This window comes from Hirsutella rhossiliensis, assembly GCF_020360975.1.
Source record: "Hirsutella rhossiliensis strain HR02 chromosome Unknown scaffold00001, whole genome shotgun sequence".
Classification (NCBI taxonomy): Eukaryota; Fungi; Ascomycota; class Sordariomycetes; order Hypocreales; family Ophiocordycipitaceae; genus Hirsutella; species Hirsutella rhossiliensis.
Genome location: NW_025408667.1, coordinates 11,744,807 through 11,846,231, shown reverse-complemented (window position 1 = coordinate 11,846,231; position 101,425 = coordinate 11,744,807). Strand labels below are relative to the sequence as shown.

At 52.9% G+C, this 101,425-nt stretch overlaps 24 protein-coding genes across 24 annotated transcripts; 7 read left to right on the top strand and 17 right to left on the bottom strand.

Annotated features, from left to right (window-relative positions):
• Nucleotides 1–10,630: 10,630 nt before the first annotated feature.
• HRG_01540 (tc5 transposase DNA-binding domain-containing protein) lies at nt 10,631–11,507 on the bottom strand (the record flags this gene model as incomplete). Its single annotated transcript, XM_044860011.1, has 5 exons — nt 10,631–10,641; nt 10,692–10,849; nt 10,901–10,995; nt 11,089–11,113; nt 11,161–11,507. 5 exons carry the CDS (start codon nt 11,505–11,507, stop codon nt 10,631–10,633), a joined length of 636 nt encoding a protein of 211 aa, XP_044726411.1.
• Nucleotides 11,508–14,058: 2,551 nt separating this feature from the next.
• Nucleotides 14,059–15,538, bottom strand: HRG_01539 (Integrase, catalytic core; the record flags this gene model as incomplete). The annotated part of the gene is made up of 3 exons (XM_044860010.1): nt 14,059–14,539; nt 14,730–15,024; nt 15,301–15,538. The coding sequence occupies 3 exons, from the start codon at nt 15,536–15,538 to the stop codon at nt 14,059–14,061; spliced, it is 1,014 nt and encodes a 337-aa protein (XP_044726410.1).
• Nucleotides 15,539–18,121: 2,583 nt separating this feature from the next.
• Nucleotides 18,122–19,558, bottom strand: HRG_01538 (helix-turn-helix, psq domain-containing protein; the record flags this gene model as incomplete). Its single annotated transcript, XM_044860009.1, has 7 exons — nt 18,122–18,443; nt 18,508–18,558; nt 18,603–18,616; nt 18,830–18,970; nt 19,016–19,135; nt 19,226–19,353; nt 19,411–19,558. The coding sequence occupies 7 exons, from the start codon at nt 19,556–19,558 to the stop codon at nt 18,122–18,124; spliced, it is 924 nt and encodes a 307-aa protein (XP_044726409.1).
• Nucleotides 19,559–20,125: 567 nt separating this feature from the next.
• HRG_01537 (reverse transcriptase (RNA-dependent DNA polymerase) domain-containing protein) lies at nt 20,126–23,389 on the bottom strand (the record flags this gene model as incomplete). Its single annotated transcript, XM_044860008.1, has 4 exons — nt 20,126–21,235; nt 21,302–21,323; nt 21,369–22,423; nt 22,469–23,389. 4 exons carry the CDS (start codon nt 23,387–23,389, stop codon nt 20,126–20,128), a joined length of 3,108 nt encoding a protein of 1,035 aa, XP_044726408.1.
• Nucleotides 23,390–24,866: 1,477 nt separating this feature from the next.
• HRG_01536 (uncharacterized protein) lies at nt 24,867–25,271 on the top strand (the record flags this gene model as incomplete). The annotated part of the gene is made up of 1 exon (XM_044860007.1): nt 24,867–25,271. One exon carries the CDS (start codon nt 24,867–24,869, stop codon nt 25,269–25,271), a length of 405 nt encoding a protein of 134 aa, XP_044726407.1.
• A 1,264-nt stretch (nt 25,272–26,535) lies between these two features.
• On the top strand, nt 26,536–27,120 carry HRG_01535 (uncharacterized protein; the record flags this gene model as incomplete). The annotated part of the gene is made up of 1 exon (XM_044860006.1): nt 26,536–27,120. The coding sequence occupies one exon, from the start codon at nt 26,536–26,538 to the stop codon at nt 27,118–27,120; it is 585 nt and encodes a 194-aa protein (XP_044726406.1).
• A 1,606-nt stretch (nt 27,121–28,726) lies between these two features.
• Nucleotides 28,727–30,241, bottom strand: HRG_01534 (subtilisin-like serine protease; the record flags this gene model as incomplete). Its single annotated transcript, XM_044860005.1, has 1 exon — nt 28,727–30,241. The coding sequence occupies one exon, from the start codon at nt 30,239–30,241 to the stop codon at nt 28,727–28,729; it is 1,515 nt and encodes a 504-aa protein (XP_044726405.1).
• Nucleotides 30,242–30,702: 461 nt separating this feature from the next.
• HRG_01533 (uncharacterized protein) lies at nt 30,703–31,098 on the bottom strand (the record flags this gene model as incomplete). The annotated part of the gene is made up of 2 exons (XM_044860004.1): nt 30,703–30,935; nt 30,996–31,098. The coding sequence occupies 2 exons, from the start codon at nt 31,096–31,098 to the stop codon at nt 30,703–30,705; spliced, it is 336 nt and encodes a 111-aa protein (XP_044726404.1).
• A 4,676-nt stretch (nt 31,099–35,774) lies between these two features.
• On the bottom strand, nt 35,775–36,452 carry HRG_01532 (tc5 transposase DNA-binding domain-containing protein; the record flags this gene model as incomplete). Its single annotated transcript, XM_044860003.1, has 1 exon — nt 35,775–36,452. One exon carries the CDS (start codon nt 36,450–36,452, stop codon nt 35,775–35,777), a length of 678 nt encoding a protein of 225 aa, XP_044726403.1.
• A 1,107-nt stretch (nt 36,453–37,559) lies between these two features.
• Nucleotides 37,560–38,139, bottom strand: HRG_01531 (UV-endonuclease uvdE domain-containing protein; the record flags this gene model as incomplete). Its single annotated transcript, XM_044860002.1, has 3 exons — nt 37,560–37,787; nt 37,858–37,896; nt 37,981–38,139. The coding sequence occupies 3 exons, from the start codon at nt 38,137–38,139 to the stop codon at nt 37,560–37,562; spliced, it is 426 nt and encodes a 141-aa protein (XP_044726402.1).
• A 3,205-nt stretch (nt 38,140–41,344) lies between these two features.
• HRG_01530 (uncharacterized protein) lies at nt 41,345–41,791 on the top strand (the record flags this gene model as incomplete). Its single annotated transcript, XM_044860001.1, has 1 exon — nt 41,345–41,791. One exon carries the CDS (start codon nt 41,345–41,347, stop codon nt 41,789–41,791), a length of 447 nt encoding a protein of 148 aa, XP_044726401.1.
• Nucleotides 41,792–43,692: 1,901 nt separating this feature from the next.
• On the bottom strand, nt 43,693–44,256 carry HRG_01529 (helix-turn-helix, psq domain-containing protein; the record flags this gene model as incomplete). Its single annotated transcript, XM_044860000.1, has 3 exons — nt 43,693–43,833; nt 43,924–44,051; nt 44,109–44,256. 3 exons carry the CDS (start codon nt 44,254–44,256, stop codon nt 43,693–43,695), a joined length of 417 nt encoding a protein of 138 aa, XP_044726400.1.
• A 631-nt stretch (nt 44,257–44,887) lies between these two features.
• Nucleotides 44,888–45,978, top strand: HRG_01528 (uncharacterized protein; the record flags this gene model as incomplete). Its single annotated transcript, XM_044859999.1, has 2 exons — nt 44,888–45,154; nt 45,802–45,978. 2 exons carry the CDS (start codon nt 44,888–44,890, stop codon nt 45,976–45,978), a joined length of 444 nt encoding a protein of 147 aa, XP_044726399.1.
• A 439-nt stretch (nt 45,979–46,417) lies between these two features.
• Nucleotides 46,418–50,870, bottom strand: HRG_01527 (PIF1-like helicase domain-containing protein; the record flags this gene model as incomplete). The annotated part of the gene is made up of 13 exons (XM_044859998.1): nt 46,418–46,748; nt 46,818–46,857; nt 46,906–46,933; nt 47,006–47,056; nt 47,111–47,792; nt 47,874–47,941; nt 47,998–48,291; nt 48,363–48,413; nt 48,498–49,365; nt 49,447–49,608; nt 49,650–49,929; nt 50,082–50,715; nt 50,787–50,870. The coding sequence occupies 13 exons, from the start codon at nt 50,868–50,870 to the stop codon at nt 46,418–46,420; spliced, it is 3,573 nt and encodes a 1,190-aa protein (XP_044726398.1).
• Nucleotides 50,871–53,252: 2,382 nt separating this feature from the next.
• On the bottom strand, nt 53,253–53,831 carry HRG_01526 (MOZ/SAS family domain-containing protein; the record flags this gene model as incomplete). Its single annotated transcript, XM_044859997.1, has 1 exon — nt 53,253–53,831. One exon carries the CDS (start codon nt 53,829–53,831, stop codon nt 53,253–53,255), a length of 579 nt encoding a protein of 192 aa, XP_044726397.1.
• A 322-nt stretch (nt 53,832–54,153) lies between these two features.
• HRG_01525 (RNA binding activity-knot of a chromodomain-containing protein) lies at nt 54,154–54,818 on the bottom strand (the record flags this gene model as incomplete). Its single annotated transcript, XM_044859996.1, has 2 exons — nt 54,154–54,332; nt 54,401–54,818. 2 exons carry the CDS (start codon nt 54,816–54,818, stop codon nt 54,154–54,156), a joined length of 597 nt encoding a protein of 198 aa, XP_044726396.1.
• Nucleotides 54,819–55,158: 340 nt separating this feature from the next.
• HRG_01524 (uncharacterized protein) lies at nt 55,159–55,470 on the top strand (the record flags this gene model as incomplete). Its single annotated transcript, XM_044859995.1, has 1 exon — nt 55,159–55,470. The coding sequence occupies one exon, from the start codon at nt 55,159–55,161 to the stop codon at nt 55,468–55,470; it is 312 nt and encodes a 103-aa protein (XP_044726395.1).
• Nucleotides 55,471–55,851: 381 nt separating this feature from the next.
• Nucleotides 55,852–57,131, top strand: HRG_01523 (uncharacterized protein; the record flags this gene model as incomplete). Its single annotated transcript, XM_044859994.1, has 4 exons — nt 55,852–56,077; nt 56,115–56,200; nt 56,269–56,616; nt 56,979–57,131. The coding sequence occupies 4 exons, from the start codon at nt 55,852–55,854 to the stop codon at nt 57,129–57,131; spliced, it is 813 nt and encodes a 270-aa protein (XP_044726394.1).
• Nucleotides 57,132–67,629: 10,498 nt separating this feature from the next.
• Nucleotides 67,630–68,073, top strand: HRG_01522 (polyprotein; the record flags this gene model as incomplete). The annotated part of the gene is made up of 1 exon (XM_044859993.1): nt 67,630–68,073. One exon carries the CDS (start codon nt 67,630–67,632, stop codon nt 68,071–68,073), a length of 444 nt encoding a protein of 147 aa, XP_044726393.1.
• Nucleotides 68,074–70,390: 2,317 nt separating this feature from the next.
• Nucleotides 70,391–71,135, bottom strand: HRG_01521 (helix-turn-helix, psq domain-containing protein; the record flags this gene model as incomplete). Its single annotated transcript, XM_044859992.1, has 3 exons — nt 70,391–70,560; nt 70,614–70,817; nt 70,946–71,135. 3 exons carry the CDS (start codon nt 71,133–71,135, stop codon nt 70,391–70,393), a joined length of 564 nt encoding a protein of 187 aa, XP_044726392.1.
• Nucleotides 71,136–72,819: 1,684 nt separating this feature from the next.
• Nucleotides 72,820–74,159, bottom strand: HRG_01520 (transposase; the record flags this gene model as incomplete). Its single annotated transcript, XM_044859991.1, has 2 exons — nt 72,820–73,684; nt 73,747–74,159. 2 exons carry the CDS (start codon nt 74,157–74,159, stop codon nt 72,820–72,822), a joined length of 1,278 nt encoding a protein of 425 aa, XP_044726391.1.
• A 1,121-nt stretch (nt 74,160–75,280) lies between these two features.
• Nucleotides 75,281–75,688, bottom strand: HRG_01519 (uncharacterized protein; the record flags this gene model as incomplete). The annotated part of the gene is made up of 1 exon (XM_044859990.1): nt 75,281–75,688. One exon carries the CDS (start codon nt 75,686–75,688, stop codon nt 75,281–75,283), a length of 408 nt encoding a protein of 135 aa, XP_044726390.1.
• A 10,407-nt stretch (nt 75,689–86,095) lies between these two features.
• On the bottom strand, nt 86,096–86,789 carry HRG_01518 (uncharacterized protein; the record flags this gene model as incomplete). Its single annotated transcript, XM_044859989.1, has 2 exons — nt 86,096–86,128; nt 86,181–86,789. 2 exons carry the CDS (start codon nt 86,787–86,789, stop codon nt 86,096–86,098), a joined length of 642 nt encoding a protein of 213 aa, XP_044726389.1.
• Nucleotides 86,790–94,561: 7,772 nt separating this feature from the next.
• Nucleotides 94,562–96,138, bottom strand: HRG_01517 (DDE superfamily endonuclease domain-containing protein; the record flags this gene model as incomplete). The annotated part of the gene is made up of 5 exons (XM_044859988.1): nt 94,562–94,753; nt 94,853–95,452; nt 95,504–95,533; nt 95,588–95,969; nt 96,038–96,138. The coding sequence occupies 5 exons, from the start codon at nt 96,136–96,138 to the stop codon at nt 94,562–94,564; spliced, it is 1,305 nt and encodes a 434-aa protein (XP_044726388.1).
• Nucleotides 96,139–101,425: the final 5,287 nt, after the last annotated feature.

Here is a 101,425-nt window from a genome sequence, read left to right as displayed (position 1 = left end):
AGGGAGGTCTTATTGACGATCTGCTGTGTGGCTGAATGGTCCGTAAGCACGATTAAGGGCTTCGTTGACGATTGGACCACTGTGCGCATCTTTTTGATATTAGCCCAGACTAGGCAGGCCACTTCTAATTCCGACGGACCATATGATCTCTCTGCGTTGGTGAGGGTGCGGCTGAGAAAAGCTATAGGTTGCATCGCTGTTGAGGAAATAGCTTGGCCAGGCTTCCATTCGTAACCTTCTTTAAGGTGGAAGTAGGTACAGGCAAATCCTCGTTGCAAGGACCCGTCAACTTGACAGAACAGTTGCCTGCTTGGGTCCATATGGTGGATCATCCTGCCGGAGGCTACTTCCTTTTGGATAGCTTCAAATGCCAACCGCTCCTTTTCATTAGGCTCGAATTTGGTGTTCCTCGCAAAGGCACGGCGTTTGTTGATGTTACCTTGCTGAATTTTGCCAATTTCTCGTCCTTGGGCCAGTAATTGAGTTTTCCGGCGCTGCAATGGCTCAATGAGGGCTCCATAGTACGGTAAGAGATGCCGTATGTAGCCTGTTGCTCCAATGTAGCTTTCCAACGCAGATAGCTGGTCTGGAAATTCCAGCTTTGCAAAGGCTACCAGCCTGTGTTCCGTTGTGCTCATTCCAAAGGCATCAACGCTGAAGCCAAGGAGCTGCACAGAGGGATACCCAATCCAGCTTTTCTTTGGCGACATCGTGAGGTTAAAACGCTCGAATAGCTGGAAGATCTTGCTAAGGTGCTGTAAGTGCTCCTTTTCCGTTTTCGAATAGATCACAACGTCGTCAATAAACGCTCTGCAAAACCCCTTATATGGTCGAAGCACTCGATCCATATAGCGCTGGGCGTAGGCCGGGCTATTGCAGAAGCCAATTGGTGCAACAGTCAGTCTTTCCAGTCCTCTATGGCTCGTGAGGGTAAAACGATCACGATGTTCGAGTTTGACTCGGAATTGATGGTAAAAGGACGATGCGTCGATTGCTGTAATATACTGTGCGCCTCGAAGCTCTTGAATGATGTCTTCTTGCAATGGCAAGGGATAGCTGTCTGGCATGGTGACCTTATTAAGAGCTCGCAAATCGATGACGACCCTGCCCTTGGTTTCTCCTCGGGCTGTTCGCCACACAACGAAGACGGGGGCTGCAAAAGGGGTTGGCCCGTGCACGTACTCCATGCGTCCTTGTGCGTGGAGCTTGTCATGGGTTTCATCAATGACCTGTTTGTCTCGTAATCCCTGAGGATAGGGGCGTTGAGCCACCTTGTGCGTGTGCCAATCCTTGATAAGGGGAACTGTGAGCTCGTGGCCTGCTTCGACTTCAGCTGTGCCCGAGTCTTTCCATAGTTTGGCGTGTTTTTCAACGAGGGCTTTGATCTTGGTCACGAAGCTGCCTTTTTGCGCATAGATGTGAATTCCGTCGTCAGTGCATACCTCTGGGAGCTCTGGCGTGCGTTGAACGTGCGTTTGATACGGAATTCGGGTCTCGGGAGCAAGGTCAGGAGTATCGGCTGTTGCTGCTGCACTAAGCTGGGTGCTTGTGACGTGGAGCTCCTTTCTTGTTGTTGACCAAGGCTGGCTGTCGTTGCTGGCTGCTGTTGTGTACGCGTACAAAGCTTCTGATAAGCTTGTAATCGATTCTGCGGTTGCTGCTAGAACAGGGGTTTCCTCCGGGGTGAAAGTCCCGTCAGCTATTGCGATAATATCGTCTGAGAGGTGGAAGGTGCTGTTGATAGCAAGATCATACGATGCATGGCTCTGGGGAGCACTTTCAATCGTCATTGCAGAAGTTGCTGGGGCCAAGGCCGCTGTTGGAGCTGCTCTTGCCGCTGTGGCAGCGTGGCTATTGTCAAAGCTGTCAGAGCTGATTTCCATGAGGCTGCAGCGAAGTAGCCCGATTCCTCGCATTCTTTGATCTGCCCTAGGCGCTGTTTGCGGTTCACGATGATATCTTGGTTCGTAGTGTTCGTGAACATGACCGCCGGGACAGTGTTTCGGTCAACGAGAGCATGAGCGGCCAAGGGATGATTGGAATGAAAAGCGAAGGAACGGCCTTTAGGGACTTCCTTCCAGTTAGCTGGGACTAGCATTGTCTTGCCTGCCGGGACCACGGTTTTTCTGACGGCCTGAACGCGTCGGACTACCCCTTTATGAGGCTTATAGATGTTAAAAGGGATACCGAAGTCGTCGAGGAGGCCTATTTGAACGACTTCCTTGTCGTAGTGGATGTTTCCAACATACGGCTTGAGGAAGGCATTGCCTAGCAAGGCTCCTGGTTCCACGGTAGTCACCCAAGCGGAACTGGTGAATTTAGCTATGCCGGCGCTGCTACCGTCAGCCCTCTTTCCTTCTGCATAGAAGGAGAACGTGGCCCAGTCTGTGCAGCGGACACTGCCGCTGATGCCTGCAATTGGAGTTGGAGGCTTCTTCTCAATGGTGTGCTCGAAGCTCTTGAGAAGCTTTCTGTCAATCAGGGGGTTGCCACATCCGGAATCCGCACAGACCTCGGTCTCTGGTCCTGTGGGAGCTGCCTTGATTTTGATGCGAAGATATGAGTAGCCGAAAGGGGCATCGTGCGATGGCGGCTCGAGCGGCTGTGGCTCGAGGATTTCCTGCGATAGCGCTCGCGACTGTTCCCAAAGATACTGGGCTTTCTGGGGAGGAATTGGATTGTGCTGCTCTACGGCTTTATATGCCTCTCCATTTGAGTGGGCCTTGGGCTGTCACACGCAGTCAGGAAGGTGCCTGAAGAGTGCATTGCGTGAGGGAAATCGGGCGTAGCATTTCCCACATAACGAAGGTCTTGCTGGGGTCGCCTCCTGCTGGAGCTGTTGAGCAGACACACAGCAGCGTGCTTGTGTGTGCTCAAATAACACACTGCGGGAGGAACTTGCGGTTACACTTCCGGCATTGGTGGTTTCCTTGTTGTCCAAGATTCTCAGGAGTTGAGGTCATACAGACGTAGTATTCCTCGATAGAAGCGTCTGATCCTACATCACTGGCTTCATCGTCGTCGGAAATGGCGGTTTTCTTGTCGTCTGGAGCATCTTGCTTGTTTTCGTCCTCGCTGGCAAGGTAATTTTTCTCAAAGCGGACCTTTTTCTCATAGCTGCCGCTTCGCTCATTGAGCTGAGGATCTTTGGGGCGGTTCTCTCGCCTTTCCTTGGCCCGTGAGTCGCTGCTGGGGTTGCTGCGGTCTCTGCGGTCAAGGCCTCGATCGCGTTGGTAGTGATCTCGCTGATAGCTGCGGTCGCGGTCGTGGCTATCGTTCCTAAAGCTGCGATCACGATCACGACTACGATCACGACTTTGGTAGTTGCGGTCACGGTCACGGCCTTGGGGGCGTTCATCGTATCTGCCGCGAAATTCCAATGCTGCGGAGATCAGGGGTCGGCGTTCCTCGATTTCTCGTACCCACTTATCAATTGGCGTGCGTTTAGTGGGCACAGAGAGGTGAGTAGCGATTTGGACCGCAATCAAGGGGTGGATGCTTTGGATGATTTGGTAGTCCTTTTCGATGTTGATTTGCCTTGCTAGGGAGACTTTCCGTTGAATCCATTGAGGCAAGGAGACTTCACCAGCATTCCACATTGACACGGTATACGGAATGCCGTGTAATTCCTTGAGACCTCTGCTGCTGGGCGTTGGAATCGCTTGATGAGCATTTTACAGAAACGCTCTACTGATGACTTCATAAGGCGATCCTTCTGCTCGATGGAAAGTTCATTCATGAACCACTGTAGAGCTCCGCCGGCAAGGAAAGACATATAGTGCTGCGACAAGGCGTAGGAGTCGAGATCCTTGTACATTCGCAGGCGCTCACAGAAGAGATACACATCCGTGTACACATTGCTGCCGCTTGAGAGGGACACAAGGCCTTGTTTATGAGGATCCTTGTGATTGGGGTTGAAAACACCCATGTTGTCACGTTTGAGCCTCTTGGCAACAGCTTCCACATCACTAGAGGTTTGAAAGGTCTGTGTGGTAGGGAGAGAGGCGCTCCGGCGGCTGTGAGCGTATCCAATGCCAATGCTGCTTCCAGAGCTGCTGCTGCTGGAAGAAGAAGATTCCGAGTCGCTTGAATCATCTAGTCGTAGGTATCTGCGATGTTTGTGGTGACTGCGGCGGTCGCGGCGGCTGTGGTGGCTATGCCGGCTTCCTTTCTGCTTCCTCACGCCTGGAGGTGATTGTGACTGAGTTGGCGCCTTTGGGGGTTCCGTTGACTGCAACATAGCTTGAGAATTTATACCTCGCTGTTCCGTGGGAAGTTGTTGGTTGGCATCCGGAAGATATACCAAATTGGATGTCATTGACCTCGAATCAACTTCCTTGGGCGTGATCTTCGAGATCAATTTCATCATGTTGTCCTCTGTGGGTTCCGGCACAATATAGGCTTTTTCCACCACTGCTCTCCATGCAGGCACATGTTCGAGGTCCGAGATGCCGGCTTGTGGTACAGCCAACACTTCGCGTAGGCTGATTTGATGAGCACAGACGTGGAAAAGGAGATCTTCCAGAGCTTCACATGCTTCCTTGTCACGGACTGTGAAGGTATCGAGAGCTTTCTTAGATTTGTCTCGCATCAGCTTGAGGAATCGGATGGACCATTTCCACGCGTTGAGAGCTTCTGGGAGCTGCTGTAATTGGTCTGCCAATTGCGAATGATTGTCCTTGGGGTTGAGAGAGACTCTGTTGCGCTTCGGGCGGCGTTGCTGGACTGCGTCCGGTAGCCGGGGTGCATCATCTTCTTCAGCCGGGCGTGGCGAGCTTCTATCGTCAGCTTGCTTGACCGAGCTTCCTTCGTTGGTCGGTTTGGCCATTGTGTGGTCGGTTTGCTTGCCAGCTGACACTTGCGATAGTGATATACGATTACACGGGCTTTCGCAAAACTTCCTATCACCAAAGTCGTCACGAGCGAAAGACACCTTAATGCAACGGTATTGACCCTCTAGCGTTATCACGAGGGTGAAGAAATGTTGGCTGCTAGCTGTCAAGGGTGTCGGTCGCACCACAAGGTTAGCTGGTTAGCAAGCCAAAGGATTGATGAGCTTTGGGGTAAGCTCGTGGGGGGTGGTGAGCTTGGGTAAGCTCGTGGGGGCGACTTATGTAACGTACCCCACTGCGTCATGCAACGCACTAGGTCATGCAACAATTTTCAACACCTGACGCGTCTTCTTCAAATTGACGCGATATGGATCACAACCCTCGTATTGCAGAGGCAATTATAGAACTGCAATCCCAAGATCGCCCTAAATATGCAGAGACCGCGAGGAGATACAATATCGACAAATCCACGCTGTGGCGCCGCTTCAAAGGCAAAACAGCCTCAAATCACGACGCGAACTCTTACTCGCGACAGAAACTCACCAGCGCGCAGGAGGAGATTCTTATTGGGCACGTCAATAAGCTGACCGACCGTGGTATCCCGCCTACCCTCAGATGTTGAAGAATATCGCCGAGGAAATCGCAGGGACAGAGCTTGGTGTCAACTGGGTGAGCCGCTTCCGCAAGCGACACCATGACCGTCTTTCGAGCTTGTATTTGCGCACCATAGATCATCAGCGGAAGGCTGCTGATAATTCCAGGCATTTCAAAACTTCTTCAATCTAGTAAGACTGCTTTTATCGTCATTTCAAGGGTATACTGCCGACAATACTCGGTCAAATGCCGTAAAGTCGCCATTTCTGACCGAATCCAACTAGCTCCGCGAAAAGATCGAAAAGTACAACATCAGTCCTCAAATGTTTATAATTTTGACGAGAAGGGATTCCAAATTGGTCTCTCTCGCTCCACCAAGCGAGTTGTCCCCCGAGAAGCCCTCAGGCGCGGAAAACTGGTCGGGGCAAGCCAAGACGGGAACCGGGAGTTCATCACGCTGATCGCTGCCATATGTGCAGATTATTCGTACCTGCCACCGGCCCTCATTTACAAAGGGGAGTCAAAAGACTTTCAAGATACTTGGCTTGAGGATTTTGACCATTCCAGCGAAGTAGCCTTCTTCGCCAGTACGGAAAACGGCTGGAGCTGTGATGCACTGGGTTTACACTGGCTTCAGCGCATATTTGACTGCCATACGAAGCAAAAGGCTGGTCGTGCCTACCGTCTCTTAATTTTAGACGGTCACAATAGTCACATTAACCTGAAATTCATTGACTATGCCGATCGGAATCGAATTCTCATTGCTGTGTTGCCATCGCACTCAACTCATCGGCTTCAACCACTCGATGTTGGCCTGTTTTCCGCACTCTCCACCTATTATGCTCAAGGTTCCGACCAGCTGATGTCCATTGGATGGGGGTTAATTCGCCTTACCAAACGGAATTTTTGGCCACTCTTTCGTGATGCGTGGAACCAGGCATTTACGGCCAAAAATATCGAGGCTGGTTGGCGGGCCACAGGAATCCATCCACTCGACCCCGGCAAAGTATTGTCCAAGATTAGCCACAGCAGTGATGTGACACCCCCACAAACTGCATCTGAGGAAAGGGCGATGAAGACTCCAGGCTCTCTTCGGGCTATTCGGCGCATTACCCGCCGTCTCCGCAAGGAAGGGCTGATGGACTCCCGAGTCACAGCGCTCTCCCGAGCATCAGAGAAACTGGCGACACAATATGAGCTCGTACAACACGAAAATCGAGATCTACAGGAAGCGCTCAAACTTGCACATAAAGGAAACGCAGAAAGGCCTTGGGCCTTTTCAATCCGGAAGAAAGTGGTGGCCAGCCGGTCTTTTTCAGTCCAGCCAAGGTGGAACTGGCGCGGCGACGTCAGACGGACAAGGCACAGGCCGACGAGCAGCGCAAGCAAGCCATTGAAGATCGTCGACTCCAGGTAGCCATATCACGTGAAGAAAAGGCTCGAGAATCTGCCGAGAAGAAAACAGCGGGCTGCAATGCGTCAGGCCTTGCGAGAGCAGCGTTCTCGAGAGAAGACAGAGCGTGCTGCGGAGCGCGAGGCAAAGCGAGCTGAGAAACGGGAGGCCGCAGCAAAATTAAAAGCAGAGAGGTCTGCACGCGAGGCTGAACGCCAGGCTATTCGGGAAGTCAAGTTTGAGGTAGCTGCTACGTCAAAGCCTGGTGTAAGAGGGCACAAAGACATGGTAGCGGTGAGAAAACGAGGGCGTTGGAAGCGGGTTTGCGCGACGGGCATTCAACCACGCAACAACTCGGAGGAAGAAAGGGTAAAGATTGGTTCTGAAGCTTCAGTGGCTCGAGACCACAGTCCCGGAGCTTTAGGGGTAAAGACATACCTCCCGTTCGACGGAAGCGCAGGGAAGTATGGAGGCCGGTTTCTCAGTCTCTCAGGTCTGGGCGGACCACAAGACCGCCTGCTCATATTTCCTAAGAAAACCATCATATAGATAGACTCTGTATGAAGTGTTTCACATATTGTAATGTTTAATAGTATTTTAAATGGTTGTGTCGGTTGCAGGATTAATTTTCGCTCTGGCTTGCCGGTCGGGCAATTTGTTGCATGACGTGGTGCGTTGCATGACTCAGTGAGGTACGTTAAGTCACGATGGTTGTTTTTGGTGTTTTTTTTTTGGTGCGAGCCCGAGTCAACGGCTCACGTGTGGTGCCCAAGCAGACTTGAGCTATGGTGTGAGGCTTACACAATGGCTCACTGGTGCTAATCAAAGCAAAGGGTAGGAATTGCTACCAATCTGATGCATTTTGCATATGGATGAGATGAAGTGGGATGGTTGTCTCTCCAAATAAGCTATGACTGCCTCATCCTTATGTAGGAGGCAGCCAGGTCGGACTATCTAGGTGATCCGGCCGGTTTACCAGGCAGCCACATACCGATGCCTGTTCACACGGCTGCCTGTCTCACACGGCTGCCTGTTCACACGGCTGCCTGTTCACATGGCTGTGCGTTCGGCAGCCGGTGTCTTTGATGCTTGGTGCCGTGCCCAACGCCCCAGTGTGCGTAGGGACACGCAAAAACGCATCAAATGCTTTCCGACCTCCACTTTCGCGATATCCTGAGCGAAATTCTTGATCATAGACAAGGTAGGCGGAATGCCGCGTGCTGAAAGCTTGTGAATATAAGCAATAAGATCTCGTTCTTGCTGCTTTGACAGCCGTGATTTATACAATGAGTCGGCATCACGTCTTGACCGCTGTTTGCCTTGATGTCGCCGTCGCAACGTAGTCTCGTCACAGTTGAATTTCCGTGCAGTATCGGCATAATTCACGGATTCCGAAGATTTCAGAAAATCAAGAGCCTCGTCAATCGGCGCCATTGTTGTTGAGCTGTCCCGGATTGACGTTGAGACAAATGTCGGTGTATGTATGTATGTGTATTTCACCCGGAGGATTTCTCCTATAGGGCCTAGACGTAAAAGCTACTGACATTTCAATACATTAATGCGTAACACCTTAAGCCCCACGGGTCAGCATACGCTACACCAACCTCGCCGCTACTCTCTCCGTGACAGGCCTGCTTGAAGGCCGAATTCTCCAAGTGTTCAGCATCCTATTCGCAGCAGCTGAAGCGCGGTCTGCCAGTTCGAAGCTGAGATGTGTTAGTGCAGTTGCCTATTAGAGTTCAATTGTTTTCTGATGGTTGCTGGTTTCTGTCGAGCCGTTCCGTCTCAATTGCAAATTTGATCGCCGCACGAACAGCCTGCACGTCTGGCTTCCATTTGTCGCCATCCGATGCAGCCTTTCCTCCCAAGAAGAAAGACAAGTTCCCAATCTTGGCCCTCGCGCATTCGAAGAGAATGTTCCGTTGCGTAATCCACTTTGTGCATCGAAAGAGAAAGTGATCAATTGTTTCTCGTGCCTGTCCACAACCACACAAATCCGAATCTGTAGCTCCTATCGCATGTAGGTACCCATTCAGTCGCGACATGCCGGTGCGAAGCTGGACGAGAATGTCGGCTTCTTTTCTTGACAGAGAATCGTAAAGAGTGCGGGTGTGCTTCCCTGGCAAAGCCTCGTCGATGCGTTTTGAGTGTTTTCCCACATTTTCCGGAAGCTTGTCACGCTGTTGTCGAGCGAGTGCCAGACGAAGGGTGGTGGATCTGGCTCTGCACGACGGCTCCTCTGCCACGGCTCCTGCTTGAGTTGCTTTCTTCGCTGCCGTCTTGGCGGCCGATGCCCATGCGAGCCGTACTTCCTTGGCTGGTGCCCAGGTGAATTTCACGGACCAGCCTCGCCTGACTAACGTACCTCACTGAGTCATGCAACGCACCACGTCATGCAACAAATTGCTCGACCGGCAAGCCAGAGCGAAAATCAATCCTGCAACCGACACAACCATTTAAAATACTATTAAACATTACAATTATGTGAAACACTTCATACAGAGTCTATCTATATGATGGTTTTCTTAGGAAATATGAGCAGGCGGTCTTGTGGTCCGCCCAGACCTGAGAGACTGAGAAACCGGCCTCCATACTTCCCTGCGCTTCCGTCGAACGGGAGGTATGTCTTTTACCCCTAAAGCTCCGGGACTGTGGTCTCGAGCCACTGAAGCTTCAGAACCAATCTTTGCCCTTTCTTCCTCCGAGTTGTTGCGTGGTTGATTGCCCGTCGCGCAAACCCGCTTCCAACGCCCCTCGTTTTTCTCACCGCTACCATGTCTTTTGTGCCCTCTTACACCAGGCTTTGACGTAGCAGCTACCTCAAACTTGACTTCCCGAATTGCCTGGCGTTCAGCCTCGCGTGCAGACCTCTCTGCTTTTAATTTTGCTGCGGCCTCCCGTTTCTCAGCTCGCTTTGCCTCGCGCTCCGCAGCACGCTCTGTCTTCTCTCGAGAACGCTGCTCTCGCAAGGCCTGACGCATTGCAGCCCGCTGTTTTTCTTCTCGGCAGATTCTCGAGCCTTTCTTCACGTGATATGGCTACCTGGAGTCGACGATCTTCAATGGCTTGCTTGCGCTGCTCGTCGGCCTGTGCCTTGTCCGTCTGACGTCGCCGCGCCAGTTCCACCTTGGCTGGACTGAAAAAGACCGGCTGGCCACCACTTTCTTCTGGATTGAAAAGGCCCAAGGCCTTTCTGCGTTTCCCTTTTTTATGTGCAAGTTTGAGCGCTTCCTGTATATCTCGATTTTCGTGTTGTACGAGCTCATATTGTGTCGCCAGTTTCTCTGATGCTCGGGAGAGCGCTGTGACTCGGGAGTCCATCAGCCCTTCCTTGCGGAGACGGCGGGTAATGCGCCGAATAGCCCGTAGAGAGCCTGGAGTCTTCATCGCCCTTTCCTCAGATGCAGTTTGTGGGGGTGTCACATCACTGCTGTGGCTAATCTTGGACAATGCTTTGCCGGGGTCGAGTGGATGGATTCCTGTGGCCCGCCAACCAGCCTCGATATTTTTGGCCGTAAATGCCTGGATCCACGCATCACGAAAGAGTGGCCAAAAGTTCCGTTTGGTAAGGCGAATTAACCCCCATCCAATGGACATCAGCTGGTCGGAACCTTGAGCATAATAGGTGGAGAGTGCGGAAAACAGGCCAACATCGAGTGGTTGAAGCCGATGAGTTGAGTGCGATGGCAACACAGCAATGAGAATTCGATTCCGATCGGCATAGTCAATGAATTTCAGGTTAATGTGACTATTGTGACCGTCTAAAATTAAGAGACGGTAGGCACGACCAGCCTTTTGCTTCGTATGGCAGTCAAATATGCGCTGAAGCCAGTGTAAACCCAGTGCGTCACAGCTCCAGCCGTTTTCCGTACTGGCGAAGAAGGCTACTTCGCTGGAATGGTCAAAATCCTCAAGCCAAGTATCTTGGAAGTCTTTTGACTCCCCTTTGTAAATGAGGGCCGGTGGCAGGTACGAATAATCTGCACATATGGCAGCGATCAGCGTGATGAACTCCCGGTTCCCGTCTTGGCTTGCCCCGACCAGTTTTCCGCGCCTGAGGGCTTCTTTGGGGACAACTCGCTTGGTGGAGCGAGAGAGACCAATTTGGAATCCCTTCTCGTCAAAATTATAAACATTTGAGGGACTGATGTTGTACTTTTCGATCTTTTCGCGGAGCTAGTTGGATTCGGTCAGAAATGGCGACTTTACGGCATTTGACCGAGTATTGTCGGCAGTATACCCTTGAAATGACGATAAAAGCAGTCTTACTAGATTGAAGAAGTTTTGGAAATGCCTGAATTATCAGCAGCCTTCCGCTGATGATCTATGGTGCGCAAATACAAGCTCGAAAGACGGTCATGGTGTCGCTTGCGGAAGCGGCTCACCCAGTTGACACCAAGCTCTGTCCCTGCGATTTCCTCGGCGATATTCTTCAACATCTGAGGGGTAGGCGGGATACCACGGTCGGTCAGCTTATTGACGTGCCCAATAAGAATCTCCTCCTGCGCGCTGGTGAGTTTCTGTCGCGAGTAAGAGTTCGCGTCGTGATTTGAGGCTGTTTTGCCTTTGAAGCGGCGCCACAGCGTGGATTTGTCGATATTGTATCTCCTCGCGGTCTCTGCATATTTAGGGCGATCTTGGGATTGCAGTTCTATAATTGCCTCTGCAATACGAGTGTTGTGGTCCATATCGCGTCAATTTGAAGAAGACGCGTCAGGTGTTGAAAATTGTTGCATGACCTAGTGCGTTGCATGACGCAGTGGGGTACGTTATTGTCACGAATAGTAGGGCCAAATAGGCATAAAGTTAGTATTTCAGAATCGTCCGGTGCTGCTCCATTTTCCCTTCTGTTCTCTGTGTCTGTTCCTTCCTTCCTCGCCCTTTTATTCCTGGCCACAATCTCGATCTTCTCCGTCTGCCTCACACCTCCGTCAATCGTCGGGGGTGGCTGCGCCCCCCCCCCCACTTTTTCCTAGGACACCGTCCCTGACGGCCGGGCTGACTGTCTCAGCCGACGCATCAGAAAGCAGGCCTGACGTCCTGGCTGACTGTCTCAGCAGGAGCATCAGCAAGCAGGGAACCTCTAGAGGTCCTACGAGCGGCTTCGCAACACACCCCCTTAGTGACGGCCAACCAGGACGTTGCTAGAGATGCGGGAATGTCGTGCACGACTCATCTCTCGCCCTGGGCCTCTTTTATGGCTATCACGGGATGTATCACATCTCGTAATTCTTCAAGCTTGGCCTCTCTACTCAATCGTTCCTTTATCTCCTCAAGCCCAACCATTCGTTGGAACTCGAGGAGCTTCTGCCTCGGCAATGCCTTCGTCAAGCCATCTGCTCGCATATGTGTCGTAGGCACCCAATTGACCCGAATTCGAGCATCTTGAACCTCTTGTCGTAGCCAATGCTGATGAATGTCTACGTGCCTCAGTCTCGTCGAGAGCTTCGTACTCTCCTCTTTGAGAAGTCTGATCGTCTGGGCATTGTCGCATTCCACTACCAACGGAGAGGGAATTCGGATGTCCAGGAATTCAACAGACGGCTCAGGAAGATCGCCTCCTTTGACGCCTCTGAGAGAGCAAGCAACTCAGCCTCCGTGCTTGACGTCGTGACTGTCGCTTGCTTTGACGCTCTCCACGCCACTGATCCTCCAAATAGGGTCATGACGTAGCCTTGTGAGCTCTTCCTGTCGACTGAATTGTCTGCGAACGATGCGTCACTCGAACAGAGGAACAGCTCCGCTTCCTTCGATCCTCCTCCGAGACGTAACGCGTACGATCTCGTTGCAAAGAGGAAGAGGATAACTCTGTCTGCTGCTTTCTGGTGCTTCTCATCGGGATTGTGGTTATGTCTTGCCAGTCGGGATACGGCAAACGCAATATCTGGTCGCGTTGAAATTGCTGAGAAGAGCACGGAACCAACCTTCTGGAGATACTGATGTTTTTCCCTTTCATTTGCTTGGCTTGTAGCTGGCAGGAGCTCTTCGTCAGAGATCATTGGCGTGTCTGGGAGCTTGAGAGACTCAGGGGCGTTGTCGTTGTTTAACAGGAACTTATACGCGATCTTGTCGATATAGGCGTCTTGCGTCAGCCAAAGCGTCTTCCTTTGACGATCGCGGAGGATACGAATCCCCAAGAACCAGCGAGGTTCTCAAGCCGAGTTAGGTTGATCTTTTCTGTAGTCCCCGAGTAGCTTCTTCGACGACCCCTTCGTCCTCCTTCCGGAATGCCCAGATGATGTCATCAACGTAGAAGAAGACGGTCACCGCTCCTTCACCATGACACACGGCTCCTGGGAACTTTTCTGAATCCCAGTTCCTCTAGAGACGACGTAAGCATCTGTTGCCAGAGGAGCGGCGAGCGGCGTAGTCCGTAGAGAGCTTTTCTCAGGCGTAGGACTTTCCCCCTCTTCTGGAACCCCGGTGGCATCCTCATGAAGATAACTTCTTCGTCGTCGAGGGGGGCATGAACAAAAGCATTGACTGCATCCATCTGTTCCAATTCGAGGTCGTGTTCCGCGGCAATGGCCATTAGCGTACGAAACGACATTCCTGCGAGGGTAGTCGCTCGAGTAGGCAGGTCCCCTTTTCTTGCTGATTGCCACAGACAACGAGGCGAGCTTTGCACTTTGGAGATTGCCGTGCTTATCAGTCTTATAGATGAATACCCACTTGCAACCGAGGACCTGCTTTCCAGCAGCCTTCGTCCAGAAGACCTCGTCAAACGAGCCCATTTCCGCATGTGAGGCCAGGTGGTCTCTCTGAGCCTGGGTGAATTCCTCTCTATACGGGTGTTTTTCTAGTTGCTTCTGCGTCTGTGGAGGCTCGGGTAGGTCTCTCTTGTGGACTTTTGCGCTTTTCGGTCTGAACAACCTTCCTGCTGTGAAGGCTCCGTGCACCCCGTCCTCAATTGGCACCGGGACGAAGTCGGCAAAACGGTCGATGTATGACTGATCCAGCTCTGGTTGATCAAATGGTTCCAGAGCTTTCAAACGCGATTCTTTCATCAGGCCTTCAAGGTCGGCTTGAAATGCCGCTCCTCCAAGAGAGCAACCCACCCCTCAGGGTGAGCCTCCTCTTCAGGATCATCCTGAACCCGGACTCTCTTCTGAGCTTGCAACGGCTCCAGATCGACTTGGAAAGGGGCTTTTACCACCACCCCCTTAGGGTCAGCGTATGGAAAGTGAACCGAAAAGACTCCATGTGGTTCTTCTTCCTCCGGGTCAGAAGCTGGTGGCGTTAGGTATGCATCTTCCAGCTCCCGCGCTCTCCCGTAGTCTTCTTTTCCTGCTCTTCGCTTTGTTGTTGTCCCTGCTCCTCGTCTTCGTTATCTTCAGCCATTCTGATGTCATCATCCTCGAAGTCCTCGATATCAGTGTCTTCATCGGTCTCTTCGTCAAGGATGGCCTGATTCGCCGTCTGGCCTTCCGGGATTTCAATCTGTTGGATCATCTCTCCGATGCTCGCAGGCAGCGGCATCCGCTCGCCTCCTCCTTCGAAGAACGTATACTCGTCAAAGACAACATCTCTCGTTGCAATGACCTTCTTCAAGAGAGGGACCCAAATTAGGAAGATATTTGTAGACTTATAACCGATGAGGTATCCGATGTGAGCTCTCGGGTCGAGCTTCCACCTCTTCCTCAATCCAAGCTGTGCATTTGCTGTCATTGCGTAGGCTCGGCAGCCGTACGCACGAAGATGTGAGAGCTGATTTTTCTTCCTGTGAACAAGTCAATGGGAGACTTCCAGTCGGCTTCTCCTTCGTTAGCGTTTTCAGCGGCGAATCGAGGCTCTCTTGGCGTTCGGTTTCGGAGGTAGCAGGCTGCTTCGATGATCTCTTTCCATAGTGAATGCGGTAGTCGAGAGGCAATCCTCATGACTCTCGCTCTCTCGGTAGAGATCCTCCTGACCTCTCGGCTCCACCATTCTGGTCCTGAGTGTTGGAAGCTGACATCGCCTTTGTCATCCCTTTCTTCCTCATCCAGGCTGAGATTTTCTTCGTGAAGAGCTCGCCGTCAGAGCGCACGACATTCGTCTTAAATCCAAAGCGAGCGAGCATAAAGGAGGAAAAGTCTTTCAAGACAGCTCCGTGTTCCTTTGCCTTGTAGGTCTTCATGAAGTAGGGAAAGACCATTCCAGAGAAGGCGTCTGTGATAAACATCACACGGACGTAGTTCTCGTGGTCTCTCGCAAGGTCGGTCCAGTCTATCCAGATCTCGTAGCACGGCTTGTCTCTTTCCTCGTCAGGTGGACGGCGGGAGACTTGCCTTCTGACCTTCCCCTGAGCACAGTACTCGCATTCGACGGTTTTCGGCCCTTAATCCGGACCCCTTTGTAGGCCTAGCTTGTGCAAAGCCATTGGACCAGGGTGACCAAGACGGGCGTGCCAAAGCTTGCCGTCTCCTTGAGAGGCAGGTCGAGGATCTCTTGAGCCGGCTCTTCGAGCTTTCCTTGTCTCCTTCTTCGATGCCTGGAACGCACTGTTGAAATCCGGGAATTCGGTTTCCACGGGCTGGTATTCAACAACAAACTGCTGATATTTCCTCTCGGTGATCCCGATAGTCTGGCCCTTTCGGACTAGCCTCATAGGCTCAGACAGCGTATCCCAAAAGATCTGATCGTCGTCGATAAGAGTCTGCAAAGAAACCAGGCTCGATGAGAAACCGGGACAGTAGGCAACCTTCTTTAATCGGAGTGTTCGGTGGGAGCCGTCAGGCATCGTCGTTGCGACATTGACTCGCCCGAATCCTTCGATTCGAACGAGAGAGTCACCGGCGACGATAAAGTCATTCTTGGCCTTTTAAACGATCGGAACCGACTGAGCTTGTTGTTGATATGAAGAGATGCGCCGCAATCAAGGAGGGTTGAATTCTTAAGCGGATATTCCGATCCCCTTAGGCCAGGGACTCAGCTGAGAACACGAAAGCTGGGTTTGCTGAGCCCACAAGCCTTCCCCTCATCCTTGGTTGCTATTTCTGCATTTTCTTTCGAATATCTTCAATTCTCCTTTTCAGGACAGGATCGTCAGCGACTCTCTCGTGTCATCTTGAGATACCTTTCAGGGGCGGATTATAGCCCTCTGGTCTGGCTTCTTCGATAACCTGCCAGCAACCCTCGAGCTCGTGTCCCTTGCGTCTGCAGGCAAGGCAGGGATCTCTTTGAATATGGCTCCTTTCCAAGGGCTCTCTGTCCAGCTTCTTCTTCTTCGCTGGCGGTACTTCGTCCGCATCGTCTGCGTCTGCTGCTGCTTTGTCCGCATGAAATGCGCCTCCTCTTTTGATAGCACCTCGGGGTTTTTCTGCTTCTCTGCTTTCGGCCAGATGCTTCACATCTCGCACGACTCTCTCAACAGTCCATTGACTCTCCGTCGGAGCTTGGGCTGCAAGAACGGCGGCGACTGCGGCCGTTGCTGCAGCGGCCATCGCGGCTACTGCAGCTGCTGCCGGATTGTGAACAACGGGGTTAACAGGAGCAGCAGCAGGAGGACCATATCGGTCGAAGTCGAACAGTTTCCTGGGTAGCCTCTGATTTTGCGTCGAGTATCCTGCTTCCTTGTTCGTACTGGTAGCCTAGGGAGTTATCCAGAGGCCTAATCAATGTGGCAACGTCTCTAAGCCACTGGCCCGTTTGGGCCTCCATTAGCTTATACTTATCGGCGTCAGACATTATGTCTTCCCATTTGTCGATCCAGGAGTCTAGATCCTTTGCGTTAAATCTCTTTAGGTGGGTCGAATACTTGGTCCTTGTGAGATTCATCATATATCCCGCTTCAGGGGCCGTCGACGCTTCTAGACGTTTAAACCACTGACGAATTGGAAGGTCTTCGTCGAAGGCGTTCTGCTTCGAGGATACCACTGATTCCTGCATCGCTATGCGAGCGTTGGTAACCAGTTTAGTCTCATCTTTATACTCTTTCCTCCTGATATCATAGTCCCGCATCGCGTCGTTATAATCTCTCTTCTGAACGGCAGAGAGGTCAGCGAGTCTAACAGCATCAGGGCGTAGTGGCGGAATTCAGGTCGCTCAGGAGGTTCGAGGGGTCCTCGTTGGTAAAGATCAGGCTATGGATCGTCTTGTCAGTTCGATTCCTGAGCTCCTTCTCCATTTGTCCCAGTTGCTTGGTCCTGAGAGGATCGCTCGTGCAGGGGCGGCAGAAGACTTCGACATCTCGTTGATTTGAGAGTGGTTTTCGGTCGGAATGGAAGTTACAGGAACGTAGTTCCTCCCGGGCTCATGACTGTCACGAATAGTAGGGCCAAATAGGCATAAAGTTAGTATTTCAGAATCGTCCGGTGCTGCTCCATTTTCCCTTCTGTTCTCTGTGTCTGTTCCTTCCTTCCTCGCCCTTTATTCCTGGCCACAATCTCGATCTTCTCCGTCTGCCTCACACCTCCGTCAATCGTCGGGGTGGCGCCCCCACTTTTCCTAGGACACCGTCCCTGACGGCCGGGCTGACTGTCTCAGCCGACGCATCAGAAAGCAGGCCTGACGTCCTGGCTGACTGTCTCAGCAGGAGCATCAGCAAGCAGGGAACCTCTAGAGGTCCTACGAGCGGCTTCGCAACAGTTATGGCCAACAGGAAAGCGGGATGAAAAAGGACACAAAAGAGGGGGGGGAAAAAGGGGCAAACTTGTAGGCCAACCGAAAAGCAATCGTTCAAGACGAAAGAGGCAATTTTTCTAGCCAACGGGAAGCCGAGAAAGCTAGCGAATCAGAGGCGCGGATTCGGGGGGCAAAAAAAGCGCGGCATAGAAATCCTTTCGTTCCTCAAGGCATGGCGAATTTTTTTTCTCCCCGGGGAGGAACCCTAAGAACCTTTCGTCACTCGTTCCTCGTTCCTCAAGGCACTCGTTCCTCGTTCCTCAAGGCACCAAGGCAGGACTAACGTAATCTACCCCCTTCCTGGTCACACCCCCTACCTGCTCAAAAATTCCCCACCCAAGCGACCCGCACCTCATGGCGCGACCAACCGAACACAACAGACGGCAATTGATTCCAAGAGACAAACAAGCAAGTCAATTCAGACCTGTCTATCTATTACACGTCCGGGCATTATGTTCAAAAGACCTGCATTTACTACACCGTGGTGGTGCACGCCGTCTTGGGACGCACAGCTCTTCTTCTGTCTGCCGTCGGGCCTGCTCCTCGATAAGTTGTTGCCCTGCCTGCTCATCCTCCCTTGCCCTCAGTCGCCTAGCACGTTCCTCATCCTTTTCTCGCCGTCGCTTTATCCTAGCCGTGCCTTCTGCGACAGACAGAGCACCGCCATCACCAATATACTCGCGTCGTTGCTCTCCATTCCTCAGTGCCGCTGGTTTTCTGACCGAAGCTGTCTGTTTTCGTCGGCGAGCAGCGCGGCACTATGCATGGCCATTTGACATCCTTTGATGAGCTGGTTTATGGCTTGTGAGACCGGCGTGCCCGCATTTTCTGGCCGGCGCTGAAGAAGTCCTTCCACGTGAGTGGTAAGCTGGCTAACATTGCAAGGTGTCTTGTGGGCTTCCAAGCTTTTCTGGGGACTTGGAGTGTGCTTGTCGCCGTCATCGTTGGCATTGTCGTTGCCATTCCTGTCAACCTGAACTAGTAACCGTGACAGAACCCGGGTCGGATTGAATGGGAAAGGCCTGTGGCCATGAATCCACTTCGGATGTTCGACGGGAGAGCGCTTGTCGGCGGGCCTCGATGTACAGAAGCAGGAAGTCCTCTTTATCGATGTGGTTGACCCTGCGAGCATCTTCTCTTGAACATTCCGCCCATATATCGTTTTCAAAGGCGAAAAGCACCCGACATCCAGAGGCTGTAAGAGATGTGAGGAATGAGCTGGCATTTGGAGTACCACGATGGCATTGTCCGTACAGTACTTGTCGAACTCCGGCGTAACATGGCTGCCGTGCCCGTCGAGAATGAGAAGTCGGCGTGTTCCAACGGTACGGCGCCGTGTGTATGGGTCGAAAACTGCCTTCAACCAATGCAATCCAAGGTCGTCGGAAGTCCAACCTTTGTCGCTCACGGCGATCTGCCAGTCCTTGGGCACATCTGCCCCGTACCAGCTTGCTTGGTGCACCTTGCCCTGGAAGATGACCATCGCCGGCAAAGCCCAACCTTGGCAATTAATAGATTCAATTACGGTAACCCATTCTCGATTTCCTGGCTGCATGGCCATAGGCCGACCTCGCCGGTCAGACCGAGTAAGGACTCTTGCCGTCGCAATGACTCCCATTTGAAAACCCGTCTCATCGAAGTTGTAGACATCCTCATCAAGAATCCCCCATTTCTGTTTCGCCATTGCCACCCGATCGTACCATTCTTGCATTATCTTCGGGTCTTCGCATTTGGCACGTTGGTAATCGTATCGACGAGAGTATTTCGCCTTGATTTCGTCGTGGCGGCCAACAAACTTCCGCACCCAATTTTCGCCGACAGTTTCTTGGCCGCGCTCCGAAAGCAACAAGTTGGCCATGCGGCGAGTGTAGACCACTGTCGGCGGCATCCCTCGCTCGTCCATCGACAAGACCCATTGTACGAGGGCAGTCTCTTCCGTCGCCGTCAACTTCCGGTTGTTCATCTGCGCGTCGCGTCGGGGCCGGGCACCGCGCAGTCGAGCAGAGACTGTCGATTGAGGGACATCGTATGCCGTCGCGGCCTTGTGGGCGCTGTCGAATTGGCCTTGCTGATAGGCCTTCACGGCGAGCAGGACCCGTTCTTCGCGTGGAATCGATTGGTCTCGAATTTCCGTCATGGTGGTCGGCCTGTCTCGCCATGAGGTGCGGGTCGCTTGGGTGGGGAATTTTTGAGCAGGTAGGGGGTGTGACCAGGAAGGGGGTAGATTACGTTAAGGACTAGGATGCAAAGTAGAAGGGGTTCGTTGCTTGCAACGCGTGGACTGCGGAGGGATGACCAGATTGATCTCGCGGAGTGGCCATCAGAGCTCCGTCAGTGTGGCTGCCTTCTTGCAGAAGGGTCTTCGCCAAGGGAGGGCCAGATTGATCTCGCGGAGTGGCCTCAGAGCTCCGTCAGTGTGTAGAGGCTTGAGTGCCTAAGGAGGGCTGAAGAAGCCTGTGACACTCCCACTCGATTAGAGGCTGAGCAGTGTGGTGCTTCTAATCGGACTTCTTGACACATAGAGAGTCCCGGAAACGGAGGAAGGCATCTCGTGGCAGGGCCTTGGTGAGTCCATCAGCAGGCTGCTTGGTGCCTTCGATCTTGATAAGGCTGACGGTCCCTTCTGCAACCTTCTCTCGGATGAAGTGCCACTTAAGAGAGATATGCTTAGTGCGAGAGTGGTGGTGAGGGTTGTTGGCCAGATCTATAGCGCCCTTGTTGTCCTCGTGTATGGCTGTTGGCCCAGCCTGTGTGGGTGGCATAGGTCCTTCATTAGGGAACGCAGCCAGATGGCCTCCTGGGCTGACTGGGTCAGGGCCACATATTCGGCTTCTGTGGATGAGAGCGTGACGCAGGGCTGCCTCTTGGAGGTCCAGCTGATGGCTGCGGAGCCGAGGCTGTAGAAGAAGCCTGACGTGGATCGTCGGGTGTGCAGGTCCGCCGCGAAGTCCGCGTCAGTGTAGCCTTGGATCGGCTGCAGTGGTCCCTCGAGGACTAGCACGGAGTCAATGGTGCCCTTGAGATATCTCATGATGCGTTTCACAGCTGTCTGGTGCTGGGGCGTTGGGTTGGCAAGGTGTCTGCAGCAGGCGCCAACGGAGAAGCAGATATCGCTCCTAGTGCCGAGCATCGCATACATCAGTGAGCCTACCCTCTTGGCATAGGCGGCCTGATACTTGGGAGGGCGTGCCAGCCTTCTGCGGGAGGCTGGAGCGGATCTGCGGCCAGGGGTGTTCGCTGGGTTGCAGTCTGACATGTTGTAGGTTCTAAGGATCTTTTCGATGTAGGCTCGCTGGGACAGTTCGATCCGACGCCTGGCCCTATCTCTAGTGACCTTAATGCCTAGGTAATGGGAGCAGGGACCTAGGTCAGTCATCTGGAAGCGTTTGCTGAGGGCATCCTTGATCCGTTGGACCTCCCGAGGACAGGCTCCAGTGAGAAGTAGGTCGTCGACGTAGATTGCGATGATGCTCTTGCCGCGGACGAAGACGCTGACGTCTGCCGCAATGGGCCTGTAGCCTAGTGTCTCAAGAAACTTGGCGATGGTCTGGAACCAGATGCGAGGCGCCTGCTTGAGCCCATAGATGGCCTTCTTGAGCCTGCAGACGCGGCCAGTGCCGTCTTCGAAGCCCTCTGGCTGCTCGAGGTAGACTTCTTCGTCGATATCCCCGTAGAGGAAAGCGGTCTTGACATCCATTTGCTCGATCTCTAGGTCTTCAGCGGCGGCTATGGCAAAAATTGTTCTGTAGCTTTCTGGCCTGACCACTGAGGCGAAGGTTTCGCTATAGTCGATGCCTTCCAGTTGCTCGTAGCCCTTTGCAACGAATCTGGCCTTATGGCGGACAATTTTGCCGTCAGTCCCTCCTTTCAGCCTATAAACCCACTTCCCTCGCAGGGCCTTCCTGCCTGGCGGAAGGTCAGTGAGCTCTCAGGTCTCATTGACCTGCAGGGACTGGATTTCGTCAGCCATAGCGGCGTGCCAGTGCTTGGCGCTGTCTGACTGCATGGCCTGTTTGAAGGTAAGGGGCTCGTGGTCTTCCCATTGCTGTGAGATGGCCATAGCCATTGCGTAGGCGTGATCGAAATTATAGCCGTAGCGCAGAGGGGGAGCTCTTGGTCTGGTGGACCTTCTGACCGACGGCCTGATCGGGTCAGCGGCGGCATGGATGGTTGAGTAAACAGATGGTTCGGGGCTTGTGTCTTCCAGCAGGTCTAGCAGGACACTGTCGTCTCCATACGACACCATGTTGTCTTCAGAGCCGTCAGACAGGTCTGGCGTGGAATCTGGGGTTTGACTATCTTCAGGCTCGGGCGAGAGCGCTGTGGAGGTTGCTGGTGTGTAAATCGGCGTTGTCTCGGCCGTTGTATCGTTGCCGTTGCGGAGTGTCCGAGGCGGGCGTTCGGCTTGCTGGCCTTCCTCCTGGATCAGCTGGTCAAGGCTTTGACCAGTCTTGGACCTCTTGGGTTGTCTCTCGGAGACCGCAGGCTTGGCGATGTGTTCGACAAAGATAACGTTGGGAGACACGAAGACCCTGTTGTTGCTATCAAGCAGGACGTAGTTACAGTGCCCCTGGTACCCTAGCATTCTGCACGGGATACCCTTAGGCTGTAGCTTCCTGCGTTTGGCCGCTGGTAGTAGTGCCCAGGCCTTTGATCCGATGACTCGAAGATGGGTAACATCAGGTTCCTCGCCGTGCCAGGCTTCGTACGGTGTGATAGGTGACTTGGCCGCAGGGGACATATTGCGGACGTAGGTGATGCTCTGGAGCACGTAGGGCCACCATTTGCGCTCGAGGCCCGACCGAATTAGCGTAGGATTGAGCTTCTCACTTAGGACCCTATGGAAGACCTCGATAGCGCCGTTTTGCTGGTGCTGTTCCGTGGCGGCGTAGATGACCTCGATCGCCTTGTCGGTGCAGAAGGCGTCTAGCAGCTTGGAGCGATTCTCACCTCCCAGGTCCATCCGCACGTAGAGGCACCGCCTGGTAGGCGTCTCATGCTTCTGAAGGAACGCCTAGAGGATTAGGAAGAGGCTGTCTTTGGTTGCCACGCTAAAGGTCCATCCGTACTGAGTGTAATCTAGGATGACCACCCAGTATCTGCTGCCGTCGTATCCAATGTCTGGAAACGGCCCACAGATGTCAATGTGCAGGCTTTCTAGCGGCCGGGTTCCCTTTCGAATAGAGTGCCTATGCGGTCCTTCCTTGATCTTGCCAATAGCGCAGGCCTCGCACGGGTCTTGTGGCGCTTGGGGTCGCAGTCCAGTGGACATCCCTTGCAGCCTCTTGATGTTGCGCTCGCTGAGGTGGGCCAGTCTCTCATGCCAGATGCGTAGATTAGGATCTTGGACCTGCGAGGTGATCAGGGCAGCTGGATCGCTGCTGACGGCAGAAGGGTTGCTATGACGCCTGATTTCATCAGTAGCTTCGTTCCAGAGGGTCAGGTCAGGATCCTGGGTGCGCAGGCTAGCCAGTGCAGCGTTGATGTCTCTGTTTGGCTCGTCAATCACATAGACACCATTAGCCACAGTGGCCGTCAGCACGATCTGGCCGCCTTTAACGATGGCGGCGTGCTCGCCGTTGCCAAGGATCCAGCACCCCTCCTTGCCAAGGGCTGCGACGGACACCAGATTGACGCCTGCGTCAGGGGCACAGAGGGCGTCTTGGAAGGTAAGCAGGTGGTCTTTTCCACAGACCTTCACTGGCAGGTCATATGTGCCGGTGCCCAGGGGAAGGAACTGGGCCCTTGGCCCTGTGTAGGGAAGACCAGTGTAGGGAACAAGGGACCCGAATTTGCTTCGGCGGCAGAAGATGTGCTGTGAGGCGCCTGTGTCGAGGATGTGGATCTGTGAGAGCAGCGTATGCTGAGCCGCCAGTGCTGCCGGATCCAGATCATCACACACTCCCACTGGATTGGCAGCACCAGGAGGGGCGAAGTGTATAGTGCATGAGAAGGTGAAACGGGGCATAGCGACGTTGGCAAGAGCCTGTGACTGTGACTGTGGTTGGTCATTGGCTTGGCCTTAACCTAAGAGAAGAAGAAGACAAATTAATAAGGGAATTACTAGGGAGCCCGTCTCTTAAAACTCTTGCTCGTCAAAAGCTTTAAAATTGAGTAGATTCTGTATAAGTGAAGTTGGTCCAATTTGTATGGAGCGGCAACATTTTTGCGGAGCATAAGGGGGGGGTGAGCAGAAGGGGGGGTAAGCATGGTACTTGGGGGATACCGATTTCGATGTAGTGGAAAAGAAGGCCCGAAGAGACGGGACGATGTGGGATGCGGTGCTCCATTTAGTGCAGTTAGACAATATTACTTGCAAATTTCATGCATCTTGTCGAGTGGTGGGTGCTAGCACGGCTAAACAGGGTCGTCGGTGGGTATTGAAAACGGACCGGAGCCTATGACAGCGGTAGCCGCGCCCAGGGTGCTGATCCAGAATCCAGACGTCTCAACAAGCAGTCAGTTTTCAAGCAGTACTGATTACTGATTGATAAGGTTAGGCATACCGGTAGGAGCTAAGCGTTTTTCGTGACCAGCACGAGGCAGTCTTTCTCAACAGCCTATAATAGAAGCCCCAATATGTCAATGCACCATGGCCCGATGGACTGAGATCCCTCGCCCTCTAGCTCTCTATGGCCAGGCCCCGTTGGCTTGCTGAAGCCAACACTGCTGGCATTAAGTTCAGCCCCCGATGAGGGGGTTCTGTCACCCTGTCTTTGTCAAAAAGGAGGTACATATTCTCGTCACCTCGTAGATACAAACAGTCTCGCTTGGAGCACAGAGGGGGACCTGGCTGCAGTGTGGCACGAGTCCTGTATCCCAACAGCCGGATGATGGATCCATCTTGTTGCTTTTTGAATCCATTTGTAGCCTCACCCATGACACTGCGACCTCGGACATGAGAGAAAAAAGACAGTCGGCCGGAATTCCCCCCCACCCCTTCCCTGCGCGTATGTACGGGTGGCCATGACGGCGCCGTTTCATCGTCGTCATTCCGCAACCGTCGTCGACTCGGCCTTTGACGTCTTTTTTCCTTCCTCTTCCCCTCCCTCTGTACTTCTCCCTCTCTCACACTCGATTCCCCACCCTCTTTCTCTTCCCCATAACTTGAGCTTGCCGGTTCGCGGACCGCCCTGGGCCGCCTTTTCCATCTTGACCCGTGCGATCCGCCGCCGCCGAGTCCTTTTTGCTAGTTTGGCGGGACGGTCTGCCGCGGTCCGTTTGGTTTCCGGAGTCCCGTTTCGTGTTTCCGTCGGCCTATTCGCAGTCTCTTGGGCCTCGTCACGGACCTCGTTGTGGTGAATATCTTACCTCTCACCCCCCCCCCTTTCTCCCCGAGAAGGAGGCTCTCCCACGACGTCGGCCTTGATTCACCATTTGCCTCTGTCTTATATACGTCGTCGGCACGTGTGTGTGAGACAGTGTGTGTGTGAGCGAGCAGGACCATGGCGGCAGCCGAGTTGCCGACCACGGGCGTGCGGCGTTCCACCTTCGAGGAGGACACGACCGACGTCGAGCGAGAAGACGGCTCCGCCAAGCCCCATGATGAAAAGACTGCGGCGAAGACCGGCCCCCGGGACCAAGAGGATCGGGCCGGACCCGACCAAGACCCGGCGTCAACGGCCCGGCCACCGGCAGCGGCAGCGGCAGAGGCCGGGACAGACTCGCCCGAGAGCGGGCGCAAGGGCATCGAGACGTTCCTCGTCATGTTCGCCCTCTGCCTGGCCCTCTTCCTAGCGGCGCTCGACATGACCATCCTGGCAACCGCAATCCCCACCATCTCGAGCCACTTCGACTCGAGCCTCGGCTATGTGACGGCCCAGCACCGTCACACCCCCTTGCATACATGACCCACATGTTGTTGAGCCAACGGCCCACACGTACGGAAGGCATATTTAGGGAGAGGACACCCAGTTGTGTTGTTCTGTTCTCCTTTCTATTCTTCAGAGCAGAATCTTCGTAATAGAGTCCACAGCCTTCTGGCTCAGTCCGTGACCGTCACACTATTCTGCTCTCTCACAACCATGCCATCGCTGACCAGCGATTCATAAATACGCCACGACCAAACCACGCCATCGCTGCCGAGCGATTCAAAAATACGTCACGACCGAACCATGTTATCGCTGCCGAGCGATTCATAAATACGCCCAAGATCGAACCATGCCATCGCTGACGAGCGATTCATAAATACGCCACGACCAAACCACGCCATCGCTGCCGAGCGATTCAAAAATACGTCACGACCGAACCATGTTATCGCTGCCGAGCGATTCATAAATACGCCCAAGATCGAACCATGCCATCGCTGCCGAGCGATTCAAAAATACGTCACGACCGAACCATGTTATCGCTGCCGAGCGATTCATAAATACGCCCAAGATCGAACCATGCCATCGCTGACGAGCGATTCATAAATACGCCACGACCAAACCACTTCATCGCTGCCGAGCGATTGATAAATACGCCCACGACCGAACCACGCCATCGCTGCCGAGCGATTCAAAAATACGTCACGACCGAACCATGTTATCGCTGCCGAGCGATTCATAAATACGCCCAAGATCGAACCATGCCATCGCTGCCGAGCGATTGATAAATACGCCCACGACCGAACCACGCCATCGCTGCCGAGCGATTCATAAATACGCCCAAGATCGAACCATGCCATCGCTGCCGAGCGATTGATAAATACGCCATGAACAAGACCACGACCAAGACTAAGACAAGGAAGCAGCCAAGAGATCAGGTTCAAGAATTGTGCGGCAGCTTTACGGCGGTTCCACGACGAATATCCCGAGGCACCAGGACCGCCTGTACGATTGGGCAATTGGCAGAATGGCTGCTAGCAGCAGCGGAAGACAGGTGGGCAGAGAGTCACGACGATGACAACAAGGCTGTCAGCCGTGGGTATGAGCGACGCCGACGGCGACGACACTCGTGAGGAGCCATCTCCACCGTTGGTGTTCGACGGCTTTAAGGGGGGGGTAGTGTGACGGCCCAGCACCGTCACACCCCCTTGCATACATGACCCACATGTTGTTGAGCCAACGGCCCACACGTACGGAAGGCACACGTACGGAAGGCATATTTAGATAGGGATCGAAAGGAGGAACAATGCCGCGGAAGAGCAAGAACAGCACCAAGCGCAACTCGAACCAATTCGAGTTGCTCGATGACGAGGAAGACGGTACGAACGACAATGTGGCCTGTAGCATCGTGGCCAATTCGACAAGCGCGGCCGACGCGACAAGGACCAGCGCCCGCGGTCGCCCTCTGAAACCGACGCTGCAATTCGACCCTGAACCGCGCCCATCACGAAAGAAATCCGCCGTCCCGAAAGCGAAACCGACGAATGCCGACCCCAATGCCAACGAGGATTCATTGGCGCGAATCGAAGCTCTCCTGAAACGCGTCGAGGAGCGGGCCGAAAGGGCGGAGAAACGCGTCGAGTCTCTGGAAGAGTTCATTCGAAACGAGCTCTTCCCACGCGTCGCTAGCCCTCCGGAGTCCGCCACTCCAAGTGCGCCTCATCAGCAACAGCAACAGCACCTGCCACTTTCGCCACCACCCTCTCCAGTCCCAGGGCCACTGCCTGGCATTGGCTTAGACGTGAGTCGGGTCCTAGACAGCGACATAAAGGAAGGCAACGCCGGCACTATTCGTCGGCGCGCGAACGCTGCCCTCGAGAAGTTGGTGTGACCTGTCTGGGCGTCAATTCTAAGGAAAAGGGCGTTTTCGGCTTCTCTTTCGAGAGACGGACGTCGATAAAGTACGGCAGAACGACACCTGGATAAAGACACACTTCGACAAGGGAACGCTATATGGGGAACAGTGGTACCCTCTACGGGTTGATAGAGCCCATCGTGGGGTTGCGACGGATGATATCGGATGCGCCGTGTTTGAGCGGATGAACGGGGTGAAAGTGCACAAGATGCGATGGCTCGGGACAGCGTCTGTCGACAAGGAATACCGCTCTCTAGTGGTACACCTGGATAAGAAAGAGGAGGTGGACAGGTTGCTTGCAAAACGAACGGTTGAGATGGCGAATGGCGAGTGTGCATACACGCGACCATTCGTTCAGGGACTTCAACCAGCGAGATGCTACCGTTGCCACCTCTACGGACACTTGCATTATCGCTGCAAGGCGCCAGCTCCGATCTGTGGACAGTGCGCCCAACCGGGCCATTCTGCGTCGACTTGCACCTCGGACGTTTTTAAGTGTGCAGCGTGCGGTGGAAAAGGAGCACACAAGGCTACAGATCCTGGGTGCCCGGTATATCGCCGGGAACTCGCCAAGTTACGACCGTCGCCCTACTAACATACATCCTCTGTCTTAACCTTTTCTTCAGCACAAACCCTCTACCTATACCTGTGGTTGCCCCACAGCTGGTAGGTTAGCTACACCGGACGGCTAAAGGCAGGTGGACTCTTCGTCAAATGCGGCGGAGGAGAGTGGTCTGTACCTCATCAGACAGGCTCCAGAATTGGAAAGGGACAGGTCAAGTGAGCAAGAGACGGATTGAAGGATGTAAGAGAAATTTAGGCATTAGATCGGGACGAATTCCTTGGGCTCGGAACCGAGTATTGGACAGCTCTAGATTAGGCTTAGCGAGTCTGACGCAGTGCCTCTGACTATTGTCAATGGCGGAATATATTAAAAAAAAAGGCATATTTAGGGAGAGGACACCCAGTTGTGTTGTTCTGTTCTCCTTTCTATTCTTCAGAGCAGAATCTTCGTAATAGAGTCCACAGCCTTCTGGCTCAGTCCGTGACCGTCACAGGCTATGTCTGGATCGGCAGCGCGTACCTGCTCGGGAACGCCACCTTCGTGCCGGCCTGGGGCAAGATCTCGGACATATTCGGCCGCAAACTCGTCCTCATTAGCGCCGTCGTTATCTTCTGGATCGGCAGCCTGCTGTGCGCTGTCAGCAATAGCATAGGCATGCTCATCGCCGCGCGCGCCGTCCAGGGCGTCGGCGGCGGCGGCACCATTGTTTTTTGAATTGCGCTACCCAAAGGGGGTGTTACCCAAAGGGGGGTGGGGAATGGTATTTTGTAAACAGCTTCGATCGAATAGAAAGGCACAAATTGTACGGCCGAAGAAGTAGAAATACACCAATTTGGTTCTTCCCCCCCCCTTGTAACTTGACGAGCTCGTCGAGCCATAAGAGAGCCTCCAAGCAGCGGCATTCCGGATGGTCGGCCGGACGCCCGACCGTGAACATCCTATTGATATAGTTGACCGTTCTGAAAGGTTCCCCGCAAGAGTTCCCATATCCAGCAAACAGGGGTACATATGGCGGTGTCACTGGATCGCATAGCCGAGCACCATCTCTCTGACATAAGGTCCCTCGCAGTCAGCTCGGGACGATACGAAGTGGTCGCCGTTGGCCGGGACTCTGCAACGGTAGAGAGGGACGGATCCCGGTTTCTGTCTGGTGTAGATGTAGCCGACGGGTCCCAGGGGAAACTGGCCCTCGCATCCAGATTGCTGTGTCAGGAGGGAGTGACCGCCCACCTTACACTCGTAAAGCATGACCGTGTCCGGCTGCTCATCACGGAACAGACGCCAAGTCGACTCGGAGGTGAATCCGGGGGGCAGCATCCTCGAGGAGGCGACGTGGCCCCGTTTGGGGTTGTAGCCTCTGCGCAGCACGGTATGGGGCAGGTCCTCGAAGCCGCAGGCGAGCCGGGCAGGGGAGATGTCGTTGCGGTTCGCAAGCGCCCAGGTTGCCCACGCGGACTTGGCCGAGCCGTCGGCCTTGCGGAGACCGAGCTTGAGGCCGCCCTCGTTGGCATTGTCCTGCATGCGGTGATATATATAACTTTCAATGCCAGGTGTGCCGAGCACGTTGCGGAATGTCTGGCACACCGAAGTGTCCTGGGCCGCCTCGCTGGACTGGTCGCCAGAGTTGATTCCGTTCTCGGTGAGCTGGACGGTCCAGGCATGCGGGTTGCTTGGGTATCTTTGCCTCAACCAACCCAGCAGGATGCCGATGTTACCGAAAGAGACCTTGGGATAATCATCTGCGGAAAAGACGGGACTGAATAGGTTCGGGGGGTAGGCGTGATAGGCAACCCGCCATTGGCGGTTCCCAGCTCGGGCGGCTAAGCCGTCAAGTACTGTCATGCCGGACAGACGGCCGTGAGCCGCGTCGTCGAGTTCCTTGCCAAAGAAGTTGTCCAACGAGGTCAGAACCTTGGCAGTCGGCTGCTCGACGACGATGCGGTCGTAGGCGGCGTTGTAGTTGGACCCGATCTGGTCGAGCCATTGATTCGTGTCACATGGTACGCCCCGGCCGCAGCCAATATTGAACCAGTCGTTGCTGTTGACTTCGTTGTTGATGACAAAGTCGGCAATACGCCCATGCCCGTGAAGTCCGTCGTAGCGCTGGGCCAGCATGCCGGCGAAGCGTCCAAAGTCGTCGGGATTGTTGGGCACGCAGAAGATGTCCATTCCCGGCGCCGCTGGTGAGCAGGGACGGCCCTGGCGTGCCCATTCCGGAGTGCCGTAGAGTATAGCGGTCACGACGAGTCCACGATCGGTCCAGTCTTTGATGGTCGAGTCCACCTGGGTCGGAATAGTGAAGCAGCGACTGTCGTATTCTTGCTCGTTGGCGGCGCAAGGGGTAGACTTGATACTCGGCTCCCATGACAACCAGAGCAGGTTCATCGACACACCACCAGCGTTGTTGCCGGAAAGTTCATCCTTGTTAGGCCAGAAGTCAGGCTGTATTCCCTTGACGTGATAGTTGGACCTGGTTGGGTACGGCAGCGGAGACAATCTTGTAACGAGAGCCAAGGCGACGGAAGGGAGCATAAGAGTAAATATCGCTGCCGTGAGGCATTGCAGCGACCTTGCCATAATGCCTAGTAGTCGAAGATGATGCTATTTCGTACAAACAATGATGTCCGCGTAGATGTGCAAGTTAAGAGTAATTAAGAGTAAGGCGCTGCTGAGAAGCGGGGCCAGCCATCGTAGTGAAAATACGACCCTGCTTATTACTCCGTACCCCGTAAGATACCTGGGTTGCCGCCGAATACGCCGTCACAGGAGTAAGCAAAGCTGTAAATTTATGTGCTACAAAGGCTGTGCTTGGAGGATTGCAAGCAAGCCAGCAATTCCCCTTATTGAATCGTCATCCAAAACGCTCCTGTCCGCTCCTGTGCATATGATCAAATGGCTCAGTTAGAGAAAACCCCATCCCCGTTGTTGCTGACCCATAAGAGAGCCAAATTGTCACATTGAGAGTTGCTGCAAGCAGGCGAATGTATGACCAGTCAATTCAATACTTCCTGGGCAGTCACAACCTGGCCAGCAAGCCGGGCAGCGTCAGCAGCCCGAGCAGCCATAGAGCCATCCGTGCGACGCCGGATATCATTGAGATCAAAGGACGCATCAAACATGATGCCATTCAACGTCTTGGCGCGCGAGACGGCGACGTAGGTGAGGCCAGACTGGAAATCGCGATGGGATATATCGGCAACAACCCATTCAAGCGTAGCACCCGTGCCTTGTGCACAGTGATGCTATATGCGATTGTCAAGGGAAACTGAGTGCGAGCAGGGCATACTACCCTTGATGAAGTCCCGCCAGGAGCGAAAGATGGGCTGGACGTTGGCTAGCTCAGGGTCGTCGAAATAAGGGGGGCCGGTATAGCGATCGAAGCGGACCATAATGACAAAGGGATGATGAGCTTGAGGATCCTGTACGTGATCCTCATAGGCAAAGTGTCGGATCTCACCACGAGGCACGCACGAGGGACAAGTCGGATGTGAAAGCTGATCCCGCAGAGAAGGGGTAAAAGAGGTCTCTGTTACAAAAGAGAGTAAAGAACGTTGGGTGTCCACTGACCCAGCTTAAATAGCTGTCAGGAGGGACCCTGATATCTGCATACACGGGAACCAAGCATCCTCCTTCCAAACAGGGTCCGCTCGATGCGACACAAAGTCATATACGGTCCCCAGTGCACCATTAACAAGGCCAACATCAGTCCAGACGTTCTCAGTCAACATAACTCTTGCCCCAATGCAAATGGGTAACTGGTTATGTAAGTTGCCAGCAGTCATAGAGTCAGCTTCGGCGGCTTTTGGACCGACATTTGTTGCCCGAACCTGTCTGCAAGGCACAGCTAGGCGTTCCTTATGATCCCTGTTGAACTCGCGGACCTGGGCATTCGTTGTGTAGATGCGTACTGCCCCGTCAAAGCACGTAACCTCAGCTAAGGTCAGATTGGCCTGGACGCGGGTGCAGAGCAGCTCCCAGTCTAGGACAGTAGGAGCATCTATACGTAGGCTCTGAAGAGCAGTGCGAAAAGGAGCCTGCTCTTCGCCCTGCTGACGCAACACTTGTCGTAACACAACTGTCTTGTCAAATGCCAGGTAGGCATTGCGGCCATTCTATACCGTCTCGTTGAGACCTATAGTAACAACGCAGCTAATAAGCGGAAGGATATTGCCGAGGCTACCCAACGTGACCATCCTGAGGTCCTAATCAACGATCGTGATGTAGGATGCATTCAGCGCCAGCTTCGTCTTCAACACTACGGCGCTACTACATCTACACAAGCATTCCTCGACGTACTCCTCGCTGCAAAGGCCGACGGGGAAGTCGCCTTCTTTGCAGTTGACCGTAGCCCTAATGGCAAGATCTGGAGGATATTCTGGATATATTCTGACGGTCTTGCTGACTGGAAGCGTAACCCGGAACTCCTTATTATGGATAATACGTACCTTGTCAACCGTTTCAACATGCCACTCCTGCAAATCATTGGGACTACGGGACTGCACAAGAGCTATAGTGTAGCCTTTGGTATTGCCGCTAAGGAAGACGAAGGCGCCTTCAACTGGATTCTCTCACAACTCTACGATACCGGCCGACGGGCTAGTATTCCTCCTCCAGGCGTTATCACTACTGATTTTGATATGGCCCTCAAGAACGCCCTTTCCTCTGTTTTCCCCTATTCACAGCAACAACTCTGCGTCTGGCACATGATGAAAAACGTGATCCTACATATCAAGAAGAAGTGGGTTGGTAGCCTCGAAGGTACCGAGATTATAGGAGATAGGGCAGATGAAGCAGACACTCGCCTCGGCGCCGAGGCTGCCCTCGCAAACGACCGAACGAACGCCAATGCTATCGAGGACCGACCGATCGATCATACCGCCGAGGCACAGATACAACCTGCCTCCCAGCTAGCGGACCAATATCTCGATGAGGAACGGGATGAAGAGGGAACCCAATCCCGCCGCCGCTGCCCCAACGGACCTTCAAGCATACAGCTGACGGTATCCGTGATGCCTGGGCTTCAGTCGTTAGGGCACGCACGCCTGAGGAATGTAGTGAGCAGTGTGAGGGAACGATCATGTGACTTTCATACTTTATGAAATGTCTCACTTGTATTCAATGTAAATAGCGAAAGTCAGAGTCTTCCTTAGGAACCTCTTTCTCTCTTTGTAGACAATCACTTTATCCAAGTCGCACTCGACCTTGTTCGTGCACTTGTACCGTCACAAGCAGTGGAATATCCTATGTATAGAGTTTTCCGACCAGCCAGGTAACCCTAGCCCTATTTACCGTTATATTAATATTTATTGCTAATTACTTAGCCCTCGTTGACTACTTCCATACAGCCTACTATCCGTGGCGTGCCCAGTTTTGTAGGTATGCCATCCAACAGCACCGTAATTACGATATCACGGTAACTTCTCGTGTTGAAAGCACACATCACGAGCTCAAGAGTATCTTACGCCATCGTTTTATCGATCTCTGGCAGCTACAGGTCTCTATCCGTCAACTTGTTGACCAACGGCAGAAAACGCATCTCGAAGCGCTTCAAGACGAGTTCACGAAGGTCCAGGTCGAATGGACTAAATATCCTATCCTCAAGTCACTATACCGGAAAATTGGTTGGCATCCAATAAAGCAGATCTTCAAGCAAGTGAAGTTAGCTACAGAAGAGTTATCCGATAAACGGGGCCAGCGGCCAACGGATTGTACGGGTGCCTTCACGACCCAATGGGGTCTGCCTTGCCGGCATACAATCCGTGATATCCTTCAAGCTGATGGCGAGGCTGCTGAAATTTCCCTCGATCTTATTGATACCCACTGGCTATTGTATGGTCCTACTGTAAGTAATACTACTAAGCCCCTATCTAGCTATATACTAATTTACAGGCAGCATGAACTACGGCAGTATATCGAATCACGACATGAGCCCGATCCCGATATTGTCCAGCCTCGCCGGCGTGCGAACAATAGGCCCGAGACATCCCCTCCACTAGAGCCATCGACTGGCCGGATCCTTAGTGCTTGGGAGCAAGAGGAGCATAGGGCTACAATACAGCTCGGGTCACAGCCAGCAGGGGCGCAGAAGAAGAAGAGGAAGGGCACAGGCACTACTGTCGTGACCAAGAGGTCGAATACGCTTGCTTCCGTGAGCAGCCGGGTTGACGATCTTGCCCAGCAGATCGGTGATTTCATCAAGTCGCAAGCAGCCGCAACGCCGGCGCCGTTATCACAGGTACCCTCACTTCCACAGGCGCCGCCGGCATCACAAGGATCCTATGTGATGCCACCGCCTCCCTCGGCACAGGCACATCACCACGGCTTCATGTGGGCACAGCCGCCGGCACAGTCTCACGGGACGGTAAGGGAGCATTTCCAGCAGCAAGGGGATCAGGCGGACACGGCACCATGCAATTCTAGCGGGCGGGCGGTCCCCAAATTCGTTCCCTATGTGCCTCGCCCTCCGCCGCGTCGGACGGATCCTTCCTCACAGTCACAGTCACAGTCACAGAGGTAGGCAAAGGCGGCCAAAAATGCACCTTCCGCTGCTGTGTGCATATTACATACACATCGGAAGATCGGTCGGGCCGGGCTTAGTAATAGTTTCAATTGAACGACTCCAAGGGACGCATCTTCCGGCGTTGGTGATCTTTGCAGATTGAATGCATCCTTCGTACTCCGTACGCTGTCGTGTAATCGGGGCGGGCGACGCGCGCGCCAAATTGTGGTGGCGGGTCCCCCTTCCTAATGGGGTTTAAGTCTCCGTGCATGATTTGAAATCGTCCGTGCATGATTCACTACTCAACACGCACGGCGACTTTGGCGGGTCCTTTTCCAAATGGGGCTTAAGTCGCCGTGCGTGTTTAAGTACTCGTTTAAGTAGGTACTCAAAAAGCTGGTGGGTACTCGTCCCACAGACCCACGTAAAGTGGGTCCTCACCACCTGTCTGTGTCAACCACCTGGCTGTGTCACTTGACGGCTTCAACGCCAACTTAATTTAATAATAAAACGGCAAAAAAAGTTAAAAATTGATGCATACGATAATTGAATACTGGCCGCAATAGTCTACCTATTTTTGACTTTTGTAGCTTATAAAGCTGATCGTTGGGCTTCTTTTTCGGCTTTCTTAGCCGCCCGGGCTGCCGTCGCTCCTCGAGCTCAATCGCCCTTTTCTCCCTCTTTGCTTCGCCAGTACCAACTTTTCTGCTTTTGCAATGCGAATATCTTCCTTTGACTTCGCAATAGCCTCCTTCGTCTACAGTCAGTACTCCACCGCTTTGAAGGTGGCGGTTCTTGTATTTCTTCCGGCCTTGGCGTTGCTGCTCGGCAAGCTTGGTATTGTACAGATCGACCATCGTTTGCTTTAACTCGTGGCCTTGGGAGATTGCACCTTTAACGTAGCGTTGAAGGTTATGTACGAAGACCTCCTTCTCAATATCATCAATTGGGTCAAACTCAAGGAGACGTTGGCCAACTGATTCAAACTTCCGTACGGTATGGGGGGTACCAAAAGGGGATGAATACGGCTCTGCAGGTAGCTCTGTCGGCGGCGTCTGGTCCCGTACCTCTCTTTGAGTCTCTCGAGGATTGGCTTTGGATTGAATGGGTGGATTCCTGTTTTTTTGAATGCCGAGAGGATTGTAGACTCCTTGAAGGCTTTGACGCGGATTGATTGGATCATAGCGAGGAACTCCAGCTTGGTGATTTTACTCGCACCACTGCGAATAGCAAAATCGACTGCCCGACTGTGGTAATGTTTATACGGCTGAAATACCACGACGTCAAGCGGTTGAAGGAGATGCGTAAGATGCGGAGGCAATGCAAAGAGCACAATATTATGGGCTTCAGCGTACTCGATAAGGTCAAGGGTATGGTGGGAGCCGTGGCCGTCAAGGAGCAATAGCCTCCAAGCACCTTTGCTCTTTGCATGCTTATCGAAATGTTGAATCCACGCTAGATTGAGCTGATCGTTCGTAAATCCCGTTTCCGTAACACCAATAAGGGTATCGCCATCTAGCTCCTTGATGCCGTACCACTGTTCGAGGTGGACCTTGCCGGATAGGATCAAAACGCAGGGATGTATCGACCATCGGCAGAAATCGCTTCAACGGCTGTTGCCGACTCCCTGTTTTCCTCAATACCAAAGTATTGCGATCGCCTTGATTTCGTGACGACAACTTGGTCCCTGCCAATACCAATACGGAAGCCCGTCTCGTCCATATTCCAGATATCAGCCGGGTTAATCCCGTACGAGGCAATCGTCTCGTGGAGCTTCTTGAAGTACTCGGTAACGTGCGGGACTGATTCGGCAAGCTTGCGTTGGTTATCGAGTACCTTTTGCTTCATAATATGATATCCCTTGCGTTTAATAAAACGGGATATCCAGTTTTTGCCAACAAAGCATTGGGAGTCGAAGGGTTCGTTGCGGGTACCATCAGGGCCGACCGTGGAGCTTAGAACCCGATTTGCTGCATCGCGTAATAAGTCCTTCCGCACCGCAAGTCCTATACGCTCAAGACGATCGATATACAGATCGATTGAGTCCTCTTGAGCTGGCGATAGCCTCGTATGCGTTGCTTTATGGCCGCTGCGAGGTTGGATGCCGTGAAATCGCAAGCGGAGTCGTTCGCGTGGAACCCCAAATTCCTTAGCCGCAGCGCGAAGGGACATATTGGGATTTGCCTCAATGGCTTTAATAGCCTCGGCTACGCGCCTTTCAAGCGTAAGCTCTTTATTCTTCATAATGTGCCGTTGTTGAGGTCAAGATAGAGGCTTGAAGCGGTGAAGTGACACAGCCAGGTGGTTGACACAGACAGGTGGTGAGGACCCACTTTACGTGGGTCTGTGGGACGAGTAGTCAAGGCGCGATGGCTTTTGATCCTTGCTTAGCGCGATAATCCCTGTTAGTTTACTGCGAAACCAGCTAGCTCATCCGTGGCTGCATTGCTGACACCCAGTTCTAGACCTTTTTATGAGACAGCTTTTTGCTTGCGGCGTGGCTGCAGGGACTCCGCGCCATCCACGAAGCGGTTCCAACATTCGCGCAAGCTTCGGTTGTAAGTATGATAACGAATCCCTGTAGTTGGCCCGCTATTACAGAACGCGGATGTAGAAGTCCCTGCAGCCATGTGATGTTAGATCATCCGTCTGCAGAACAAAGAATACGTCCTCAGACCATCAACCCCGGCGACCTGGAGGTCATCAATATTCTAGCTCCCGGAGCCACTCGCAACACATTGAACCTCGCTCGACGGAGTAGGCACACTATAACTCGGTTCACCTCAAGCCAGGACAATATTCACGATGGCTCATCAGTTCGATCAGGCAACTATGGATTGGTTGAAACTCTGGCATCTCCGCATGGGTCATGCCAGCTTCGAGGCAATTGTGACCCTAGGGTCTGGGCAGGCAACAGGAATGAATCCGCCTGAAAACCTCCCCTCGCGATCTGAACTCGGTCCATACCTGGAGCGCCATCACTGCGCCGCTTGTTTACAGGTTTACGGGTCAGCATCGGGACCACGTCCAGATCAGCAATAGAAGAAGAGGGGGAAATTCGAAGAATGGCGACTGCCAGACGAGGCCCTACGAGCAGTCTATCTGCGGTGTAATTGTTGTTTGCAGAATCACTTTTCACATTTCCACGACGCGGCGGGGTGTGATTCGCCCTCATCAGGCGGCGGGCGCCCTTGCTTGGTCCATCGCCGAAGAACAAGATGAGTCGAGGACCGGAGGGACAGGGAACAAGTGCAAACTTAAGAAGGGAGTGGCAAGAGGATAGCGGGAGTGCGAGCGCAAGCAGAGCCACCGAGTGACAGAATTCATGCCTACAGTACGGATGGATGGATTTTATTTCGCCCGGAGAGAAGTCCCTATAGGGCCTTTATGTGACGGTTCTAGTGCTTGAATGAATGGCGGAGGCATGTTAATAATCTTGATTCCATACTTGTCGTTCCACCGAATCATCTTGATAATGTCGGCGGCGTTAGCGATGCCAATGTCCTCCATAAAGGTGGGGCCTCGCTTGACGTCGCCCGGCTTCGTCTTGTCCGGACGGTTCTTGGTGGCGTGCTCGGGCTGGGACGGGCCCTCAAAGGTACCTATGGTCGTGAATCGAATTCAGGCGACAGGTCCTTGAGGAGAACACCGGCGAGTTTGCGGCCCTCAGATACATGTTGAGACAAGCCTAGCCGCAAAGTCAGCTCTTGAGCGGCGGGTAGCGTACCAAACGGGCAGCGAGGCCACGATTCCGCACTCCAGGCGTTCTCACATAACCCAGCCGACCGCACCAGGGCAGAGGCAGTTGCTCACTGTTAACGGGAAGTAGCCTCCTGGCATCCTTCTCTTGGCCATCTTCGTCGAGCGGCGTTAGCCAAGTTCTTGTCGGCATCTGGGCCGCCCCCAGCAGTGCGTGCTGCGGCTGCTTCATGCTTGCCATCGGCATTGTCGGTACGGTGATCTTCCACCCCCGTTTTCGTGGACGCGGCTCCCGAGGGTTGACCGGCCAAGGCAGCCTCGGCCAGGACGCTACAGTCGGAGCTCTCGACGGCAAGGCGCTATTTCTTGGCCTCGTCCTGCTTTTGCTCTATCTGGCTGAGGTCGTGCATGGCGCGCTGTACGGACTCGCGCGCGCGCGCCGCTCGTTATCCTGGTCGTATTGTCCCGGAGCGGAGCGGTGCTCCTTACCTTCCAGCTATTCGTACTGGGCATGTCGGACTGGGGCACCTCGGGCTCGAGAGTAAAGCGGCGGTGGGGGCGGACGTGGCCCGGTTCTTTTCTGCTTCAGTGGCATGATTATTGTCGTTGTTATTGCTTCACTTTCTGGGAAGCGATACTTCTGGCAGGGGTCGGCCAGGCAGGGGGACTCTGCTCGCAGGGGCTTGGCTGGCCGCGGTTGTGATTGTGCCGCCGGTATGAGCCTTTGAACATGTGCCTTTGGACATATAGTAGCGGTTCTAGCCTATGGCGGAATAATGGTGAACTCAAGTGAGTGGTTGGCGGATGATTGGTACTGTAGGACAAAATTACCAGCTGTCGCACAAGAGAAGTTCGGGGGAGAAGGTTGGGTACAGAAAACGCGGGGTGTCGCTCCTAGACCCTTCCGCCGATCATGGGTGCCTGGGTTCCCGTTACCGTACCGATTCTGGCTTCACAACAGTGCAGCAGGTCCTCGTCTTGGGCGACTGACAGCACCCTCGCTTCTGGCTGCTTGGTAGTACTGAGCTGCAAGGGCTGCAACCCCTTCAACATAAGCAAAATCGTCTTCACTGCGGCCAGAAAGTGAGCTGGCGTCGAGTAGCATTGCTGCAGGCAGCAGCGGAAGGGTCTAGGAGCGACACCCCGAGTTTCCTCGCCCAACCCGTTCCCCGCAACTCGTCTCTACAACAGTTGGTAATCTGGTCATGCCAGCCCTCCGCCAACCACTGGACTTCACCATCACTCTACCGCGGGGTTGCAACAATTCTCCTCTCACAGACCAGCGTACCGGTATAACATGGAAACACGTTCTGACGAAGATAGCGCATGGTATGACCAGCGCGTCTTTCTCCTGCCAATCTATCCGAAATTGGTCATGGACGAACCGATCCGCTTGCTTGCAGTCCTCGTCGAGATCTCTGGCCGTGTTCGCGGCCGCCCCTTGGTCTTTGGAGACCCTGCAGGTGGAGTGGATCGTGCTACTATTGATCCGCGCTGCGGCAGTCCCCGACGTCGCCGTGATCAGCAGGCGATTCGAAAGGCTCCTCCTACTGAACAACTCGACGAGTGCCTCGATGATTTGCGACTTGCCGGTCCCGCCCTCGCCGCGGACGAACTGGCAGAGCTGGCCGACATCGCCTCCGTCGTTTTGTCGCATCAAATCGAGCTGGCGGCATATGATTGAGAAAGCGATCGACTGCGTTTTGTTCAGCGTCAGCCGTGTTGCCAACTCTCTGCCCGTCGCAGAGCAAGAGGTTGATAGGCCAAATTGGACATGCATTCCCGCCTCTGCGTCGCCTGCGGTCTCGTCGAAGTCGGCCGTCGCCATTTCGACATTGTCCTCCCCGAAGCCGGCCATGACCCTCCGCAACGCAGCGCGGCGGTCGCTTTCCCGGACCACGGTTATACTTTGTATGCCCTGGATCATCCTCTCCTCTCCTTCGAGGCACTCATCTGCTGCGACTTGGTGGCCCTGACCTGATTCTGCTGTGGCAGTGCGGCCCCGGAAAATACCCCTACATGCTTATCCATCTCGCCCTCGTTCGGGTACCACGGCGGCCTCCGGCTCGGCCGTCGAGCACAGCGCTGATTGTTGGAACTGATAGAGCTGTTGCATCATCTCCATGAGCTCCGGCGACTTGGCCGTTACCTGGTTCGGGTCCCATGCACCTCGGACATCGATCAGCCGCGTTGCGTTTCCGATGCTATTAGACTGATACGTCGCTGTAGATTCTGCGCCCGCCTCGTCCGCCCCATCCTCCTCCACGTGTGCGACAGTCCGATGGCCATTTCCAGATGAGGATGCCCATTGCCTGGCGTCCCGTTTTGCGTCTTCGGCTGATCGTCGAAGCAGCTGCACGTTATCGACGAGACATGAAATTCTCGGAGACAGCGCCTCTCTCGTGTCAATCGATTTTGGTGAGCCACACGAGTTGGCAACTGGACCGAAAAACGACGCCAAAGGTTGGTCTCTTAAGCTCTGATCCAATGACACCAAGCACGAGCCGACAACTCCACAGGCTACAAAATATCGAACCTAGTAGTCTCGAGAGGACTTTGAGAAAGATACCTAGAGTGTTTGAGCGCAATGAAGCAGAGTTGGTGCTGAAGGATCAGAGATTCCAGGCCTCAGCGGCTACGCTGGATCGTATGAGGCCAAGGAAGGAAATAATGATCCCCAATCCTAATAATATGTCCATAAAACTCTGATATATGTAAGGTAGTGTCTAGATGCTTCGACAGGGAGAAGAAGAGGTGCCAGATACGATTAATGGTGCATTTAATCAGGTTGAAGAGGAGAAGGGGGGAGGGAGGGTAAAGTCACCTGATTCGTCGCCTACTTACACACGGGCGCGGCGACAAACCAAAAACCCAACAACTCATGGCGATTAAGCATTGAACGCACTACAGAGTAGTATTTCTTCTATAATTTAGTATGGGCTAATGGCTTCAATTCAATTGATATAGTTTGTATGGTCATGGCGCCTTTTTGCTGTACCGGTTGTGGGGGTGTACCGGTTCTGGGTGGGGCATGGTACCATTTGACCCCGATGTCGTTTTGTCGCAGATCATGGAGAAAGCGGAAGACGATTCCGAGTCTGGCGATAGCTCCGCAGACTCACTCGCCCTTCAGCAGCCCACTGCTCGGGATTTGCGCCGACTGGTCGACAAAGGAGTCGACAGATCCTCGGTAAATGCTGACCGAGACAGTCGGAAGCTGAAAAGTACCCTCGAAAGCCTCCAATCTCAGAACGAATTGCTGAGAACCAGGAGTAATCAAACATGCACTCCGACCTAAACCCCATTTGGAAGAGAGCCCCACCACCAAAATTTGGCGCGGCGCCCGAGGCCACCTCTGCACACAGTTTTGAAGCCATCGTTTTGAAGCTATCACCAACGTCGCCACCGCCGCCGCCGCCTACCGCACAACCGTCACGATGAATTCGACCGATCGCAACATGAATACAAACAGCGACATTGAGGCTATCGAGGAGATGTCTTTCGATACGTATGACGAGGCGTTAGAGACGCTGAAGGCCACGCACGAGCTCCTTGGCTACGTTGTAGTCGTCAGAAACAGCAAGACTGCCGGCAAGCCAAGGCGCAAGGAAGCTAATATCCGCTGCGAATACAGTGGTCAATATAGGTGCTGGGATGCCAAGGAGGGCATATACAAGACCTCGACCAAGAAGTCGGGATGTGACTTTCGCTGTTATATCGGCAAGGGGAGCCTGCCCGACAGCCAGGGGATCAGAGGGGACACGGCGCCATACAATTTTGGTAGGCAGGCCGGGCATACGTTCGTCCCTTACGTGCCTCGTCCTCCGCCGCGTCAGACGGATCAGACGGATCCTATGGATCCTCCGGCACCGTCACAGTCATAGTCACGGCGTTGATTGATCTCACGGGCGGTAGTCAAAGGTGTGCACATTGTATATATATCGGAAAATCGGTCGGGCCGGGCGTATTGATATATTTGAACGACTCCAAGGAACGCAGCTTCCAGCGTTGGTGATAATTAAATGCTGATTGAATGCGACCGGGCGGCAGCCGCCGCGGCCACGGCGTTGGGAACGCGCGCGCCAAATTTTGGTGGTGGGGCTCTTCCAAATGGGGTTTAAGTCGGAGTGCATGTTTGATTACTCACCGGAAACAACTACCGGTATGTGCTTACCTTCGGGTAGAGCATGAAGACACATGGGGCTCTATTGTTTCAAATGGGTTTGCTACCCATCGTACTCACGTACTCGAGTATTCCTGAAATTTATTCGCGGCTTGCCACTGGTGGGAATCCATCCATCGCAGCCGCGTGCCTGGAGAAGTTGCCCAAATTTTGAATCCGTGCCGCCGACTTCCCAAAGGACGCCGCCAGCATCCTAATTGGCCCGCGCCTCGAGCCCCACCCCTGCCTCGGCTGCTTGCTCCTGCGAGCTTCGCCTTCGCGCCCCGCTTTCGTCCTCGCGTCTGTCTATTTGTCGCGAAGACCGTCGCGCCATGCAGGCAAAGTGGAACGCGCTCCACTTTTGCCTGCATCGCCGGCGCAATGGTCTTCGCGACAAGTTATGAGCCCGGGAGGGGATGGCTAACCACCCCTGTAACTTCCGGTAGCTGCGCGCGGTGCGGGGGTACCCCGCATATGGCTGTTATCCTTCCCCTTCTTAGGTATCCTTGGTCCCTTACCCGGATGCGGTGCATGGTGTTCGACTCCCGCGCCTGGTTTCCAGGAATCCCGGCGGAGCCGCGATCCCTGAGGGTGTGTCGGGAGCAGTCATTGGATATGTGTCAATTGCAGCGCACCTGTAGGAGCGCGTTCCACTTTTGCCTGCATGGCGCGACGGTCTTCGCGACACCAGACCGCCTGTTGTCATCTAACGTAATCCACCCCCTTCCCGGTCACACCCCTACCCGCTCAAAATTCCCCACCGACGCGACCCGCACCTCACGTCACGACCAACCGAACACAACAGACGGCAATTGAGTCCAAGAGACAAACAAGCAAGTCAATTCAGAACTGTCTAGCTATTACACGTCCGGGCATTGTGTTCAAAGACCTGCATTTACTACACCGTTGTGGTGCACGCTGTCTTGGGACGCATAGCTCTTCTTCTCTCTGCCGTCGGGCCTGCTCCTCCTCGACAAGTTGTTGCCGTGCATCATGGTTGCTATTCCTGTCAACCTGAACGCGTAACCGTGACAGAACCCGGGGTCGGATTGAATGGAGAAAGGCCTGTGGCCATGAATCCACATCGGATGTTCGACGGGGAGAGTGCTTGTCCGCGGGCCTCGACGTATAGAGGCAGGAAGTCCTCTTTCTCAATGTGGTTGACCCCTGCGAGCATCTTCTCTTGAACCTTCTGCCCATATATCGTTTTCAAGGGCGAAAAGCACCCGACATCCAGAGGCTGTAAGAGATGTGAGGAATTAGCTGGCATTTGGAGTACCACAATGGCATTATCCGTACAGTACTTGTCAAATTCCGGCGTAACATGGCTGCCGTGCCCGTCGAGAATGAGAAGTCGACGTGTTCCAACCGTACGGCGCCGTGTGTATGGGTCGAAAACTGCCTTTAACCAATGCAATCCAAGGTCGTCGGAAGTCCAACCTTTGTCGCTCACGGCAATCTGCCAGTCCTTGGGCACACCTGCTTTGTACCAGCTTGCTTGGTGCACCTTGCCCTGGAAGATGACCATCGCCGGCAAAACCCAACCTTGGCAATTGATAGACTCAATCACCGTAACCCCATTCTCGATTTCCTGGCTGCATGACCATAGGCCGACCTCGCCGGTCAGACCGAGTAAGGACTCTTGCCGTCGCAATGACTCCCATTTGAACCCCCCCCCGTCTTATCGAAGTTGTAGACATCCTCGTCAAGAATCCCCCATTTCTGCTTCGCCATTGCCACTCGATCGTACCATTCTTGGATCGTCTTCGGACCTTCGCATTTGGCACGTTGGTAATCATATCGACGAGAGTATTTCGCCTTGATTTCGTCGTGGCGGCCAACGAACTTCCGCACCCAATTCTCGCCGACAGTTTCTTGGCCGCGCTCAGAGAGCAACAAGTTGGCCATGCGGCGAGTGTAGACCACTGTCGGCGGCATCCCTCGCTCGTCCATCGACAAGACCCATTGTACGAGGGCAGTCTCTTCCGTCGCCGTCAACTTCCGGTTGTTCATCTGCGCATCGCGTCGGGGGCGGGCACCGCGCAGTCGACCAGATACTGTCGAGTGAGGGATATCATATGCCGTTGCGGCCTTGTGGGTACTGTCGAATTGGCCTTGCTGATAGGCCTTGACGGCGAGCAGGACCCGTTCTTCGCGTGGAATCGATTGGTCTCGAATTTCCGTCATCGTGCTCGGCTTGTCTCGCCATGAAGTGCGGGTCGTGTCGGTGGGGAATTTTTGAGCGGGTAGGGGGTGTGACCGGGAAGGGGGTGGATTACGTTAACTTAATCCGCGCCTCTATTGGCTCCCCACTCACCTAGCTAGCTTACGTACACAGTCACGTGTACGGCTGAGTACGGCTGAGGCCACAACGCTAGCTTCGTGACTTCCTCTCCCTTGGAGATAGACAATCCTCAAAGCATAATTCAGCCGAAGGCTGACTCTACATTAATCCATAAGTTTTTTCCCAATAATGAGGCTTTGGTGCAGACAGGGGTCAATAAGTTTCCCGGGTTCTGATTGGCCTAATCTTTGTATGGACGGCCGCAAAACGTGCAACAACTGGACGACGGCTCTTAAAAAGAAGAAAACACACACAGACAATACACACATCTCTGCAAGCCTAATCGGCCTGCACTCCCACATACGATTGTTCCACTGCATCACAACTGTGCATTTCCTATTCAGGATCACCTAGAACCTTCGGTTCTGACAGTTTACTAGGAATGTGCTTCACATGGAAACTTCATTCACGCAACGCCTTTTCACGCCTTGCTTCGATAAATAATGAGCCCTAGGTCTACTTATTCAGGGTTCGATGCTCGGCGCGGCTGCTGCTCCTGACGACAAGGCGGGCAACCTTGCGAAACAGGTCCCTGTATGCATTGGCGCCCGTCTGATGCTGACGTCCAACCTCTGGCAACAAGTTGGCCTTTGCAATGGCGCTCGCGGAGCAGTGTACCACATTGCCTGGGCGCCTGGAGCTGACCCCATCCAAGACCAACCGGTCCAACCCTGTGTTATCATGATGGAGTTTGACAAGTATAGCGGACCGGTACTCCTGACCACCGCCGATGGCAGGAAGGTTGTGCCGATTCTACCAGTGGAGAGGGACTTCCTCTTGCCCACAGACTCGCAGCCTTCGGCTGGTTGTACATCTTGCACCACTGCCCTAAAGTGCAAGGTGTGACGTAGTATTTTATTTCATGTAGTTCAAATGGTAGACTTTTGGTGGAGAATTTTTCAATTGCGCTACCGAAAGGTGGGTGTTACCGAAAGGGGGGTGGGGCATGGTAATGCCCTTGGCCCGGCTGCTGGGAAGAAAAGGAAGAGGGCCATAGGCACAGCAGAGGGCAGCATTTCTCTCAACCCGACCCAGAGCGTCGTTGTTGCCCTAGTCAAGCAACTACCAGAACAGACATACCATGTCTTCTTTGATAACCTCTTTCCTCGCCGAACCTCCTCAACGCTCTTCGTCAGCTAGAGATTGGGGCCACAGGCACAGCCCGAATCAACTGTGGCTTCTACAAACCCTTCGTGGAGGCGAAGAAAGCTGACACAAAGGGGGACTGTTGGCCGTGGGGCACACTGAAGACTGCGCCAACCCCTGACGGTCAGGTACGAGTACTAGAAGACAGGCTCTCTAGTAATTCCCCTACTAATTCGTCTTCTTCTTCTAGGTCAACCAATTCGCTTGGAAAGATAACGCTCTTGTGCTATTCCTCTCAACAGTCTATTCCGGCGAGGAATTCGAAGAGCGAATTCGGCGCCGGCCGACAACAACGCAGCCTCGAGCACGCCCAATACAGCAAAAATTCGGTGCCGAGCCTGTATTACGTCTTCCTGTGCCGTCTATCTCTGCAGACTACATTGATCAAATGGGCGGCGTTGATATTGGTGACCAACTAAGAGCAGGAGAGGACTAGACCACCGTGTTTGTAGGGGAAATTGGCGGGCACTTGCGTGGACCTTCCTGCTTGAGACTGCCCTTGTTAACAGCTACCTTCTTCAGCTTTGGGGCCAGCCAAGCTGGCCGCGAATAACCTCACAGCGCGAGTGGCGGCAACGCATTGTGAGAGATCTTTGCGAGGCTTATAGCAAAGACGGTAGCTCAAGACAACTATTTCGAGCTGGAGACATATTTACGCCTATAACACAGCAAAATACTGCGCCACGCCTTGCACTTTAGTCTTTAGGGCTGTGGTGCAAGGCGTACAATCAGCCGAAGGCTGCGAGTCTGGCTACCAGTCAAGCAGTCAGTCACTGAACAATCAGTACAGTATCTACAATCATACATTCATCTGCGCCTTGAAAATGTCGATCTTGTCGCCGGTAGCATCAAGTGGAGTTACGTAGACCCGTCGCCTATCTTATACGGATTCTGGGTAAGAACCTGTCGTTTGCGAAGTTGTTGATCCTTCATTTTCATCTTAATTCCTTCCGGCGGCGACGCATAAGTCAGGTGATTGCGGTCAAACGGGGCATCCAGCATCAGACCCTGCAGCGTTTTCACACGCGAGACGGCCACGTAGCTCAAACCGGTCTGAAAGTCACGGCACGACAGATCCGTCACGATCATGTCTTCGGTGATGCTCTGCGACTTGTGAACTGTAATGGCGTAGCACACGATCAGGGGAAACTGCGTACGAGTGCAGAGTGTGGCTCCGACGAGGAAGTCCCTGTCTACTGGCAGAATCGGGACAATCTTCCTGCCATCTGTGGTGGTCAGGAATACCGGCCCCGTGTACCGGTACTTGTCAAACTCCATCATGATCACGCAGGGAGGGTCTCGCATGGGGTCAGCTCCAGGCGCCCACGCGATATCGTATACTGTACCACGTGCACCGTTGCAGAGGCCAACCGGCTGCCAAAGGTTGGACGTCAGCATCAGACGGGCGCCAATGCATACGGGAATCTGCTTCGCAAGGTTGCCTGCCTTGTCGTCAGGAGCAGCAGCAGCACCGGGGCCAACGTTCTTAGCCATGACCTGGATGACAGGCCGGCCTAGGCGGTCGAGGTGGTAGTGGTTATATTCGTTCACCCTGTCTTTCGTGGCGTATACTCGTAGGGAATTGACGAACTTGGCAACCTCCTGATCGTCCAGCTTCGCCTGAACACGGCTGGAGAGGAGCTTCCAGGACTCCATAGAGAGTTGGAGCAGCCGCAATTCCTCAAGAGCTGAGCGAAACGCTGCCTGATCGTTGCCGCGCTGACGCTGGGCAACCTTCAAGAAAACCGTCTTGTCGAAGCGCCGATATGCGTTCCTGCCCTTGATCTCTACCCCCTGCACCTCCTTGTCGTAATAAAGAGGCTTCTGCAGTACAGGGGGAAGCTGAAAGAAGTCGCCAACCAGGAGGATATTAAGACCACCAAAGAACTCCTCATTTCTATTCGGGAACGCCTCACGGAGACGGTCATCAATCCATGACAGCTGTCGCAGACCCAGCATGCTCTTCTCATCGACGATCAGGTACTTGACATCCTTTAGCTTCTTCTGGAGCTGAGCTTTGTCGATCGCTGACAGGGGCTTGAAGTCCTTGTTGATGGGGAGGTGCAGCAGGGAGTGCAAGGTAGTGCCCGATATCTGATTTCCGCAACGCCCGTGGGCGCGGCACGCCAAACAGGCGTCCTCTTCCGCCCGAGGCGGCTTGGAGGTGCGCCGAAAGCAGATTGATGAGGTATGATTTGCCCGTGCCACCGCCGCCGTCCACATGGAGTAACAACTGGGAACAGGCCTGGGTCAGAAAGTGGCCCATCACCGTATCGTACACTAGGCGCTGCTCCGGATTCAGGGAATCGCGAGCCTCCAGCGGCTGATGATCCACATCAAGGTGAAGGGATTTTCGGCTTTGCGTTGCTTCCAGAAGTCGCCCTGGAGAATGCCGTCATCGGTATACCGTCCAACGTGGGAGTCCAGTCATAATTCACGTCGACATCTCGCCGGCCCAGCACGTCGATATCCTCCTCCTCCAGCGGATGGTCTGGCAGCATACGGGCGAGTTCATGCCAATCTTCCTCCACGACAGGCTCTTCGTGCTCCTCCCGCTGAAACTCATCGTCCTCTGCCTGCAGATCATTTGCTCCCACCTCGCCGTAATGGTCGTCCTCATGGAAATGGTGTCGCTGCCGGCAGCACTGGTACGCCGCCGCAAAGGACTCAAACGGCTGCCCGTCCACAGCAAGCAGCTCCTCCGGAGAGCGATGCGGATGGGCCATCATCAACTTGACACGGCAGAAGTCATGAAACTGGGGTGATGCCTCCGCTGACCTGTACCGAGGAAGTAGGACAGGACCCTCTTCTTCGCGTTCGCACCGAGTCTCCTCCACGTCTTGAGATTGTAGGACTGCAGGTACTCGAGATAGGTTATACTCTCATGTTGGTCATTTCTCTGCAGATATTTCCGGTAGCTGCCGACAGCCTCACTGACATCCTCGTCGACGCGGAACGACCGCACATGCTGCTCCAACGGACGGCAGTCGACGTATACAACCATCCGAGTGCCTTCCTGCAGAGGGATGTTGAGCAGCAAGTGGGAAATTTCCTGCGCTGAATAATCTCTCTCGGCAATCAACTTATTCATAAGGCGAGAGGAGAAGGACAACAGGGGCTGGTGGTGTGCTGTATGCGGCAAAACCTGATCTGCGAGCTTGCAGTAAGGCTCCGTCTTCTTCTCCGATTTGCTGCAATACTTGGCAGCATACGTAATGACTGCCTGTAAGCTGGTGCAGGGCGATATGTCGATATTGGCCAGCCAGCCCAGAATGATGGCAGGATTGAAGTGGTTCATGAGGCTGTCGTTGCGGGCTGCCTCGAAGATGTAATATGACTTACCTTCTTTCCTGATGACTGCGGCTAGCTCCCGCAAGGCACGGGGGAAGTTGAAACGACACTCCCTCTCCGGATCGGCGACATTGGCCGCCTCGATATCGGCTGCAGCCCCTTGCATATCGTTCGCCAGGTCCCCACTTCTCTTTCGGACCCGCAAGCAGTACGCGGTATTGCATCTGTGGCGCTGGCAGCGGTTGACGATTTGCGAGAGCCGCAGGAATGTCATCTCTACGCCCAGCGGATCCACACTCAGGGGATTCCCTTCACCCTGGGGCATTGTCCTGTTCGGCTCCGGGTTAATGGCAGTGATGTGGAATCCCCACGTGCGTGCAAAAAGGTCGCGAGCGGTTTCATCCCTCATGTCGGCTACCGGGCCATTCTCCATCCAGTACAGACCGTGGTTGTGTGGACTCCCACGCCCTTGCCATTCATACCGGCCCCAGTAATCCGTCACGTTAAACTTCGTTCTCAACACGATATCCCGAAAGAGACAGTATCGGCGGTGAAAGTGGAAAGCAGCAATGTGAGGGTTCTGCCGCAACAAGTACCGCGACAATGCCATCCTTTCCGGCTCGGACGCGCCCAGCCATTCTTCATATCGGGGCATGTGTTGGTAGAGGCTCCGCCAGTGTAAATCAGCCGGGCTAAATGTGATGAATGCGCCAGGACAACCCAAGCTGTAGGCATACGCCTCGAGGTCCTGCCTCTTTCTATTCCAAAGGGTCGCGTACCGCGAATCGACACCGCATGCCTTGTGATCGAGTTGATCAGCGCCTGCGCCCGTGGATCCTCAGCGTGTTCGAGCGCCTGAATAAGCTGCTCTCGCGTGAGCGGCTCACGGGTGCCATCGTGTTGCTTCACGAAGAATTTGGACCTCGCACGTGCTTGGGACCGCATCAGGGTGTTGAATGCGACAAAGCGGAAGGTTGGATGGCGCGCAAAACGGCCGTCGTGCCACCGCATCGCGTGCTCGATGTAATCCTTGTACTCAATGGACCGCAAGCGAGGCTCCACAAAGTCGGCTCTGCCGTCTGGAAACAGGCAGGGAATGCCAAGGAGAGCAGGGCATGAGAGTGATTGAACTCATTGATCGGCGTGTGCCGTATGTTGGGAAGCTGGAGCTCGTGCCTCGCCTGCCCTGGAGAGCCTGTGGCAAGGTTGCCCGCATCCGCTTCGGATTCACCCACGAGAATAGACCGCAGAGCATCCAGCTCCGTGTCCTTGGCCAACAGGTCAGGCACCGCAGCCGCATCCTCTAGGTCATGCTCTGCCTCCTGATCTTCCTCCGGTCCCACATCGGCAGCCTCCACCTGACTTTGGGGGATGGCGTCCACCACATTGCCGTCCTCGGGCAGTTGGCTCAGTCGCTCGTCGTCGATCGCGATGGATCGATAGCCAGGATGATGATGGCGCAGGTAGTCTAGCCATATCATAACCGCCTGGCGACGCACGCGGAACTGGCGGGTGAATTGCCGGCTGAGATTAGCGTGTGACGACGTGTTGGCAGGACGCAGCAACACCGTGTTCAACTCCCGCGGCAGGAGAGGGAGCTGGTTGTACACCAAGCCAACCTCGCGGAGAAAGTGAACGACGTGCCCTCGATACTTGTACTGCTGCCCCCGCACAAGCATAATGTTCACGTGGACATGGACACGAGCAATCAATGCCTCTTCGGTAGGTGTGAGCTCGGGCAATCGGGTCGGTACGGGGCCAAAGTCGAGCTGGTTTTCCGCAGAGAAGAAGTAAGGCTCGTCGGGGCCACGTTTCTCATCCTTTCGATAGCAACGCGAACAAATGCCGTCATAATCTATTTCCATCTGAAACCAACACTCGCGGCATCGGCTGCAGTATTCCATCTGGTCATTGTTGAGCTTGGTCCAGAACTCACGGAGGTGGCCCTATCGCAGTCCGTCAAGGCCCAAGCATCCAGGTCGCCAGTCCACGCCGGATCTTGTGCACGGAAGACCGCCATTTCTTCCGGTGGAATTATCACTGGACTTCGAATACGCCGTGGCGGCCGCGACAGTCGATATTGCCGTCGAGGTTGTCTCTGGATTCGCCTTCCCGGTTGTCTCGGCCGCCCTCCTGTGCCAGGGCAGGACCACGGCGGCCGCGTCTTGGCCGCGCAGACGGCTGCTGCAAGCGACTACGAACAGGGCTTTCATACACTGAATCGTTATCGCTGTTCTCGTCTTCGTTCTCGGCATCGGAGTTACAATCAGCCCCTAATTGTTCACGGTAGCGACGCGGTCGAGCGGGGGAAAGCAGCAGGTTGAAATAGTCCTCGGCGTCCATATCGGGTTCGGAAAACTGGTCTCTATTGCCCCTTCCTTGGCTACCTGATCCCCATTCGGCTGCGGCCGATCTCGACTCGCATCTACTTTCCCTGTTAGCCCGAACACACTGCTGCAACGAAAACACAAGGGACATCTTATCCAGGACACCCGAACCTTCCGAGACGCCGAGTTGAGATATGGAAGGAGTCAGGGACACGGTCTCCCCTGCACGACGTCGTGATCGATGGTCGCGCTGGATAGCGGCCAGCTTAACCCTAGCCCCTGCGGTAGAGAGATCATCTTGCGATACCTTCCCGCCTTTGTGAAATCTAGCAGCCAGGTAAGAATAATTCATTCTGGTTGCGTTGCCTCGGGCAGTCGATGGATCAAAATGGGAGGCGACTGGATCGGTCGCTGGCTGCTCAGCAGGTGACGGGGCCAGCGCCCGGAAGAACCGCGAGCTTTGTTGGGTTGGTGGAATTGGCGTTCCCAGCTCTATGTGCGGCTGGCTAATTGACTTTTTGAATAACGTCATAGCTGCATGAAGTCGTCGTAGCTTCTCCGGCGAACTAGGCTGGGTTCCCGATCTCTCGCTGGGAGGCGACAGGTCAGCATCTGCCTCGACTCTTTTCACGCTAGCTCTCCCAGGCGAGGAAGGACGGGCGGCGAGGTCCCTCAACGTCAGAATCGCCCCTCGGGATCTTGAACACTTCACTTCGTTAGTATTGAATGTCATACGGAGCGGGAAGACAGAGCTGACATGAGAACTGCACCGACTCCGACAGTCCAGGCAGTTCTTGGTGTTCCCGCCAGTTTTCCGTTTGCTCACGAAGTCACCTGCCGGTTTCTTCTCGCCACAGCGGGCACAGACGATCGAAGCCAAGTCAACTTGGAGCCCTTGAGTAGACCTAGAACTCATTATTCAGCCGAAGGCTTGAAGCAAGATATCAAGACGAGTTGGGTCAGTGAAGTTTCCATGTCACGCGACATTCCAAGTCACGCGACATTCCAAGTAAACAAACCGGGACCCACTTTTAGGAGCCGTCATCCAGTTGCTGATCGTTTTGCGACCGTACATACAAATTTGGGACCAATCAGAGCCCAAGAAACTTATGACCCCTGTCTGCACCAAATCCTCATATATTGGGAAACTTATTCTGATTAATGTATAGTCAGCCTTCGGCTGAACAAACCGGGACCCACTTTTTAGGAGCCGTCATCCAGTTGCTGATCGTTTTGCGACCGTACATACAAATTTGGGACCAATCAGAGCCCAAGAAACTTATGACCCCTGTCTGCACCAAATCCTCATATATTGGGAAACTTATTCTGATTAATGTATAGTCAGCCTTCGGCTGAATTAATGTATAGTCAGCCTTCGGCTGAATAAACATGTCAATCGCGGCAAAAGCTCTCGCTGCCTTCCTTGTCAAGGCTTTAAAGCTGGGGAAATAAGATCACGAAGTCGGCGCAAGCCGTTAGGCACAGCTAGCAGCAATGCACGCAAGAAGCCGGGCACGAAGACTCGTAAGGGATGTAACCAGTGTGATGTAGCTATATGTACTAAGCAGGATTGCTGGGACTTCTACCATAGCCAAATTTGCTAGTAAAACAATGTACCCCTAATCGCCTAGTGGTCTTATTGGCTGAGATCCCTGTTCGTGACCCCCTTGCTCCTCCTCGACACTCAAAGGGATGGGCCATTCCACGAGCATGAAAAGTGGGCTTTCATGAGTGATGCATGGGGTCAATGTGACTTTACGCACGTGCACTTGACACAAATTTATCGGCAGAACGATAAACATTTTTTAAAGATGCTGTCGGATCTCACCACGAGGCACGCACGAGGGACAAGTCGGATGTGAAAGCTGATCCCGCAGAGAAGGGGTAAAAGAGGTCTCTGTTACTGTTACAAAAGAGAGAGTAAAGAGCGTTGGGTGTCCACTGACCGAGCTTAAATAGCTGTCAGGAGGGACCCCGATATCTGCATACACAGGAAACAAGTATCCTCCTTCCAAACAGGGTCAGCTCGATGCGACACCTTTTTCTTCCACCACACATATCGTTGCGGCGCATCTTTACCAGCCCCACGTCCGGCTCCAGGCTGTAAACACTGGCGGCTTCCACTGTATCCTGGCCAGGTCGAGAGATCTTTTTTGCTTCTGCTTCTGTTTCTCCCTTTGCTTGATGAGCTTGTCGGGGATGACGATCTTGTGGTCGCTCTTGTGATAGACTTGCATATTCATTGCTTGCAGGGTGTGTTCGACATCCTGAGTCATCATGGCTAGAGTTTTGGAAATCACCTCTATCGTCACTCTGTCGTCTCGCTCGTTGTAGCCTAGCAGCAGATCGAGTATGTTTTCGGACCAGTACTGGCGATAACTCAAGAGGCCCAGATCTGAAAGCGGCTTTTCCGGTGATCCTAGCTTGCCTTCGATCTTGGATAGCTCGTATGAGAACTGAATCAGCAACCTTCCGTATCCCTTCCTCTGGTGCTGCGGCAGAGTCATGATACAAGCCACGTTGTATCCGTCCGCACTCTCCTTCTCTTTGGAGAAGTATCCTACGATATGGCAGCCCTTGTCGCTCCGGGTCGACATGACGTAAAAGAGAAAGGGGTCGACGTCGTAGTACAGTGTCTTGTGATCGAGAAACATTTTAGACAGTAGGCAGAGATTCCGACACCATGTGCGTTGACGACGGCCATCGATTTCGAAAAAGGACACGTAGTCGTCTCTGTATATTTCATTACCCGGTGGGTGTTGCAGCGTGCACTTTCTGCGATGTCGCAGGAATGCCTTCTCGTCACCATAGTAACTCAAGCAGAATTCGCAGATGAAGATGACGTCATCCTGGCTGAACACTTCTGGATAGGGGGAAAAGTACCACGGAAACAAGTCGTTCTTCCCGAATTGGACTCTCGAGATATTTCGTACTCGCGAAATTTCGGCGGGTTTTGACTCATAGAACCTGAGGTTCTCAACTTCTCGATTTCCTCTTCGCGACTGAACCCGCTTTCTTCATAATTCCTTCCTCCTCGTCCGCGTCCAGCTCGTCGGTGGCGGCCGGCGTAGCACTAGCCCCGACGCTGGTGAATGTCTGGGGATCGCCATCGGGTCCAATCGACGATGATTTTCGGGTTTGAGACTCCACGAATTCTGGGTGTGACGGAGTCAGCAGATGGATCTGTCGTCGCTTTCCAAAAACATTGTGATGGTGGGCACACCTGTCCAAGGATGAGGAGTTGTGGCCTCAGAGTGAACCGACTGCTCCCTCTTTCCGGGGCGTTTTTGTGCCTTCGTCGAAACTGGGGCCTTTTTCGTTTGTACTGACGGCGCTTTCTTGGATTTTGAATCGTTCAGGTTGCCCTTTTCTGGATTCGGCCATTCTACATCCTGGCTGAAGTCGATTCTGGCCACAGGAACCCACTCATCCAGTCGCTTGTTAAAGTTGTCGAAGTTGCAATAGAAATGCTTGCCACTCTTCGTTTCTTTGATACTGAGGATCTCGGCTCGCCGCGGTTGGCCTTCCTTCTCCACCCAGGCAATGCAGCCCGTCCTCAGAGTTTCGGGAGACGCCTTGCCCTTTTCTCGCGGTGCGTCCGACCCGACAGCCGCCTCACCACTCGGCGTATCAACCCTCATGATACGGAAGGGAGGGTGCCGGAGAAGGGTGCGTGGGCGACTTTTGGATGGACTCGTAGCTGATGCTGGAAACTCGGTGCCGAGGGCAGGTGGGTGCTGGTAAATTATTCATCGCTAGGCGGTCAAGACAGGAAATCTTATCAGCCCCTGTTAGAAGCATAATGAATGAACCATGGCTTTGCTGCATGCATACCTAGGTTAGGTTCCTGCCTGCAAGGGAAAGGGATTTGAATAACGAAACATACACCCCCAATTTCGAAACATGCACCCCGAGCTAAACCCCATTCGGAAGAGCACCAAATTTTGGAAGTAACGAAACATGCACGGACGATTTCGAATCATGCACGGAGACTTAAACCCCATTTGGAAGAGGACCCGCCCACAACAATTTGGCGCGCGCGTTCCCAACGCGATGGCTGCCGCGGCCACTGTAGCCAACGCCGCCGCCGCCGCCGCCGCCACGATGACTACGATCGAGGGCTCAGGCCCTGAGCCTATATCTATCCAGGACACACTTTTTTGCACATATTCCGAGGCTCTTGAGGCACTTCGGAATGATCAGCAAGATCAAGGCTACGTCGTTAACGTTGCAAACAGCAAGACTTCCGGGAAGGCTAAGCGTAAAGCAGCCACTATTCGGTGCCAGTGGTAGGCGCGACGAGGCGGCCACGGCGTTGGGAGGCGCGCGCCAAATTGTTGTGGGCGGGTCCCTCTTCCAAATGGGGTTTAAGTCTCCGTGCATGATTCGAAATCGTCCGTGCATGTTTCGTTACTCAGACGGGACCACACCGACCTACGCCGCTATGGCCCAGAAGGGGATGGTGCAGGCAGGGGCCCCTGCCGGTCCGCCTCGACCCACGGCCCCGAAACGCCTCCGGTCCAGCCGCCTAAGGATGACCTGTCCGTGGGGCTTAAGGTGTTACGCATTAATGTATTGAAATGTCAGTAGCTTTTACGTCTAGGCCCTATAGGAGAAATCCTCCGGGTGAAATACACATACATACATACATACAAGGATGACCTGCGTGTCTTCATGCGGCTCGACGACAAGTCCCCAGCATGGGGCTACCAGGGACATGCCATCAGAGCTCACGTAGCTAAGACTCTCAACCTAGGGATAGAACGCATGCCACAGATCGCCCGGGTGAAGACTGGATGGGTTATTCGGGCCTCAGACCGGGAGGCGAGGGACCTGCTTGTGGAACGGCAGGACGACTGGGCGGCCCGGCCCGCCTCGGAGCGGTTGAAGGCTTCCAGAAGTGGCACACTTACGCTGTGGCTGACTGCCCGAGGCAGCTCACGGATATATGGGGGGCCGTGGACTGGCCAAGCTATCAAAGGGATCAAGCCCCAGACAGGCGCCGAACCAATTGATGCTCCATGTTGCTAAGAGACACTCCGAACGCTCCGTCGCGACCAGCCTACTGTGACGATGACTGTGTCCTTCGAGGCGGCGATACAGAGGAGGTGGCGGCTCTTGGGCACCAGCCGACTAGCCCGACTGATCGCCAAGATTGGGATCACCACTCCCGCTACGCCTGCGACCGAAAGCAGGCCCGCCGACGATGTGGCGGGAAAGACCACCGTGATAACGACTGCAAGCACCCGCAGAGGTGCGCGAACTGCGCCGAACCCTTTCCGACAGACCGACCATAAGGAGTACCCTGCCAGACCCAGGCGCTCACACGGCCAACTCGTGCGGCTCACCAAGATCGAAAAGTACGCCGTAAGGAATATCGGTTCTCAGCAATATCAGCAAGTCAATATGGTTCTGGAAGGCGCCGAGAGTGACGATGATGTATGCAATATCATGCGGTGGCCGAGAAGGCGAGTCCGTTCAGGCCGCCTATACAAGTAGGCGAAACGTGTGACGGCTTTCGTTGAGCACCGTCACACCCCGTTTGCGTACATGACCCACATGTTGTTAAGCCACGGCCCACACGTACGGAAGACATATTTAGGGAGAGGACACCCGGCTGTATTGTTCTGTTCTCCTTTCTCTTCTTCAGAGTAGAATCTTCGTAATAGAGTCCACAGCCTTCTGGCTCAGTCCGTGACCGTCACAAAACGTTCTATGAGACCCAGACGGAGAAGGCAAACGTGCTTCGGACAGAGATCCTGGAGAGGCGCGTGACTGCAGACGACATCACGGACCCCTAGGCGCCGGAGGTCCGGCAGAGGACCCTCGACTGCAGCGTCGTGCTCGCCGACGCGGCTCACTCGTGCACTTCCACTGGAAACATCTCCCGGAGTCGACGGCATCACAGTTCGGATGTTGCGTCGGATCTGGAGCCACATTCGGCGAAGCGGTGAGGGAATTGTATAAGGGCTGCATACACCAGGGCCACCACCCGGTCTGCTACCGCCTGGCGGAGGTAGTGATGATCCCCAAACCGGGCAGGAGGGACTTATCTGCCCAAGAGGCTGGAGGCCCATCTCCCTCCTGGCCTGCCTCGGCAAGGACTCGAGCGTCTGATAGCCCGCCGTCTGGCCTGGGTCGCGATCACGCAAAGGGCCATCCACAGCCAGCACGCGGTGGCCTGCCCAAATGCTCAGCGCTCGACCTAGCGTTAGCATTGCTTCACGACCAGGGCGATATTGCCACGTTGATCATGATGGACATACAGGGCGCCTTCGACAGGTGGTGCGGAATAGGCTCCTCCTGCGACTGCGGGAAGCCATGCCTTCCGACCTTGCACCTAAGCAAGATTCGCTTCTCAAGTCATCGTCCTTCACGACATTGATAAAAAGCATAGCCGGCCCAATGCTTGTTACACGCCGCTATAGGCTTTTAAACTCGTCCGAATCCTTTAGACGACTGGGCAACTTATGACAGTAGTCCCGGTTCTTCATGGCGCTGACCTTGCGAAGGTTAGCGATGCCGTTGCCCGTTGGCCATATCATCAAACATCGCCAAATCCCCCACCCTCTCCTCCACCGCATCAAAATGCATACACCTATCGTAGTGGTTCAATATAACGTGCGGTTCAGTCCAAGCAGTTCCGAAATCAACAAGCTTCCCATCTCTATAGTTATCTTCCTTTATATCACGGACAAATATCCCCATCGAGTGTAAAGATCGCAGATCTCGTAGGTTGCGCGGCAAGCTTTTGACACTGACCCGGAACCTGCACTTGCAAGATCTTCAACAATGGCATAGATCGGACGGATTGGTGTTTCTAGGGCGTTGTCCTGTTCAACACTGAAATCAAGGTTCCACTCATCCTCCAGTTTTCGGATGTCTTTTCCTCCAAGTGGAAATAAAGCCGTGGCATGGAACTGCAACTTGATGCGGCAGTAATCGCCTGTCTTGCGCCTGCTTGATTCGACCGTATGCGCGGCATTCTGAGTAAAAGGGCATAACATGCCATTCCAACTCTTCTTCAGTGCAGCGGATACCCGCAGTGTAAAATTGGTGGTAGTCATACGAAATATCGTACGGCATAAACTAAGGCATAGTTAACCTCTCGAGCTGCCACAGCTCCTCACCACTACTTACCACCTTCAAAGCGTAGTGCTTAGACTCGATCTCAACCTTGAAAACATGTGCCATGATCTCAGAGTGGCCCGAATATGGTTCCAAGTGGTCATCGAGCATATCTTTCCAGGTGATCGATGCGTTGGCGAGTGCAGAGGGATGCAACTTCGGACCATGGCAAGGCGGAAGTCCGTCTTGAACGTCCATGTCCTCGTCGAATAGACCATCAGCACATCTAGAGGTGGCTGTAGTCTTCCGGGGCCCTAATTCGAGAAGATTTGCTCCGCGTCCGCTTTGGCTTTCTTCCGTCGTTTTGTTGTCGCCGTCCTTGTCGTGCCATGTTGTCATATTTTGCTCAAAAATAGAGCACATAGTAGAGTGAAATTTGGAAATAATGGAGGCGGGAAATGAAGCCTGTGATTGATGGCGAGTGGATGAGAACAGAGCTGGCGAGGCAAAGCTTCCTGACTTGGAGAGAACCACGGTTGTATTGCAGTGCGCGCGTCACGGTCGTCAGGGCTGGCTGGATGATTGGAGGTAACCAAAACTCCAACCATTACGCCCAGTTCTTGTCCCAAATGCAACGCATGTCTCATTGAGGTACTACTTCTTACTCCCGTTGTGCCGATATGGGCATCGCGGTTCCCGTCGCACCCATCCTTCCCTGTCAATTTCGCCTTCCCCAGCCTCTTTGCACGTCTCTTTTCATTCAGCCGTGCAGGATACAGTATATCTCGCTGATGCTACAGGCTAGAGCAACAAGGCAATATGAGGTGCATCAAGTGGCCAGAATCCGGCCTCATCGTCGTCTTGCACCTCTCCCACGCCCCCTCCATTGCAAACTTTCCCCCTACACCCCCTTCTCCCCGGCGTTAAATATCCCAGCCAACGACACCACGGAGCGGGTAGCTACGCCGGCTCTAGCCCGAGTCGAGACCGCCCCTCAGACCGCCCTCTGGTCATACCGGCTTCCCCGGGCACGATCCTGGGGCCGACCTTCCCTTCCTACGAATCCTCTCCGAGATGCGACCGACCATGCCTTGCAGATTGGAGACGCAATGTGACCATCACGTCGTGCAACCACCTGTTCACCAACTTGACCCGCTCCTTGAAGCTGTTAATCCCGACGTGAGCATCCTGCCCCTTGCCACGCAGGCAGCCTCCCTGCAAGCCTCGCCACTTTCCGTTACTTCAATATGTATTGCCCTGCTTCGGACTAAGCTGAGGGAGTAGAGATCAGGGGGTGAACCTGCCTCAGGTCCACCCCCTGACCCTCACTACGGGGGATCCTGTGGGCTAGTCTGGCCTAAGACCACCTAATCACTTTGGAAGTCTGTCCCTACTCTTGCTTGGTAGTTGGCTTGCTGATGACGTTAGAGAGGATGAGTCGGATGACCGGCGCATAGATGCAGAATCTGACGGTGTTCCAGCCAAGGATGAGCATTATCTGATGGAAGGGTGGCCTGATTTGCTGGAGCTCACATCAGGGGCTACAATGAAGCTCGACAGGGAATCGGGAAGTCTGTTCTACTCTTATATGACGGTGTTGGTGAAATGTTGTGTCAATACACATCGGAAAAAGGGGGTCACCACAGCTAGATTCAAGATGCATGTTCTATCTCTAAAGGGGCAGTCTGAAGGGGCTATTTATACAGGAGGCCTTAGGGAGTTCTGGAGACTTCCTGAGTATGGGGCTCTACCCGTGCATACTTGGCTGTGCCCACGCATAAAGGGGTAGCTTTCCTTACTCAGGAAGTCCTGATGCGTTACTGCTACAGAGGCCAGGAATCCCTTTTCCAGGTCCTCCCTAACGGGGCTGCCCTGGTCCACAGACAGAAGGATATCAAAAGCTTTAGTGAATCGGTAAGGGCATGGCCAACAGTGCCAATCTTCAATATATATTTAAAACAACCAATGGAATCGGCGATACGCCCTGCAGACCCTCGTCAACGCGTGTCAGCAGGTGCTCCTAGGGAATCATAATGCGGTACCACTGCGTTTGGATAAGTCGGCACAGAATAATGCAAGTGCATTACCGTACGGCCGCCAGTAGACGTAGGCTGTGTTGTTACCATGGCTTGGCCGGGACTGTCGTGCATCGACGGGGACGGTTGCCCGCCATAGACGCAGCCTTGTCGCGTGGTGCTCGCGCGACTCAATGGGGTTGTCGGTGGATACGGAGAATGAACAGCCGATTCCATGACTGCAGTAGCCATGCCCATGTGATGTTGATAGCCGTACGAGGACGTCACGAGCTGCGACGGCTCCCAGACGGACGAACTTGTCGTCGACCCCTCGGTGGTGGAGGGGTTCCGAATCGACTGTCCCGACAAATATAGGGAGAAGTCTTCATCTAGACTGGCCAGTTGTCGCGGCATCAGGAGCCGTTGTAGCGACTGGACAGCGGCACTAGGGTCTTCGGCGTGAAAGGGTTGGCCTTGGTTGGAATCAAGTGGCAAGGTGCCCGACTGCAAGAAACGGGTTATTTGGTCGTCGCTAATGCCATGCCTGTTGAGGAGCTCCTGAGCTGCTTGTTCTCCTCGGCTACTCTTCTCGCGGCCATCTGGACCTCGGTAGAGGCCTCGATGCCCTGAGTCTCGTATTCTCTGAGTCGCCGTTTGAGGTCCTGGACATATTCTCTCCGTCGGGCGCGCGATCTCCTCTGGTTGTCTCGAATTCGGGCTAATTTGTTCTCGCGCTAGAGCAGAGAAAGAGAAAGGGACTCTGCTGTTAGTTAAGGCCGTTCCAGTCTACGGTATCACCTGGGTTGATGTCACTTACCGCGAGGGTTGACATTTGGCTTGCAAGCTTGTTTGGGGCCGCCCTCCTTGACTAATGAACGGGAAAGGATTGTAAAATAAGCGTCTCCAAGTAGAATATCTGTGAGCGTGTAAGAGAACGAGAAATGCGAAATTAACAAGTCATAGAGAGTTGGGGGGAAGAGCTGGAAGAATTGCTCCAGCGGCTCCGATCACTCGAGACGCATGCAAACCATGGCGCAGCCTTTGCAGCCTTCACGGATATTTGGACAGGTGACGGTTGGATATGCATTTCGGCGTCTCAAATAACTACACGTCCTCATGCGCACGTCCTCATGCGCCTCGCTGACTGTCCACCCCAGCCGATCGAGGGGCAGCGACTTACGAAGTACAATGGAGAGTGTGACATTGTCTGGCGCGGAATGCTTAGTAGTTCAGGATTCCTCGCGAATTCCGCAAAAAGAGGTCATAGACAGGCGACCTCCAACTTTAATTTCAATGATCTATTTTGTAGTGTTCTCTACTGCGACGGCGTACAGCAATGTAGCTACGGCGCAACGCAAGGTAGCAGTAGCCAGTGTTAGAAGACGAGTTTATATTATTACATGCTCGTTCTCGCCGTGGCATCTTCGTCCATTTCTCTCAAGCTTTCACTCGCATATCTCTTTAGTTTTATAAGGTCCATTCCTTAGCTGTCTTCTCAACAGCTTGAAAAAGCCGTCGCTGCTCGGGTTAGTTCCCAATCCGGGTTGCTTCTGGGACAACTTACAAATGCGTTCTCCGTCCTCGCGATCAAAACAGCCGTCTTCGTAGAGGACATTCCGACGAGAAATCTCCATGTTCTCGGCCACAGGGTATGGAGGGTCTCCCCGAGTGTGTTTGGGGATCCAAGCTGTCCCTGAAACTGTGCAATCGCCTGGAGATCCGAGGTGATAGTGTTGATGAGCACTCTTGCGCAAATACGCGTGCTCTCTCCGAATTCTCTTCAATCTCTTTGAAAAGTTGCCGCATGATACCAAAGATAATTGTTTGGAAGGTGACGGTAGGGACCTCCGTATGCGTGCTGGGTAAGCGACTGGATGTCTGACGGAGGCCCTCGGATTGAGATTTCATGGCCTCTTCGATTTGTGCCATCTGGGGCTTGTGCTGAGTCGCATTGTTCGACTCGCCCGCGGCGTTGCCTGATTCCCCTATACCATTCACGTCAGTAAATGTTCGCTGCCGCCATGACATATCACGAAGCCGTTCTTACTACCATGCCCCACCCCCCTTTCGGTAACACCCACCTTTCGGTAGCGCATTAGGAAATATCCCCACCAAAACCCATCAATTTCACTTACACCGATTCCAGCCAGCTTTGAAGATATTCACAAGCCGTCACTTGGAGTAGATAGAGGATTGATTGAATTCTACTTTTCGATGGTTGAATGTTTGTACAGGGGTCTGTGGCCTGTGCGTACCTTGCACGTGAAATTACCATCCAACCCCCTAATCTCCTTCCGCCTCCTGACGATGATTCTTCTCGTTATTCCTCCACCACATGACCAAAATGACCTTAAAGCGGCCTCAGTATTTATACGGAGGATATTATAGCTAATGCGATAATTGATGTCACAAAAACGGCTTGTCGCAGTACCGCGCCGCCCAAAAGTATGACATACCTCAGCAGTCTATTTCCGACAGACTCAAAGGCCAGGTAGCCCTGGCTGATCAGATCCAGCCTCGTCAACTCTTGAGTAAGTCTCAGGAAGCTCGCTTGGTTTCTTGGATCCTCCGCCAAGAGTCTCTCGGCTATGCTCCTCCCACAGTCAGATCCGCGCATGTGTGGAGGCTCTTATGAAGCAACTGAACAACGAGCGGACAGTGGGGCGCAACTGGGTCTCTAAATTCATCAATCGCCATCCGGACATCAAGAACAAGCGTGGGAGACGTCAGGAAGCTAACCGATTTAATGCTTTTACGCCTCGTGCGGTTCACTGGTTCTTCGATATCAGGAAAAGGAGTATGGATGGATTAAACCAGAAAATACCGTGAATGTTGACGAAGGCGGTATTATGTCTGGCTTTGGTGAGTATTTGGCTTGTCTTTCATTACTTTTACTAACCAGACTCTTTTGCCAGGTTTGGATAGTCTTGTGGTTGGGAGTGCAGACCCAAAACGGAAGGCCCTTCTGAAAGGGCCACAGTCCCGCAACTGGACCTCATTTATTGAAGCTATCACCGCGGACGGCCGTGTCCTTACCCTGGCATTATCTTTAAGGGCAAAGAACTTCAGAAACAGTGGTTCTTGACGGAATTCGGCAAAATAGCCGACTGGCATTACATAACGTCGCCCAACGGATGGACGGACAACCATATCGCTATTGAGTGGCTTGAGAGGATCTATTTGCCCCAGACGCGACCAGCCGATGCCTCAGATGCTAGACTGATCATATTAGATGGACATGGAAGTCATGCAACGGTGCGTTTCTTTATCCACCTCTGTAGGAATTACCGTTAACCGGGACCAGGATGCATGGATGGCCACATGCTTTTTGAACAACGTTTATTGCTGTTACCTTCCTGCCCACTGCTCTCATGGCCTCCAGCCGTTAGATAACGGTGTATTCAATGCCTCCAAGGCAGCTTACCGGAAAGAACTTCAGAAATTGACCTGTTTGACCGATTCTGCGCCTGTTCATAAGGTCAATTTTATACGGGCATATGCTAAAGCGCGCGAGGTTGGAATGACGGCAAAGAATATATTGTCCGGCTGGAGGGTCACTGGGAATTGGCCGATCTCACGATCCAAGGCATTGCGGCATCCAGAAATTCACGCGGACATTGTAGAGACGTCTCCAAAGTCCGCGCCATTTTGGCTCGGATGATACGCCAAGAAACAGCCGCCAGATTCGCGATTTCGGAAAGAACAAGACTCCTGGCACCCGGAGACGATACGCCGTGATAGCTAGAGGCTTTGAAGCCCAAGAACAGACGCTTGCCGAGCACAGCAACAGAATCGCGAAGCTAGAGGAAGAAGTGGCCCGGCTGCAGAGAGGCAAGAAGAGGAGAGCAATTCCGAACCTGAACAGACGGTTCATGACTCTCAGTGAAGCTTTGGTGGCTGAGGAAGCCATTCCCCAATTAAAAGCCAAGAGATAGCCGTTGTGCTGAATTCTGACACAGAGGAGGAGGCGGTCTCAGAGGTGGAGACAGCTTCAGTGATCGAAAAAAGCGCCGGTACATATAAGAGCGTCCATTTCTCTACGGAATGATATTTTTGTGTTTATAATGTTAAGTTCTGATCATATTTCATGTAGTTCAAATGGTAGACTTTTGGTGGAGAATTTTTCAATTGCGCTACCGAAAGGTGGGTGTTACCGAAAGGGGGGTGGGGCATGGTATCGTCCTGGCGCTCGGGCTTTGGAGCGGCTGTCGTGGCTTCGGCGTGTAGGTTGGGTTTTTGCTGGGCGGGAGAGCCTTTCGCACTTGCGTAGGAGTCGAAAAGAGGACGCCGAGGTTGTGACATTGTCTCGTTTAGATTCGCTACCACGAGCTCTCGCATGTGCTCTTAGTAGCGCGTGTAAGCCGTAAGTGCCGCAAGATACTCACGACCTAGAAGTCAAGCGTTGAGTCAAGGAATGAATGGAAGACGTAGTTGGTAGCAGAGCTGGGAAACACGACGTGAAAGCCGGACAGGTAATCATACAAACCAGCAGTCTATGGTGGCGTCTAGCAAGCGGAGCGTGTAAATATCGCCATGTCTCGTTTTCCCACCCTAAGGGGTGTCCCTGACGGCTCTCTAGAGTCGCTCCATTGGAGCTGCGGCTAATTTTCATGCATTGTGAAGTATTGCTATCTCGTTAGATGCAAATGTAGGTATCGCGAAGGTCGCCGTCATCTTCCCGAAGTTGATGCCGACGTGGGCAGCCCTCCCCTTGTCGCGAGGCTCCCTCCGCTGCAAGCTTCGCCACCCCCGACACTTCCCAGGCATGTACATGTACATTGTCATATATTGGGTCAACGACGAGGAAGAGGAATTAACGGACAAGTCCTGCCTCGCGTTCCTCCTGAACCCCGGCGCAGGGAGGCTGCGGACTAGTCTGCACGATTCGGTTCGCCCCTGCACCTACGGAGAAGTTGGCTACTCGTAATTTTGCAGCATTAGCGGATGCGATCGGTGCATTGATGCAGAAGCTGAACCTGGTCAAAGACGCATAAACCATCTCAGGGTGGCCGGCAGGCGTCAGCGAAGCAACAACGGACCACAGCCCGGAAGTGGAGGAAGGCGCATGATCCCACCCGACAATATGTGCAATGAGATGGCCAAAGCTGCGCCTTGGGGATTCTCGGGATGATTCGCTGGCGCTCGTCCCGGCCAAGGCAGCCCGTCTCATACTCGTGTAGAAAGTAAAGGAGGTAGGCACCACCCCCCTTTGTCCCGGTTTCCATATCTCCCATTTTCTTGCAATTCTCCGAAAGCCAACGAGGCCCTCCTTCCCGCCATGTCGACTGACACTACCTCGACTATGCAGGGGAATATGAGTTCCACTGAATCGATTGCCTGTGGACAAACTGGTCATCTTCGTGCTCTCGATATGCTTCTTTGTCCTACCTCGCCCACATCAGAATTCTCGGATACCGAAAGCCAACTCAACGGCACAAACTGTCGAGACAAATATCCGCAAGACGAGATTGCAGTGTCACCTACACAAAATATTCAGCCCTTGTTTGCACCTAGCGATCTTGAAGAGAGTGGTTACTCTTCCTTTTGCGACGATGACAAGGAGAATCGTCCTCCTACTGGGCTCGTTTTTCGAGTCACTGTATCCGATACTTGCCATCGAGTAGAGGCCAGAGGTACAGTCGAGAACGAACAAGGCAAACAGGTTGAGATGGAACTTGACCTCCTCTCTGCAAGCCTGTTAGAATTACTATCAGCCTTTCTCAGTCTTCTCCTTCGGACTCGTCACGACACACCAGGCAATGCGAGCGGAGAGACCACGGCGGGATATCCGGGGGTGTAAGTACAGAATGTCGAGCGCCTAAAAGAAGATGGCAAAGCCATGGGCAAGGGCATAAGCGACAGCGGATTCACAATATCCGGAGGAGCAAGCAACCAGCCGTGGAGGAGTGCTGAATTGTTATATTTTCACCAGCCCTTAGAATGGTAGTAACCTAGTCCTTAAATATCTCGTCTAAGAAATGCTGGTTCCACAAGCTGGCATTTGCATCCTCGCTAGCCTTCATGCGAGACTTGTCGGGGAATTGCCCTCGGGTCACCGAATTATGTGAGGCGTATCGATGATCCAAGACGGCGTCGGGTGTGAGTGCCCCCTGCTGCCTTTCCAACACGAGTCCAAGTCTAAGTGAGTCGGTCAACTCGGTCATGAGCATACTGCGGCGAGTCGTTCGTGGCGATAGAACTGCCCGGGTTTTCCCGGGGTCGCATGTGACTTGAGCATGCAGAAAATTGAATCGAGGCTCCTCGCTAAATCCCTTGTCTGAGGTTGACTGTTGCTTTCTTACTCTCCACCATAAGCGTGATGAGTGATTGCCGCTGCCTTTCCCTATGTTAAGGTGTCGTACGCCGGAACAGCCCCCACTTCATGCTTGGCGAGCCGCTTTCACTGCCATCAGAACTGTAGTCGTTCACGGCGAGCTCGTCGCCCCCCAGAACTTGGACTTCGATTGACACTTCATTTGCGGAGGTAAGTTAAGCATATTTGGACGTCTGGACACTGTCTACAGCGTGAATATTAGGGCGAGACGAGCCGGTTGTCCTTAGCGAGCTCTTCTGCGAGTCCGATGAAGTCCTTTAGAATATGTCTTTCAGACGACTGGTGGACATTTGCGTGAACTAACGTGGGTATTTCCGTCGAGGAGAGTGTAACTGAACTAAAGAAAAGATCATGATTGACGTGGAAAGCAGGGCTTCCATATATGCTTCGGAAGGCACCTTTGCGTCGCGCATCCAACTTGGAAGGATTACTTGGAGCGTTTGCACGACCTGAATGCAGCATATTCCTGTGGCCCAAACTTGGGACGCTTAAATATAAGGAATTGGCCGTAGACGGAGGGCGTACAGTGATGGAATTACCGTCTGTCTGATTCAGTGCCCTCAGGATAATACAAGGTGCTCCGTCGACCGTTCAGTACCGGGGTCTGTCACCACAGACAGCTGCACCTCTCTGTCTACCCGTTTCCTCTGGTGTTCTCTCATCATACTGTCCAGAGGTACTGCTGGCACAACTAAAATCGCCAGACAAAGTCCACACTGACCTCCAAACTGGTGTCTCACCCAACCAGTCACAGAACATATCAGGAGCACAGATGATGCTAGGAACACCAATCCGCTCACTGCTCCAAGCCACGGCATCCCCTGGTTTGACGTCGGCTGCTCTGGCTGAGGCTGGTTAGAGTGCCGGTCAAAACGACGGAAAGACTGTGTCTTCCTCCATATCGCCATAACCATAATAACGGTAACCAAGTGAGACACCATTGGAGCAGCGCACCAGTATTCGACGCCGGATAGCGGGAATTGCCAGACGGTCGCCCCAATAAAGGGAAGGTGAAAGACTAATGCTAGTCCAAAAATGATGATTCTCGCACAACTGGGCTTTGTTATTGTGCTCGCCAACGAGGAACAGAGCCCTGCTGATTTCACGATCAGAGGCAATGTCCTGCACTGGTCATCTACGAAGAGCAAGCGAGTGACCCGGAGCGTGCTAGCCTCGGAGATCTACGGCATGGTCCAAGGTTTCGATATGGCCATTGTCATCGCGACCACCCTGCAGGCTATTGTCAAGCAGCTGGACCTACCCCCGACTCCCCTCATTGTCTGCACCGACTCATACTCGCTATACGAATGCCTCGTAAAGCTCGGGACCACGAAAGAGAAGCGACTCATGATTGATATCATGGCGCTAAGGCAGTCCTACGAGCAGCGCGAGATGGCAGAGATCCGTTGGATCAATGGGGATGACAACCCGGCTGATGCGATGACCAAGCAGCACCCAACCGTGCTTTGGAACGGTTGATTGAGACGAACAGGCTGACGATTCGAGTGGAAGGATATGTACAACGACCCGTGACCGCAGACACCACCTAACGACAAACGACGCCATGATGACGAGCCTCCTTCATTGAGACCGGAATGAAGGGCAGGCACGGCAGCCTTCGGATTCCATCACGAAAAGAAAAGACTGCCTGTGTTGGAATACTAACCTGCTGAGTAACCCGTGCAATCGGGATACCATCACGGTTCATGCACGACTCCCACGTGACACCCTACCCGCGATCAGGGCACGCAGCCCCGGCTGCATGCCCCATTACCGGGTGCACATTCCGTTTCTTGTGAATAGCTTCCTCTTCCCTAGTTAGTTACAATTGAAGTCATCACCGGTTACCCTACCTGTCGTGACTGTGACTCAGCCTACAGCTTGTGCGCATGCGTATCTGTAGGCACATAGGTGCCTACCATCAGGCGGCGTTTTTTTTTCTTTCTCCCCGGGGAGGAACCAGAAGAACCTTTTCGTCACTATTAACGTTCCTCAAGGCACTAACGTTCCTCAAGGCATTACTAGAATTCCCACACTGGCAACTTTTCTTTTGCTATGAGAAGCATAGCAATGATCCATCCAGGTTCAAACGAGAAGAAAGACCTAGTTGTGTAGGTAATTAATGATAACTGTGCCGAAAGTCCGGTTGTGCGGAGTACCCACAATAGGGATCTTAGGGAATGGACGAAAGAAAGACGGGCTAGTTGACTGCAATGACCATTTAATCATGGGCGTCACAAGTGATCAAGGGCGTTGGACGTATCCTTCCATTCGAATTGTCAGACTGTTGGTATCGATGAGACGTTCCAGGGCTCGGTTCGGTGATGCCTTTGTCATAGCATCAGCTGGATTGTCTGCACCGTTGATCCAACGAATCTCTGCGATCTCTCGCTGCTCGTACGACTGACGAAGGGCCATAATGTCGATCATCAATCGCTTCTCCTTCGTTGTGCCTAGTTTGATGAGACATTCGTAGAGAGAGTACGAGTCCGTACAGACGATCAGAGGGATAGAAGGAAGTCCGAGACGGTCAGTGATCATCTTTAAAGTCGTTGATACCGATATGCCAATGTCGAATCCATTGACCATTCCGTAGATTTCTGAGGCCAAAACCTTCGAGTTATCCTTTTGCACTTAGTTGAACTCCAGTGGATACCCATGCCCCACCCCCCTTTCGGTAACACCCACCTTTCGGTAGCGCATTTGAAAAATTCTCCACCAAAAGTCTACCATTTGAACTACATGAAATATGATCAGAACTTAACATTATAAACACAAAAAAATATCATTCCGTAGAGAAATGGACGCTCTTATATGTACCGGCGCTTTTTTACCATTCGCCCGGATCTGGTGGTGACTGGAAGGGCTTCGGTGCCACCTTGACTTCGATCACTGAAGCTGTCTCCACCTCTGAGACCGCCTCCTCCTCTGTGTCAGAATTCAGAACAACGGCTATCTCTTGGCTTTTAATTTGGGAATGGCTTCCTCAGCCACCAAAGCTTCACTGAGAGTCATGAACCGTCTGTTCAGGTTCGGAATTGCTCTTCTTGCCTCTCTGCAGCCGGGCCACTTCTTCCTCTAGCTTCGCGATTCTGTTGCTGTGCTCGGCAAGCGTCTGTTCTGGGCTTCAAAGCCTCTAGCTATCACGGCGTATCGTCTCCGGGTGCCAGGAGTCTTGTTCTTTCCGAAATCGCGAATCTGGCGGCTGTTTCTTGGCGTATCATCAGAACCAAAAATGGCGCGGACTTTGGAGACGTCTCTACAATGTCCGCGTGAATTTCTGGATGCCGCAATGCCTTGGATCGTGAGATCGGCCAATTCCCAGTGACCCTCCAGCCGGACAATATATTCTTTGCCGTCATTCCAACCTCGCGCGCTTTAGCATATGCCCGTATAAAATTGACCTTATGAACAGGCGCAGAATCGGTCAAACAGGTCAATTTCTGAAGTTCTTTCGGTAAGCTGCCTTGGAGGCATTGAATACACCGTTATCTAACGGCTGGAGGCCATGAGAGCAGTGGGCAGGAAGGTAACAGCAATAAACGTTGTTCAAAAAGCATGTGGCCATCCATGCATCCTGGTCCCGGTTAACGGTAATTCCTACAGAGGTGGATAAAGAAACGCACCGTTGCATGACTTCCATGTCCATCTAATATGATCAGTCTAGCATCTGAGGCATCGGCTGGTCGCGTCTGGGGCAAATAGATCCTCTCAAGCCACTCAATAGCGATATGGTTGTCCGTCCATCCGTTGGGCGACGTTATGTAATGCCAGTCGGCTATTTTGCCGAATTCCGTCAAGAACCACTGTTTCTGAAGTTCTTTGCCCTTAAAGATAATGCCAGGGTAAGGACACGGCCGTCCGCGGTGATAGCTTCAATAAATGAGGTCCAGTTGCGGGACTGTGGCCCTTTCAGAAGGGCCTTCCGTTTTGGGTCTGCACTCCCAACCACAAGACTATCCAAACCTGGCAAAAGAGTCTGGTTAGTAAAAGTAATGAAAGACAAGCCAAATACTCACCAAAGCCAGACATAATACCGCCTTCGTCAACATTCACGGTATTTTCTGGTTTAATCCATCCATACTCCTTTTCCCTGATATCGAAGAACCAGTGAACCGCACGAGGCGTAAAAGCATTAAATCGGTTAGCTTCCTGACGTCTCCCACGCTTGTTCTTGATGTCCGGATGGCGATTGATGAATTTAGAGACCCAGTTGCGCCCCACTGTCCGCTCGTTGTTCAGTTGCTTCATAAGAGCCTCCACACATGCGCGGATCTGACTGTGGGAGGAGCATAGCCGAGAGACTCTTGGCGGAGGATCCAAGAAACCAAGCGAGCTTCCTGAGACTTACTCAAGAGTTGACGAGGCTGGATCTGATCAGCCAGGGCTACCTGGCCTTTGAGTCTGTCGGAAATAGACTGCTGAGGTATGTCATACTTTTGGGCGGCGCGGTACTGCGACAAGCCGTTTTTTGTGACATCAATTATCGCATTAGCCATAATATCCTCCGTATAAATACTCCGAGGCCGCTTTAAGGTCATTTTGGTCATGTGGTGGAGGAATAACGAGAAGAATCATCGTCAGGAGGCGGAAGGAGATTAGGGGGTTGGATGGTAATTTCACGTGCAAGGTACGCACAGGCCACAGACCCCTGTACAAACATTCAACCATCGAAAAGTAGAATTCAATCAATCCTCTATCTACTCCAAGTGACGGCTTGTGAATATCTTCAAAGCTGGCTGGAATCGGTGTAAGTGAAATTGATGGGTTTGGTGGGGATATTTCCTAATGCGCTACCGAAAGGTGGGTGTTACCGAAAGGGGGGTGGGGCATGGGTATGATGCATTTTGCATATGGATGAGATGAAGTCGGATGGTTGTCTCTCCAAATAAGCTAGGACTGCCTCATCCTTATGTAGGAGGCAGCCAGGTCGGACTATCTAGGTGATCCGGCCGGTTTACCAGGCAGCCACATACCGATGCCTGTTCACACGGCTGCCTGTTTCACACGGCTGCCTGTCTCACACGGCTGCCTGTTCACACGGCTGCCTGTCTCACACGGCTGCCTGTTCACACGGCTGTGCGTTCGGCAGCCGGTGTCCTTGATGCTTGGTGCCGTGCCCAACGCCCCAGTGTGCGTAGGGACACGCAAAACGCATCAGGATAATATTGCCGTTGATCCTGAACTCTTTCTCTTTGTGGTCAGTCTCGTTAGCAAGGACAATAACGTATCCGAGTTGCGAGGATAGGTCCTTGTTGTTTGCAAACGATCCGTCGGTAAAGATCAAAAGCTTTGCGGTGGCGAGATCAATAGGTTTGTACATAAGGCCTCGTTCTTGGTGATATATTTGCCATTGCAAGCGCTTGTTCAAAGCTTTGCAGTCGTTGTCATCAGGGGTCCGGGCTTGTGCTGCGATAGAAACGTCAAAGGAGGCTTCGGGTTGACAGATTGAGGCAATGTACGATCCGCGCGCTCGTTGCTCGACGTAGCGTTGGCTATGATCAAATGCTTTGGGGTCAATGGTGGCGATTTTGGTGGCTTGTCCTTTCTGCTGAAGCGATAGGGATCCTATGTCCAGCAGGGTAAGTTTTGCACCATTGAAGTCAACCGTTGTTCCTGGGGTCATCGAAGTCTTTGGTTTGGCTCGAAATTGTGCTTCCTCGAGCTTTTCTTCTTCACGGGCGGAAAAGCTGTCTGTTCCAAGCATAAGGGTATCATCTGTCTGCATTCCAACAATGCCAAACGTGTTAGGGCCTGTGTTTGTGATCAAAAGGCAGGAATCATAGGTTGAAGTAGACATATCAAGGTTCTTGAGGTGATGTTGTTGATATGTACGATACCAATGGACTCCAGCTTCTGCAATTCCGTATAGGGGCTTGATAACACGAATGATCGTTCCATGGGGGTATTTTCCTTGCAATTCGGTGGGCAAATAGGTCAGAATTGTCCGGAATAGCTCGGTTTGGGATTGTGGGTATGCTTGAGTGATGTCGCGAAGGGAAAGGGTCATGCCGTTGCCTTGAAGAAGTCCGGGGGCAATAGCTAAAATGAGTCTTTGACTAACGCGTTGAATTGTCGGAGATTGCGTTAGTAGGGTGGTCTTCTCAAAGTCGCCATGTCCTTGAACAACAAGTCGTGATTTCTCGTACGGTTTGGTGTCTTTGCCTTTGACTTCACGAACCATTCGGGAGCGAAAGATGTGATGATTACCGTGAATCATTCGATCTATCGTTCAAAGCTGAATACACCTCGTCCTACGAGGTCAGTGATCTCGATGTTATCGGATTCTTCAAATGGGGCGCCGGGAGCAGTGATGATGCCTTCATTCCTGAGTTTGATGGATAAAGCGTATGCATCTTCTTCCTTCTGAGTCAGGAAACTTTGGCCTGGAGGAGCGGTCATCATGATCAAATCCTTTGGCTTGTTCTTGGATCCGGGTGGGCGTCCTCTCTTGCGGGGTGCCGGGGGGTCAGGTCGGGCAGGGGTTTCTTCTTCGTCCTGGGCAGGGGCAGGAACTTGAGGGATTGTGGAGTCATCACGCAGGTACGGCTGTACGTGCGTGGAACGAAAGACTTGGGGGCCATTGACTGTATCAATCGTGACGTTATGTCCGTCAATCGAAGCAATCTTGAAAGGTCCTTGCCAGCCGTCTTTTTCTCTCCAAACACGAACTTCACTTTGCAGTGGGAGGGATAAAACGTCGGCGGTGGACGGTCCGTTGCGCGTGCGAAGGGCATCTTTAACTTGTCTTTCCGCTGAGAGTTGGCGGAGCGTCTTCATCGCTTTCTGCATCGCGGCCGACCTTTTCAGGGTAGAAGCAGAAGGGGGCGATTCCGCAGTTAAACGAGGGTAGGCGCCAAAGACAAGCAAAGTTGGAACAATCCCGTCAGGTCCAGCTGTGTCGTTAATAGCTTTTACAGCCATTTGGAGCACTGCTTCGGCGGAGGTGACGTTGCTTAGTTCCGCGTTTAGGATGTCATACGCGCGTCGGAGGGGGGGCGTGATATCTTTCAATTTTTCCGATGGACCAATGCGTCTCAACAGGCACTTGAGAGCATTTGATCCCCATGAGTTTTGCTTCTTGGCGGAACTCCATTGAAGCAAAGTTGGTCCCTGCGTCGTGTCGAATGGTGTCAGGGGGGTCCAAGGTACGTGTCGATCCAGGCGGTCCGAAGGGTCTCCCATGTATCCTTAGCTGACATTGAGGGTAGGAATCTTGCTCCCTGGAAAGCAGTGGCTGCGTCCACAACGTGCAAAACAGGGCGTTGTGGGCTTCCTAGGTACATCACATCAACGATGATTTCGTAATTGAACTCTTGGTCATCCTTGAGGGTGAATTTGAAGCGTCTCGGGGCTTGCGAGTGCATTTGACAGTGATGGCAGAACTTAGAGACAGTCTCTAATGTGCCTATCGAGACGTCGCTGTGGCCGGCTTGCTTCAGAAGGTGATATAGCCTAGGGACTGCTGGGTGTCCAAATCGTCGGTGAAGTGTACGAATCTCAGCCTCTGTGAGAAACGTGATGGAGTCTTCGGCCTTAGAGAGAAAGAACCAGGGTGTCCCCATTTACGGGTGACAGGGATGCTCATTTGGCGATTAGTACAATGATTAGTACATTCGATGGTGTCTTTGATGTTGTTAAAATATATTCCAAGACGGTCCATATCGGCCAAAGAAAGCAGGAAAGGGGTAGGAGTCTGAAGGATATGGAACGTGATCCGTCCGACTGGTGTTTTGAGGGCGATGGAGCCAACCGAGTGAATGGCTTCGCCATTCCCGAATTTGATGGTAGCCTGGCCGGACTTGGAGCTGTCTAGGGCTACAGAGGATCTTCTCGTTGTAAAGCAATGTACTGAGAGTGACCGGCTGTAGAGACTTTGGCTGCACCTGTGTCAATCATGATGCCTTGGAATTTGTCTTTTGAATAGCGGTCTTCAATAACAAATTGTGAGGCGGGAACAGTGTTTTGATCTGTACGGTAAGCGTCTTCACCAGTGATCAAATGGTTGAACGCTTGCTGGCAGAGCATTTGACTTGCTTGCCACTGTTTCGGGTTAGCATCGTCATCCTGATTCTCATCCCAGTCGCCGTCATCGTCAGCGGGTCGTCTTCAATGCCTTCGTAGTCCGTCACATAGGCCGCGAGTTCCACGGGCGTGCCCGTGAAGTGACAGTGGGCTACATATTGACTCTTGGCCTTCTGACGTTCTTCGGCCGTGTGTTTGATGGACCAGCAGCCTTCTTTGTTGCACACGAAGCACTTCCTAGTCCAGGGGCGGTTGTTGTTGCCTTGAGGGCGTTGGTTGAATCTACCGCGGTTGTGGCTCTGGCATCTGAAGTCTCTGCTTCCTCTGTATCCACTACCTCTTTCGCGGTTGTTGTTGTATCGACGATCAAGGTAGTACTGCTGGTTATCATCCTGGGCGTATTGGGGGGTTGTGCCGCGTGCGAGATGTGTTTCAATGGAAGAACGAAGATCTGCAAACAACGCCTCTATCTTGTTTGATGGCTTGAAGAGGGCGTGCTCCAATTCTGGCACGCCGCGGCAGGCGTTGATAAGGGTTGTTCGAAGGTGAACTTCATCAGCAAATTCCTGCCGAGGCACGCTGACACCGTTGCAACTTGTCGAAGAGTAGCTGGAGCACTTCCTGGAGTGACTTCGTCGCGTTGGCATTATCCATACGAAGCTTAGTGAATGTAGTTGTAGTCCAAATCCATTTCCTGGATCATCTGCTGTTGCTTGGATATGATCTCGTTTTGCGCATCTATCGCTCGGCTGAGCTTTTGCGTTTCTTGACGTGACTCGCTCAAGAGTTCGAGAACTTTCTGGAGCATGGCTCGGCCTTCGTTCGCGCCACCGCTGCTGCTGGCAACTTTGCGCCGCTCAGTCGCGTCACTGATGGCGACATCGTCCGAGGCAATGCGCGTTGCAAGCCTAGTTGCGCGTGTTGTCTTCTCCGCCAGATCGTCGGGCTGTCGCGCGGCTTCTCGAATTTTGGTGCTTGGCCTCACGACGCGTGTCGATCTTTTCGCGGGTGTCGACGCAGGCGACGCGCTTCGCCCCACCATATTCACGGCCTCAGCCGGCGTCTCCATGATGAGGCCCCTCAATGCCTAGCTGGCGTTCGCTTCAGGCTTCTTGTCGAGTTCGTCGGATCCCCGGTTTCCGCCAACAAGGAGGTGTTCCCACTGTTTCTTGAGGAGGTAGTAGTAGTAGTAGTAGTAGTATTGATTACCGTCTGGGACATCCCTATAAGGGCAAAAGACGTGCTAGGCTAGAACGGACTAGATACATAGAATATCCGAGTACCTGGACTAAGGACCGTGTGTAGCACCTAACCACTCCATCTAGCAATTCTGAGGCTCTGAGGCCGGTCGGAAATTCAGGGCCCTTCCCCGTCAGCGGGTTCCAGGCACGGCAGTGAAGCCGTAATAGTAGTCAGTCTTTGGCCGAGGCCGGGTGACTGAGAAAGCCCACGAAGTCATGGGCCGGCCGCAAGCCCTCGAGGAGGGCCTACGGGGAAAGAAAAGAAAGGAAAAGGAAGCAGAGAGTGTAGCAATGTTAGTCGGGGTTCGCCCCGATGGCGATTGTCTTCTCCCGCAGGAGCGTTCGATCCGGGACCACTTCGTGGTCATGACAGTCGGCGAAGTCCCCGTGCCTGCTCCTCGTAGCAAGCAGGTGGTGGAGGTGTTGTCGATTGGTGTGCAGCTCCGGGGGACACCCGGGTGAGGCCTTGAGCTCTAGGCTCTTGTAGCTCCTCAGGGCCCCCGCGGCCCACCAGTCCAGAGGAAGTCGTGGCCGCTAGGCGGCAGAGGTCGGGGCCGCGAGACGGCAGAAGGAGTCAGGGCCGCAAGGCGGCAGAAGGCGAGGCCAGCCAGTAAAGGCGGCAGAGGGTGCAAGGCAGCGCGAGGCGTGCCAGAGAGGGCGAGAAGAAGTCGGGCCGCGGGGCGGCAGAAGAGGTCGGGGCCGCGAGGTGGCAGCAGAAGTCAGGGCCGCGAGGCGGCAGAAGTCGAGGCCAGCCAGTAAAGGCGGCAGAAGAAGGCGATGCCGCGAGGCGGCAGAAGGCGAGGCAGCGCGAGGCGTGCCGTTATTCGAGACCAGCTTCCCAAGAGGAGACGAACTCTCCAAAGTCTGCCTTTGGTGCCTGCTAGAGCCCCGTTAGGGCTAGAGAGGCAGAAGCATGGTCGGGTGGCCTGAAAATTTCTTCATCACTAACAGGCTGCTAACAGCCCGCAGAAGAGAAGAATTTTTACAGGGGAGAGTTGCAGCTTTAGCTGGTGCGAGTTTTTCGAGGGCCAATAAAGTGGGGCGTGGCACAGGTAAACTAAACTAAACTAAAAGACTGAAAAATGGCACTTGTGCCCGTTCAGGTTGTAGTCAAGGCGCGATGGCTTTTGACCCATGCTTAGCGCGATAATCCCTGCAATATGTCTGTCCGAACCTGTCTGTCCGGAGCCATCCCGGGTCTCAGATGGAGACAGCGTCAGTGATCGAAGTCAAGGTGGCACATGAGGCCCATTCTGTCACCACTAGGTCTGGAAGAATTATAAAACAGCGCCGGAATATGTAGGAATGGTCATTCCTCTACAGAATTATATAATTCTTATATTTTTAGTCTTAGGTTCTGGTCACATTTCATGTAGTTCAAATGGTAGACTTTTGGTGGGAATTTTTTTGTTGGCGCTACCCAAAGGGGGATGTTACGTGCGGCCAAGTCACACGCACTGAATGAGCAGTTTGAGGGGTCCAAACGCACTGGCCTCACTATTAGGAGCACTGTGTCTGACACAGGGCGCATTGCCCGCTGGTGGGGCATGTCACTCGGCAGAATTTTTGGGCCAATCAAAACTCGCGGCCCGTGTAAGGAGCACCAGTGTAGTAAAGTGGTTGGGCCCGTATATTGTTAGATCCGGTAGAATCCGGGTAGATGCAGCTACGATAGCGTCAGGCTACTAGTGGCAGCGCCAACGGTAGCGCAGACGATAGCGCACCAGGTAGCGCAGCTGATGAGGCCACGAGGACATCTATGAGACAGTTACAGAGATATGACGTGATGGCATGTCATAGGGATTGAGGCCATCGCCCTTTGATATAGGGCTTGGGCAGAGCACCCCCAAATGGGGGACACAGACAGACACACACATCATACCTCACTTCATCCGATCGTACCATTCTTGCTGTGTCCGTGACCTATCCGACGAGAACCTCATCAAGGTTCTGACATATATCAATTGCCATCAAGTATATCAATTCAATTCAAGTTAATCAAGGAGACGATTTTATTTCAAGTAATCAAGTTACACCTGCAAACTTGACTTACTTGAATTGAAGTCAGCACTGGTGTGCCCTCGCACCCGTCAAATTGCGTTACGAACCGATATACTATTATGTCGTAGACAACTAAATAGGCTATTAATTGCATGCCTAGCGAGTAATGTGATGGTTCTAAACGTGTATAAGGATTGATTATATTAATCTGTAATATGTTATTCCTAGCATTCCATCTAGAGTTTTAGACGATAACAGTCTACTATCTACTAATTGGCATTCCGCGCCTTGGCTATTAATGCAGAATGCGGCACCAACATTATGTAGAACCCAGGCTTGTAGCTTGTATGCTAATAAGGCAGGGCAATTTTCTTCCTAAACCTATCCTAGCATTACGTACAGACCTTCTCCATGATTAATCGCACTAGTTCCAAGCACGTAAGACGTCCCTAGCTACATTTATGCCCGATACGGTTACGACTTGCACCTTGTGTACGTACTCATAGTATGTTTAAGCAGAAGATTCTAGCGGAATGGACCAGAACGTTGTTAGTATCTAAGTATCTAATTCGTATCCGTCCTTTATACCTCGATTAAAAAAGTACGAAGGAAGTGTAGGATTATTCTATAGGCAAACTATTTACATATAAAAGCTGCAGAACACCTTCGGATTTAAGGATGAATAGTAACTCCTCTCTATTACTTATCGGGCACTGGTCTCTTACGCTAATCTTACACAGACTATCGATTCCTCTTAAGTTTACGATCTAGTAGTCTATCACTATGAAGCTATTCACATCTTTGATTTTCGCAGTCGCTGCTACGATTGCAGTTTCTGATAGCAACTCTCTAGCCGGCAATCGTCAAAGGTGCTCGCGAACTATAGGCCCATGCGAGACTGCGGGCCATTTTTGCTGCAAAGGATTTTATTGTTATAATCAAGAGGTAATATCTTTACGAAGGAGTGGTTATCTTATATAGAGTAATATACTGACTAAGCCCTAGTGCTTTGATAAAGAGATTGAGGTAAGACTTTTATTTAACGTTCTTTACTAGATATTAACCGAATGCTACTAAGTGTTCCCACTTGCATGACCCTTGCAGGGTCGCAGGCTATAAGGGCGCGAAGTGCTGCCTTGACCTTACTTGTAAGCCTAAGGGACACGAAGGCTGGGGAACGGTATGTAAAGAACAGAAGGTTCGCTCGATTAACTTTCCCATACTGACGTTTATCGTTAGTGCGAGCGTCGCATTGATAAACTCGGTTATACGGCTTAAGTACTAGCACTAAGAAATAAGGGCTCTATTTATTACAGTCGCTACAGTAGATAGATACAAATCAATATATTCTGTCACACTGTAACGGGCCAGGCCCTGCTGGACAAGGGAGCCAATGCAATGCAATGCAATTTATTCCGCCCGGAGGGACCAACCCTAGAGGGCCGCGACACTAAGCTATTTACAGATCCTCCACTTTCGACTGCAACACCCAGAAGCCCCACATTTTGCTCCTAAATTATCCGTACATTTCAGCCTCCAATTTCGCCGTTGACAGGCCTGCTTGAAGGCCCATTTCTCCAAGTGTTCAGCATCCTATTCTCAGCAGCTGAAGCCCGGTCTGTCAATGAGAGGCTGTATGGTGCTAGTACTGTGCACTCTGGTTTGCTAGTACTGTCATCGTTGGTCCTAGGGGTGATATACGAAGGTTGTTGGATCCACCTGTGCACTAGGCACCGATCGCGCACGTATAACTAATCGACCGCGCTAGTCACGTGCGAGTAAGAGGTGAGACACAGGGAGGAAGGTCTTTGCACACAGTTTGTATGGGACACGTTTCCCTAGTTACACAAGATATAACCAATTGAACCAGTTCGAATAACCTCACTGCAGTGAAGAGCCTGTCCACACTGATCAGTGTCGCCCGGCAAAGGTGACACAGAACAGCAAGACGGAAGAGAGCTAACCTATCGTCACGCTCTGCAAAGCGAGCTCCTGACGGTAGGATAGTTGCTACAACGCGCGGATTGCTACGAAGACTCTGCATCAGAGCCCACTCTAGTTATCCAACCGTGCCTAAGCTTTGCTGTCATCAGCGACCCTAGGCGTGCCCTATCGCACATTGATAACCTCATTGACACCCTGTGCCCTGTTTCTCAGCACACAGCCTGTCAATATGTCTGACAATTCATCTGCCGCACTAGCCCCGGCAACAGCCCAGGATACCCCGGCCAACGTGTCTCTCGAAGACAGGCAACTCGTTGAACGGAACCTGACGATCGTGGAGCTCCCTTCACTCCCGATCAGGCATTTCGACGCGGATTTCCTCAACGAACCTATCACCCAGAGCTCCTCCTTGTCCACCGCAACAGCTTCTTCTTAGGCTGTGTGGCAACATACACGGTGGATAAACGTAACCACGGAATTGCCCTGCTTGGGGATCTGTATAACGACTTCACGGGATGGAGCTATGATGACTTCGAACTAATCAACCCACGCCTTAGATCAAGACTCCGGACGCTTCTCAGAATTAGGGGGATCTATATGGGCAAGGCCAACTCTAGCATCTCTCGAGCTTTATGTGGCCTTCTAACAAGTAACGAACTTCCTGAATGGGATGAGAACGAGTTGCTTGGTCAAGAGGTTGCTGAAAACACCGTGGCATATAAGGTGAAACAGAAGCTGCTCCAAGGAACTGTTAAAGCGGCTATATCGTCACCGGCACCGGTAGTAATCCAGCAGCCAACTATTACCCGACCGGCGGAACCGGAATCCTCAGATCATTGAGACCCATCAACCCGCTCAGCAAGAGCCTCAGCATCAATGGCGCGAATCCCCTCGGTATCAGCAGACGCTCCCGTACGGACTACCAACTTCCGAGATGCATACACGAGCATTCCACCTGTTCGATTCGAGAACGAGGAAGTTGAGGCCGATCTCACGATTAGATTCATTAAGATATGGGACAAGAAACTAGCCTATACCGGCGAACCATACGATATCTTCGATGACAAGATCCGGAAATTCATGAGCGTGTGCCGTCAAGCAAACATTCCTCCGTCTAAATTCCATGGTGTTTTCCTTCGATTCTGGCCAAGGAAGCTCAGTCCTTCTTTCTACACGAAATCAGCACTGATTTAACCTTCGCTGAGATGTATCAGAAGATGAAAGAGCACTTTGACACCGAAATCAACCAGAAGATGTATCATACCCACTGGAGCACCCTCACCTTCAGCCGACTTCGGGCTGAGATGCCCGGTAAGTCATCTGACGAGGTCCTCCAGGCCCTTCTTACGAAATTGCGGCTCTGTAGGAGAGCACTCGGGGATAAGTCTGGCGGCGAAGGTGGCCTGATCGATGCAACGCTCAGGGCGTGCCGTGGTGTGCCTGAATTCCGACTCGCGATATACTCTCCCGCACCTACATTTGAGGGATTGGCATCACAGCTTCGATCATCGCTATCTGCCATGCAAGATGAACGATCTGAACAACCCAGTGGCCAATATCCCCAAGACCTGGATAGAGGACATGATCAGCACTTCGTGGATCGCAAATTTCAGCGAAATTCCGGCGGAACAAGAGGTCAATCACAAAGGCGTCAGCCAAATTGGAAGAAGAAATGCTACGTTTGCGGCAAGGAAGGTTGTTTCTCAACGAGACATCCTGAAAACGAGAGAAAAGCAGCCAAAGAGAAGTATCTACGAGAGAGGCTTCCACGGTCAATCTCGTTCGTATGCTATGTTCTTGGCTGACTATGAAGGGGAATCACAGGATCAGGATGACTCGAGCACCGAGGAATCCGATGATTCTGACTCCTCTGACCCTTATGAATCGTTCTACGCTGCTGCGACTTTCTGTCCAACGAAGCTTTCCATCATCGGATCTCCAGTAGGCATCAAGTTATTCAACAGTGACGAACCCACACAATTCATACTAGATCGTTACTCTCAAGACTCGATCCAAGGAATCATGCCGGACACAGGTGCGGCATGCATATCGACGGAGGAATCGAACAACTGCGTGCTCTCCAACGAGAGATGCCCCAGTCCAATTCCGTGATGATCGCAAGCCCGAACCAGTTAGATTTGGTGCAGGAAGATTGAAACACCACTTGGCGTGATCACCTTGAACACACCAGTGAGAGGTTGATTTTCATATAGTCAACGTGCCAACGCCATTCCTCCTATGCCTAGCTGATATGGATCGGCTCGGCGTATATTTAAATAACGTCACGAACGAGCTCGTTGGCAATGGTGTGAGCGTTCCAGTGATTCGAAGATGGGGTCACGCGTGGTTCTTCTTGCGGAAACAAGAGGCATCAGTGGCATATCTCACGGAGGCTGAATTGCGGCGCCTCCACACGCGTTTTGGTCATCCATCCGTGTATCGGCTGCACAAGCTGCTGAATTCGGCTGGCCATGATGTGGAAATCGAAGCTCTGGAAATGATCAAGAAGTTCTGCCACTACTGTCAGATGAAATCCGACCCGCCACGAAGGTTCAAGTTCAGCTTGAAGGATGATTGTGACTTCAATTACGAAGTCATCGTTGATGTCATGACATTGGGTGGCAGACCAGTCCTCCATGTTGTTGATCAAGCCACTGCCTATCAGGCAGGAGATTCCTATCCAACATGACGGCCAAGGAAACGTGGCTCGCGTTGAAACAATGTTGGATGGATACATACCTTGGACCACCCGATGTGATCACTCATGACGCAGGCACGAATTTCGCTGCTGCCGAGTTCCAAGCAGAAGCGAAATTGATGGGAATAACGTGTCATCAGGTGCCTGTGGAAGCACATTGGGCTGTTGGGAAGGTTGAGAAGTATCATGTGCCCGTCCGAAGAGCATATGATATATTAAAGGCAGAGCTGAAGGATACCGTGAGCCCTGATCAAGTCCTTCAAATGGCTTTCAAGGCTGTCAACGACACAGCCGGTCCGGATGGCCTCGTTCCAACCCTCCTCGTCTTCGGTGCTCTGCCTCGAATGACGATGGATTCGCCGCCTACACCTTCCGCAATGGCAAGAGCTAAGGCGGTGTGGCGAACGATGTCAGAGCTGAGGAAGATCAACGCCCAGAGGAAGGTTCAGACCGCGTTAAATACGCGTAATGGGCCTGATACAGCGTTGCGCCTGCCCCTATCCCTGGCGCTAGGAAGCGAAGTTCGCGTATTTCGCGAGAAGCACGGATGGCAAGGCCCATATAAAGTGCTCGAGGTGACGGATACGGAAATCGCAGTTGACCTGGACAACGGACCAGCGAAATTTCGCAGTACATGCGTCCAACCGTACTATCGTCACCCGGAATCGCTCCTTCCTCAGTTGCAACCCGACCCTAGCCCTAGCCGCACAGACCCATCAACACAACAATCACTCCTTCCTCAACACAATCCGATCAACAACATCCTCTTCAAAACCCTCTTCCCTTCCACCCACAACTCAACAACCTCTTCCTCTTCCTACCACAGAAGACCAACCCAAACCTTTCGAATACCCTGAGCCAAAGAGGCCGCGCAGGCGTGGCCGACCTAGGAAGGATGCTGCACAAAATGGCACATCAGAATCCACTATTGTTTGCTCACCCGTTCAATTTATCGTTCATCATGAAGCTAATGCGTTTCTTGTTCGAAAAGAAATGGAACATCTCGGCCTAGCCAAGCGGCTACGAGCTGAAGGAAAGATCACAAGCACCGGTTTCCCATTTGAAGCTTCCGACACACTCGAGCTCACGAACCTCCTCGCCGCTGGGGTCATTGTACCCGAAGAATTCGATGCGAATAAACATGGTGGATATCGTGTCTTCAAATCACGAATGGTCAGAGAGGTTAAGGAAGAAATACTGCAACGCCATACGAGAAATCACGCCTCGTTGTGCAAGGATACAATGATGATGGGAAACGTGGGATCCTCACACAAGCCCCTACCATCAGCCGGCCCGCACAACGCGTGGCCTTGGCCTTAGCACCGTTTCTCTGCACACGGGATATGTTCATCATGATCAGAGACATCACGATGGCATACACACAATCCCAGACCAAGCTGGCCCGTGTCATCCTTGCAGCCCTTCCTCAAGAACTCAAAAGAAGATATCCAGAGGAACAATCCTGCGAATCGTGAAGCCGCTATATGGCATCGCAGAGGCAGGAGCCCACTGGTTCAACACATATCACGACCATCACTGCCGCAAGCTTAATATGGAAACCTCTTCGTTTGACCCGTGCCTTCTGATCACGGCAAACAACATCGCCGACAAGGACCTGTTTGGCATCGCGGCCTTGCAAACGGATGACACATTCATTGTTGGCACAGATGCATTTCTCAAGATCGAGGAGAAAGAACTCTGCTTTAAGGCCAAGCCAAAAGAGATTCTCCAAGAAGGTTCCATCTGCGACTTTAACGGCAGCCGCCTGACCATACAAAATGGCTGTGTCATCGTCAGGCAGAAGGGCCAAGCCCAAAACCTCGAGGAGATCAATCTTCAGGCATCAAGTAGGCATCAGGATTATGCTGCTCAACGCGCCCGGGGGGCATATATCGCTTCGATTTGCCAACCCGAAGCAACATACGATTGTTCCGTTGCGGCACAAGCCCAAGAGCCCGTTAATACCGACTTCAAGGCTTTGAACAAGCGGATTGAATGGCAGATCAACAATCCCGACCGTGGCCTATGTTACATACCCATCGATCTCGAGAGCGCGAAGATCTTTGTGTTCACCGATGGATCATTCGCCAACAATAAGGATTTAAGCTCTCAAATCGGCTTTGTGATTATCATCGCCAATGAGACCGCGCAATCAACCGATTCATTTTCCATCCGCGGAAACATTCTTCATTGGAGCTCAACTAAATGCAAGCGCGTTACTCGAAGCGTTCTTGCATCAGAGATCTATGGATTGACATCGGGCTTCGATCTCGCATTTGTGATCAAGCAAACGGTCAATACGATCGCACAACGCCTTGATCTGAAGCAAATCCGCTCGTCATTTGCACAGATTCATATAGCCTCTATGAGTGCCTCGTCAAACTTGGCACCACAACAGAGAAGCGACTCATGATAGATATCATGGCGCTGAGGCAGGCATATGAATCAAGGGATATTGCGGAAATCCGTTGGGTCAACGGCGCAGATAACCCTGCCGATGCTATGACGAAGGCATCACAAACAGCGCCCTCACGCAGTTTATTAGCGACAATCAGCTAAACGTGAGGGTGGAAGGATTCGTTCATCGCAATAACACAACAATTCTCGACGAGATTTAATCGGTTTTTCGTTCCCTTCTTCTGCTTTACCGTCGTTCTTTTATTCCATTCACATTAACGAGGAGATCCTCGTGTCCATATTCCAACGTGGGACCGATGGAATCAGCTAGCGCATCCGGCGCTCGAAATGCGGCCCATGATGGCGTGTGGCAGAACACACCCAGTGTGGGGAGGGAGAGTTACAGTCAGAGCACACTATCCAACATAGTGATGCATCGTGGTAGGAGTTTGTTGGTGTTCTTGTTCGTGTTTTTCCTATCTCATCTTAATTCGCTGTGTTTGGTGTGTTTTTGGTGGATTGATTAGTGCGCGATCATCGATTTAGAAAGAGGTTCCAGTGTTGGATCCACCTGTGCACTAGGCACCGATCGCGCACGTATAACTAATCGACCGCGCTAGTCACGTGCGAGTAAGAGGTGAGACACAGGAGGAAGGTCTTTGCACACAGTTTGTATGGGACACGTTTCCCTAGTTACACAAGATATAACCAATTGAACCAGTTCGAATAACCTCACTGCAGTGAAGAGCCTGTCCACAAAGGTGAATTTTTTGAAGATTTTCAATGAAGGATGAATCAAATGAATTGAATTTTTGGGATCTCGATTCAAAATCTTCAAGCTCCAATTTTCGCGATTCAAGTTGGGTTTGGGCCAATTCAGGCCATTCATGAATGGTTTGAAGGGATCCCCTAAACGAAGTGAATTTGGTGTGTACCTAAGCGATTGCAAAAATACCTCAAAACTCCAATACCCGTTGGCGGGGCCTCTGGCAGCCAACTAAGGGGCCCCTTCCCCTTAGTTGGGCCCAAAATTCCCGGACAGCCCCAAAACTCCCGGACGCGCGCCTGGTGGGCAAATCCGGGCAAACAGCCGCCACAGCGTCCTATGAGTGTCTAAATAAATTTTCTAGGAATGCAAATTGTAGACCCAATCGCCCTTATTATTTGAGGCTATTGACGATGCAGAAAACACGAGTTATGCGGCGTTGCGCGGCGTTGAGGCGTGCACCTATTAATGTTGAAGTGTGTAGCCCATATTCGGCTCTTCCCAATTTATATACCTTCTTGATCCTAATTCGGTGCCTGAGAAGCTCGGAAGTATTGTACGATCCTTGAAGCCTCTTCCACCCCGGAATGAGTGGTGTTGGGGTGACCGGCGGCGACGATGGCGGCGTGGCTCCCGACGGCGGCGATGACCCCAATATACTGTCAACCTCGTCAAAGAAGGCAGTGTATAGTGTAGAATCGAGTGGGGCTTCTTGTGTGTTCTCGTCGGGCGCGGGCTCGTTCGGTTCGCTCGTTTCGTGGGGCTCAGGTTGAGGCTTCTTTTCTGACGACATGATGATCTCAATAGACTGCTCTCTTTGAAGGTGAGGCCATTGAATTGACTGCAGAGGCCGCGCCGAGGCGCAAGCCCTATCAACGGCTTCTTTCTCGGCAGCTGTGCGCTGCGTGCGTGTTGTATCGATCGTGAACCGGTCTCGTGGTCTGAGGAGTCTGTTGTAGACCTCTTCGCTGCTCTCTAGGGCAAGGAATCCCTCGCTCTTCCCGACGAAGTCAAGCCATTGTTTGATAGTCAGTCTCTTCATCTTTCCGTTCACGAGCTGCACCTTGTTTTTACGGTATTCGTCAAGGAGCTGCTGTCGCTCGCGCCGTATAATGCCACGCATCGAGAGGAGCTGTTGGCGTTGATTTTTCTCTTCTTCGAGCCGAAGCGTGCGTTCACGAGATTTACGTATATCTTCTAGGCTGACGCTAGTGATGCATTTTGCATATGAATGAGATGAAGTGGGATGGTTGTCTCTCCAACTAAGCTATGACTGCTTCATCCTTATGTAGGAGGCAGCCAGGTCGGACTATCTAGGTGATCCGGCCGGTTTACAAGGCAGCCACATACGGATGCCTGTCTCACACGGCTGCCTGTTTCACACGGCTGCCTGTTCACACGGCTGCCTGTTCACATGGCTGCGCGTGCGGCAGCCGGTGTCCTTGATGCTTGGTGCCGTGCCCAACGTCCCAGTGTGCGTAGGGACACGCAAAACGCATCATAATGCCGGCCTCAAAAGAAAACTCCACTGTCCTCAGTGACTGCCTCAACAGAGGCTACATGTCAGAACTTTCCGATCGTCCCTTTGCTTTGCTGTTGCGAACCACTCGCGGTCCCGTCGTCTGCCCGTGGAACTCATCCAGGGCCTTTGACGATATCTCTTCCTTCCTGACCCACTGATCATGCATGCTGCCCCATCCTTTCCAGTGGACCAAGTACTCCGTGACGGGCTTCCTGTTTCTTCCAATTTTCCTGACCCGTACGTCAAGAAGCTTGTCAACTTCGTAGAATTCGCCTTCCTGGTCCGTAAAGTCCCTTGTGACTTCTACTGGTCCGGGGTGAGCTTCTTCAAAGCAGCCTTCGTGAGCTGGCTTGAGGTGGTGTATTGAGATCACTGGGTGGACCTTAATTTGCTCTGGAAGGTCCAATTCACAGGCCAGGTCTCCAACCATCCTTCTGATCACAAAGGGGCCTTCCCGCTGTTGTGACCACTTCTTGGGCGGCCTGCCTGGCTGGTGATATCCCTGATGAAGCTTGAGATATACCTTGTCTCCAGCCTTGAGATGGATAGGTCGGTGTTTGGCATCGTACCAACGCTTGGCCTTCATCGCTGCAAGGTCCATAGCTAGGCTGGCCTGCTTACGCAAGGCTTCCTTGATGTAGGGCAATTCGTCTGCCTCTGCGCTGGCTGTGCGATCAACAGCCTCCAGGGCTTTCAGGGGAATCCGTACATTAGTTCATGGGCTGAGGTCTTCGTGCTGGTGTTGTAGGCTGTGTTTAGATGCCACTGCAGCGAAGGAATAAGGGTCTTCCAGTCAAGGTTGGGGTCCTCAATATAGGCCAGTCGCAACGCTGTTTCCACTGTTTGATTGCGCCGCTCGGCCAAGCCGTCCGCCTGCGGATGATATGCCGTTGTCATGCTGATTCTGGTGCCAAAGGCCTTCCAGAGCCCTTGCCAGAAAGCAGAGGTGAATTTGCGGTCTCTGTCACTGACTATCGTGCGCGGCATGCCCCAATCACATAGCATGAGCTGCCTAGCTAGGGAGGCTGCCCAGTCCTTGGCGCTATACTTTGCATTGCCTGGAATCAGTAGGCATCGCTTGCTAGCTAAGCAAGTGACTGTAAGTAATTGATTAAAGGCATTAAAGCCTTCAATATGCCAGGGTGAGCCCATAGCTGAGACGGCAGGCATGTCTGTGATGAAGTCCATTGCAATTGACTGCATTGGAAGCATCGGGGGTCGATTGGGCAGATAGCTTCCAGCAAGCTGTTGTCGATCAGTCTGTCCAAGGCAGCAAGCTTTGCACTTGGCGATGTGCTTTTCGCTTGCCAAGATACGTTCCTGATCGAATAGGTTTCCAACTCCTTGAGCATTCTCACAACGCCAAAGTGGTGCTTGTCGTCGTGTGCCATTTGCATCAATTCGTGCGTGAGGCTTGCGGGCACGCAGAGACGAACATATCCATCTTTTCCTTCGTGATATAACAGACCCTGGTCCACGAAAAAGGGAATTCCTCTGCGCTTGATTTTCGCGATTTCTGGGGCCCTAGAAGCTTTGACAGTGTTCTCACTGTCCTGGATCATTTGAAGGATCTTGCGATAATGGGTATCAGCCTGATAGCCTTCTTTGAATTTGATGCGGTATGCTGGATCCATGATGGCCTCAGACGCAAGGAGCACATCGTCAAGCGCTGTGTAGTCAGGCCGTTGCCGCTCGATCAATTGGTCGGTCTCAGGGGCTGACAGCCTGCTTAAGGCATCAGGGATGAAATTGATTTTCCCTGGAAGATGATCAACCTGCAATTCGTACTGAGAGAGATAGATGGAGGCTACTACTAGCCGTCTGTTGGCTCTGTCCGTGCTTGAAGTGTCGAGGGAGGTCTTATTGACGATCTGCTGTGTGGCTGAATGGTCCGTAAGTACGATTAAGGGCTTCGTTGACGATTGGACCACTGTGCGCATCTTTTTGATAGACCAGACTAGGCAGGCCACTTCTAATTCCGACGGACCATATGATCTCTCTGCGTTGGTGAGGGTGCGGCTGAGAAAAGCTATAGGTTGCATCGCTGTTGAGGAAATAGCTTGGCCAGGCTTCCATTCGTAACCTTCTTTAAGGTGGAAGTAGGTACAGGCAAATCCTCGTTGCAAGGACCCGTCAACTTGACAGAACAGTTGCCTGCTTGGGTCCATGTGGTGGACTCCTGCCGGAGGCTACTTCCTTTTGGATAGCTTCAAATGCCAACCGCTCCTTTTCACTAGGCTCGAATTTGGTGTTCCTCGCAAAGGCACGGCGTTTGTTGATGTTACCTTGCTGAATTTTGCCAATTTCTCGTCCTTGGGCTAGTAATTGAGTTTTCCGGTGCTGCAATGGCTCAATGAGGGCTCCATAATACGGTAAGAGATGCCGTAGGTAGCCTGTTGCTCCAATGTAGCTTTCCAACGCAGATAGCTGGTCTGGAAATTCCAGCTTTGCAAAGGCTGCCAGCCTGTGTTCCGTTGTGCTCATTCCAAAGGCATCAACGCGGAAGCCAAGGAGCTGCACAGAGGGATACCCAATCCAGCTTTTCTTTGGCGACATCGTGAGGTTAAAACGCTCGAATAGCTGGAAGATTTTGCTAAGGTGCTGTAAGTGCTCTTTTTCCGTTTTCGAATAGATCACAACGTCGTCAATAAACGCTCTGCAAAACCCTTATATGGTCGAAGCACTCGATCCATATAGCGCTGGGCGTAGGCCGGGCTATTGCAGAAGCCAATTGGTGCAACAGTCAGTCTTTCCAGTCCTCTATGGCTCGTGAGGGTAAAACGATCACGATGTTCGAGTTTGACTCGGAATTGGTGGTAAAAGACGATGCGTCGATTGCTGTGATGTACTGTGCGCCTCGAAGCTCTTGGATGATGTCTTCTTGCAATGGCAAGGGATAGCTGTCTGGCATGGTGACCTTATTAAGAGCTCGCAAATCGATGACGACCCTGCCCTTGGTTTCTCCTCGGGCTGTTCGCCACACAACGAAGACGGGGCTGCAAAGGGGTTGGCCGTGCACGTATTCCATGCGTCCTTGTGCGTGGAGCTTGTCATGGGTTTCATCAATGACCTGTTTGTCTCGTAATCCCTGAGGATAGGGCGTTGAGCCACCTTGTGCGTGTGCCAATCCTTGATAAGGGAACTGTGAGCTCGTGGCCTGCTTCGACTTGAGCTGTGCCCGAGTCTTTCCATAGTTTGGCGTGTTTTTCAACGAGGGCTTTGATCTTGGTCACGAAGCTGCCTTTTGCGCATAGATGTGAATTCCGTCGTCAGTGCACACCTCTGGGAGCTCTGGCGTGCGTTGAACGTGCGTTTGATACGGAATTCGGGTCTCGGGGGCAAGGTCAGGAGTATCGGCTGTTGCTGCTGCACTAAGCTGGGTGCTTGTGACGTTGAGCTCCTTTCTTGTTGTTGACCAGGGCTGGCTGTCGTTGCTGGCTGCTGTTGTGTACGCGTACACAGCTTCTGATAAGCTTGAAATTGATTCTGCGGTTGCTGCTAGAACAGGGCTTCCTCCGGGTGAAGGTCCCGTCAGCTATTGCGATAACATCGTCTGAGAGGTGGAAGGTGCTGTTGATAGCAAGATCATACGATGCATGGCTCTGGGGAGCACTTTCAATCGTCATTGCAGAAGTTGCTGGGGCCAAGGCCGCTGTTGAGCTGCTCTTGCCGCTGTGGCCATTGTCAAAGCTGTCAGAGCTGATTTCCATGAGGCTGCAGCGAAGTAGCCCGATTCCTCGCATTCTCTGATCTGCCCTAGGCGCTGTTTGCGGTTCACGATGATATCTTGGTTCGTAGTGTTCGTGAACATGACCGCCGGGACAGTGTTTCGGTCAACGAGAGCATGAGCGGCCAAGGGATGATTGGAATGAAAAGCGAAGGAACGGCCTTTAGGGACTTCCTTCCAGCTAGCTGGGACTAGCATTGTCTTGCCTGCCGGGACCACGGTTTTTCTGACGGCCTGAACGCGTCGGACTACCCCTTTATGAGGCTTATAGATGTTAAAAGGGATACCGAAGTCGTCGAGGAGGCCTATTTGAACGACTTCCTTGTCGTAGTGGATGTTTCCAACATACGGCTTGAGGAAGGCATTGCCTAGCAAGGCTCCTGGTTCCACGGTAGTCACCCAAGCGGAACTGGTGAATTTAGCTATGCCGGCGCTGCTGCCGTCAGCCCTTTCCTTCTGCATAGAAGGAGAACGTGGCCCAGTCTGTGCAGCGGACACTGCCGCTGATGCCTGCAATTGGCGTTGGAGGCTTCTTCTCAATGGTGTGCTCGAAGCTCTTGAGAAGCTTTCTGTCAATCAGGGGGTTGCCACATCCGGAATCCGCACAGACCTCGGTCTCTGGTCCTGTGGAGCTGCCTTGATCTTGATGCGAAGATATGAGTAGCCGAAAGGGCATTGTGCGATGGCGGCTCGAGCGGCTGTGGCTCGAGGATTTCCTGCGATAGCGCTCGCGACTGTTCCCAAAGATACTGGGCTTTCTGGGGAGGAATTGGATTGTGCTGCTCTACGGCTTTATATGCCTCTCCATTTGCGTGGGCCTTGGGCTGTGACACGCAACCAGGAAGGTGCCTGAAGAGTGCAGTGCGTGAGGGAAATCGGGCGTAGCATTTCCCACACAACGAAGGTCTTGCTGGGGTCGCCTCCTGCTGGAGCTGTTGAGCAGACACACAGCAGCGTGCTTGTGTGTGCTCAAATAACACACTGCGGGAGGGGAACTTGCGGTTACACTTCCGGCATTGGTGGTTTCCTTGTTGGCCAAGATTCTCAGGAGTTGAGGTCATACAGACGTAGTATTCCTCGATAGAAGCGTCTGATCCTACATCACTGGCTTGATCGTTGTCGGAAATGGCGGTTTTCTTGTCGTCTGGAGCATCTTGCTTGTTTTCATCCTCGCTGGCAAGGTAATTTTTCTCAAAGCGGACCTTTTCTCATAGCCGCCGCTTCGCTCATTGCGCTGAGGATCTTTGGGGCGGCTCTCTCGCCTTCCTTGGCCCGTAAGTCGCTGCTGGGGTTGCTGCGGTCTCTGCGGTCAAGGCCTCGATCGCGTTGGTAGTGATCTCGCTGATAGCTGCGGTCGCGGTCGCGGCTATCGTTCCTAAAGCTGCGATCACGATCACTACTACGATCACGACTTTGGTAGTTGCGGTCACGGTCACGGCCTTGGGGGCGTTCATCGTATCTGCCGCGAAATTCCAATGCCGCGGAGATCAGGGGTCGGCGTTCCTCGATTTCTCGTACCCACTTGTCAATTGGCGTGCGTTTAGTGGGCACAGAGAGGTGAGTAGCGATTTGGACCGCAATCAAGGGGTGGATGCTTTGGATGATTTGGTAGTCCTTTTCGATGTTGATTTGCCTTGCTAGGAGACTTTCCGTTGAATCCATTGAGGCAAGGAGACTTCACCAGCATTCCACATTGACACGGTATACGGAATGCCGTGTAATTCCTTGAGACCTCTGCTGCTGGGCGTTGGAATCGCTTGATGAGCATTTTACAGAAACGCTCTACTGATGACTTCATAAGGCGATCCTTCTGCTCGATGGAAAGTTCATTCATGAACCACTGTAGAGCTCCGCCGGCAAGGAAAGACATATAGTGCTGCGACAAGGCGTAGGAGTCGAGATCCTTGTACATTCGCAGGCGCTCGCAGAAGAGGTATACATCCGTGTACACATTGCTGCCGCTTGAGAGGGACACAAGGCCTTGTTTATGAGGATCCTTGTGATTGGGGTTGAAAACACCCATGTTGTCACGTTTGAGCCTCTTGGCAACAGCTTCCACATCATTAGAGGTTTGAAAGGTCTGTGTGGTAGGGAGAGGCGCTCCGGCGGCTGTGAGCGTATCCAATGCCAATGCTGCTTCCAGAGCTGCTGCTGCTGGAAGAAGAAGATTCCGAGTCGCTTGAATCATCTAGTCGTAGGTATCTGCGATGCTTGTGGTGACTGCGGCGGTCGCGGCGGCTGTGGTGGCTATGCCGGCTTCCTTTCTGCTTCCTCACGCCTGAAGGTGATTGTGACTGAGTTGGCGCCTTTGGGGGTTCCGTTGACTGCAACATAGCTTGAGAATTTATACCTCGCTGTTCCGTGGGAAGTTGTTGGTCGGCATCCGGAAGATATACCAAATTGATGTCATTGACCTCGAATCAACTTCCTTGGGCGTGATCTTCGAGATCAATTTCATCATGTTGTCCTCTGTGGGTTCCGGCACAATATAGGCTTTTTCCACCACTGCTCTCCATGCAGGCACATGTTCGAGGTCCGAGATGCCGGCTTGTGGTACAGCCAATACTTCGCGTAGGCTGATTTGATGAGCACAGACGTGGAAAAGGAGATCTTCCAAGGCTTCACATGCTTCCTTGTCACGGACTGTGAAGGTATCGAGAGCTTCCTTAGATTTGTCTCGCATCAGCTTGAGGAATCGGATGGACCATTTCCACGCGTTGAGAGCTTCTGGGAGCTGCTGTAATTGGTCTGCCAATTGCGAATGATTGTCCTTGGGGTTGAGAGAGACTCTGTTGCGCTTCGGGCGGCGTTGCTGGACTGCGTCCGGTAGCCGGGGTGCATCATCTTCTTCAGCCGGGCGTGGCGAGCTTCTATCGTCAGCTTGCTTGACCGAGCTTCCTTCGTTGGTCGGTTTGGCCATTGTGTGGTCGGTTTGCTTGCCAGCTGACACTTGCGATAGTGATATACGATTACACGGGCTTTCGCAAAACTTACTATCACCAAAGTCGTCACGAGCGAAAGACACCTTAATGCAACGGTATTGACCCTATAGCGTTATCACGAGGGTGAAGAAATGTTGGCTGCTAGCTGTCAAGGGTGTCGGTCGCACCACAAGGTTAGCTGGTTAGCAAGCCAAAGGATTGATGAGCTTTGGGATGTTAAGCTCGTGGGGGTGGTGAGCTTGGGTAAGCTCGTGGGGCGACTTATGTAAGTCACGATGGTTGTTTTTGGTGGTTTTTTGGTGCGAGCCCGAGTCAACGGCTCACGTGTGGTGCCCAAGCAGACTTGAGCTATGGTGTGAGGCTTACACAATGGCTCACTGGTGCTAATCAAAGCAAAGGGTAGGAATTGCTACCAATCTGATGCATTTTGCATATGAATGAGATGAAGTGGGATGGTTGTCTCTCCAACTAAGCTATGACTGCTTCATCCTTATGTAGGAGGCAGCCAGGTCGGACTATCTAGGTGATCCGGCCGGTTTACAAGGCAGCCACATACCGATGCCTGCTCACACGGCTGCCTGTTTCACACGGCTGCCTGTTCACACGGCTGCCTGTTCACATGGCTGCGCGTGCGGCAGCCGGTGTCCTTGATGCTTGGTGCCGTGCCCAACGCCCCAGTGTGCGTAGGGACACGCAAAAACGCATCAGCTAGTGTAGAAAGTGCCCTCGGCAGCCTTGACAGCCTTGCCGCGCCTCGGGCGGCTGCTTATCTTCTCGATGCGTTGTAGGCGGTCTCTATAGTACTTGGCCAGTGTAGAGCCAAGAAGAGATGCCTCTGTGACGGTCTGGGAGACGTTGGAAAGCCTGCCACGCGTCGGAGAGCTTAGAATCTTGTGCTAACGCGTTCGAAGGTCTTGTACAGTGTCGGCAGCTTGTTGGAAGCGTGTTTCCTTAGGGAGGAGCGATGCGAACGCCGGGTTAACGGCCTGTGATACCTTCAGCTGCTCGGCCACGAGCTTCTCCATTGCCGGCTGCTCTGTGGGAGGGTAGATGCCCGTTTTTTCGAAGCCCCCTATGATATAACACGCTGCGAAGCCCTCTTTGAACCCTTCCCAGAAAGACTCGAGGAAATCGTGCCTCGTGAAGTTCAGCTCCCCTGACTCGATGAATTTATGTAGAATTTTCTGCTGTGCGTGCTTAAGAGGCTGGAAAACGCCTACATCGAGCGGCTGAAGGATATGCGTTGAATGTGGAGGGAACACCGCGACGATGATGTCAAATTTGATGCAATATTGGATGAAATCGAGGCCTGTATGCCCCGTGAAGCCGTCGATGACGAGAAGACGATGAATTCGCTCGTTTTCCGGGATAAGGCGTGGCTCCGCCTCGAGGAAGGGATATTCGGGCTCTCTACACCACTCATCTATACCAAACCACTCCTCGAGGGTCTTTCCGGTGCGTTGGGCACGGGCAGACCGCTTCCAAGACCATACATTAAACTGGTGTATCCAATCAAACGTTATTTCGCTGTTGCTGAAGCCTGTGTCGGATCGTGCGAATCGTATATCGTCGGGGGCGTTGATCTCGGCCCAAGACTCGCAAGGGAAGGTCTTGAACACCAGCCAAGGCGGGATCGTGTCCCCAACCGCGTTGGCAGCGGCAATAAGCGTACAAGACTCGCGATTCCCTGGGTCAGAGACTTGAGGGCGTTGATGACGCGTTGTACGCACTATAACGACGTGAATGTGTTCTCGTAGACTTCCAATACGGATGCCGCACTCGTCTTCGTTCCAGACCTCTGAGGGGCCGATTCCGTACGAGCTGACGATCTCCTTGAGCCTTGAGAAGAACTTCTCGACGTATGACACATCGCTGGCCTCAAATACCTTCCTGGACTTCTCTACGGCCTTTAAATATGTGGTTCGAAGCTCTGGGTGGTCCTGAAGCCAACGACGATACCAGTTTTTGCCTGGTGGCTTCGCGTTGGGGTTACGGCGCTGAAGGAGCATTAGAGCGGCCGATTCGACCTGTATCTTGCTCGCTGGGAAGCCAGAGCGTTGTAGCCATATCACATAGGCGGCGATGGCATCGTCTTCGTCGTCCGAGAGCAGCCTTGGCCGGCCACGGCTTCGAACGCGACCCTGAAGCCATCGTGGATGCCGCTTGACGCCGTCTTGTACCGTAGAGCTCGGTACACCGAAGATCTGAGCCGCCTGCCGTATTGTGACTGCGTTGGGGAGCGCGCGGCGCGTCTGACGGCGCCGCCCTTGTGCGAGGGCATCGCGAGAGTCTATAACTAGCTCCACAGCCCTTGACGTGGCCGTCGGCTCAAGCCCGACGTATTGAGACATTGAAACACGTGCTGCGCATCACGCGTTCTTGTGTTTTGGTGGGAATGCGCACTAATTACGAAGCAGCTGCGATAGCGGGGCTGTAGGCGCGCGTCCGGGAGTTTTGGGGCTGTCCGGGAATTTTGGGCCCAACTAAGGGGAAGGGGCCCCTTAGTTGGCTGCCAGAGGCCCCGCCAACGGGTACTGTTGCAAGCAAACACTTCGCGCTTGTCCACATCTTTCAGGCTCCAGCGTTCAAATGTGCTGCACCTGCCAGCGGCAATCTGGTCCGAATATCCGATAGGTTTGTGGGGGGGTGGGAACCAAGGTGGGTATGCCCTGCAGTTGGTCAGCCTTGATTCTTGAGGTGTGAGGACCTAGCCCAACCAGCGGAACTGCACAGTGTAATTCTCTCTTTTAATGAATTCAGACAGCACCAAACTACCCGAAGCTCCCGAAACAAATAATGTGGACTGGCATATCGCAGCACGGAGGTCGGACGGTCGAACACGGTCGCAATCACGTCTTTAGTCCCCCGTGGCTTCCTGGATAAGGGAAATCTCCACAGGTCTGCTCCCCGGGGCCGTTGGTGTAGCGGCTGGCACACCCTGGGAGCTGCATAGGGGGTGCACTTCACCACTGCCGTTTGCTTCCCAACTAAGGGATATACTCGGCGGTCTTGCGATAAGTTCTGTTGGTTTGCTGTCTCGGCCATAATCCGCCGACTTGGCTTCTGTGCGGAAGGGCTCGGATGGTGACCGATACTGTATATGGGGGCGAAAACGCATGTGTGCATTTTCTCGTATTGGAACTTGAAAGCACGAGCATTTACCTGTGGCACAGCGCTCGGTTCTCTAGGTATCCGGCACTTTGTCAACTCGATTCGACAGCGGCTGGCTGGCCTTTGGACGATGGGTAGAGTAGCGACCCCCCCGCCGCTGGTCGCGGGGAATTTTCCCCCACTTCTTCCACTTTCACCGACACACTTCGAATCGTCCGGTAAAGCCAAGAACGAAATGCCTCCAGATTGTATGACCCAACACAAGCATATTAAGACTCTCGTTCTTGACGTCCGCTCACATATTGACATCGCGAAAATAGCTTCCTGCAGCGAGCAACTATTCGCAGAATTCGACTGAAATTGAGACGATTTGAACTCCGAAGTGGTCGTCCTCTGATGGTAGCTCTTTCGATGTCACGAGCCCTACAGAAGCAACTATCCAAACAGCCTGTTCCGTGACGAGATGATCCCAAAATTTGTTTCAAAAGCCAGGCATCCCTTCCCTGAGTATAACACCAGCCAGTGCTTTGAGGCTGGGTAACACGTTGAGAACTTGACATGTGTGTGTGTGTGCATTTTTTGTCCAGCGGCCTTCAGGCCGCTCAGGTCCCCGAGACGGGGCACAGGACGTGCTGAGCTAGACTATCTAAAATTCCTGCCACCGAAAGGCCACCCAGTACTCCCTGCAAGGCCAAAGGCAAGCTGTCGAGGTGGATCCCTGGAGGCGGCTCTCTACGCCCGACGGTAGGTTGTCGCTGAGCACGTCAATACAAGTGACCAGAGCCCCCGCGGCCAGTCCTCCCAAATGTTGTCGCGAAGCACGTCTGAGATCTTGAGCTCGGGGTGACCATACGGGGTATACAGCTAAGGGCCCCGACGGGCTAGACAGAAAGGCAGCCTGCAGAGAGTTCTGAGGCTGCAGAAGACTATTAGGAGACCGCATTAGGCAGCCACACAGGCTGTAGAGAGACTGCATATACGGGGAAGCTGAAAGAGCCCTCGGCGACTAGGGAAAGTCAGTATGCAAAGGGGGCTGGGAAAGGAGCCCAGCCTCCTAGATATTGTACCTATACAACTGAAAGGGGATATCAATAGGGAACCAAGGGATATAAATAGGGAGCCTAGAAGAGGGCATTGCAAGAGGGACAGACACAACGGAATACAACAAATCATACCCATCGTTACACAATCAATGCCCACTTGCATGCTCTCTTCGTGAGAAATGTCCATCCAGCATTTCGTAGGCTCTTTGGCGCTCCTTGTCGAAGCCTGTCTCCCGTCAGCGCGACTTCCAGGCGCGTGGCAATTGCCACAATGGTCAACCCTTGGTTTTCCTGGTCAGGATTATCTCGCTCGCTGCTAAGACTGCTGCCGCAGTCCATGCTCCGGTAACCAAGCGATGGAAATAGCGAGGAGCGGCGGTAGGGAAAACCCCTCAGAAGGAATCAGAGGCTGTCGCGCAGCTTGCCTTCAGGGAGAAAAACCTCCGCCGCCAGCCACCGTTGTTTAGAAGGGCGGACCTTCCAATACCCACAGCTCCTTGGTTCCGAAGAGAGCCATGAGGTCCGAGTGGACGTGTTGTCGAGACCGGCTTCGCAGAGGAATATGAACTCTCCTAAGGTTTCCCTCTGTGCTGTTAGGGCCACGATGGACCCCGCAGCTGAAGCGCTGTAAATCTGACCCCAGCTAGCAAGCCGCTAACAGCTCTCCAGGGGACAGAATTTTTACAGGGGAGAGTTGGACGATGTGCTGCATGTACGTACCTCGACGGTCTATGGTAGTTGTAGGCATAGAGCCAATATGGCGGGAGGTACGGATAAATCACACTGATAACAGCCACAAATACCTTGAGGTTGGTCTACATTCTTCTATTGAAGTCGCAAAACCCGAACACACCGTATAGCGGTGCTCTGGCTCAGCGTCCCCAGATCTGTTAATAAGAAAACGCGGGGCAGAGTGATGCGTCGGGTCGCCACAGATCATCATTACAAGGCTCAGTAATAAGCATCTGCAGAGAGCATCTTCCTTAATCTTGTACAGTGGGGCTCAGTGCTCGTTTTATCCAGTGCCCTGTAAACATTTTCTTCCGTTTTTAAATCACAGGCTTGCCAGCCCCCTAATCGTCAAGTCCAGATCCCAGAGTGTTCTTACTGATGATCTCGCGCTGGAGATTGTTTCCTTCAGAAGACTGGTCTAGAAAAGCCCCAATATCATGAACCCAGCGAAACGCCACGCCCTCAACCACCCGTGTCTCATATATAACCGGACTGCGCTGTCCTGGTTAATTTGTAGTAGCTCAAGATCAAGTCCATGATCTATGGTCAACCCCGTGCCAGATCATAGTTTTGTTTCTGGATCGAGCTTCGGACCTTTGTACACTGCCACGCGCAATACTTGTTGACTGCGTCGTCTCGCAAACTAGATACTTCTTTGCGTTGTGAACTGGTCAAACGTCAGCGACTTCCGATCAGTTCGTTGCGTTGCCGGTCAGATTATTGCATGGAATGTTCCAAGCATACCTGAGGACCTCTTCGCTGTCAAGCCCACGATCTTGTCGGGAGGATGTCAGGCTCGCTTCCGACGGCGACGTCCTTTACGTGGACTTTTTCGCTGGCCTTGGCGAGCCAAAATATCGGGGCTCTTGGCCTCGATTAGGTATTCACCAGATAAAAACTGTTGATGAGGCCAAGGGAGCGAGTGGTGCCTTTGTTCAAATAAGCCTCGTTGGCCTAGCCGATCATTTTCCCGCTGATCACACATCGCTGAGCCTAGCGCTCCGTCGTTATCGATATTGTCGGTGTGGTAAATGTTCCAATCGTTGCTATGTTCGCCATGGAAGTGGGTACGTGTTATATTCGAGAAGTTGGTTTCATCCCCAGCCATGATGCCAAGAGAATCCGTGCACTGAAGCTGGCTACCAGGGATCCCAGCTTGACCTCTACGTAGGCCCATCAGCGATTGACATACTCACGCAAGGTAGAATACGTACTGAAGGCTAGAGGTGAAAGCTTGCATAATGCCTGGCGGCAGAAATGAAGGATGCTGTTGAGCAGGGGACTCAGAGTGCTGCTGTTGAACAGGAGTTCAGAGTGCTGTTGTGGAACGTGGTTTATATACTGACGGGGGTAAGGGTAGGGATGGCGTTGCAAGGCCGGATACTGCTGCGGGAGCAAACTGCAATCTTGCGAGTTATCCGCCACAGCACTCTGCTGTACTTGATACTGATAGGCGTCTGACATCGTTATAAGTGAACAGAGTAGAAGAGATGAAGAGATCAAACGTCTCCAGCCGACGCCTATAAGTACTCGACACCTACATCAGCAGCTCCAACACTGTTTCTCTCTTGATACCGTTCTGCCCCCCCCCCCCTCCTCAATGCTTCTCGACCAACAGTCACACTTCATCTCCAACAGATCCCGAGAACCTAGAAATTGTTGCACGAGATGCACGCAGACTCACTCGTCACACCAGGCTGCTTAAGTAGGGTAAAACTGTAGTGGCCCATTTTTAAACCCTCGACAATCACAGGTAAGTATCCAACAACAGTGAGCCGTACATTCATCTCTTACGGCAGAACCTATCCATTGATGCTTTCATGACACTTGATCAAAAACGGCGCTCGAAATAATCGGTAGGTAGTTGAATTGTACGGCTGCACGACACCATAGCAAGCCCGAGACGCAGCTGCTCAGGCTTGATTGGTAGGCAGTGGTATTATTAACACCTATAGCAGCAGGTTATGGAAATGCACGCTCGTGCTGAAGGATAATGGTTAGGTAGGCAGTGAAGGCCCTACAGGGGCGGGACACCTCCGATTGGTCTTAAAGGCCGGTTGTTGGTTCTTGGTTTGTTGCGGCCTTGCAACTAGTAACGGAGTCATACGCATATACGAGGCGCATGGTTCCCGTTTCGGCGAAGACTGCGTCTACATGTGAGCATGTCGTATTTTGAACTAGAACCGGGCGACAGTCGTGAGCTATTTGGCTTCCATATCGATAAGCGAAGACGAGTAATACTGCCCCAACTGCCGCTTCGCAATAAGAGGTGGAGCGAGGAAGGGAGGCACAGCGAGCCGCATTCACGTGCTACGCATCGAATGTATGTACGTAGGGGTTGCTCCAGTTGGTGGGAACCAACTAACCTACAGACATGTGTTTTGCATGCTGCCTGGACCTGCAGACTGACCTGTCACTCTCAAAATCCTACGCTAGTTCTTATCGATCGCACTCAGCTTCCATAGCCAGATGACGTTCCTCCCGTCTGGTCCATGCTCTGTGATACGCTAGTGCATCCCAGTAGGTTAAGGGATTTACCGATGATCTGCCGGATCCCGTGACCCGCCGGACTTACATGGCGTAGTGGTGACACGTCTGGAGCCTCTGCGTCGCAGAGGGGTCGGTTCGAAGCCGGCTGGAGGCACCCCTGGTGAAACAGGGCACACCCGGGTTCCCGCCCGT